The sequence below is a fragment of the Schistosoma haematobium genome, chromosome 1 (assembly GCF_000699445.3).
Source record: "Schistosoma haematobium chromosome 1, whole genome shotgun sequence".
NCBI classification, from domain to species: Eukaryota; Metazoa; Platyhelminthes; class Trematoda; order Strigeidida; family Schistosomatidae; genus Schistosoma; species Schistosoma haematobium.
In genome coordinates, this window is record NC_067196.1 from 47468283 (window position 1) to 47595609 (window position 127327).

At 32.9% G+C, this 127327-nt stretch overlaps 1 protein-coding gene across 2 annotated transcripts; it reads left to right on the plus strand.

Annotated features, from left to right (window-relative positions):
- Positions 1-62118: 62118 nt before the first annotated feature.
- Positions 62119-114160, plus strand: NR2C2_1 (Nuclear receptor sub 2 group C member 2). Of its 2 annotated transcripts, XM_035730724.2 has the most exons (12): positions 62119-62220; positions 62262-62663; positions 64686-65711; positions 91626-92141; positions 92376-93000; positions 96303-97513; positions 98234-99425; positions 104817-105399; positions 108039-108214; positions 110129-110392; positions 110953-111198; positions 112584-114160. In XM_035730724.2, the coding sequence occupies exons 3-12, from the start codon at positions 65016-65018 to the stop codon at positions 112982-112984; spliced, it is 5910 nt and encodes a 1969-aa protein (XP_035586269.2). In that variant the 5' UTR covers positions 62119-62220; positions 62262-62663; positions 64686-65015; the 3' UTR covers positions 112985-114160. The 2 variants fall into 2 exon arrangements, with proteins under 2 accessions (XP_035586269.2, XP_051074290.1); XM_051208884.1 differs by lacking the exons at positions 62119-62220; positions 91626-92141; positions 92376-93000; ... (5 more) ...; positions 110953-111198; positions 112584-114160 and adding an exon at positions 66099-68768 and having other exon boundaries at positions 62563-62663.
- The last annotated feature ends 13167 nt before the right edge of the window (positions 114161-127327 follow it).

Genomic DNA, 127327 nt, shown 5'->3' on the forward strand with positions numbered 1-127327 from the left:
GGTATTCGAAGTAATGTTGAATGAAACAAAGTTCAAATATGTTTCGAATCATATCACGTGTAATCTAAAGCAAAATGTAGAATCTTCATAGTTTAAATCTTTTAAGACGTAGTCTTTTACATCTCCATGGATAGGCAATACTAGTCAGTCATTGAAAATAATTAGATCCAACTCTAAATACACAAGGTAAGAAGACACAATTCAAAATTACACTAAAATATTATTATTATTAAACCATGTGACAAGTTACAGGTTTAAATTCTGAAATGAATGGAAAATCCATTTCATCCTCTATGAATGTTTATAATCGTGTATGGGTTTGCACCCACTTCCCGATTATAAGTTTAGTTTACATCCCTATACATAAATTTTAATCATATTGTTAAATAGTATTTTAGTTTCTTAATTCTTTTCTATTTATCTTAATGCAACCTTTAAATTTTATATTGTTCTAAACTAATCCATGAACAAATAAATAAATAAATAGAGACATGACCTCAAGTATGATTTGACCTTGATTTACGGAGGAAGTCATTACTTGCTTGATCTTAAGTTCATGTGATGATGGTGATTACAATGATGCTTCTTAATATGTCTTTTACTTATCCTAAAAAAAGAACTTATATTTTTAAGCATCACAAAATTGTGTCCTCAAAATGACCGCCAGAGTAAAATATCTAAGAGAAAGAATCAAATAAAAAAATTAACTATAATTTATTTCACTTTATTTATTTAAGGCGAAACTCCGTTGAAAGCAATAATAATAATAATAATGAATATATATATAAGGGCACTAAACGAGAATGACCCAAAACTGTGAATCGGTCAACTGAAGGATCGTGTTTATTTAGAACCCTTAATCTCTCGATATATGTATAAATATACGTATATATAAGTTCAAATCCTCAGTATGAAATTAGGACATAACTAAAATATTGAAATGATAATAAAATATATTAAAAATGAATTGTGTAATGATGTGAAATAAATGAAATTTATTATTCTGCTTAATTTTTAATCAAAAACAAAGTGGTAACCTGGTCAATTTCATAAAAATAAAAACAAAAAAATACTAATTGTGAATCTTCTAATCATCAAAATCTCTATTTAGATTAAAAATTAAATGATTAAAACTATAATGCCTGTGATGCCCGTGTTTTTTGTTGTTTTGTTTTTTTTATTTTTATACACAACTATATGTAACTTAATCATTCCAATACATTTTAATCGAATAGTCGTAATTCAACAATGATATGACCTAAATATTAGTGTTGTAACTGTGATTGCAAATTATGGAGCAGCGCATTATCGATTGGACCAAAGACGCGTAAGAGAACAACCTAGAGTCCTGACTGGTCCTGCTTCCCTGTCTAGCCCAGCCAGTTGAGTCCAGAACGCAAGTCTCAGCCTCTGAGATATGAATCATTATATTTCAATCATACTGAGTTTATATACCAGTCAAACCGACCACAACGTATCAATAAAATATGAAACAGCATTTCTACAAGAATTAGCCAGATGTGGCTGTGAATGAGGGAGGTAGCGATTAACAGACAGGGAATAGTTCATGAATGATAAATCGTATAATCATAGTTCATAGGTCAAAATAAAGCTCATAATAAGAGGGGCATGAACATGAACAGATTATTTACATAACAATTATACGATAAAAATATACTTATAATATTGGTTCATAAATGGATCCCAAAAATTACCATTGATTATTCCTATCGGGATACAACAATTAATATCTCTAATTTGTTAAATTAGTGCATATTATGCAATCATTAGCATTTATTATTATTATTTAAAATAATTCAAATTTGTTTACATTTATTAGGTATGTATTATATACAATCTCTGTTGAAATTGATAAAGACTTCAAATTCTTCTTCAATCCTAAATAATAATGGGAAGATACAAGTAAAACAACACCAAGTGAATTCTTCTTGTTACATTTGAAATTTAGAAACTCTGCCATTAAATTTTTCAAATCATAAATGATTCTATGTATTAAAAAAAATTAGTAAGCAACCAAACTCCAATTCTCTGAAGTTTGCTGAAACCGTTGACATCAGGCATCAAAAACCTGACCTATATGTTCAAAAGGAGACGGTTATTAATCTTCCGTTACCTTGGTGACAAATACTCTCTCGCTGCATCTTCATTTTTTTCTTCTTTTTGTTAAACTCTTCCTCACATTTATTATTATCTTGCAAATTAGTAATCATATTAGATCAACTGAGCTCTACTCACTATACTTATGTAATCACTTGTTTCTAGCCCTTTGAACTGGTGTCACAATCAATGTTGTAAAATCTTCTTTCACATAAGATATATATTTACAATATTCAGTCTATTAATTTTATTTACACCCTTGCTATACTATACGAATATATCTTCAATACAACTTCCAACCAAACACTTTCATGTAAGTAATTTAAATTCATTATGTAATTATAATTTTAAATATCACAGGTTGTAAGCAAACGACGAGAACCTACGAAATAAAAATGAATTCATGCTAATCTGCTAGGATGTTTGTTCTTGCTCTTTTTTTTAAAAAAAAGCGATGGAATAAACATATAAGTAGTTGTTCATTAGTTTTGTAAACTAACTTCATGCACAACTCGATCTAAGCTAAATCACCATTGAAAACCTGGGAGTATTGGATATCCGTTTCGTTAAAATACTACCATCTCCGAAAATTCCCATACTAATAATAATGTAATACATTTTAGTTTGTGATTATAATTTATTTCTTATGAGAAAAAAGTAAACAAATAAACAAAATTCAATTAACAATTTAAGAATATTTTGTAGTGTCTAATTACAATTAAATCATCGATTGGTTGAAGTTAGACATTAATGCCGTTCGGTGCCGATCTAGAGTTCACACGTGAAACTGAAGGTCCTGGTTTCGAGTCATGCATGCAGGATCGTGGATGAGCACAGCTGAAGAGTCCTATACTTGGACAAAACAACTGTCCAGTTCTCACAGGTTTTTAATGGTGATGAGGCTTAGATCTACTCATGAACTCAAATATTAAAAATTAGCAAAATATTTTAATATTTCAAATGAAAACGAACAATATAAAATTATTGATTCAATAAATCCTGTAACACTACTATTCAAGTATATCAATTTAAGTACTCAAATAGATCATTAAGTTATGTAAGAGTTATTTTTCTGTCCTTGATTGTACAACTTTTCGTGTAAATCATTTAAGAGCACTGCTTTATTTTCATTTATCGAAGGGTTATCACGAACTAAGAAACATCGGATGGTTGTTTTGTTATGGAATAAAATTAAGGTAGTTTCTCACTGATAACACTGTACGGTGATTGTGATTCATTGAAAATTGATTAAAGATAAAAAAATTATGATGGTCATTGAATTTAAATTCAATCTCTATATGGTACTGCATTTGTCAAAATATCTAAATTTCATTATTTCAATCTTGTACAAGGTTTTGTTCATCCTTTCTTAAGAAGTTACAAAATATGGGGATTTTCATCTGGTATTAGTTGGTAATTGAAACTATCTTCAACTTATACAATTGTATGAAATCTATTTACTTTGCTTGTACATAATTAACTTAAACCAAAGTAATTTGAGTAGTTTATAAATTGTACTATAATTTATTTATTTTTATGTCAATTCATTGATATACATTTTTCAACAGTTCTGTACTTAACTCTGTGTCTCCTTTGAATTCTATTAATTTATTAACTTATCAGTAGTTAAACGTACTTGATTTCGATCTACACTAATTTTACCTTACAGTTAAATTTCAATCATACATTTCTTTCAGATAATGAAACATTTCACCCAGAATCTTGATATTCATTAAATATACTGTGCTTTGAAATAATTATGTTTTCAAATCTTAAATGACCATTTGATTTATCATACTAACTGGATTAATAATTTTACTATTAACTTATTCAACTTGTAAACTGTATTATCAAATACATACAACAATCTAAAATGAGCGAGCGAACACTTTGCATATCACATAAGGAACATGGAATTCACATTAAAAGAATTTGCAGTTGTTGTGTTGTTGTTTTTTTCAAGTTAGAAAAAAAGACGTTAATGTTTGTAAAGAGAAAGGGTTTTGAATTTGTAATCTTCAAAGTATCGATTAAATCGATACGTTCAACAATTGGAACCTTTTATTAATGAAAATGATTGTCCAAGTGATTCATAAAATCTTTCGTTTATTATATATCATGTACTTCAAGTTAACGTCATGTTTATTTGTTGTGATGAATCTTTAAGCATTCGTCTAATATAATTAATTATTATGAACAATGGACAACTATGGAATTTCAAGTCTTCTTTAATTAGACCCAGTTAATCTAATCAATAGGGTAGGTAAGTTGTTTACTGAGAGATTCACTAATTCAAGGAGAAAACACTTTTTTTGAATAGAAATCCTGGATTTCGACCATACGAGTACTTACTTCATCAATGAAAATTTCCGAGAAGTAATAAAATTAAATATTAACACTTTAAGCTGTTAATCGATGAAATAGGGTTTTTCTGCTCCGAATTTCGATTCTTCCCTGCTATATATGGTCTAGGAAAAAGGCTTTTACATAAATTATTCTATCGTTAAATCAAATCAAACTAGATCATTCGATCATTTTTTACCCATGATATTTTCATGGTTGATAAAACTACGTATGAAATTACATTTTTTCAGTTGCGTGAGACATGAGTATAAATTTAAACCGAAGGTAGCCTTCACCAGGAAACAATATCAAGTGGAGCACCACCAAAAACTAAAGATTAGTTGATAAAAAAATATGCATCTGTCTCAGCGCTTCCATCAATTCATTTTCTATACTGGTCGCTATGTTTGACCATATCGAAATATGCATATCGTAGAATTGAGGATGTTATGTAAAACGTTGTCTTTGACATACTTACTCACAGGTAAAACATGAGGTAGGTGGGGAAGAGATCACTATTCGTTGTTTACTCATGTTAGTGCGATTGATTTGTTATTATCCTATCACATCACTTAACTACTTTAGAAATAGTGTAACTGGATAGCACACTATGATAAAAACTGAAAGCGGTGTTAAGTACGGTAGCGATGACTAGCACATAATCTAGTTAGTAATGATGAGAAAAATGGAACTCGCGTATTTTAAAAAAAGGGTATTCGTAAAAACTTACATGTGTTTACCATTCACGTACTGTACAACCAAACAGGTAAAATATAACTACAGTGATGCTTGCCATCAAAATAGTGAAGTACCATCACGCTATTGGCTTAGATGTCATGAATGCCATTTTATAATTTGTGCAGCAGTCGACTATGTTAAAAGGTCCAACTGAATGACTTTCTTTATTACTACACGTAAACTAAAAATGTGACGAACAAGATAATGATTTAGAAGATAAAAATGTATTTCCCTTGAATTGTTGCCTTTTTCAGTAAATGTGAAGTGCATAGACGTTGATCTATCAAGTAGATGACAGTTTAAATCCATGGACAATGTCTTTTAACTTAATGAGAAAGTAATTTTATATTACATTGCCTTACAGAAGCTATCCTTCAATACCAAAATCTAATCACACAATCCTACATTTTGTTGTGTTCTGTTGGGTTTATTAACAACAATTCCAACTGGAAGTTCCTGATTAGAATATGACTTTATTTACTCATCTGATTAGCTATCACTAAATATGACAATCTTTTTAATACTAAGTAACACCAGGATATGTAGCTCTTTGGTTCATCTAAGTAACCATATTCCAGTAAAAAGGAACCCTTATTTTAACTGAATCAAATTCTATACAACTTGAAAGTTGGTCTTAGTCACCGTTACAATATTTCGACCCATACATATTGGTTAGCATTAACTAAATTCATACAATGGTCAAAAATTACTTACTTAGTTTACTTACACCTGTTACTCCTCGTGAAGGAGCATAGGTCGCTCACCAGCATTCTCCATCCAACCCTGTCCTGGGCAATCCTTTCCAGCTCCTTCCAGTTGTAATTCATCCTTTTCATATCTGCTTCTATTATCCGACGTAACGTGTTCTTTGGCCTTCCTCTTTTCCGCTTCCCTTCAGGATTCCAAGTTAGAGCTTGCCTCGTGATGCAGTTTGACGATTTGCGTAATGTATGTCCTATCCATTTCCATCGTCTTTTCCTAGTTTCTTCTTCAGCTGGAAGTTGGTTTGTTCTCTCCCACAGAAGGCTATTGCTGATGGTATCCGGCCAATGGATGTTGAGTATCTTGCGTAGACAGCTATTTATAAATACTTGTACTTTCTTGATTGTGGTTGTTGTAGTTCTACAAGTTTCAGCTCCATACAGTAGAATTGCCTTGACGTTCGTATTGAAGATTCTCACTTTGATATTGGTTGAAAGTTGTTTTGAGTTCCATATGTTCTTCAATTGTAGGAATGCGGCCCTTGCTTTGCCAATCCTCGCCTTTACGTCTGCATCTGAACCTCCATGTCTATCGACGATGCTTCCCAGATATGTGAAGGATTCTACATCTTCCAGAGTTTCGCCATCAAGGGTGATTGGATTGCTGTTCTCCGCTTTGAATTTGAGGACCTTGGTTTTCCCTTTGTGTATACTGAGGCCTACTGATGCAGAGACTGCTGCTACATTGGCTGTCTTTATCTGAATCTGTTCACGTGTACGTGATAGGAGGGCTAGGTCATCTGCGAAGTCCAGATCGTCTAATTGGTTCTGAGCTGTCCATTGTATTCCGTGTTTTCCTTCAGATGTCGAGGTCTTCATAATCCAGTCGACCACCAGAAGAAAGAGGAAGGGAGAGAGTAAACAGCCTTGTCTGACTCCGGTCCTTACTTGGAATGCATCTGTCAGCTGTCCTCCATGCACTACTTTGCACTGTAGTCCGTCGTATGAGTTCCGGATAATATTGACAATCTTCTCAGGAACTCCGTAGTGTCGAAGAAGTTTCCATAATGTCCTCCTATCTACACTGTCGAATGCCTTTTCATAATCAATGAAGTTGATGTATAGTGACGAGTTCCACTCAACTGATTGTTCGACGATGATCCGTAGTGTTGCAATTTGGTCTGTGCACGACCGATCCTTTCGGAATCCAGCTTGTTGATTTCGAAGTTGGGCATCTACTGCATCCTTCATCCGGTTCAGCAACACTCTGTTGAAGACTTTCCCTGGTATTGACAGTAGTGTAATGCCTCTGTAGTTTTCATATTTGCTCAGATCTCCTTTCTTTGGAATCTTGATGAGGTGTCCTTCTTTCCAGTCCATTGGCACTTGTTCCTCCTCCCAAATCTTTTTGAATAGAGGGTAAAGCATGCTTGTGGTTACTTCGACGTCTGATTTCAGTGCTTCAGCTGGTATGTTGTCGGGTCCTGCTGCTTTCCCGTTCTTGATTTGTCTGACGGCCATTCTAATTTCTTCCGTCGTTGGTGGGTTGACATCTATAGGAAGATCTGTGTGTGCTACTTTGATGTTCGGTGGATTCATTGGAGCCGGCCTATTCAGGAGTTCCTCGAAGTATTCTACCCATCTGTTTCGCTGTTGTTGAATTTCAGTGATTGGCTTGCCTTCTTTGTCTTTGACCGGCCTCTCTGGTTTACTGTATTTCCCTGATAGTTTCTTCGTTGTATCGTAGAGCTGTTTCATATTTCCTTCTCTAGCAGCTTTTTCTGCCGTCGTTGCTAGTTCTTCCACGTATTTCTTCCTGTCGGCTCTAATGCTCCTCTTCACTTGCTTGTTTGCTTCTATGTATTCAGCTTGTGCTTGGACTTTCTCTGCTCGTGTTTGGCTGTTGTTAATTGCTGTCTTCTTGTTCTTCCTTTCTTTGATCTTGTCCAGTGTTTCTATAGAGATCCATTCCTTATGATGGTGTTTCTTTAGGCCCAGAACCTCTTGACACGTTGAAGTCAATGTTTCTTTGATGCCTTTCCAGTTGTCCTCCATGGTAGTTTCTTCTTCCTTCAGTAGATCTTGAAAGGCTTGGAATCTGTTGTTGAGAGCTATCTTGAATTCATTGAGTTTGTCAGTATCTCGAAGGAAGGCTGTATTGAACCTTTGTAGTGCTGTTTGTCCACTTGTCCAGTTCTTTTTTAGCTTCAGTTTTAAATTGACTACAACTAGGTGGTGATCTGAAGCTACGTCAGCTCCTCTCCTGGTTCTCACATCTTCCATTGTCCTTCGGAATTTTTGTTGATGCAAATATGGTCTATCTGGTTCTCTGTAGTGTGGTCCGGTGAGATCCATGTAGCCTTGTGTATACGTTTGTGTGGAAATATTGTGCCTCCTATGACTAATTTGTTGAATGCACACAAATTTGCAAATCTTTCTCCATTTTCGTTCCTCTCTCCCAGTCCATGTCGTCCCATAATATCTTCATATCCAGTGTTGTCTATTCCGACCTTGGCATTTAGATCTCCCATCAGAATGGTGAGGTCCTTTCTTGAGCATTTCTCTATGATTGACTGCAGCCGCTCGTAGAATTGATCTTTAATGTCGTCGTTGCTACCATTGGTGGGTGCATGACATTGGATAATATTCATTAAGATCCCCTCCTTCTTTGTTTTGAATGATGCTTTGATGATTCTGGATCCGTGGGATTCCCATCCTACAAGTGCATTTCGTGCTACTTTGGACAGCATTAGAGCAACTCCCTGAGTGTGTGGAGCATTTTCCTCTTCGTGACCGGAGTATAGCAGCATCTCTCCCGTAGCTAGCCTTTTCTGTCCAGCTTGGGTCCAGTGGGTTTCGCTGATTCCCAGTACTGCTAAGTTGTATCTCCTCATTTCCGTTGCAAGTTGACTGGTCTTCCCAGTTTCCCACATTGTTCGAACGTTCCATGTACCTATAAAAATTTTTGCTCTGGTTGTTAGAAGGGGCATCGGCCTCGTGGCTTCCGAACGAACTCGGCTTTCACCATGAAGCGTCATAATTCTTCTAAGTGAAGACCTTCTAACTCTCAGGGCAGAGTTAAAATGGTTTGAATTATTTTTTCTGGTAAGCGTTTTTTTAGCGAGTTAGTTTTCTACGGGATGGGGACGCTAACCCCATGCCCAACCCTCCTCCTTTACCCGGGCTTGGGACCGGCAGTAACTCTAGAAGAGCTACAGGCGGAGTTTCAAAATACTAAAGTCATTATTCATAAACTAGTTACTTTCTAATCAATTTCATGTAAATTATTAAGTAAGTTTATCACAGGATAATCTTTTTCAACTAATATTATATTTCTATAGTGTGTTTTTTTCTCGAAATCTTGCTAAATAATAAATTGGAAAGATGCACTAAATAAAGACATAGTCGTTCTTTGTTTGGATTTTTTTTTAACCATTTACTTTACAGTCAATTGGTGCATAAAAATGAGTCATCAACCTCGGTAATAGTTGGTCTAAAAAAAACAATTTTTTTTTTAAAAAAAACTCTTTTAAAGTGCAAACACTTATGGGGTATTTATTGTATAGGTGTGTGAGTGTTTATGTCTTGTATAAGTGTACATAATGAGTGCGTTCATATGTGAATAGGCATTTAGCATTGATCTGATGCTATCATAAGACTAAGTTTTATCTAAATTATTCTGGTCAACTTTTCAGCCTTTATAACTTCATATGTTTATAGTATATATCATGAATTTCATATACTATACACAAACATTTCAAACATTCCATAGATCCATCAATAAGTCACTTGGAGAAATTTTGAAGGAATAAATCATTGGTATTGACTACAACCAAGAAATATTGTTTAATCGGACCAATGAATAAAGGACTCGATATCAAAAATTTGATAATATTTAGGATAAGTTATGGAAAAATTCATTAGTTGTTGAGATCCATTGAAAACATTGATAAAAATATTTCTTCTCAAGTGAATCAATTATTTCAGCGACTGTAAGGATGATTCATGTCCACAACATCTGTTGACTCACTGTGTAAATGAAAAAATCGAATGTCTATGGATCACTATTACCCTCTTAATTCTCTGTCTGGATGATCGGTCAGGAACTGAGTTTAGGAAAACCATCCAGAAATTCCAAATTGAGAAAATTGTGAAATGACTAGACAAAAACTTTTAGAGGTACTTTGGATAGTTCAAACAAATATACTGCCACAAATGGTGGTTATTTTGAAATTGGTCAGACTGAAGGACTCTGAAGTTTGTAGAATATAGATTTGATGGGTTCACCTCAAATATTCATTAGACAGATTGTGTGTTTATTTCTATTCCAATAAATTGCTGGAGAATAATTAGCTCTTAGTGGTCCTGGATTGTGTGATTATCTTATCAACTTATAAACATCGTCAATTTTCGTATATAATCATCGTTTTAAATTACGTTAGTGAATAATGGAATTAAAATAAGTCAAATACGAGAATGAATTTTTGAATACATATATTTTGTACAATCGTTGAGCAAAACAGACAATCAGAGAAATGGAGATAAGGAAGCGAAGCGGAACGAATTGGAGAAGGCATATTAGCCAACTCACTTTAATTAAGCATTACTCAATATTTATACTCAAGTCGAATCGAGGTGAATAAGCAACAAGGTTATGAGTGACTCAAGAAGAATGAGTAAATTGGTCTGTCCGGAAACTAGAATAAGTTATGTGGGCTAGACATAGAGCCAGCCATTACAAGCTAGTTTGCAATATTCCCTTCACGACAAATGACTCAGCATCGTGATGTATTTTATTTTATGTTGGGTAGATGAGGATGATCTGAATTTTCTTTTCATATTCATCCTGAAACTAGTCGTCTATAAACCTAAATAAACTCAAACCTTTACTACTCAGTGTTTTCAGTTAATAAAGTTACCACAGAGCTATTCAAATAGGCACGAATGACTATAAAATTTAGTTACATGGTCTCTCATTTAATACATTTCATCATTCAACATCTACAATTATTCTAAACCTTATATCATCATTCACTTGCTAAAAATATTTAAGTCAACAGTCAACCATAATCTGTATGTAAATTTCAATAATACTGACTATATTCCAGTGCCATATACAGCAATAGTTATTCATGCTTCAACATGCTGTTAAAATAGGCTTATATAACACAAAAATCTTTCGTATACCATCAACAATCTAATGTATTTTAAGATTCTACATGAAATCGCAATCTGCAAAATGATTGTACTGTAAATGCACTCCAGTAATATACCGTTTAATACTCAATAGACAGTTTCATAAAAAACTTTAATTCATCAGTCTTATTAGTTGTAAATAGTACTATTCATAAAGTGATGAGTGCTTAATTTTATTCTATTTACTTAAACCAATTTTAAGTCATGAACTGATCATGGCTAGGTCACTAATGGAAACTAGGAAGCACTGAAGATGGTTACGCAAAGTCATGAATTGACTGGAGTTAGATTTGTGAACAACTGTGTGGTAGCCCAGAGTTTGTGAGCAGGATGGAAGGTCCTGGGTTCTACCCTCTGTGATAGCGTCGCTGAGGACCCCTTTACTGAAATGAAACAGTTGTCCAGTGCTATCTGATTTTCAGTTGTGGTCTAGCTAAGATCATTTCGCGATCTAAGCTCAAAGGTTCTGTAATCCCCACGAACCTTCCTATACAAATATAAATCATATTTCTTATGAATTAAGACGAGAAAAGTGAGTCAATTTCAAAATACTAAAAAACTTTAGGGCGTCAATCATGTTAAACACTAAGGTTAAAGTTAGATTACTGTAATACATTGTCGACGAAAGATACTGGTAACATTTGAAATAAATAGTTATTGCTTATAAAAAAATAAAGTACCAGTTATCAAATGGTTATATGTATATATGCATAAACAGCCTGGTTAAAAAGTTTATATTATTAAATTTAGTAACATCCTTTGAATGTAACAAGATACATAAAACTTCCTGAAGCACCTTGAGAAATTAATTGGATTAACAAAGACTGATTCCTAAGAAACATAAAAACTTATCGAAACTTAACACTGTTGTTTAAAACAGTTCATCCGTTCTGCAACAAACAACTTCAAGTGCTAATACTATCTAAATATTAAGAAGCTTAGTGGAGCAGGTTTGAATCTCACATAGAGAACCAGTTCTCCTAGCGTTACAAATAAGCTTTTTTGACGGGTCCTAACTAGTATGAAGACTAGGTCTAGAATGTGTTTTCTGACTGCATGCAACCAAATAACTTCAAAAATAAAGTTCGTTCTAGTATTAAGTTACTTAAATTAATGTCTAGTGCTGTTGGATAGATAGTATTACACCTTTACTAAAGACTAATCAACATGATATTACTGATTGATTAATGTAAACATCGTATCCTATAAATATTAATATTGCTTGCCATTTTATATATTTGGTCATAATAAAATTGCAAATTTAACAGCACCAGTCATAATTGACCATTCTCACTAGAATAATACTTGATAATTATTGGCATACTTTGATTTTTTTACCTGTTCTGGTAAGGTGTGCAATCACAGTTTTTATTAATGTTGGATAGTGTCTAGTAGTTGAATCCAGGACACATTTTCATCCTATTCAGGACTCGTCGACTGAACGTACCTCCATCCCATTGTTGATGTTTGTATAAATTCTAACTCGTTACCTTCCACATTAAACTTCTCAACGTTATCCACTGAGCTACTAAGTCTAGATAGCCGATTGCAATTCTTAATATTGACAATCGAAAAACATAAACTCCCTCAAATTATTTGTAATTCATAGTTCCATTTCAGTTTATAATCTGTTTATATCTTTAAATCACTTAACATTTTCTTAATGACTTTTACTAGCATTATTATTTATTTCCTCATGGTATAAAATGACTTATTCATTGTGTCATTCAAGAAGTTTCACCTCCGTAATGTTAATTATATGTACTGTTTAAAGGTTGAACTAAACAAAAAGAATATTTATTTAGCATTCAGTCTTCTATTCGAGGTCTAAGTATTGTTCACCTTTGACTGAAATAAAATGAAAATCCAACTTGAACTGCTTTTGAATTCAAGTATAATTTACTCATTACATTTGAGACTGTTTATTTCAAAGGGAACTAATGAATAAAAACGTCAAATTCTGAATTCTATATTAAATAAAGTTGGAGGTACTTGTTATTCCACAGTATTTCTACCAAACTGATTACTTCATAATTCACACTAACAAACCTGCATAACTACAGAAGGTTGAAATTTTATAAATTACATCACAGACAGACCCAGATAATTTCTGGGTTTGATATGGGAAAACTTGATTAATGGATTTCAGTCAAAGACAATCGAAGGTGGTTGTGCAATATCGTAAACTGGCTAAAGTTATATGTATATAAACCATGGATCCCTGCTCGGCACTCTTAACATCGAGCCCTCAGATCAAGATCCGAAGATCCTTGGCTCGATCCCTCATGGGTTTGTGGGTACGTACTGGTGACTAGCCTCATACTAGGTCAGAACGGCTCTCAATGCTTCTTGGTCTTCAATGAGTGTCTAGCTGGGATCAATTCATGATGTTATGTATGAAAATTTCGATAATGAAAAGGTTTAACAATTTTACCAAAATGTTTGTACCTTATTGACTAATTTCTTAGATATTTAGTTACATTTATTATTACTAAATAAAGATGATGCTGACTAAAATAAAATGAATGAACCAACTTTTGGGATCTTTTGCTATTTGGAACTTATGAATGAACTGTGTAGCCTTTCAGGATGAAATAATCTATGATGGTTCATCTCAAAGATATCTTATTAGTTAATGTAGAACAATAACGTTTATTCAAATGACGAACAAAAACTCTATTTGGTAAATAAAGAAGGAACGAATTGAGCGAAGAAATTTCTTTTCAATTAGTTTTTCATCATGGCTCTACACTAATATATATACGTTTTACAATAATAATATAATACTCATAGAGTGGATACGTTACGTAATAATTACATAATGACATTTAAATTAACATTCAGTAATTGGAAGAGAGAGGATTATTAATATTCAAAGTAATCAAGAAGTTGCTATGTTGTGTAATATAAGAAACAAAGAAGGAATAGAATTTTACCGGATGGTCAATAGGATAGTAGTTACGTAAGAATCAAGAGATGAATGTTGAGAAGTTATAAGGCTCAAAAGCGATAGAAACAAAATTACAAAATTTTTTTTTTTTAAATTAAAATAAAAATGGAAGAAGCATGAAAAATAGTTCTTCTGACGGAAATGTTATACTGAAGGCCAGGGTAGAGAAAGTGGTTGAACGAATTTCTTTTGGATGCAAAGGTCAGGTTTGTGAACATGGATTGCGATGGCTTCCGCAATGTGCAAAAGGCGCACTCGTAAACCATGTGGTAGATTTGATGGAATATTGTAGATAACCTTAAAAGCTTTATTCACTTCGACTTGATGACCTGTGTCAACCAAGTGAGAGAGAATAGAACTTTTAATCACTTTCACCTGTCCTTTGCTTAGCCATGTTGGATGATGTTCTGTAATGCGGTGACGGACCTGTCGAATTGTACGTCATGACTCAGAAACTAAGAAGAGCGGTACAAAAAACATTTAATGCTGCCAAATTAAATGTCATCTTCTACAACCACCCGAAAATAAGAACATCCATTAAAGACAGACTGCCAGAATTAAATGTTTTTGTACCGCTCTTCTTAGTTTCTGAGTCATGACGTACAATTCGACAGGTCCGTCACCGCATTACAGAACATCATCCAACATGGCTAAGCAAAGGACAGGTGAAAGTGATTAAAAGTTCTATTCTCTCTCACTTGGTTGACACAGGTCATCAAGTCGAAGTGAATAAAGCTTTTAAGGTTATCTACAATATTCCATCAAATCTACCACATGGTTTACGAGTGCGCCTTTTGCACATTGCGGAAGCCATCGCAATCCATGTTCACAAACCTGACCTTTGCATCCAAAAGAAATTCGTTCAACCACTTTCTCTACCCTGGCCTTCAGTATAACATTTCCGTCAGAAGAACTATTTTTCATGCTTCTTCCATTTTTATTTTAATTTAAAAAAAAAAAATTTTGTAATTTTGTTTCTATCGCTTTTGAGCCTTATAACTTCTCAACATTCATCTCTTGATTCTTACGTAACTACTATCCTATTGACCATCCGGTAAAATTCTATTCCTTCTTTGTTTCTTATATTACACAACATAGCAACTTCTTGATTACTTTGAATATTAATAATCCTCTCTCTTCCAATTACTGAATGTTAATTTAAATGTCATTATGTAATTATTACGTAACGTATCCACTCTATGAGTATTATATTATTATTGTAAAACGTATATATATTAGTGTAGAGCCATGATGAAAAACTAATTGAAAAGAAATTTCTTCGCTCAATTCGTTCCTTCTTTATTTACCAAATGGCAAAATGGGAATTTTCACTATATAAAAACTCTATTGTTAATTGTATTTATGAAACACAGAAACACGGCAAATAGCAGTGTAAATTTGGACAGGTTTAGCATTCGAAAAACGATTCTAGTTATGAGTATCAACTTCAAATAAAACACGATTAATAAAGTGTTACAAACAGGTTGGCCATAATCTCGCGCATTTACTACCTTCAATTAGAAATGAGTTTTTCAGATTGATCTATTTTATCTACCCATTTTACATGAGTTTCTGAATTCAACTACACTAGTAATTTCAAGCTAGTTGTTTTCGAAAATGTAATTTAAAACACTTTTTCACCTTTCAAGTAGAGATGAATGGTGGTTGTCAGTGGAATTCAGGACTTGCGTGTCGTTCTACTTGGGGCTCGTCAGCCCGGAGTACTTACATCACAGGGTTGATGTTCGTTCAAGAACTCGAACTTAGTACCTTTCGCTTTGAACGCCATCATGTTATCCACTTAGCTAGTGAGTCATGATAGCCATTGGCTTGTGCAATGGGGTGAATTTTAATTCATATATATATATATATATATATATATATATATATATATATATATATATATATTGGTTATTCATGTCTCAGAGTGAACATATACTCTGAGATGTAAGTGCATCCAGATGACGAGTTCGAAATAGGACGAGAAACACGTCCTGAACTCCACTCTGCTTAAGATGATTGTGACTTATTGGCAATATTAAAATAATCCGTACAAGATCCATGTATTCCAAAACACATTGAACAATTCCATTCGTAAACATCAAACTGGAAGATCTAAACAACAAATAAAAATGAAGTAAACTTTTCTCAACTTATTTATTAGATGATATAAATAAAACAGTGGGTAAATTAATTTATGAATACTTCATTAAAACTAAGTCAATTATATTAAGTTTAAAATTATTCCTACACTTTTGTTGATAAAGTTATAGTAAATCATCTAAAATAATTTTGTTTTTGTTAACTATGCATAGACAATATCATAGTAATAGACATCAATCAATATACTTGTTTGGAAGTTTAGTTCACAGCATTTTCTCTTATTCAAATAGTTTATATAAAAACTTCTCAGTTCAGTTATTATCAAATTCTTACACTTTTCTCTTGACCTTTTGTCTAATCTCTTTTTTGAAAAACGAAAAAAAGCTTATCCAACTTTATTCATAACATTCTATACAATTGCATGGTCAGTTCTTTTCTTTTTCTTTTTCTACTCTTCTCACATATTTCACATTTTACTGTTGACCAAAGTTTATCTAAATCATAACAGTATACTTGATTTTACTAGTGAAAATACAATTGATTAATTCATAGTTTTGATGATATACATATTCTGTCCGTTCACTTTGTTTTTTAATCAATGAGAATGATTACATTTTAAGAAATAATATAGTTAAGATAAAACTTTAAAATGGATTACAATATAAACTTTCATTAAACTTAAAAAGAAAAGATGACGACCGGAAATTTGATAATGATTGAACTAACTAATCTATCGGTTTATTATTACTAATTTAACTTAAACTCATTGAAGGATTAATTTCGTTTGAAGTTAAGGAGTTAGTCATTCCCTTGTAAACACAACTGATTGATCACTAGGTGGCGATCGACACTGCGGGCACTATATATTGAGATTAGATGGTGGTTGGAGGTAGTCGACAGGAAACCTAGACTGGTGGCCACATTGCAACATGATCGATAGCATTCGATCTGCACTAATAAGGATTAGACACGCATGACATTGATCACCACCCAGTGATCAATCAATTGTGATTACATCTCAGTCCTACAGGAGGTTAGTCACGGCTCGGATAGCTCAGTGGTAACGTCTCTGACTGTGAAGCTGGGTGACACGAGATCGAATCCGCCAGGGAGCACCGTTTCCCTCAAGATTACAGGTACACCTTCCTGACGAGTGCCAAGTAGCATGAAACCTGGGTTCAAGGTTTCCTGTCGACAACCACCATCTAATTCTCTTGTAAAATTTCATTTCAACTTCTTTTATAATAAATAATATATTAACTTGAAATTCTGTTTTATTTCATATTCAGAAATATCAACATAAAATTATAATAATGAAAGTGGGCAAAGATAAGTTGGTAGAGTGTAAAGTACAATTAAATACAATCTGATGTAATACCGATTTAATAGTACAAAGTGATCATATTGATTGACACTAGTCGGTCAATTTAATTGTATCAATTAGAACAACTAATATTTGATAAATAATAAGGTGACTATTATAACCTAATAAATTTATAAATGACACTATGTAATGAAGCATGACACTAAAATTCAACTTAATTGAACAAAATAGTTAGTTGGCTAAATGGTATAATCAACTGATGAATTCGAAACAGTATTTTACCACTAATTAGATTACCACTATTAAAGTCGTACCTAAGTGTGTACAAGTTTAATTTCGTTATTACTGTGATAAAAACTAGACATTCTAAAAACAAGCTTACAGTTACTGAGATCTATCGCTAATTGACATGAAAAAAGTGCAATCAGGTATCGTATTTTTATAGGAAGAAAACTACATGCTGGGAAATATTCAATGAAGTACTTTTCACATGTTTCACATTAGTAAGCTAAATAGTATAAACCAAAAAATATATATATTTATGTACTTCACAATAGTCCATTGTTAAATCCTAAAATTCTTAAACCAGTCATTTATTTGTCGATGATGAGATTTATAAATCTACATAAAATTCCATATTCTGTCTATATATTTCATCCAGCTGAACCGGAAGTCTACAAAAAGCGAAAAACTAATTCCGTGTACTATATAAACGACGTAATAACATCAAAATCCTGATACCACTAACTAACAACAGGTCCCCAGAATTACAAAATCTACTCAAAGAAGAAGAAACTACTATGAAGGACAATTAGAAAGGGATAAATGATGCACTAATTTCAACATGTCATGGGGTGCCAGACCGCAACAAACATCACCACCACACGGAATGAAACTCTATGATACCCTGGACAAGATTGAAGAAAGGAAGAACAAGAAAAATGCAATCAACAGCAGTCGAACATGAACGAAGAAAATCAAGATACAAGTTGAACATACTGAATCAAACGAGCAAATGAAGAAGAGTATTACAGCTGACAAGCAGAAACACGTTGAAGACCTGGCAATGACAAAGGAAACAGCTGTAACAGAAGGAAATATCAAATAACTATACGACAGAACTAAGAATCCAGCTGGAAATCACAGTAAACCAGATAGACCACACAAGCACAAATATAGCAACACAATCACTGAGATTCAAGAACAGACAAACAGGTGCAAACAACACCTTCAAAAACTCCCGAATACACTAGCCTCACTGAACACACCACAAATCGTTGCTGCACACACAAACACACACACACATCCCTGCCGATGTCACTCCACAAACAATCGAACAAATCAGCATTATCATCACACAAGTCAAGAGTAGGAAAGTAGAAACACCTGACAATATACCAACTGAAGCATTAAACTCAAACACAGAGGACACTGCAGACATGCTTCACATCCTATTCCGATAGATTTAAGAAGACGAACTAATGTCGACAGACTGGAAACAACGATATCTCATCAAGATTCCAAAGAAACCAGATCTCAACAAATGTCATAACTACACAAGCATCACACTACTATCAAACGACTACCACAAAACGTTTTCAACTGAATGTTGCTGAACTGGATGAAAAATTCAGTAAACTACTAACTGCGAGATCAGCAGACCGGATTCCATAGAAATCGGTCGAGCACAGACCAGATCGCGAAATGACGCACCATTTATGAACAATCGATTGAATGGAATTCAACACCATACATCAACTCCCCTGACTATGAGAAAGCATTTGACAGTGTGGATAGGAGAACATCATGGAAACTTCGTCGACACTATGATGTGAGTATATGAGAACATCGTCAACATCATACAGAATTCATAGGACTGACTACACTGCAAAGTGTTGTATGGAGAACAGCTGACAGATACATTGTAGGTGGTGATCGGAGTGAGACGAGGCTGTTTACTCTCCCTCTTTCTCTTTCTTTTGGTGATTGACTGGATTATGATGACGTTGACATGTGAGGGGAATCATGGAACACAATATACAGCTTGCATACAGTTACATGATTCGAACTTTGCAGATGATCTGGCCCTTTAAAATTCAAAATTGTTATTTCGTGAAATAATATAATTCTGCCTTTTCAAATTCTGTGTTCTAAATGTAGCATCTAAGTTATATTTGTAATTATTACTGAGAAGTTGCAGAGAGATGAGTTCTCTCTATATAGTGTTTCGTGATAAAAATGCGTCGTTAGATGCCTTTCTAAATTTTACAAACGTTTGCCCTCCGTTTGTCTTGATAAGTTTAACCTCGTGTGTTAATATATTGTAGGAAATTGAAACGATGAACATTCGTACTATGTTCTACATTGGTTATGACTGAGTGACCTTAAATTATCAACTCCAATAAGTCACTAAATTGGTAGAACGATAAAAATTGTAAGTCCAAATTAAAACAATCTCCACAACCCCTAAACTGATAAAAAATATCAGTAAAAGAATTTCATCTTGAAATTTTGTTTGTTATATTTAAGAAATTTGTTTAGTAATACGAGAAATTGTACATTTCCCAACACGGTTTAGCTTCACTGCTTACAACTTCTCACTAGACCTCCGAAAATTTCCTCTTGAAGCTAGCTACTAGCGAGCACATGATAACCATCACTATGGGCTTGTGAAGATTGTCATGAACAGTGGTGACAAATCGTGTAGGGTGTGACGAAGGTACCTATCGAAGACAATCGAGGATGGTCGCTTAATATCATGGATTGGTTAAAGTTAGACACCAACACCATTGGATGCCGGCTCAGTGGTCTAGAAGTTAAGCGTTAGCATGAGAGATCGAAGATCCTTGGTTCGATTCCAACGTGAGGGATCGTGGGTGCTCACTATTGAGGAGTTCGATAATAGGATGAATCGGTCTTCTAACTGTTCCACATATTCGATGATTGTCTAGTTTAGATCGGTTCATTATTTCAATGAAATTCAACAATTCAACTGAAATTCATAGTATCTTCGTTAAAATAAATTAATTGAAAAAATAATCAACGAAATTTTTATTACTTCCTTACACTATAAAGTACTGTGAACTACCAATAAAGAAATAATTTAAAAAATCAGGTTTAAAAACTCTTCGATAAAGGTTAATCAGATATGTTCCAAAGTAGAATATACTAATAACGTTTTTTTTTCTCCATATTTCTATTATCATTGTCCTGAGTTGTATACTCGTTTTTCTCACATTTTTTTTCTCTAATAAGACAGATGACCTCAAATTACATTGATGTTCATTATAATCTTTAGATAATCTTACGATTTAAATAATAATAATAAAATAAACAAACAAACAATGTAATTGTTTCTTTCAAAATTAACATAAATGAGATAAATAAGTGTGTATTTTATTAATTCATTAAAAGTATACAATTATTTATAGGATTCATTATTCAATAAGTCATTTCCAATATGATTAAAGTAAAATGTATTGAAAGAATTTTGACTGTATTCATTTTGACTCTAACCTTTATGGAATAGCTAATCAACAATTGGAGCGATCTTATTTATATTAAAATCTATGATTTTTAAATTGTATTTGTAAAAGGGATTGTAATGACTGAAATGCCAATATTCGGTTTGAATGCAGAATTAATGAACCAAAATTTATTTGATTAAACCAGACTATGTTCTTTTGTATGACGTACGAAGCGTTTTTGAGTTACTTGTATTAAATTATAATAAAACATAAACTCTGTACTCAATTCAGGAAACAGAACAAATTATATCGAAAAAACAATACAAAATACCTCAAACAGTACAGCCTATGCTATACGGTCAAGGGTTTCTCTAATACAAATTAGCGTGCTAAACAACAAAAGAAACAGTTAATACAAAAGAGTTCAATACCTGAGAATCAATAAAAATATTCCTAACAAGATGGGATCAGATATCTATGTGCAGAGGTTCCATAAATCTTTCCAAACAGACAGTTAAAGGTTAATAGTCACACGCTGAACCACGCCACGACATTGAACCTAGTCAAACACGACCTTATTGTCAATAGTCTGGCAATATGCAATAGAAAATTAGATAACAAAAGATAAGTGTTTGATCAAAATCACATAATAAAAACTCAGACGAGGAAGACTGAAGAACACAAAGTGTGGTGAAAAGAAATCTGAACAAAGGTTAAAATACATGACAGGGAGAAGAAACAAATAAATGTCCAAGAAAAATGCTGTGAAGGGATTTTCACTGTTTTCTTCCCGTTACAGGGGCTTTTAGCTGATGTAGGAGGTGATTCATCCGTTCCTCAATGTTCAGTAAGTATTCCATATCTAGAATTTTCTGCCATTTTTTCCTTTCATTTGTTAGGTAAGTGCTTCATTATTAAAGTGTAAATCCTGCTGAAGATTTTATTTCAAGCCCAAACTTTCCACTATATTTGTGCTTTTCATCATCCAGGTTAGAATGCTCTAAACTAATATTTTCATATCAAACAAATGTGTTTGAAATGGTATCTTCAGTGGGAATTACACATCTTTATGTAACACTCATTTAGTAAATGAACAGAAAAATCCACGAAAATCCTGGATACCGTACACTTGCTGAAGATTTAAGAATGAATGGATAACTTCAAACTTAACAAATTAAACTTCGAACACTTGGATCATGTAACTAGTAATATATTATTAAACAGTAAATGATAATCAGTCAACAAAATACTGTTAATAAGTAGGCGACAATTGGCCTTAGATTATATTATTGAATAAAATGTACAACTCGACATTTATCTGTCAATTTATCTGACGTGAATAAGTCATTCTAACTACCACACGTTCTCTTTAGATCAAGATTTCTTCTATCTAGATAACTTCAGGATCTCTCATGAGAATCACTTTGTATTGCAACTCAGTGGTAATGACGGAGAACAAACTTTTGACAGTCAACATGAAAGAATGTATACTAACGAAAGAAAAGTAAGGCGGTAAATAAGAGAAATATGTTGTGATCAAGCGGATGGCTCAAATACTTAGACCAATTATCAAAAAAAACATGGATCATTGTAAATCGATAAAATAAAAAATTAACTTAAACTATTGGTGACAAAATAAATCCATTTTTTCAAGACCTTGGTGTATTGATTTTTTATGAGATATTATTGTTCCCATTCATTTATATATTTACTCTTTGGTGTTTATTATTCCTCATCTGTACTTTGTTTTGGTCAGTGTAAACTTTTCATTAATAACTTAGTATGAAAATTTCCTATTGAAACATGCTGCAATTGATTTGTATATACCTTAATGAATAGCAGTTGATTTATATATCGGTCGACAAGGAAAATTAAGGCCATCTGTCTGCAGAACCATTAAAATTAATGCCAGATATTCTTTGGTATTGCTCAAATTAGTTCTAATATTACCAACGGTGAGTGATAATTATACAGTAATTTTAATAGCTGAATTCATAGGCCGATCTAAGCTAAACCACCATTAAAAACCTGAAAGCACTGGACGGCCATTTAGTACTAGTATAGGATTCCTCAGCAATGAGCGTCCACGATCCAGGACGTTCGGTCTCGCGTGCGAATGCATAATCTCTATCCATTAAGCCGGCATCCAAGGGTGTTAATGTCTTACTTCCATCGATCCATGAATGGCTGCGCAACCATTCACCAATTGTCTGAGGTAGATATCTGTCTCTGTTTGAAACAGACTGGACTCCACTGTTCACGGCTTCTTACTAGAACCCCACGAAACGATCTTGTAGCCAGTCACCAGTTAGCACTATTGAAATTAATACAATCTCAACAAACTCCATTCTGATCATAATTATACGGTAATCAGACTAATATATCAAACTATGTTACAAATTAATATTAGCGGAATGAAGTTAAATAATAAAATGTAAATACGATTAAAAAAATCACTTTTACTCAGTTTATGTTATTAGTATTCTATTTAGACATGAAATTGCATCTATTTTACATGTAATAATACTCCTACATATTCAATGAATTATTACAATCAAGTTTCCTTACTTTTTAGTTTTAGTTTTAACCGTACTCAACAGTTTTATTGAAAAGAAATCATCATTTATATAAGTATAAATACTTCAATAGATTAGAAATATATCTAAATGTAATGTAAAATGCGTAGAAGACTAATAAAATTCTAGGAAGGAAGATTCCCTTCAAAAAAAAATACGATGAATATGCAGTAACTATTCTACGGTATGTATCTAGTTAAAAAGGAAAGAAGAAATTAAATTTATAAACATTGTCTATAAACTTGTAATCAGTAAAATCTATTCCATCACACTAAGTAATAAACACAACTACAAACATTACTTTTGTATAGTTAAAAGTGGATTTTTAGAAGACTTCAAATTTTGTTCCATACACTAAAATTAACGGAGGTTAAATAGGCCAAAAGAAGTATAAATCAATAGTAATTAATGAAAATAAGTGATAATAAAGTGAGAGAAAAATTTAAATACGAATATTCAGTCAAGTATTCATTTAAGATTATAAAGTATCGAATTGTTATCATGTAATGATATTCAATTCCTGACTAGCGAAGTATCTTGATGTATTTTTAAACCTCACTTAAAAGTTCATCCTTCGGGATGGGAATATCATTGGTGAAAAAGTGTAATAGGCATCCATTGAATTATAATTATGTAGGTTACCAGTCGAATCACACTTGACGGAGAAGATTTGGAAGATGTAAAAATCTTTACATATTTGGGCAGCATCATTGATGAACACGGTGGATCTGATGCAGACGTAAAGGCACGGATCGGAAAAGCAAGAGCAACATATCTACAATTGAAGAACATCTGAAACTCAAAACAACTGTCAACCAACACCAAGCTCAGAATTTCCAATAAAAATATCAAGACAGTCCTACTGTATGGGGAGGATACCTGGAGAACTATGAAAGCCATCATCCAGAAGATACAGGTGTTTATGAACAGTTGTCTACGCAAAATACTTCCGATCCGTTGGTCAGACACTATGAGCAACAACCTACTATGGGAGACAACAAACCAGATCCCAGTGGAGGAAGAAATCAGGAAAAAGTGGTGGAAATGGATAAGACACACATTGAGGAAAACATTCAACTGCATCACAAGGCAAGCCATCACTTGGAATCCTAGAGGCCAATGGAGGGGAGGAAGACCAAAGAACACATTACGCCGAGAAATGGAGATAGACATGAGAAAAATGAACAAGAATTGGATAGGACTAGAAAGGAAGGCCCAGGACAGGTTGAGTGTGTTGGAGAATGCATTTCAGCGGCCTATGCTGCACTGGGAGTAACAGGCGTAAGTAAGTAAGCAAGTTGCAATGTTAATAACCAATCAGGTTTTTTAGACATTGACTTTATTATTTAATAAATCATATTTTTATAATGGAAATCTATAAGCTATACCCTTGGACTAATTAAAATAATGAGTAGTTTGTATTAATTCGGCTGAGAAATAATGTACATCGCAGGGTTGTTTTATTCTAACTTAATTCCTTAGTCACTTGTTTTTGTAGAGAGAACTGGGCAAATGTATCATATCATTAAAATGGATCAAATACTATGTTATATTTACAGTGAACATTTAATTGAATAATCAAAATCAATAAACGTGGTAAAATTCATCTTACAAGTATTCGTAGTATCGGATCAAAATAATAAATTTTTCCACGTTAATATCAACGTATTATTTATGACTTATCGATTATACTGGAATAATTGATAATCAGATCACTAAAAGTATGATTTTAAACAAATAATCATGATGTTTATCATGATCAGGACCGTTGAACAGAATAATAAATGATTATAGTAAAATTTTAAAAAACGGTGGAGATTAAATAAATCGGCTTATGTTGTATAACACTGAAAATGACTGTTTCCAATCTATTTTTGAGCCTGATTTATATTTAAAGTTCAAATTTCGATCAATATCGTCGCCCGTTTATTCACTAAATCGATAACATCTTATTAGCGGTGTATGTACTTTAATCATAAAGATTACTTTACAGCCAACAGACCGTCACGCATAACCAGTTGACCAAATGTTTACTGAATAAAATCTACTAGTATTCAGATTTACTGGCTTAAAATTTTTTTGAGCAAGCATACTCTTGATTGGGTTGGTGTTCACTGAGCTGTAATCCAGGATCTTCATTTTTTCCTTGTACATGTTGAGATCTACTGCCGTAGAAGATGCTGCTAAACTGTCGGTCTTCACCTTCATTTATTCGTGCATATGGGATAGAAGGGCCAGATCATCTGCAAAGTTCGAATCATGTAACTGTATGCAAGCTGTATATTGTGTTCCATGATTCCCCTCACATGTCAACGTCATCATAATCCAGTCAATCACCAAAAGAAAGAGAAAGAGGGAGAGTAAACAGCCTCGTCTCACTCCGATCACCACCTACAATGTATCTGTCAGCTGTTCTCCATACAACACTTTGCAGTGTAGTCAGTCCTATGAATTCTGTATGATGTTGACGATGTTCTCATATACTCACATCATAGTGTCGACGAAGTTTCCATGATGTTCTCCTATCCACACTGTCAAATGCTTTCTCATAGTCAGGGGAGTTGATGTATGGTGTTGAATTCCATTCAATCGATTGTTCATAAATGGTGCGTCATTTCGCGATCTGGTCTGTGCTCGACCGATTTCTATGGAATCCGGTCTGCTGATCTCGCAGTTAGTAGTTTACTGAATTTTTCATCCAGTTCAGCAACATTCAGTTGAAAACGTTTTGTGGTAGTCGTTTGATAGTAGTGTGATGCTTGTGTAGTTATGACATTTGTTGAGATCTGGTTTCTTTGGAATCTTGATGAGATATCGTTGTTTCCAGTCTGTCGACATTAGTTCGTCTTCTTAAATCTATCGGAATAGGATGTGAAGCATGTCTGCAGTGTCCTCTGTGTTTGAGTTTAATGCTTCAGTTGGTATATTGTCAGGTGTTTCTACTTTCCTACTCTTGACTTGTGTGATGATAATGCTGATTTGTTCGATTGTTTGTGGAGTGACATCGGCAGGGATGTGTGTGTGTGTGTTTGTGTGTGCAGCAACGATTTGTGGTGTGTTCAGTGAGGGTAGTGTATTCGGGAGTTTTTGAAGGTGTTGTTTGCACCTGTTTGTCTGTTCTTGAGTCTCAGTGATTGTGTTGCTATATTTGTGCTTGTGTGGTCTATCTGGTTTACTGTGATTTCCAGCTGGATTCTTAGTTCTGTCGTATAGCTGTTAGATATTTCCCTCTGTTGCATCTGTTTCCTCTGTTTTCCACGTATTTCCGCTTGCCGGCTCTAATGCTCCTCTTCACTCGTTTGTTTGTCTCTGTGTCAGGCCAGGTCCTTTTTTGAGCACTTCCTCACGATTGACTGCAGCCTCTCATAAAACTAATCTTTATAGTGTTTATTGCCATCGTTGATGGGCTACAGAAAGATTTATGCTAGCCACTCCTTCAAGTGATATATAGATTTTTAATGCTCTTTTCTTCATTGATCATACTAGCATGCACGAATTGTTAACGTGTAAGATTATCTTGTTTGCAACAAAATATGGCTGCTTTTTATAATTGTGAAAAGTTCTGTTTACATACTGCTTTACATTATTGAAAAAAACTCGATTTATTTTGATGAAAGGATGAGGACAAGACTGCAGTCAACAGATTTTTACGCGCCAGAAATAGATCAGAAACAACTTACGAAATGAAATGCGTTATGTTTTACGTACTTATCTATTGAACATTCAGAACTGAGTATATTGAACTAGACAGGACTTTACACAGACTATTCAATCACTTAATAGAAGCATAAAATTTGAAACTTCACTGGATTAAAGTGTTTCAGCTGACAAGAATGACTAACCGTACTAGGGCACTGTGGAGATTATTGAACGTTAATGAAATCATAAAACAATCTAGGTTAAACAGCCATTCAAAACCAGGAAAGACTGAAAAGTTTCTCTGTCCTAGTATGAAAATATTTAGTACTGCGCATCCATAAAGCTATTGGGAATCTAGCACAAGACGGTCAGGTCTTGAGGTGGGCACTTATTCTAACATTTTATTCCTAAAAAACTTTCAATAAATATATTACTGATTGTGAAAAGTTCTTAAAGGTTAGAAAAACAGTTTCAAGTAACCTGTTAACTTACATTATTATTTGATGAAAAAGCGTACTTATAATCATGATAAAATAATTTCTTTTACAGATTCACATTAGGTTTCATCATACTTCCTAATTCGATATAAATATGCTTCACTTTTATATTTTGGTATGACTTTTACGTCAATAGCAGTAGTACTATGAGTCTTCCAAAATATCTCTAATAGTCCATACAAATAAGCGACACTGAACAACATGTCTATTTTGCGCATTTTCTGTTGATTATCATATTTAAATGGACATCGAAGCAGCACACAAAGATCTTCCTATATATGTTAATCCACCAACGACGGAAAAAATCAGGATGGCCATCAGACAAATCAAGAGAGGAAAAGCAGCAGGACCCGACAACATACCAGCTGGAGCACTGAACTCAGACATCGAAGTAACTACAAACATGCTTCATCTTCTATTCAAAAAGATTTGGGAGGAGGAACAAGTGCCGACGGACCAGAAAGAAGGACACCTCATCAAGATCCCAAAGAAGGGAGATCTGAGCAAATGTGAAAACTACAGAGGCATCACACTACTGTCAGTACCATGGAAAGTTTTTGACAGAGTGTTGCTAAACCGGATGAAAGACGCAGTAGACGCCCGAATTCGAGATCAACAAGTTGGATTCCGTAAGGATCGGTTGTGCACAGACCAAATTGTGACACTACGGATAATCGTCGAACAATCAGTTGAGTGGAACTCATTACTACACATCAACTTCATTGATTATGAAAAGGCATTTGACTGTGTGGATAGGAGGACGTTATGGAAACTTCTTCGACACTACGGAGTTCCTGAGAAGATTGTCAACATTATCCGGATCTCATACGATGGACTACAGTGAAAAGTCGTGCATGGAGGACAGCTGACAGATGCATTCCAAGTAAGGACCGGAGTCAGACAAGGCTGTCTACTCTTTCCTCTCCTCTTTCTTCTAGTGGTCGACTGGATTATGAAGACCTCGACATCTGAGGGAAAACAGGGCATACAATGGACAGCTCAGAATCAATTAGACGATTCAGACTTCGCAGATGACCTGGCCCTCCTATCACATACACACGTGCAAGTGCAGATAAAGACAGCCAGTGTAGCAGCAGTCTCTGCATCAGTCTCTGCATCAGTAGGCCTCAACATACACGAGGGGAAAAACAAGGTTCTCAAATACAACACGGAGAACAGTAATCCAATCACTCTTGATGGCGAAACTCTGGAAGATGTAGAATCCTTCACATACCTGGGGAGCATCATCGATGAACAAGGAGGATCAGATGCAGACGTAAAGGCAAGGATTGGCAAAGCAAGTGTCGCATTCCTACAATTGAAGAACATATGGAACTCAAAACAACTTTCAACCAATATCAAAGTCAGAATCTTCAATACGAACGTCAAGGCAGTTCTACTGTTCGGAGCTGAAGCTTGGAGAACTACTACAACCATCATCAAGAAGGTACAAGTATTTATAAATGGTTGTCTACACAAGATACTCAACATCCATTGGCCGAATGTCATCGGCAACAGCCTTCTGTGGGAGAGAACAAACCAGCTTCCGGCTGACTAGGAAATCAGGAAAAGACGATGGAAATGGATAGGACATACACCACGCAAATCGTCAAACTGCATCACGAGACAAGTCCTAACTTGGAATCCTGAAGGAAGGCGGAAAAGAGGAAGGCCAAATAACACATACGTCGGGAAATAGAAGCAGATATGAAAACAATGAATAACAACTGGAGGGAGCTGGAAAGATTGTCCTGGACAGGGTTGGATGGAGAATGCTGGAGAGTGGCCTATGCTCCTTCACGAGGAGTAACAGGCGTAAGTATGTAATTAATCATATGTAAACACTTAACACCGAACATAATGCTCTATTTCCATTAGTGTATTTTCAAAAATCAATAAATTTTGATTTAAGTACTCAATCAATTTGTTTTCCTTCGCAAAATGAATTGCTGCACTGAGGTTTTCAGTATTTATGTAGTTACATTAAAAGATAAGACGTTATTTAAATTTTAAAAAGAATGGATGGTGGTTAGTTCTCCTGAAAAGTGGTGTAATAATAAATCACTTCTTTCAGGGTATAACTGTGAAATAGAATTATTATTGATACTATTATTGTTATTATTAACATACTTTATAAAACAATATAACATACGAAAAAAATAATGACTAAAGAATAATGCTTTAAAAGAAAACGATAACATACCGATTAATATGTTATACAACTGGGTTTTTCTCTGGTTATAACCTTAAATCATTCGATTATATTATGCATTAAGTATTATTCCAACAAAGGATAACCAACCTATTAACAGTAATAATAATAATGATAATAATAGTGAAAAAATTAACTGTAATTCTAAACAGTTAAAAAGCCTATATATGTGTATATTGACAAATGATGATAGTAATAATAATAAACAAGCTGGGATGAAATATAGGACAGTGTTTAGCTTGGCTAATCTATTCATTTTAATTTGCTTAAATTCGTGTGTTGTTTTCTTTTCATTCATTTCTTTTCTCTCGCTCTTTCTCTCACTCTGACCCATATGGGCTGGATTGTCGTTGCTAAAAGTTTCCTGTATTAGTTGAATACACAATAAGCACATACATAAATATAAACGCAAACATATATGATTGAGCAGTTTTTTATAGTGAATGAACAGAAAATTGTATGTCTTTTGTTTGGGTCATCGAGATCTGACTTTTGGAGGTAGTTCATTTGTGTTTATTTGATTAATAAGGTGATTAAATAAAGTTAACTTGTCAAATAACCTTTCTGTTCTCATTCTACGAGCACTATTATTATTATTATTATTATTATTATTATTATTATTATTATTATTATTATTATTACTGATATCATTGAATCAGCTCTCTTAACAAAATGAAAGCAAAAATAGAAACCACGTAAATCATTGTAATTATTTATCTAGTCTAAATATTATATTTTAGTCTTTAGCTACATATCAACCATTATAATTGTCTTATTTTTTATTGATTAATTTTAGTTTTGAACAGGAGTATACTTTCTGTTAGTGTCGATTTTCTATTATATTAACCTTTCAATGATTCATTAAATTGTATTAACCTGATTAATTCGAAGGTAGTTTAATAATTATGATTGTATTTCAACCTGTATATATATAATCCAAATTAACTTGGAACTAGTAACAGTATAGTGAATCTGATGAGAATCATATCTAAATCTAATAAAGATAGGACCATATGATATATATCAAGTACAAGTGATCATCAGTTAGTGATAACGATTTCTAAGAAATTATAACTTCAATAATTTAAGTTGAATTCGTTATAAGCAGGAAAGTGGAAATAGTATTTTATTAACTATTGTTGAACAATCAACTATAAACAGTGTTGGCATCAGAATCTTTAGCAATGCAAATAATTCCAGTTAGATCTCAATAGTTCAGGACTATTCTGAAACATAATATTCAAACTAGAAATAAAAGAATAGGTTATTTTTCGGTGGAGTTACCTAAGGATGCTGCCAAAGATGAGTTCTATCACTATATGAATGATCTTCTCAAACAAGCTTGTTTGACTGACGTCTTGGTATTACCTGAGAACTTAGGCTTGTAGGTTGTATGTTCATGTAGAACGAAAATTAGCTTAAGTACCCAATGGGAGCTTATTGATCTCAGGTTGTGTGATTCAGAATGTCTTATAAAACTTAATGCATCATAACCAATTTCTGTCTAATATCAACGTTTAACACGGTAAATAATATTTTTATCAACTACCACTGGAACATTTATGTACATCACTCTTACCACAGAAGTCAAGACCAATCCTGTAGTAGTAGTTATCATACACAAATTTATCTTGATCATGTTCTTATAAATTGTTTTCTCCAACATTCTTCTATTTTGTTTTGTTGACCACTTTAATTTTTTCTATCTACAATATTGTTATTTTGTTCCCAGTGTTTTATTTCTTGATCTCATATCATGCTAAACACACTTTTATACTATCATTGAATAAGAAAAACAGAATTCAGCGTAGAAAATTTTCTTTTCGACGAAATCATTTACTTAAGCTGCACATTCGTATATATAGTTATATGGAAAATATATGTCTATAGAAGAATAGAAAAGATTGCACCATAAATTGATTCGAGAATAAATAACAAATGAGGTTACGTACTAATCAAGGGGTGCTATCGTTAATTAATAAATCCCAACAGATACGAACTAAACAATACAAAATCATTCCGTCTTTGGATAAATAACTAGCAAGTAAATGGAAATCTTACTACAACAGTTTATACACACGAAATTGGACAGTTATATTAGAAATTACATTTGTCACCGGAAATTTGGAAAAAACTACAAATGAATGATACAATATGAATGAATATCTTATTTAAAAATAAATCATAATATCAATAGTTTAGCTCTCCTTTATGAATCTAATTAGTATCCTTACATTATACAGTGTAAGTCATATCAATCGTTGAGACATTAATTAATTAGACTTTTTGTTTTGTGTTGTATGAATCATTTAGTCGAGAGAGAAAAAAAAATGAGGTCAAGTAAAACAGACTCGTCTTGAAATCGAAATTTCTAGTGTGAACTTATAAACTTATGTTATTTTGTACAATCGTATCGTGTAATTAATACAGAACAATGATACAAACAATAAGATTCACTTGGTATTGTTTGGATTGTATCTTCCCATTGAGGTTTAAGACTGCAATTGATCAGTCTGTTATTGGTATATGTGCATACTGTGCGTATGCCTCGATATTGCCTTAATTCACAAGCTTTTATAAGCAATGGTGGACTCAGTAGCTGAGTGGATAACTCGATGGCGTTTGAAGTGAATGGTACTGGGTTCGAGTCCCAGGGTGAACATCAACTCTGAGATGCAGGCACATCCAGCTGACGAGCCCCAAATAGGGCGAAACGCGCGTCCTGGATTCCACTACTAGCTACTATCCATCATTGCTTACAAAAAAACAATAAGATTCGTGTGAAAACTTTGAATAAACGTATCAAATAGTGTTGGGTTATTTATTAATCAGAAGAAAAATAAAAAGATTTTTGTTTGGTATTCCACGTCTAGTGACCTTGGTCAAATTTGTCTAGGGGTTATCTAACAGACAAATATCAAATTCATATTATTGGAGGTCACATGTAAATTTATTCACCGTAAAACTTTTTTTTAGTTTCAAAATAAGACAAAACATATTAGGTTTATATTTTATCAGTGTATCTATTATTGTCGTTAATCTACAAAACAAAATTCCTTACAAATAAAAATTATTTATTGTATATGAATAGAGAAATCTAAATAGTTAAAAGGTAGTAAGTCTGTCTACCAGTTAGTCAGTTATTTTATATGGTATAGCGTTCGAGACGTTACTATTAAGCTAGCTTTCATGGAGTATCGGTTTGCCTTAGTGACTGATGCCATCTGGTAAGAAACCTAAGTCACATAAGGTTTTCTCCAGACTACCTCGAACAGCCCAACATCTCAATGTAGCGCAAGAGATATTGAGTCACTTAGATTAATGATCTCATTGTAATTCGATCAGTATGGTTCAATCAACACTAATTGCCTAGACAGAAACGATAATGTTCACTAATTAGTGATCAATCAATTGTAAATTTACATCTATAAACAACTGGTATGCAAATTGTATGAAAATCAATAAGTATACTATGAACTTCTTTGTATTTCGCTAAAACGATATTTTCATAGATTGCTATTCATTTCACTTTTAATTTATTAAAAGCCGAGTCATTAATGAATATTACAATCTCTACCATTGCTAACCACAATTATCAAAATTTGTAACTTATAAATACATGATTAATGAATCTTTATGCAAATTTAGTCCATCAATACAAATAGTAATCTAGGAAAGCAATCTTATTCCATCTTTTCATTACCAAAATTTTATTTTTACTGAAAAACAAGGAGTATTTGAACAAGCAATTATTTTAAATGATTTCATAAGTAGGCTCTACAGTTATGAGTCCATAATCATTGTGATATTTAACAAAGACTCAAGGCATGCATTGATGAATTTGATAATGTTAAAAAATAGTGAGTCCTTTTTGTGTTAGACAGCATTATAATATAAATTATATTCTTCTTATTGAACATTAATTATGTGATCCAGGTCCATCTACTTGATGAATAACAAAAATGAAGAAATGAGCATCCTGGGTTCTATTCCCAGGCACCATGCTTCTATGTTCTTTTGCCACCGTTTCAACTACGTCTGTTATCATTCAACTTTGACTGATGTTGTCCTACAAATTATTATAAGCTTCAACGTGTTCTAAGAGTCCAGATTAATGATCCTTTAATTATTTTATTTACAAAAATGCTATTTATTTGATAAGTTTGTAAATAGTCCTTATTTTAAAGAAGTAAATAATAAATATAAAGGTTTGGATACAATTCTTTTGTGTTCTTCATTATGGTCTAGACTCAATTCATTTGTGTTTGTAGGTCAATTATCAAAAGAAATGGTATGACCACATTCTTGGCCCACTAGTTCATAATAATAGTCTACTGTATAGTATATCGTTTTATCGCAGAAAATCGGGTCAGACAGGTCGAATAATCAACAATACTCAGACATAACTAAAATAGTCCTAATTTCTTATGAATGACACAAGCAAGTATTATACTTGTTATTGACTTGATTTAGTCCTTTTCAAAAATATAGTTTGACTTTTTAATTTTCCTCAGGTAAATTGGCGAACTCGACTTTTGAACTGAGGTAGTCTTCAAGTATTAACATTTAAATCAGTTATTTCCTGATAAACTGAGGCGTACCAAATGACGTAGTATTTTCCACAGATAGTAAACCATCCTTAGGACTAAAATTAGTTTTCTACCAAACTAGAAATTAATACTTACTTACTTACGCCTGTTACTCCCAGTGCAGCATAGGCCGCTGAAATGCATTCTCCAACACACTCAACCTGTCCTGGGCCTTCCTTTCTAGTCCTATCCAATTCTTGTTCATTTTTCTCATGTCTATCTCCATTTCTCGGCGTAATGTGTTCTTTGGTCTTCCTCCCCTCCATTGGCCTCTAGGATTCCAAGTGATGGCTTGCCTTGTGATGCAGTTGAATGTTTTCCTCAATGTGTGTCTTATCCATTTCCACCACTTTTTCCTGATTTCTTCCTCCACTGGGATCTGGTTTGTTGTCTCCCATAGTAGGTTGTTGCTCATAGTGTCTGACCAACGGATCGGAAGTATTTTGCGTAGACAACTGTTCATAAACACCTGTATCTTCTGGATGATGGCTTTCATAGTTCTCCAGGTATCCTCCCCATACAGTAGGACTGTCTTGATATTTTTATTGGAAATTCTGAGCTTGGTGTTGGTTGACAGTTGTTTTGAGTTTCAGATGTTCTTCAATTGTAGATATGTTGCTCTTGCTTTTCCGATCCGTGCCTTTACGTCTGCATCAGATCCACCGTGTTCATCAATGATGCTGCCCAAATATGTAAAGATTTTTACATCTTCCAAATCTTCTCCGTCAAGTGTGATTCGATTGATGCATGCTGTGTTGTATCAGAGAATCCTGCTTTTCCCACTGGTCGTCTTTCTCTGTATTTGTTGTTGCGTGTGCGATAAAAGAACCAGATTGTTTGCAAAGTCTAGGTCGTCCAGCTACATCCTAGCTGTCCACTCTACCCTATGCTTCCCCCCAGATGTTGACGTCTTCATGATCCAGTCGATCACCAAGGGAAAGAGAAAGGGTGAGAGTAAGCAACCTTGTCTGACACCGGTCTTTACCTCGAACGAGTCTGTCAACTGTCCTCCATGCACGATTTTGCAGTTTAATCCATCATAGAAATTCCGTATGATATTGACTATCTTCTCAAATACGCTCTATCGTCGAAGGAGCTTCCATAGTGTTGTCCTGTCCACGTTTTGAAATGCTTCTTTGTAGTCAATGAAGTTGATGTAAAGTGATGAATTTCATTCAAATGATTGTTCCACAATGATCCGTAGGGGGACAATCAACTGAAATTAATGGTTATTGAAAAACGGTTTAACATCTAACCAGTTTGCCATTGAAATCATAGACTACTGTATTCCTACTCAGTAAATGAAGATTATGACGATCTTCCGAAAACCCGAAGATATTGGGTTCTATTAAGTATTGTGTACTATTTTTGCACACTTATGGAGTCTTAAATGGTTCTGCTACATTACTATTATTTTAGGAAAAAAATCAACCGTAAGTAGTAATATGCTAATTGGCTAAATATCCATCTAAGATCAGAGCCAATCACCCACTTTTAATATCAGATAGGAATCTTTAAAAATGCTACAGCTGTTTATCTCGTGTTAACGCTTAAAAGCGCCTGAAGTTTCACTTATTATTTATTTGAACACATAAATATTGGTACAAGAGGGCACCATATATATATGCGCCACACAAAACAATGGGAATGGGAAGAGAAAAAGAAGGTAAGGTGCGTATAAGAAAGAAAAAAAGAACAATAACGACCACAGCTTAGTGTATGGTAGTGTAATAATAATAATTAATAAATAATAATAATGGGGGAAACGGAAAGGTACAACCAGAAGAATTCTTTCAGTTTAGGAAGTTACAACCACTTTTTATGAAGAAGGCAAAAGAGGGTTACTGCAGGATCGCAATTGGCCTCTGTTCTGAGCTACTGTGTTGCACCATCTCTCAGACCCCAGCCAGGTAGTCGTGAAGGTCTAACAGAAGTCAGTCCTTTGCAGCTTTCTTTCATATCACAACACCATATCATATACTGACCACCTCTCCACTTTTTCCAACCAGTCCCAGAGTCGACAAATAGTGCACGACGAGGAATTCTCTGGGACGACATTCGTAGAACATGTCCAAGCCACAGAAGTCGATGTTTCAAGATGGTGACACCAACTAGATTATCGTCTCTGAGCCCGAACACACGATGCCGAACCTCTGCATTACTAACATGGTGTTGCCACTGGATGTCAGCAATCCTTCGGAGACAACGATGATCAAACACAGAGAATCGTCTAACATCCTCAACTCGAAGAGGCCACGTCTCACAAGCATAGAGCAAACCTGCTCTCACCGACACGTTGTAGATCCGACCTTTGACAGCCAGATTAACATCGCGAAGGCGCCAAGGCTCAGAACGGCATAAGCCGCTCTGGCTTTCACTATACATGCATTGGTCTCATCACTCACGCCATCACCAGCACTTACACAGCCACCCAGATAAACGAACTTCTCGACTACTTTTATCCACTCACTACCCAGGGTGAATGCAGGATTAACGTCCTGCTAGTCTTGTAAAAGTACTTTGCACTTCGAAGGTGCAAAGCACATACCACACCTATGGACATTGATTACCAACTGATTAAATGCGGATTGCATGGCTTGGGTATCATCGCACAGTAAGACAATTTCATCCGCATACTCAAGGTGGCGAAGTCTTTCTCCAGGTAACAGAACCACACCGCCATTATCCACATCCATCAGAGCTGTTTCCAGAACGTCGTCGGTAGCAAAGTTGAAGAGGAATGGTGAGATTGGGAAACCCAACCTAACCCCACTGCTCGAATGGAAAAATGGAGAAAGGTGGTTGTATGCCCTCACTCTACCTGAGGTGTTTGTATATAGGGCTTCTAAGACGGTAATAAACTTCTTTGGCACACCCTTCTTGCATAGACAATCCCAGAGAACAGTCCTGTCCAACGAATGGAAGGCAGTCCTGATGTCAAGAAACACTATGATTGTTGGCCTGTGATAAGTATGACGGTGTTCTAACATTTGGCGGAGGGTGAATATATGATCACTACATCCTCGACCAGAACGAAAACCCTGAAGTACATGCTTATAAAGAGTTGAGACTTCAACTAAAATACATTTACAACTAAAATTAAACTATAAGCTGTCAGTGAACTGATGACTGAGTTCAGTTAATTGTTCAGTAAAATTTTACGCGTTGAGTCGACTAACTCCTTAGAAAGTCAACTATTCCGATGTTCTCGCTGCTAATCTTTGTGAAAGCTGAATAAAACCTTAAGTGTTAGATACAAATCCAATACCAAGTTTCTTTGTAAAAATTAAGCTAATCCTGTGCTTAAAAAAACAAACGTTATTCAATCTAGATGATTACATTACTTTCTAAATATATACTCTCAGTGAATAACTGCAAGTATTGGGGTAACATTTAAAAGTGATTTCTCCTCAGTCAAACTACCTCCTTGTTCTGTAATTTTTTTTCCAGGTAATATGAAACAATATCACATTCCTCTTGATATAATGATGGATAATAATTTCATTAATTTTTGATAGACTTATAAATCTCTTATGATTCATTTTAACCTTAACATTTACCAATGAATTATTGAATCTGACGTTACTAACCTAAAAATAAATCCTATACATTGGTCACAACTTATCCCCTTCCTTAATTACTTCGGCAACTTAATAATTTCCATGCTCATATCATGATTTACTGCTGACTGTATAAAAATTAACTTTCGATCTCATTCTCTAATAACAATTCATTCTAATTTATTTCAATTATTTATTAGATTTTCTTCTCATCTTATGTCATATATTATTTCACATTGTAAGAAATAATAAATATTTGAGTACACTAATTTCAATCTGTTCTATATGTATATGTATACAATCAAGGTGACCTTATAAAACATCATCTTGACCTGAAATTCAGTCATAGTAACTTGAAGTGTATATGTACATGTACATTAGTGTAAATGTGTATTGTATATCATGGTAACTGCATTGAATATATATATTACACTCAGTATTTTTGCTATATTTTTATTCTTGAATTTTTTTGTTATTATTTTGATCTGTCTCTCTCTTTCTCTAATTCTTGAGGTCTAAACTGTTGACCTTATTTTCTTCCTTTCAGTGTGTGTGTATGTTTGTTAAAATACATGCCAGAATAAAAAGAATATACCATTTAAATATTGGAGGTTAGGTATAGATATACATTAAAGAATAACCTCAATTAATATACATTATTTAAAATTTCAGTTCACTACACAGAATAGCGAGAAAATATGCGCTTCATGTACTAATTGACCTGAACAATTCTTAAATTTAACTATTTATTTATCTTGTTATGGCCTTATTAAAATTTTTCTTATTATTATCATTATTGTTATTACCTAAACTAACACTAAAAGACACACATAGAAAGAGAAGGAGGGAGTAAAACTCTGTAAACATTTAATCTGGAGAGGAAGAGGATGAGGATGAAGAGGAGGAGAAGAAGAAGATAAAACAAAAGATATAATATCACCTTATTAGGATGCGGATCACTGAATCTATTCAAATGACCTCGTTTAGATCATCGCTAAGGTAACACAATCATTTTGACCTTGGCCTTTATGCATACATAAAATTATATTAGAATATTATAACTTTTTATTTTAAATAAACATATTCTTCTGTTTTTCTTCTACTGTAAGTTCCATTATTGCTAATACTAATATTATTATTGCTAGCAGTAGTTGTAGTGAATGCACTTTTATTAAGTTTATGAACTGAACTCAAAGAGAATGAATGTAGATACAATCTCTGTATATGGATTTAACTATGATCTTATTTTACATGCATAAACATTAATTTCTTTGTGTAAATAGTACATTAGTGATTATAATCACTAAAGACTATTATTTCTTTTTATGAAATAAGTGAGCTTGTCGTGAATTTACATTAAAAAGAAACTGAATCTACAGTTATGGTGTATTCATTTACAAACTCTGGAAATACAAATATTCTTTTCATTATAAATCAATATCAACTAACGAACTAAGGAAAGGGAAACAAAACCGAACTTTTATTTCATATTACTATGTAATTCTTCGGTACTGTACTGGCATGACCTCGTTGAAAATTGCTTTTAAATTCTCCAAGTCTTACAGAGAACACGAAACCATCTATTCAAAGAGTCAGAATCTAATGTTCACAATTTTCAAGGAGCTTCGTCCTATGAGGTTCATGATCTATTCGTAGAGCCTTGACTGTCCTTTTAGACAATATTATAACTTCGGATATAGGTGATTTACTCGAATTTGTACACTCTGCTCTTGTTATCTTCCCCTCCGTCACTGATTAGTTGTCCTCCAGTAGAGATATTAGTTCATAGTGAATAAAAAATGGAAATCGACACTGTCTTAATTTGCATAGACTATATTAACCTCCTAGAATAGTTCTAGTCAGAAATAGTAGCTAGTTGGGTTATATATATTGTTAAACATCTTTTTCAGAGCATTTTTAGATAAAACACAAAAAACAACTAATAATTTATTGATAGTGCCAAAAAATGTCTTAAGAAGAAATCAGGCAAATGTTTATATCATAATCAATATTGTAAAAAGTATAAGATTTGAATGGAATCAGGGCAGTCTGAATATCTTGAGATTAGATGGTGGTTGGAGGTAGTCAACAGGAAACCCTGGACCCGGGTTTCGTGCTACTTGGCACTCGTCAGCAAGGTGTACCTGTAATCTTGAGGGAACTGGTGCTCCCTGGCGGATTCGATCTCGTGTCACCCAGCTTCACAGTCAGAGACGTTACCACTGAGCTATCCGAGCCGTGACTAACCTCCTGTAGGACTGGTGGCCACATTGCAACATGATCGATAGCATTCGATCTGCACTAATAGGGACTAGACAAGCATGAGATTGATCACCACCCAGTGATCAATCAATTGTGATTACATCTCAGTCCTACAGGAGGTTAGTCACGGCTCGGATAGCTCAGTGGTAACGTCTCTGACTGTGAAGCTGGGTGACATGAGATCGAATCCGCCAGGGAGCACCGTTTCCCTTAAGATTACAGGTACACCTTGCTGACGAGTGCCAAGTAGCACGAAACCCGGGTCCAGGGTTTCCTGTTGACTACCTCCAACCACCATCTAATCTCAATACATAGTGCCCGCAGTGTCGAGTCACCTAGACTGGTGGCCACATTGCAACATGATCGATAGCATTCGATCTGCACTAATAGGGACTAGACAAGCATGACATTGATCACCACCCAGTGATCAATCAATTGTGAGTCTGAATATCTTTTATAAATATAAATTATATTTTCAATTCACTGGTCTGTAACATATTAAATGAAACAGACAGAAATTAAATCAGGTTCTTCATGGTGACCATACTTTATCTGACCTCTATCCCAAATCGATTGGTCAAAATTAAGAAATTTTCTCTATACTGTTATACACGAGTAGTGGCATAGGAAATAACTATTGTTCTACATAAATTTTAGTTAACTCAACGAACTTGCCCAATGATCCTCGGAACCTAAAGTAAACTAATCAGGACACTGAAATGAAGAGAATGTACACTGATCGACTAAAAACTACCATTCTTAGATATATTCATAACCGGAACAAATATAAGAAAACCCGAGATTCAAATTTATCAGGACTCAATCCATGCCGACCAAACACTTATTCATAACAGCGACAACCCAGTGAATCAAGAAGTAAACTGCATACATACCTTATTCAAAGACGTTAAGGGATATTCTGGGACCTTCAATATACAGAAAAATAAAAGGAAATGCTTGGTTGATATATTTCGGATAAATAACTAACCAGTACACTTTTTAAAGAAATGTTTATCAAACTAACCATCGAATAAAAAATCAACAGCAGAAGTCAGCAAATAAATAGTTTCACCCTACATGAAGAATATCTCTAAAGTAACAAAGAAATTTTAACATGTTTGGGAATATATGTAGCACACAAGCTGACAAAATCGTTGGAACTAATATTTTGTAAACCAAATGACAGCAGCAAAAGAAAACAAGGTAAATATAATCTAAAAAATAAATTGCAGCACCTTCAACTAACACTAAATAGGATAATGTAGCCATCCTCTCCATCTAGGTCTGCATAAACAATAGTTGACTGTTAAACATAATAACATAGCTTAGCTTATGTCAACCCGTATGGACTAAAACGATCATGACTATAATTGAGAAAATGTCGAAATATTGGACAGATGAAACACAAAGAAAGCCAGTGAATTTTTAGAAGCCTAGAACTCTGGTCAAGCACCAATCAACAGACAAATCGAAATCGACCAAATCTATCACCCAATAAGAAAAAGGGTTGACAACCGTAAGGTCATTGATCAGATTAGGAGAGAAAATAATCAAAACAAGATACAAACAATAAACAACTAAGATTCGAATATCTCACTTCCTTTTGAGGTACATGCTGATAATATTGTTAAGATGGACAGTGGAAGCTTGACAACTAAGCTATTTAGCTCAGAATACGAAACATTTCCTCATCTCAAGCAACAAATATTCTCCATCAACACGTGTAATTATTTACTCAAAAAGAGACCATCTTAAATTTCTTGAAAAGTTTAGCTTTGTTTTTATAAAACCTTTACTTTACATAAAGTACTATCAAAAATATGCTCCAATATTCTGCAACAGATTACGTCCTAAATAGAAAAGGTAAAATTGTAAACTATGAATTTGACTAACATGAATAAATTTCTGAATCCATCCAATGAAGAATAATTACACACTCACCAATAACTAATATCAAGGTGAGTCTTCTGAAGTTCTGGTTGACAACCTTTACTTATGGAGTCGCTCAATCAAGTCGGACTGACACAATAAGTTATTGCATACACTGAATGAATAAAACAATATATTACGAAACGACTAACATTGAAAAGATGAATCACTGAATTTTCGCTCGGTAATGTAACTTTATCGTGCTCACTATTAGATCTGAAAGTACTTGGTTGTATACGTAATAGAGTCCTATTCATAAAACACTGACCAGCACCATGAATCTAACAAATATTTATTTATTTTTGTTCTTTAACAGTTTGCTGTCTCATTTCAATTCATAGTGAAAATCGTCTTAGAATTATCCGACAACCGCTAAAATGCTTTATGAATTAGTAAAAGTGGTTTGTCGAATTTTTGTAGTTTATATCATGGACTGGTTTTCTTTGGATAGTCATTCGAGACCAGAAAGCACCAGACAACTGTTTCATCCTAGTACTCTCCATCATTGACCACCTGTGACCTCACCAGGGATCAAACCCCTGACCTTGAATTCAAACTCTCAGTCTTTAAACCAATGAACGATAATCCAGTAGTCTATACACCAAACTTCAATTAATTCGCGATACTCAGCTACCACTTTTTGATGTTATTGCCACACTCAATTCGGTTGGACTTCAATAGTCACGGCTTTTTACTGGAACTTCTGGAATCGTATTCCAAAGTGAGTCCCTAGTGAACACACGGCTGGTGTTAGTATAGAGGCTTTCTGAAGATTGTTGAATTTTCTTAATTGATATAACGGACTGACCCAATTTGTACAACTACTGAAAGACAGGAAGTACGGAATAGTGAAAGAAACCCATATCATCATTAAACAAAATACAATTCAGAGAAATTTATTTTGTATTAGTTATTTGAGTCTAAAAAAATATTTTTGAAGTTAAATCACAGTGCTTTATCGAAAAAGTATTTAACACACTAATAAATCTTATCATCTAATATCATTTATAATGTTGGTGACGTTTTGTGTCAACTAATCAAGTTTATTCATGTATTGTTTTTCATTTTATTTCTTCGTTCCAAAATACTTCAGTTAAGTTTTCGTTCTATGGCTTATCACTGCGTTCAACTTGCACCGGACATTATTTTACCCCCATCCAGTTAGATATAATTAACCAAATGCTTAGTGGTTATGTGTTACGGTTCAAGTTACAACGATTCATATCTGCACCAAAAGGTACATTAACTAAATAAAAATAAAAGAATTAGGCATACTATCAGTAGAAATGGTAATCAACACCAAATAGAGGGAATTTAGTTCAAAACGAGCAAATGAAACTATAGGGCAAGGAGTATTAAATAACATTAAGACTCCAGACATAAATGAAAATCAATTATATACATAAGCTACTCTGATATAATTCCAGCCATATTACCTAAAGTCTACGACCGTTAACTATGATTATCATCCAGAGTCCAAATATGAAGTCTGAACCAGCCGATATTCTTAAGATAATATGATTCTCCGACTATGAGCACATCCTGACATTAATATATAACATGAATTTACTTCTTACTACCATAAATATACGAATACGTATTTTTCTAAAGTTCACATATCAGTTTAATGGTACTTGGTATTCCGAGGGATTCGAATCTAAACATTATTAAAACAACATTTGACAAAGGAAACATCTCATTTCAGTATTTTAGTGAATTAAATGTTAAATACTAATCTTAGCCTAATATTTTACCAAATCGGCCACAATTTTCTTAATGACTTTTGAAACTTCACTGTGGAAAGATGAACAGAAGTGAGATCCACTGCTTATCTGTTTTTCTCTTGCTATTTACAATATCATATTAATAAATGTGTAAGACCTTGATTTTATCTCTTTCAAAACAAATCACTTCTTTTAAGTTATATATAGTTTGACAAAAAATCAAGAAATGAACTTAACTGATGATGTAGAATCAGTCTTAATATTGTTTACTATATTTACAAATTATGTAGACTTTCATTAAGTATTCTGGATAAAATTTCATTCCTTCTAATAATATATTATATTTTCCCAAGCTATTACATATTTTTTTTATTGAGATCATGAACCGAGACTGAAGGCCCTGAGTTCTAATCCCGCTAGCAGGATCGTGGTTGCGCACTGTTGAAGAGTCCCACAATAGAACGAAACAGCCGTTCAGTGCTTCCAGGTTTCCAATAGTGGTCTAACATCAATCGCTTCATGATCTCAATCAAAAACTTAATAATCTCCACAACCCCCATACTGATTATTACATAAGTGTACAGTTGATTACATAATTTGAGTTATTTTTACCTTTAAACAAATAGTTAATCAACAAAGTTGCGCATAAAATATACAGTTTTCATTATTTTTCTAATATTCGCTTATTTTTTTTTTCTGAAACATTGAAATCGTTACTTCAATAATAAAAAAGAACTTTTTGTCTAGTTAATATGTAATTTATTTACGTTCTATATTCCCATCTCTTCTACTTTTTTTTACCATCTTTCACAAACATACATACAAGTAAATTTTCCTAATAAAATCAAATATCCTCAAGGTCACTATTATTTTGTTAATCACCATTACTGATGTTTTGTTAGTGTGAAAAAACCAAACCAACAAATAAGGGAATATTTAATTATAGGTTTAGATCAGAATTAATTGAATAAATTGTAGATAAGAATTTTTCTGTTATTAAAATAGAATATCACATGAATTTCCAAGAATGAATTGCATTGTTTACCCCCTTCCCCCCCCGCAACAAAAGAAATGAATATTCAATAACTTCAAATTAGTTAAAAAAGAACTAATATGAATCCAACTTTGTTTTAATTCGAAAAATTTTTTTTAAAAAAATTGGATAGTGCTTTTAAAATTCAATCGATTTTGAAGATTAGACTTATCAGCCTCATATGACTTATGAGCTTCTTTCTTGACTATCCTAACATTAACCATATATATATCACAAAATATGTGATTTAAGATCTTAAAAATTATTTCCATTCCTACCTCATCCTATTGTCAAAGATAATTCACCATTTAGTTAAAATAAGAATTCTTAAAATAAAAGTGAAATAACTGTTCCTATTTAACTTGGTTAAAAATAAGAAGAACAATAATCTTTAATCACTACCATGGAAACCACTATATTCAAGGATATCTTAAACTATTTGTAGTGATAAAAGCGAGGAATGATGATTTTCATGAAATTGGTGACTTTGGTAATTGGAAGCTTTTTGTGTCTGTCATAGAAGTAGTTCTATTCAAAGAGGATTTCTAAATTTATTGATAGTCAGTCTATCAAAAATGATGTTATAACAGTTAAATTACATAGTTACACGACATTAACGCGGTTGAATTCGCTGTTTGTTAAGAAAATATTCTTAGCTTTTATGATAAAAGAGTTAGTGATTTAATTAATAAGTATATTGTGAACATCGTAATCGTCCTAGCATGGGACTCCTGAGTAATGAGCATCCACGATCGCGCATGTGAGGCTCGAACCCAGGGTCGTGGATGCACCGCTGAGGGTCCCATAATAGGACGAAATGGCCATTCAGTGCTTCCAGGTTTTTCATGGTGGTCTAGCTTAGATCGACGCGTGAATTCAACTATTACAATTACTATAATATCCATAAAACCACTTCTGATATTAAAATTACCACAAACTCTCATTCTGATAATAATTTCTTAATCAACATTTCAGTGTTGTTGGAAAACGTTTGATAGTCATTAAATGAGGCGATTCAAATATCACGGTAAATTTGTTCTATTTAAAAATTAATTCCAAATGTTTTAAAATCTCAACTTCTTGTTTTTTTTCCTCCGCCTGGATTCCTTCCGGGGGCTACTGCCGGTCCCAAGCCCGGATAAAGGAGGAGGGTTGGGCATGGGGTTAGTGACCCCATCCCGCAGAAAACTAACTCGCTAAAAAAACGCTAACCAGAAAAATTATTACTGGCTAAGTGAGTGAAAAAAATTTAACAAGTCATTAGCAATACTTATTATTTTGATTGAGATAATGAATCGTTCAGTGTTAGGCTTCCATTGAAAACATTGATCAATTCATGATCTCAATCAAAATCCAACAATCTCCACAACCCTATACTGATACTTATTATTTTAAAATATTTAATCTTAGTGTTATTATCTATTGAAATCGCTTTGATAACTGAGCAGAAATTAGTTTCCTAAACGGAAGGTGAACTTTTTTTTCTTTTAAATTACAAATTGATATCACATGGAGAACTATTGAATGATAAGAAATCTACTGAACAATTAATACTTCCTGATAATTATATAACTGCTTTATTGTTCATTCAATCTTCAGTGGTTTATATACTTCTTCACTTCAATTAGCTCATGAAATAATGTAACTATTATCCGATTTCATTTGTAAGTCTCTATTGTTGTTTAAACTTTTTCAATTGTTCATAGATGCTTTCAAGTATTCATTCATGATATAATAAATTGTCAATTGATAAATACATTGTATTTGTGGTGTATTACTTCAAGAATCTTTTATGAATCTGTTGACATAAATTAACCAGTCTTTGAACTTTTTTTATTTCACAATAATCTAAATGTTCACTAATGTTTATCATCAACTATTACCATGTCTATTTTATGTATGTTTCCTGTTAATATTGATGCAGGTTTTCACTGTTAAAATAAAATTGGATGTTTACGCCTTATAGTCAATTGATTTGTTTAGATATCTACAGTAATTATCTGTTATCTCTTATCACAAAAACGTTTCTCTTACATTGACTACTTTTATTAAAAAGGATATTATTCTGCAATTTGTATAAGACAGTTAGTTACTAACTTTATATCAGAGTAAAACATAATGTATAATACAGGGATTCCCATAATAATGTAGATGCCTCTTATAATTATTTACATCCAGTGGTGAATTTGTTAGTTATGCGATAAGTATATTTTCATGAAAGATGATGCTACCACGAAATATTTCATAAGTTATCATATTGAAAATCCGCCTAACAACAATGAATTGTTATTATGTTCAGTTGTTAATTAATAATCCACACTAAAACTATATGTTGATTATGTATGCAGCTAAGAAAATGATTATCACATTTTAGTGACCCATTATCTGACTCCATGTAGATCTTTACTGATTATTATCGAAACATACATGCCACCAACCCTCGTATTTAATTATCGACTTAACTTCCGTTAAGCAATAACGGAATCAAGTCAAATACGAGAATGGATTTCGAAAACTCATATTTAATACAATCACTGATTCACACAGTTGATTAGAGAAACGAAGCGAAGACAGTGAAGAGAAACGGATAGGAAAAGGCATGTGAGCCAACTCGTTTTTATCAAGCGTGATTCAATATTTATAGCCAGATAAAGCAAGTTTCAGATACATGATGAATAGGGTAAGCAATTAACATATACACGATCATATAAAAAGTCAGGATTAATGGGTGAATAAGTGACAGGGTAAAAATGTGGCTTGCAAAGAATGAATAGATCGGTCTGTCCAGAGGCTAGAATAACCTGTGGGCTTGACATAGTACCACATAGTACAACATATTTATCATGTTTGCTATTAATAGAAGTGTTCATAATGGTAGTTTACTAAACTAACCTTCAGTTTAATGAATAAATCTATGTTAAACGAAAGCATCCAACCACTTAAATAATGTTTTTAAGCAAACATTGACCTTGACGGTTAGAATAACTTATTGACTAGTTATTATTTATACAAGCAGTTATATATATATATATATATATTATTCATTCACAATCTTCTTATAATCCAATGGAACAACACAAAATCTACGTGATTCAATAAGCTAACTTAAATTCTTGGAGTTCATTATGGTTTTCAATCTTTTAAGGATTTTACTAGGTACATTGTATATTGATCTCCTACTCTATCTACTGACAACTATTCTTAATAACTTCGTTTAAAGAACACTAAAACAAAAATGAAGTATTTTTAGTGCTTAGTAAAACGCTTACGGTTGGATGGAAACTACATGGGATTATCCGAACAAGACTATTTACCAATAACTTTCAACTATCTAATGTTCAAAATAGTATTTATGATGTTTATTCATCACTTATCCAAGTGGCTACATTCCAACTTAATCGAGATCTAGGTTCAATTCTTGATCGATATAAAATTTTTATAATAATGGTTAATATATAAATCATATCTTTGACATGGTATTTTCGGAATCTATCTAAATCTAATAAAAAAAACTGAGAATTCTTAGTTCATTTTCATATTAGCTTTAGATCAAATGTAAATGTATAATGTAAACTTGTTATTTCTTCACTCTAAAGTGACTTCATTCATACATCTTCACTTATTTCACTTTAAAACTTATAAAATTATCTGGTTATAACTTTAATTTTATTCAAATGAACTGAATTCCATTGATTGAAATCACCTTTAGAATCTATGATAGTGGATGGTAATTTATTACGAAATATCGATTTCTCTCTCTCTCTCTGTCTCTATTTGTTCATTTTTGTTCCTTTCCATTTATCATTAGTCTTCTACTGAAAATAAAGTCGTGAAATAGCTAACTAATCTTGAATATACATTGATGATAGTTATTATCATATATTAAATTAAAAACAGTATTAATCAGTTCTTTATATGAATAGATACAGTTTATTACAGGTAATTTTAAATAACTAAACTAACTCTTTATCTCTTTTATGATATTACTTTGAGTCATTTGAAGCTAAACCATAATGGAAAGCCTGGAAGCACTGGACGGCCGTTACATCTTAGTATGGGACTGATAGGTCCTGTATTCGAATCTTGTGGGGTGAGATTGTGGATGCACACTGCTAAGGAATCCCATATTAGGATGAAAAGGCCGTTCAGTGCTTCCAGGTTTTCCATGGTGATCTAGCTTCAATTGACTCATGAATTCAATTATTAAATTACTACATTCTCCACAAAACCACTGTCTGATTATAATGCCTTGAATTTTCTCAAATATCTAACCTTTATTACTACATTTTAACTAGAAAGAAAAATTAAGTAATACTTGTTAATCATTTTCATTATGAAAGTTTTTATTTTATTATTGAGTCCAATGTCACTCACTTATCTAGTAATTAATGTTTCAACTAATGTTGTTTAATATCTATACACACTTTATAAATGTTAGGATACTTTTCTCTTAAGTTAATCGTCTACATTTGAAATATAAGTTATTTCTTACTAATATAAATTATTCTTGTCAGTAAGGGGTTGTGGAGATAGTTAAATTTCATGGAAATTGTGAATTGGTCATTTTTAAACCTTCCTTGAAGGTTTGGAAGCACTGGACTGCCGTTTCGTCATGTTATGGAACTCCTCAGGAGTGAACACCCACGATCCTGAACGCGGAAATTGGACCAAGGACCTTCGGTCTCGCGCTCGAAAGCCTAACATCCAAATCGCTGAGTCGGCATCCAATGGTATTAGTGTCTAACTTCAACCAATTCACGGTCTTACAGGACTATCTTCCATTGTCTACAGGGAGTAAACGACTCACACCTAACACGATTTAGATCCACTATTAATGACTTGTCACTAGAACTCCGGAAATCTTCTCTCGAAGTTAGTCACTGATGGGCACATGGCAATTTTCAGTAGGGGGTTGTGAAGATTGTTGAGTTTTCATTAAAATCTTAGATGATTCTAGTCTCCGTGTATATTCTGTTTCATATCACTCTGGATCATAGTGGAATAACAGTTAGAGCTAAATGAAGAAAAAGTAGAATAGTAATCGAAGGTATAAACAAAATCATTATTGTTGTTATTCCAATGTATAAATGATTGTTGTAGAAGAACAGAAAAAAGTAAACAACATTATGCCTATTAACATAATGTTTGTGATCAATATAAATGATGGATTCAAGTAAAAATGGATTTCATGTTCTTTTTTAACCAAAAATACAAGCTACGACTTGTATTAATATTGCGTAGTGTAGTTTCTCAACTTTGTGTCAACTATATGATCATGTAATAAACAGTAATGAAAAAAGAGCAAAATGTATTTATAAGATGTAATTAATGGGTTTTAAAAAATCATGCAATAAACATTATATCTCATAAAAAATAAACTGTCAGTATCAGTTTGAGTCGTCCAGTTGTTGACATTCAGTATTAAGTTTTAACCAGTCTTTCTTCATACATGTACATCCTGAGTGGTTTGTCTCACTATTGATATATATTAATAGGATTTTTATACAGATAGTTTGTGACTAACAGTGAAATCCAGACTGATTTATGACCTTACTAATAACAGTACGAATATCATACACGTTAAACAAGCTAGTGACTAACACCGATCAGTAACTTAGTAATGAGTTCTGGCCCCAATGTGAACATTAACATCTGAGTGGATGTACACCTAGTTGACGAGTCCCTCCTTCTGAACTCTATTGTTAGTCAGAATGTACTTAGTAATAAAGCTCTGAGATTTTTCTTTTTGATGGAATAAAAGTGTACGTAACACAAAGAATAGAAAACGACGTTTAAAACGTTACATAATTTATCAATATGTCATCTTTATAAGCAATTAAGCAAATATACTGCCCGTTTCAATCATTGAACTTCATGCGTAAAATAAATATGACGAAATAATTTTCTAGTTCTAGAGTTTCTTTTCAAAGTAGGAATCATCTCCGATAAATTTAAGTTAGCAGTTTGCAAGAAAAAACAAACCTATAGTTTCATTTTGATGTAGTAAATAATATTTTAACAAGTAAATGTTAAACCTATAAAGCTAGATCGATTCAGAAATTGCTTGCCAACTTCAAGTGCTATGATGACTGTGACCTCAATGTAATCAAATATTTACTGATTACAGTTATCAGTATGTGCTCACTAAGACATTCATGAAAGCGAGTTTAGAATAAGTGAAGTGATTTCGCATAAAATTTCGTTACAGTTAACCTATTATCATTCACCTGGTAAACTTTGTCTACGAAAATAACATAAAGCATAAGAAAGAATTGGAGTATATTGTACACTTCGATTTATTCATGCATAGTGTCATACTCATAATCTTAATGTTAATTAGATAGTTGAATTTTCACATTTTTATATATTTACATTTGAGTCATCATTTACAAATACCAGTTTTTTACTTCTAGAGAGCAAACTAATTGCAAAGAAGTTTTTATCAATAATCGCTAACCATTTAACAGTATTTGTTAATGGAAGGCTATAAAGAATATTTATAGCATGAAATCTATATTAAACAGAGTTTCCTTCAAACTACCTTCAACTATCTAACATCTCAATGTAGTTCAAGAAGTGTTCAGTCATTTAGACTAGTGGCCACACTGTAATTTAATCCATAGAATTCAATCAACACTAAAATAACTAGAGAAACATGACAATGATCACCTCTCAGTGATCAATTAATTGTAAATGTGCATAAATAAAGAGCTGATTAATTCTATACAGTATGTCAGTTGATTAATTTGTTTATGAAAATAGTTCCGAAATTGATTGAGGGATACAGATTATACATTCTTATATACAATACTTTTTGTAATAATATGTAGAATATTATAGATACAAAATGTGTTATTTATTACTTTCCACTGACTAAGACGCATATTCATTTGAAATGAGGAGTCAGTCTCTAAATAAATATCTTAATTATTATTATATATATAACTAGATTTAAATATTGAATATGTAATAGGTAATATCGTAGATAGACTAATATTAACAAGCTATTTGTGTTTTCTAAAAATAATTTCTCAATACATTCATTCAATCAACTAGATGGCTTATTCATACAACTCAAACTCTTTTCCAAAATTACATCATTAACTCATAATCACATTGAATTGTTCAATTATCTTATTCATTTGTTAAAAGTAAATGATGAGAATCGATTAGTTCTGAAGAAAAGAAAACTATGTTATAATGTTTATCTTGTTGATAAATATGTACTTATACGTGTAGTGAAGTAAACAATTACATTAACAATAAAGATAATATATCAGATTTCTATGCAGATTTAATGACATCAATTATTTTGTTTTCAGTGTTTATTGTCTACTTATTATGTTAGAACTTAAGAAAAAATAATCAATTGTCTACTTCAGATGAATTTATGATTGATGTATTTAATCTTAAGTTGATTCTAGTTACAAACTAAAGTCAGTTAAAGAGTTGTTGAAAATCAAGACATACTTATTCATTTTAGTCGTAATCAGCGAATGTGTAATCAATAAATCATAGTAAACTGAACATAGAACAAGCAGGTCTCAAAGTGAACATAAATAGTTTTAATCTACTGATCCTGGATTCATTGGCTTATATATTCACTTTTAATCAATCTGTGAAATATCATTGTTTTCATTTAATGTCAGTAATGAAAAACTGTTTCATTTCTAACTTGTTCACCTCGATAGATCAATTTTTCTCACCAGAATTTCATGAAATTGATATCGAATTCGGGTCACTGATATACATATGGTTGTTATACATTCTGTGTGAGTTATGTGAAAATTTTGTGTAGTTTGAGTATACACATAATCCTAATATCATTTGAAAAACCATTAAGATTTAGGAGAAAAGTGGTGATTGTTTCATCTTTCTGTAACGCTTCTTAAAACCTATTTGTAAATATTTTTTCGATCTAATTTAATAAATAAAAAAAGAGTGATATAAATCGATCATATTATGATTATCACTTTGATGATTTAATATTAATACTGGGAGTATAAATATAAAAATCATTCCAAAAGTCTTCTACTGACCACTGTCTATTGTTAATCTATAGATTTAGTATATAATAATACAGAATTAGCTAGACTAAAATAAAACCATATTTTGGAAGTAAGATTCCAAGTTTTACATCTAAATCTGCCTTGTGTAAACTCGATTTATTTATCTTGTTAGTCTACTTTGTAAATATAGGGTTGTTGCATCATGTAACGAACCAGATAAATTAGTTATTTTAGTTATATGTAGGTGCAGGAGATAAAAATTTCATCCATTTATAGAATGAAAGCTTTCTGTTAGTCTTTCTTTGTCACTTAAAACGATTTAGAATTTGAACGCAATGAAGAGCTTCCTGGAACGAACATTTTAATAGTATGGCTTAATCACTTACAGAATGTGAACATTCTGTGTTTACGTGAATTTCCTCATTTTAAATTATTTTATATATTCTGTATCTACATATAATGAAATCAACTCTCTTCATAACATGTAGATGATTTGTGTATTAACATAAATTGAGATCTTGTGAGCCTAGATCTTAGTGATCATTTAACAAATGAAATTTAAGTATTCAACATCTTGTACAAAGCTAAACCTTATGTTTTGATCTATACACTTTTTAAACTAAAAGATAATAAACTCTTTAAATGTGCTAACAAAATCAAGTTACCAATTGATTAATAAACATAAAATATGAAGATAAATGTCATCATTAGATTCATCTCAACTGATAATTATTTAGGAACCAAGTAGTATGAGATAGGAAGAAATTAGGAAGAAGCGCTGGGAGTGGATAGGACACACATTGAGGAAAACACCCAACTGCGTCACAAGACAAGCCCTCACATGGAATCCCGAAGGTCAAAGGAAAAGAGGAAGACCAAAGAACACATTACGCCGGGAAATGAAGATAGACATGAGAAAAATGAACAAGAATTGGATGGAATTAGAAAAGAAGGCCCAGGACAGAGTGGGTTGGAGAATGCTGGTCTGCGGCCTATGCTCCATTAGGAGTAACAGGCGTAAGTAAGTAAGTAAGTAATATGAGATAGTTGTTTCATTCAATATTTTTATAACTTCACATCAATAAACACACATTCACACAACATCACATTAAGATATAACCCTGATTTCCAATCATTTTTTTACATATGTTAAAATGAACAATGCTTCAAAAAAAATCGAATTATGTTTGTGGAAAACATGATTTTGTCATTTATTAGTATGGTAAAAAAAGTCTCGTAGTATCTGACTACGTAATATAAATGATGGAAGTTATTATTTGAAAAAAAGAACATATATATCACAATGCCAACAGTAAAAAACTATGTCATTCATAAAGCGCAGAAAATAGACTCTTCTCAAATAAAAGATATTTTCAACAAACCTCAAAATTCGTGTATTGCTCCTCATGTAATCATGTAACCATGATAATAATAATAATAATAATAATAATAATAATCCATAGTTCATAGTCCATTTATCATACTCTTTAAAATGTGTTACCAAAATTTGATCTATCACACTTACAAACTATGTAATGAAAAAAAACAAACCTGCTCTTGACTAATACATCAATAACAGTCAATCGTAAACATGCCTTTACCAGAAATGCATTAAACCTGTTTTAAATGATAATTTCATTTTTAAAAGGATAATCAGACAAAATGAACATACTGACTGAATTCAACGTTGTGTTTGTTGTTGTTGATAATAAAAAAAAATAATGAAGGTATCATTTTTCACCTTTTCGCCTTTGATTTATTTAAATGGAAATATCGATCATAAATTTGTTTTAAATATGCAAACTATTTTTCGAAATAATCACCTATTTATTAATCTATTCAATAAGTATAACGACTATATAGATCAGTTCATGTTTTTGTGTGTGTGTGTGTAGAGTTCAGCTTTTAATCTTGCCTGAATGTACATTGCATGCTGGAGTAATGAATGTTAGAGAGGGAAGAATAAGAGGAAAGTAAGCCGACGACTCATTAAGTATATTGACTGTGCTTGCATTTATTGATGGAACTGATCGATAATAATTAACAATAACACACATGAGAGATTAAGATAATCAGATAATCAAAAGTAGAGGAGTTTTCTAATGTAATACAATGTAAAACAAATACCAAACTTTTGGTGATACAATGCTCCATAAGATGGATATGAATTAACTGTCATGTTTTTTTCATTAAAATCATAAACTGATTAATGTTAGACTACCATTGAAAACCTGGAAGCACCAGACGACCGTTTCGTCTTAGTACCGGACTCAGTCTTTCTATACGTCAATATCATCAATCCATACTTCAGTTAGAAGTTTAATTTGAAATTCAATGGCAGTTGATAAACATTTTTACAAATAAGAGGATATTTATGGTATACATTATTGGTATGAGGTTACATTAAACTGGAATCAAGTATTCAGCCTTTTTATAACGATTAAATAATTCGAATCATCGATATTAAAGAAATACTATCATCAAACGATTTTATATATGAGAGTAATTTTAATCATAAACTGACATAAATTAAGTAGTCATTGAAAATCAAGGAACATTAAATAACAGTCTTGTAGTGTAGTTATGTTTCTAGATCAGATTTTGAAGCTAGAATCTTAAGGCACAGACGTGATTAAAAATAGCAGTTAATTATTGATTCAGAATTCAATACTTCACACTTTTTTTAATTTCAATCATTTTGTTATTCTTATCCAGTATCATCAATGCTTTATCACCCCATTTTCAATTTAGTAAACTTCGCGGACTGAACTATTAATTAAAACGCATAGATATCTTGATCCAAATTAGTCACTGATGTAAGCATACAGTTGATAATCAGTTCAGGAGATTTGTGGAGTTTTTTGCTAGCCTAACATCATTTTCACGATGAACGATTGTAAATCTATATTGATGATTTCTCAATGGTAAGCAGATAAAACCTAACAATGGTTTAATGTTGATATAAGCTTATGTTACTTCTACATAACCACCTTAATTGATTTGTATATCATTCTTTTATGATTATTGATCTGATTACAAATAGTAACCTGATTGAATGTTGTATTGACTCACTAACTTTTTGTAATCATTACTTTAAAAACATATTAAAATAAATAAAGGCCAGCTTAGTAAGGAAAATTATTTAAGTCATTAAAATTTAATATTATCGAATTATTACAAAATCTATATTATGGTCTTAGACATTAAGTTGAAGTTCAAAAGAAAATAAATTATCCGAAAGTATAATGAATATTCCGTAACTATTCACCTACAGAGCACATCAATACATAATTCGTCTTCACAGTCTAGATGACCTTTAAAAAAGAATCACTATTTAACAGTTACTTAGTACTTTAATTGGATGCATAAATTATATGAAATCCTGATTCCTTTTATGATTACAATTAGTTTTCTTTCGATATATAGTATCTTTCAATCCTTGGAAGAAAAATGTTAAACAATACTTTCGATTTTATTTAATTTCACTAACAGCAGGATCAGAGTTGACTGTTTCTGACGAGTTTTTTTTTCTTTTTTACATGAAACAATAGTTTGCTGTCTTAAGAAATTAAATGAAATATGTCACATAACCTTTAGTAATTTAAACAGTTAAACTCTTCAAAAATATATTATTTTGTAAACTATATTTGTCAGAGATTAATCACATTCGGTGTATTATTACAAACCTAAGAGGATTAGGTGGCTGCTAGGTTGAAGCAGCTGTTCAGTGCTCTCTTATTCTTAGTAGTTCTTCGAATGAGATCAACCTATGATGAGATGAATACAACTTAAAAATTAAATCAGCCACCACTAAAGCCCATGAAAAAATTATTAGTTAGGGTTGTTTGTGAGCAACAACTAAATGTGAATATAGATTATGTCATGAAATAATATTTATTTCAAAATGTTAATAATTAGACAATACCGAATACAATATTTACTCAATCTTGAGAGTATTCACTTGCAATTACATACATACACGTATACTGATATTTATTCACGATGACGATAAGCGCTTTATTTTTCAAAGAACTAAAACTCAAACATCACTTTTTGTTTGTATGAGGCATATAATCACCCAGTAATACCAGCTGAGCTTCATTTCTGCTCTTCATTTTAGTTGATCGGAAATGTCACAGCATTTGCTTCGTCATTTGAAACATATTTTTGAAGATTCTGTTGACTAATGATTTGTATATTACTATATTACGTGGATCACTGAAGATTGAAACAGGAAAGAATCTACTGTTCAAAGTTTCATATTTTTCATTGATTCTTCAGATTTTGTCCTAATATTTCTTTTTGAAATTTAATTTCCAATATACTGTGAAGTTATAGAATATCTCTTAGTATCACAAACTATCTATAGTCTAGCTTATTCAACAGGTTGCTGAATTTCACGAAGTCATGCTAAACTGATCTATTTCCGTAAACAAGTGTATTTTACACAATAACCTCAAATATTAATGGTCATCAGTTAACTAAGTGATTTTATAATGTGTTTATTAATCATTAGATGTTTAATTAATCAACTGACAAGTACTGTCGGTACATATCTGCGTATACTTTCATAATATAATCGATTATAAATGTGCATACGTGTGCTTTCGTGTGATAAATATTACTTACATATTTATCCATTAAACGCACTAAAAAAACGATACAATATATTGATATCCATATTAACTTTAAATCACTGGCTGTAAAAGGACATATTTAATTTGTTCGTATGGCACTAGATATCCCAAATGTCCCAATTGATGTGGATAAAATGAAATTTAATTCATTTATTATAGATTTGTATTAAACAAATATTTAGACAATTTATTCAAATCTCAACATTTCCAAGTGGGATCCTTCAGCTATTTTTTTCCTATTCGAAATAATGTGTTATAACAATCATGTAATCACTGGCTGGGATGGTTAATCTCTCTCTCTCTCTCTCTCTCTCTATATATATATATATATATATATATATATATATATATATGGAGGTAATTTCTGTTGGGAACTTATACAAGTTACTGATGCATTATAAGCCATAGAGCAGTAAGTAATTGTTTTCTCCTATTTCTAAATTCCCCAACAATATGCGCTAATGACCCACTAGTTCTAACAATTAGACAAATAGAGATATCGAACATTGATATAATGACACAGGTTTTATCACGAATTGAAAGTTACTCTAAGCGATTGTGTGGTTCAACAGCTAACCAAGTTGTTCACTACTTAGTCTCGAAATATCCAAACTGAACAATTGATAAACTAAGGTCGAGTATTCGTATCTCAGCTCATCCAGTAGTCTATCTCGTCAATAACTTGAAGGTCGTTTGTTTACATTTTGCTGTTATCTACGTTGGTTTACTTTTATTGCGATCACGAACTGATCTAAGTTAGACAAGCATTGAAAACCTGGAAATATTGGACAGTCGTTTTATACTAATTTATGACTCCTCTTTTATTTACTTACAATTACCAACCCTGTGGAAAAATTATTTCAGTTATTACCAAAATTCTTCGAAAAAATTCATATACAAATATGATCATTGTACATAGAATTACACATATTTAATTAATTTCATAGTCTAACAACCTCAGCATCAAGTAGAAACTAAACACTTGAAAAGAATATTCTTCGTTCATAAAATTGTGTTTTAATATAATGGGAATTTTACAGCGATTAAACACTTGGTGTTAAATGAACTGTTACTCTGTTTTTTTATTCCATGATTGATAGTTATATTGTGAATTGAAACAATTTGTACTCATAATAGTAGTAAATAAAACATGTGTGTATGTGTAAAATGTTAACTTGTTGCAAGAAGTGATGATGATCAGCTTATTTTTCTTTAATTCTGAGCATTGTTTTATTGTTGTAAATGAAAGTATTTGATTTCATAACCTGAATTTTGATATTGTTTTTGGATCAGTAAGTCAATAACATTCGTAAATTTTAAGGTGTTTTAAACAGTCATGAAATTCTCATTCTTTTCAATGAAAGCTTTCAAAAAGAATACCTGGTAAATGTATAAACTAAAAATCATTTATCATGCATACCGATTAAATCCTGTGAAAGTATTCAGAATGTAAAAATGAGATTATAAATGTAGAAAAAATGTCAAGTTTTTTTTCAGTAAACTAACACCGTTAAAAAATCTTATTATTTCTACACTTTTATTTTGACAAATTTATGTATAATAGATGTAGAACAAATTTTCGAAAAATCTAAAAACTCTGTAGAAAATGTTGGTTATGTAATCCATAGACAATCTAACATAGTCGAGTTTTTGTCAAATGTTCTAAGAAATATCCAGGCCTTAATGATAAAACATGTTGATTAGCACATTTTTCATTAATTTCAATATTTTGGAATTAACGATTGTTATCGAAGAGATACTGATACACCGTTTTTTTGTTATTAGAGAAAATGATAATATGGCTTTCATATTATTCAAGGTCAATTAGACTAAACATTTAAAACTAACAAAACACAGAAAGTTTTGCAATGTTTGGGGACCGATAGTGTTAGCATTACTGATTATTTTCTGAATGAACAAATAATTAATATAGAAAGGTATTTTAGTTGGATAGGTTTTTTGAATACTTTGAAGTGAATTCTTCAAGCAATAAATCTTCATAGTTTATGGTTCATCGACAAAAGTTGAGAATTCGATGAATTTATATCATAAACAGTAAGGATATGAATTGTCTGATTTTTTCATATTTAGGACTGACTTTTAACCAGTTTTTGTTGATACGCGTGAATCTGGTGTGAACTACTACAATAAATCTGTCACGTAGCAAGATTTTTGAATATATAGATTGTGGTTAACAGTGAAATCCAGAGTGATTCAAATCAATTTTAATGATAATATAAATATCATATGTATTCAACAATTTAGTGAAAACCTGAACTTAATAGCTCAGTAGATAACGCATTGGAGTTTTAGTCGTAAGATACTGGATTCGAGTCTCGATGTGAGCATCAACAGTAGGATGCACGTACATCTAACTGGTAAGTCCCAAACAACACTAAAACACATGCCATCAATATATTCAACATAAAATTTCATTGATAGTTATTTACCTTGATTTATATAAGAAATCCTCTTATGTATTATATTTCTATCCTCTTTAATATCGAGTTTTGAATAAGAACTGAACAAAGGAATCGTGAGCTCCACAAACTTATACTGATAATTATCATGTGCACACTAGTGACTGGCCTCAAGATAGATCTCCTGGAGTTCTAGTGAGAAGCCGTGGCCAATGGAGTTCAGTCGTGTCTGTTGTGAGGCAGTTACTTGCTGAAGACAGTGGTGGGTGGTCATGCAACATCGTGGATTGGTTGAAGTTAGATATTAACACTGTTGGATGCCGACCCACTGATCTAGAGGCTAGGCGTTCGCAAGCGAGACCGAAGGTCCTGGGTTGGATTCCCGCGTGCGAGATCGCGGATGCACACTCCTGAGTCCCATACTAGGACGAAACGGCCGTCCAATGCTTCCAGGTTTTCGATAGTGACCTAACATTCATCCATTCATGATATCAATCTAAAGTTAACAATCTCCACAACCCTATACTGATATGTATATATGCCGAAACATGCAGTCACTTAACGGCGATTTATAGGCTTTACATGAAGTTACCTCAAACTAATCACATGACCATTACGAAGTCGGTATAAAAAAAGAGCAGTTATTCGTTCTGTTTTAGCATTAAAAGTCATGGGAACGATGTGATACTTGCCGAAAATCATGGTTTGAAATAAATGAAATCAAAGTATAAGATGATAATAATGAATTTAATGGACAAGTGTTTCTATCAACGGCAATTATTAAACATTCAGTTTGGAGTTGTGGAGATTGTTGAATTGCATTGAGATCATGGACCGACCACTAAAGTCCTGGAAGCACTGGTTGACCGTTTCGTCCTAGTATGGGAATCCTCAATCCTGGGTTCGAATCCCGCATCCAGAGTCGTGGGTAAGCACTGCTAAGAAATTTGATCCTGCGACGAAACGGCCGTCCAGGGTTTCCAGGCTTTTGATGGTTAATGGTGATAAAGCGTACCAGAAAAAGCGTTGAATGGTTGTCGCTATCACAAAGTGGGAAACAGACTACTGGGTCGTGAATCTGAAGTTTAAAGATGTGCTTTCTCCAAGGCATAAAATTTCTCAGTTCGACCCTACGAAGATTAGAGATACGTACAACTGATGAGTCCTAAATTAGGACGAAAAATCTACTCCCTGGCTGTCAAGTTATTGTTAATTCTTGACGAAGGCTCTCTTCCGATTTCCCAGTCAAATGGTCTCATTCGTCACAGGTTATATTTCACCAATATTTTTGGATAAGTTACAAGATCGTTTTAAGAGTCAAGGTTTGATGTTACATAAATTCAGCTTTACTCATTTTGAGGATTTCTATTTACCAAAAATAAAATAAAAGTAGAGATTTATATAGCACAAATGTTTCGAGCTAACTGGTGGACCATACACTTGTTAAACGATACAATCCATTCATCATACGCCAATTATCAGGAGCTCACAAGTTCTATGATTAGTTCTTATTAAAATCTTGACATCAAAGAGGATATAAATACATACATATATAAACATTAGGGGATTTTGTTCATTACCTGTCTAGTATAAACAATATATTCACCCACTTGAATTCTATGTATATTACTAATTATTACATTGACAATCATGAAACTAGTCAGAACGTTCCCGGCTGACAAAATTTGTAAGTAGCTTGATAAAACTGTCAAAATCATTTTAACTTTTCCGTTGTACGATAAGCAACCAATAGAATGTAGGGTAAAATCTTAACTAATCCGTGGTTTGCCTAATAAATCATATTATTTTTATAATAAAAAGACGAGTACTCACCACCCTATTAAAATCTAACTGAAAAATGTCCTTTTCATTATCTTAACTACATGATAAACTACAAAATAATCGCATAATGCATAAATCACAATCAAGTGTACGATTATTTTCGGAATCGACTAAGATATCTAGTGTTTTTCCTTAAATGGCCTTGACTCCACCCCCTCCCCTAATCCTAATGGTCCATCCTATAGCCAATTACACAGATCGGAATGTTAACTGAACTTTGTGAACTGTTAATTGAGGCCATTATAGCCCTAACTTATTTATGCTAAAGGCCACCAAGAAGTCCATGTGTTATATGTCTGTCTAGCCAAGCAGGGGTGTTTGATATATTTGCACAACCTACCTAGCTGACATGTAAGAGCGTAATCTAACGACCAACACGCCCCCACATTAAGGTCTTATTTGACATTAGTCTGGCCTGTTTGCGGTTGTTACGACAAATAGGAGTCAGAGTTCAGGCCATCTCTCTTTGGCTAGCCCGCATATCGCTGTTAATAGATGACTGTCTATCTCACACTCACCTGTGTGAACTGGCTCGCATATCAGGGGCGGCTTAGCCTGTCACCTAAAGTTGACCTGCTCTTTTGAGGCATTTGTATAGTAACCAGCTTAGAGGCAGGTTAAAACACAGTCCTTAAATATATACGTGTGTACATATATTTTGTTGATATAGGCGAACTGACATAGATCATGACAGTTAACAATTTCTACTCTGATGGATTAATTTTTCTTCTCAGACCATAAATTTTTACTGATTTGGACTATTATTCATTTAATGAAACATTTAATTATTTTCGGTAAGTTTATTTAATTTTACATAAACTATGTACTATGCGGTTTATCTCATTTTAATCTTACCGTCCCGGTAGGGGTGACAGATTTTATGTATCCATATGGAAAAATAAGAAGTACACTTGTTACCAGAATAGGTAGACTGTTAATTTGGAGAAGTATTGGTTTAAGATCCTGTGACAGAAATAAACATTTCATGTATCTGTTTAAATTACCTCTCTTCATGGTATTGTTTTCCTATACCGAATGTAATATGGATGTTGTCGACAATAAACTTACTGAATTCGTTTCACTTTCGGAAAAACCGTTTATTATGTTTTATTAAAATTATTTGGTTCTGTAACATGATCTGCCAACAATCAACACTGAATAATAATATATTAGAGTAATATTTCACAGAATTATTCTCCTGTTTAATTCTAGGTTTCCACGCTATATCTCTGAATGATCAAGTAAAACCTATTCCCAAAGTTATGTTTTAACAAATAGTTAGAAGCGGTTTTTCATTCTAATTATCTTAGGTGTAATTTGTTATTGAGAATTGTTATGTAGGAGTAAAAGATTAATTTGCAGTTTCATTAACTTACAATCTCAAACTACCTATTGCGTAATAACAAACATGTGAACTTTTAGTGATCGGTACTTTATCTCGGATGTGAACTAAAGAATCTGTTTATTTGTGTTTCATATCATCGTGATTACCGTTTTCCATACAAAGATTACGGATATGTTTATCCTAGTTTTATTTATGTATGCGACTGATTGGGATTTACCTTGACATTCTATACCAGTAAACTGAATTGATGAACCACCAGGTGTTTTTATATTGACTCCTATCCATCTCTGAATGAAAATTTTATGGGATATGACTAAACATAATAACTAACGGCACCCAACTCAGACGTTTGGTCCACCTATCACAATTTACCTTTCTGTTTTAGACTTTTTAGTAACGAATAATTTTGCATTTTAATTAAGTATCGGGATGCTAAATACTGGAAATCCCATCCGTAACGCTGCATTTGTTGACATATGTTTCTTGTTAACTCAACAAAAAAGAACTAGAAGAATAAATTGGAGTCCATGCATTTAACATCTTATGGATGAAAAGTAATCCTTGTAGCACTTGAACACTGATAGGAAGTTGTCGTTATCGAAGTTAAGTCCCAGAAATTGATGAATGAAAAAAAATATTTGTAAAATATAGTTCCGAATAATTACTGTTTGAACGTATGTCAAAGAGATTTTTTTTCAATATTGCACAGTTAATGCTGAAATCCATTACCGTAATAATATTTATAGGAATGAATGAAACTATTATTATTAACTTTAATGTATATCACTTAGGCGTAAGATGAATCCCATTTCTTTGGTGCGATTAATTACTACTTATATTGTTGTAACCAGTATCAATAAATATATATCCCTGTACCAAATATGCGAACTCTCATCAAGGTTTCTATGATAATAGTCATAATCACAACTTTATAATGTTTACTCTTTCAAATCACTTATTTCTCTCAAGCTCATTCATTTAAACATTATCTTTCTGTTTGTTTGTTCTTTTATTTGCTTTTGTATATTTTTTTTCCAAAAGTGTGTATTACCACCTTGTGAGATCAGTAAATGAACTCATGCTTTTCTCTTCACTTATACTACTTACACACAAAAAAAAATAGACGCGCGTATGTACTAAAAGCATGCCCATCTCAGATGATCCGAAAAGATCATATGAACCTTTGGGTAGGTAAGGTTTTTTTAAAACAATCCAAGATTGAAGTGTTATGCACTTTTGATCTTCTCTCTCTCTTACTCTTCACAAACCACACTTTTTTCATATGCTTTGTAAGTTTACTTCCCTCTCTCTCTCTTCGTATATACTTTTCACCTGAGCTTTGTTTTTTCGTTGGTTCATTGCTTAGTGAATGACTCAATAATCGATTGTTTCACGTTCATTCTTTCGTTTTTATGCTTAAATAGTTATCAATAATTGGTCTTTTTTTCTTAATCCAAAACTTTAATTTTAGATAGATATAAAAAAAAAGTAAGCACCGATTTTCACAAGTTGTTGACGGCGTCAGTTTTTCTAAAACTCCTACGTACTCACAAATACAACAAATCTACTTTATTGCTCTGTAAACCTATAATACCAATTCTATATCCAACGTAATTCCATAATTACTGATTAAATTGCGCTCTGTTACCTAAATTATTTATGATCACGGAGTGTGAACTACAAGAGTAAAGGTTATCTCCAACAAACTAAGTTGTGTAATTATTGATTATTTCCCTTGTTCACTCATTAATTTATTTATTGGATTAATTTTGAAACTGGCGGAGTTCACAGGTTATATGCTATGTATTTACATTCACCAATTACTACAATTACTTCAACTGATAGTAGTAGTACGTCTACCATCACTACAAACGCAAATACCACTAGTAGTTTGACAGTGACATCTAATCCTATTGACCCATCGAAATTGGATATAATGAACACAATGAGTAATCCAGCATGTTGTATACCGTCAAATAACATTATTCAACCACCTCCGATTATACCTAATCATGGATTAACTAGTCTGCTTTCAAATGTAGCCTCAAATTTATCTGCACATCAAAATCATCAGAACAACTTTTTAAAACCATCTCTAGTTCCTACTGGACGAACATCAAATGCTCAACTGCTACAATTGTTAAGAAATGTTACCTCTTCTTTACCATCATCTACTGTTTCACACCCAATATCTCCAAGGAATACAAGAAATACACCTGTATTATGTGACAATAATCATACCTTGTCTGATTCCACATCTCAAGTACCTACAATATCAACAGCGTCGTCGACTACGATTCCAGCTACGGATTATTTATCTTGTAATAATGATCAAACACTTACTTTGAATTCACAGTCCAATAGGACGTCTTTAAATCTTTCAACTGTGAATGGTCCCAGTCTACTACCAGATTTTGAGACGTTACTAGCCAATTCAAATCCGAATATGAGTGATTTTATTTATTGTTTAGTTCAATCAATTCTATTCAGTCATGCAGTGAGTAAATCATATTTTCCATTTCGATTATATCACCTTTTTTTGTTGTTGAATGTAATCAATGATTATTAATCGAAAATTTGGATTAAGTTTTAGCTTTTTTTCCCCACTGTCTTAGTATTTTATGCCTGACGTAAATATCAGGAAATAGACAACAATTCACTAGCACATTCATAATTACTTTTTACCAGCAGTTTGTTTGCTTCTGTAAACAACTTCAAATTCTCCTCTTCTTTTAGAAAACATCCTAATAACACAGTTTTGATAATGAAATCGTTAAAAAGAAGTAAAATTTATCTTGTTCGATTCGTATGATGAATAATGAGTGACCCTTTTTTGTGTAACATCCAACATGATTACTATGCTGGGTTTTTCTTTTTTTTTTAGTCATCATGTTTCAGTTTGAAATTGTATTCAGTTAAATCCAGTTTTTGGATAGTCAAATAGAGAAAAAAAATATCAATCACTGTGTCCGATCGAAATGCTTTTCTCCTTAAAGTTAAGTACATGAATCTGGATATCTGGTTACTTAATTCCATCATTTAATTTACTACGGTTATTCAGTTGCATCTGTTACATAAATAATTTTCAACAGGATAATATTTGTTATGGAATATCAATAAAATTTAAGTGGCATCGAATTATTTTATACAAATTTGTGATTATTTAGTCATGGAATGAATAATGATCCCCCCTCTTGAGTTTTTCTACCAATTTCTTAATTTATAGAAGCTGATAATGAAAAGTATCATTCATACTTAATAATTACCATTAAATAAACGACTTTATTTGGAAACTGATTTCTTCTATCATAATAAATCCTAGGACTATAATTGTTTCACTCACTATGAAGAATCGGAAAAATATCATTATTAGGTAAAAAGAAAATCACATTCTTGCTTTAAACATGACTTTTAAAAAGTCTTTACAATGTTATACTAATTGCTGAGATTTTAGTAGGTTCTTTGTTTGTTCGTTTTTTTAAAGATATGTGCATCTGATAAGCCAGGAGTCCAAAAGATTTAATTACGCTTCATTATTGTGGGATTTTTTATTTACAACACATCTGTTTTGATAAATTTAAAACTCACAAGCTGATTATCACGTTTGGCTGCTTTTACTGGTAATGTTACTTAAGTCATAGTTCGTCAAATGACTGCTAAAAAGGCTAATCAACTTCCGCATTATTTCTCGACTCTGGGACTGGGTGGAACGAGCAGACAGTTGGTCATTTTATGACGTGCTATAAACATGAGATATTTAAGATTGGGATTGTCAGTATAGCACTACTCTCTATTTGGGATCCCATAGGTAGTTCAACTTATTTATTGGCTTGAGAAATTAGCTGACATGGGTAAAAAATAGAAGCCAGTGGATGTTCTGTTGTAGTTTTCGTTTACATTCTTCACAAAAGTAAGACGAACTCAATAAACATATTTTTTCTATATCCCAATGAGTAGAAAAATTGTGTTTCTGACGTTTCGCGACTTGATGTAAGCCAATTCTTCAGAGTAGATAAGAAACAGTTCCTGTAAACAGATTGAATCAGATTGCCGAGAGAAATGTTGTATTTACTCAAAGATCGATCGTCGAGAACTAGACCTCTTACCATAAAGTATTTTTGGTTCAATTACTAATTTATTGTTGACTGTATTGCTCTTCCATCTTTTCTTTCACAGTATTGTTTTAGTGCATACTTTTTTAGTTTCCCTATTGTATTACAGTTTAAAGTTTGATGATAATCTGGTTCAACAATTTATGAATTTGGCTCCAGATTTCAATTTCAGTTCGATTGATTTTGTTTATTTCACTTGAAAACCTGGAGGAGGGGAAAGTATAATGTTTATTTCATCATTATATATACAACTTAATACATATTTATAAATATGTCTTCGTTATAATAGAAAAAAAACGTTCGTAGTTTAAAAATCGATAACTGAAGTACAATTTTTCAGTACTAATGTATGTAGCACTATGTCTTCGTCTTGACTCTTATTTTTAATGCATTAAAAATGCACTTATCGATAAATCTGTTTTAATAAATCTTAAGGAATTAAGTTCATATCGTGATACTTTGAACTTCTTAACAAATTTCAGTTAGAAAAAATTCTCATTTTTAACAGTGAATACTGATAGATTTAAATTACATGTCCTATTAATGAATGAATTATCTAGTGAAGACTCTAAGTATAATATATACTGTTAATTCACGTATATCTAAATTTGATGATAAATGAGGTTTATCTTATCATCAAGTGTAAAGAAAATTAGTAATGATAACAGTATACTACTGTGATATATTTTGATTAAGAATAGTGTAAAATCCTGTTATCAATAACATACATAAAACATAACTGGGGATTTTATTCAACATTGCACTAGTTCTAATTAACACTTTTCTTACCTGTATTAAAGTCAAGATGTATTAACTAGTATCAATGCTAAAAATTACAAGCCCAATAACTTCTGCTTAAATTGATGTTTTTATGGAATATTGCTTCATTAATGTGTTATATTACTATGTTTATTCTTATTTATATGAATTGATTGACCTTTAATTAAGAAGACTACAATATTTCTACTTCCCTGTTATTTACAATTGCCATTTTTGTACTATAAATCACGTGAGTGTATGTATTTTAAACCGCAATCAACTTGGCAGATGAATGTCCGATACACAAGCATTACCAATTCATTCTAATTCTGCCAACATTTACCTTATGTGTACATGGCTAATTTCTTAGGTGCTACATCTTATCTGTATTTTCAAGTTAGTTATATTATATATGGACACACACATTCACGTGTTATGTCGATGTTCTTCACATGACTTCCGTAGTTTTGCGTACTCCATATTTTGGTTCATCTAGGAAAACAATGGTAAATCTGTCGTATAACTTTGCCGAAATTTCTTTACTATCATCTTTATCCCATCATTCCTGCGTGTGTATTACCATCTTATCAGATCATCGTATTCCTTTACTTCAGTAAGTCAAGATGAATTTATTTATTTGAACACATAAACATTGGTACAAGGGAGCACCAAATACATATGCGCCACACAATAGCAATGATATTGTAAAAAGTTTGAGAATGTAAAGTGCGTATAATAACGAACAGAAATTAGTGTATGAGATTGAAATAATAATAATAATAATAATAATAATAATAATAATAATAATAATAATAATAATAATAATAATAATAATAATAATAGAGGAAACAGTTCAGTTAGCAAAAATATAACCAGAAAGAATCCTTTCAGTTAAATAAGTTACGTTTATTTTTATGAAGAAAGCCACTCTGGCTTTCACTATACATGGATCGATCTCATCACTCACGCCATCACCAGCACTTACACAGCCACCCAGATAAACGAACTTCTCAACTACTTTTATCCACTCACTACCCAGGGTGAATGCAGGATTAACGTCCTGCTAGTCTTGTAAAAGTACTTTGCACTTCGAAGGTGCAAAGCACATACCACACCTATGGACATTGATTACCAACTGATTAAATGCGGATTGCATGGCTTGGGTATCATCGCACAGTAAGACAATTTCATCCGCATACTCAAGGTGGCGAAGTCTTTCTCCAGGTAACAGAACCACACCGCCATTATCCACATCCATCAGAGCTGTTTCCAGAACGTCGTCGGTAGCAAAGTTGAAGAGGAATGGTGAGATTGGGAAACCCAACCTAACCCCACTGCTCGAATGGAAAAATGGAGAAAGGTGGTTGTATGCCCTCACTCTACCTGAGGTGTTTGTATATAGGGCTTCTAAGACGGTAATAAACTTCTTTGGCACACCCTTCTTGCATAGACAATCCCAGAGAACAGTCCTGTCCAACGAATGGAAGGCAGTCCTATTATCAAGAAAAACTACGATTGCTGGCTTGTGATAAGTATGACAGTGTTCTAACATTTGGCGGAGGGTGAACATATGATCACTACATCCTCGACCAAAACGAAAACCAGCCTGCTCCTCGCGAGTCAATCTTTGTGGGTTTTTGAACAATCTACGAAATATGACAGAAGCTAATAGTTTGGACGCAGTCGGATGTAAACTTATCCCCCAATAGTTGTTGCAAAAATAACGTGAACCCTTTTTAAAAGTAGGAACAACTATCGACTCATCCCACAATATTGGAACACTTTCAAATTGCCAGACGTTTGTAAATAACTCAGCTCTATAACTATAAAGTTGCCACCATCTTTAAAAGGGCCGGAGGTAAGTCTTCCAGGCCTGGTGATTTATAACACTTTAAGAGTTCGAGTTCCTTGTAAACTTCCTCCTCGTTGAGTGGATCAGTTTTCACAGGTCATGGAGGGTAGAACAGTCTGATCGATGTTGCTGAGGAAGAGACAAGTTGAACTGCTCCTTGAAAAACTGCCCATCGTCCAAGGCGTCAGCAGATGTTTGTGATTGACATCCCATAATCTCCACAAATCGTCTCACTCACACCAGACTTCTTGCTGCCAGTGGCTCGGATGAGGTGAAAGATAACACGGGATTTTCACCATTGACGAGCTGCTGTATAAGTTGAAAAATACGCAAAATGAGAATAAGGGGGAATGCATAAGTAACGTAGTATAAAAGAAATAAAAACAAATGTTATGAAATGGATGTGAATCGTGCAAATTTTAATTGAAGCAAGAATAGTATTTCCAGTAGTAATTATCATTTCATTTGATTTGTGCATGGGCTATGACACTGTCAGGGTGCGCAGACCGAAGCAGGTTTTTTTCTTAGGGGGGGGGGCACATCCGGTGCCTTCATCGTAGTTATCTATTACCACCCTTATAATGTTAATCAAATTATAAATTAAACAGAACGCCGTTAACGACATTTCTAGCATACTGTAATAGTGTTCAATGTATCTTAGTAAACTTAAGTGACATAATTATAGAACAATATGACTACTCTAATGAGACTTACAAATATACAAGGTTATCTTGTGACCTTTTCTGTATTCCATACATAAGAAAAGCTTCTATTATGACTATCACTTGTGTGATAAGATCGAATTATAGTATTTAAAGAAACTATTTTAAAAATACATCCTTCCTTTGGGCTTATTGTTTGCAATATATGGTAGCTGTCTTTTATACAGTACTCGAGAGTTTATTAGCAGTTGCGTTGCATCCCACTGTATTCACAGGTTTGCATGGTCGCATAGACGTAAACTGGAAATGAAAAGAAATCAAAAGCTGGATTCTAAAATTTCGACAAGGTCAGATGAGGGGTAATCATTTAATGAACAGATCATAAGTTTCACCCCCCTTCCAAAGAGAACTTTTTAAACCTTGGATAGGTATCGTCAAAAAGCATACTCAGCTTTGTTGATGCTCTAGTTATCTCTCATACATATTTAGAGAATTTCTGTTCCTTTTGTGGATAACATCTGCCATAGTATGCTTTATATAATTTCCGTGCTAAATATAATGTCCAAACTGCTATTATTCATAAATCACTATATTCTTATTCTCTTATATATCCATCATTAGTGTTAGAAACAATTTGAACTAATCTTATTTTTCACAAAATGTATGTGTAAATGCGTTTTCACATTGTTTAAAATGTATTTCACTAAAACATCGCATTTTTTCATTTCAATTTTCGTATTTTGATCACACTACTTTGATGAATAAAAAGGACTCATAATTGTTGTTTGCAGATCATGGAAGTTTTTTCTATTTTCTTCAATTTTTTTTCGGAAACTGCCTGTGCATATATTCGTCTGCATGCTACACTATTGACAACAGCATAATTATCATTAGTTAATGGTAACAGTAATAGTAGTATTGATGGCAATCATTCTGTTATAGTGGTAGTGTGCACGTTTTCATTTATGTAACATATATGTAGATTTGTTACCTTCATAGTATGGCACGGATTTTAGACATTTCTTATTGATTGATTGATTGATTTATGAATTCCTATTAGTTGAAAAATCCGCCCTTTTTGTGGTTATTTATAGTGGTTATAAAATTTCTTACATTTGTTATTGTTTCCAATTTTATTTTGATTCATTTAGTTGTGGGTAATTGTTTTTGACTTTGTCACTATGGCCCATATAACAAAAAAATTTTGGAGGATTTTTGCCTTGTCTGATTTTAAAGTATCTTTTTGGTTTATGAAAATGCTTTTACTTGTTGTTTTTTTAGACTAAAGTTAGAGCGGACAAAAGTAAATAGTTTAGGCGTTGGTTAGGGTTGCCAATAATTAGTAATCAAAATGAATACTTTTATCCTCCCAATGTTACTTTTTCTAAATTAGATAACTGAATAAAATTGCTTTTGATTGTCACTGGATATAGCGATAGTAGTTTATTTACTAGTACAGACAAGAACTGTACTTTTTCTTAAAATTCAGGTGAAACCATTAGTCGTTCTATTCGCCAGTATTAAAACTAATCGCAGAGTTCTTATTGAGTTAGTCCGACGCAAGAAAACCGTAAATAAATTAATTGTACCCTCTTTACAATGTTTACGATGTATTAGATAAATTAGCAACTTTTTAAGATTCTTTTATAGTAATGGGTTCCTGAAATAAATATTTCCTAGGCAACACTTTTATCGTTGACTTTGTATCGACTTCATGATTTAGCAGAAATAATAAAATTAATCAATTCGATGAAACTAACTGTCACATCAATTGTTTGGCATTTTCATTGTTTACCACAAAATATATTATTGTTGATAAAGGCTTTTCGATGAGTATGTAAACTATTGAAGCTTTACTATCCAAAACTGTCAAACAAATTCAATCATTTGTTCACAGTATACCAATCTTTTGTTTTATTGATTAAGTAATATGACTTGATTACAAACAATAATTCAACACTATATTACTCCTCACTTTTTTCACTTTATTCTAATTAAATTTAAACAATGTAGACGACTGGAGTGATAGTATAATAAAAAAGCAATCAACAATCGACAGCACCTTTACTTATCACTCTCTGTTCATTTCTAAATCTTCCAGGAAGTTTTCACACAACTTGAAATCATACAGTCATATCATTCCCTTAGATTTATTACTTTCCATCAGTTTTTCAGATATATCGTTAGTTTCCTGACTTTGATGAGATTTCTAAGCCTGGTGAATTATAAATGTTAACAGTTAACTGACGGGCTGATAAATTAAACACCAATTAATGTCAAACTTTAGCGGAGCAACAGATACTATGCGGTAATCCAAAGCAAAGTAACTAGAACAAGGTTTAGATCTATCAGTTAAAGTTTAAAAGGTGAATTTATAAACCAGTTAGCGATCGCTCATATATATGTGCTTACACAAACCATCTGCATTATCACCGTTTCTATGTTGCGTATAAAATGCTATACTGAAATTTTTCGCAACGTTTTCAATGTACATTAAGTGTGTAGTATACAATAATTGCACCAGTTTTTGTGTTCATTTAATGATTATTGTGTATTAGAATTTAATCATCATTTAAATTGCCATTTCAAACCGTAACTTTCACTATATTTGTGTTTTTCATCCGGCATTTCGGACTGCGCCACATCGACATGTTCATAAAGAGGTATTTATGAATGATATTCCAGACGCTTAAAATAAAATATTCAATACAATTTGCACTAATATCCTTCATTTTCCCTCTGAATGGAAAATCGGTCAAAAGTACTCGATGCACTCAACTTATTGAACATCTAGAAAATTTTGGATGACATCATTTATGTTCTAATCACTCTGTCTATTTCAGATGATGTTAAATTACTCGGATACTCTGCTAATAAATTTTGCACTGACTCAACCTCTGAGTTGAATTTTGTAAAATAAATGATTAAGATTTATTCTGTCTAATACAATTCTATGTTAAGTAAAGATTTTGTTTGATAGTTTTAATTGGATTTTTGTGGTATTAATTTTTCTTTTATTGAACAAAAAAAGTCACGCAGAATATTATAGTATTAGTAAAATTGTCGCTAAGTTTCACGTTCAACTCTGTGTATGACAAAAGACAAAATAATTAGGTCAAACTACACGAGATACAAGATTTTTGTCGTCACATGAGGTTAAGATTGAGAGAGAGAGGGAGAGAGAAAGAAAGAACCATCTGACCTGATTACAGAGATCTATATATAGGGGACCGAGTTGGAGTGGGCAGTATACGAATTTCCATAGCTGGGTCCCATTGAGTAGAAAGCGAAACTTAATTCACTCTTTATCCTCAAAGATTAGTCGAATATGTTCTAATGACAAAATAGATGACGAACTACTTCAACTTCAACAGATATTCATCAGAAATGGTTATCCACCTAGTTTCGTCGATGGGAAATTAACACTTAGAAAACATCCTGAAATAGCATCTACAGTTCAAAAGAAAACTTTATGAATATCTAATTTAAAGGAGATATGGCTGCTGAAATCTTGCATAAATGGATTTCGAAATCCCTCAATAAAACCTTCTACTTAGCTAAGCTCTGCACTATCTTCTCAAGCCGGTCTTACGTACGCCTGTTACTCCCAATGGAGCATAGGCCGCCGACCAACATTCTTCAACCCACTCTGTCGTGGGCCTTTTCCATTTCTGTCCAATTCAAGCCTGTCTACCATCACGAATGTGTTAAAGATAAACTTCATTTTTGAGCCACATCAATGTGAAATGTTAAATTCACTTTCTCTTTCGGGATGGGTTACATTGGCCGCACAAAGCGATCACTTTCTAAATGCTTTTAAGAGGAGAATGCAAAACAATCACCAGTTCAATACAGGAGCATCTAATCAACTCTGGACAATTCGCTCCGAAGGAGTTTCCTTTTAAAATAAACTACACAATCAAAGGAATTGGATTCAAGGGAGGTCGAAACAAAAACGTGTGCACTACTGAGACACTGACGATCCATCAATTTAATCCCGAACTCTTTGGTCCTAATTCCCTTGTGTAGTATGTTTAGGTGTTTTTTTAATTAGTGTTTTGTAATCTTAAACCGTAATCAGTTATTGTTATCGTTCGATAATTTTTCATGATTATTACTCATTTATTCTTATGACCTTTATGTTTTTCATTTTTCCTCATATCTGTCAGGTGGACAATTATCTTTCATAATTCTGAATCGTAATTTATTCCCATCCTTCTATTATTTTCTAATCCCCTGCCTCTTACGTAACCTCATTTGATAATTGGAGTCTCGAGTCAATTTATAACGCAATTTTTTCTATCGCTCTATAGACATATTTACCATACAACCATACGAATGTACAACTTAAGTAAATCATTTCGTCGAAAAGAAAATTTTCTTTGCTGAATTCTCTCTATTTTTATCCAATCACAATGGATTATTTTAATTATGAATTGAGCGAAGAAATTTCTTTTCAATTAGTTTTTCATCATGGCTCTACACTAATATATATACGTTTTACAATAATAATATAATACTCATCGAGTGGATACGTTACGTAATAATTACATAATCACATTTAAATTAACATTGATTAATTGGAAGAAAGAGGATTATTAATATTCAAAGTGATCAAGAAGTTGCTAAGTTGCGTAATGTAAGAAACAAAGAAGGAACAGAATTTTAACGGATGGTCAATAGGATGGTAGTTACGTAAGAATCAAGAGATGAATGTTGAGAAGTTATTAAGTTCAAAAGCAACAGAAATAAAATTACAAAAGTTAAAAAAATGGAAGAAGTATGAAAAATAGTTCTTTTGAAGGAAATCTTAAACTGATGGCCAGGGCAGGGAAAGTGGTTGTACGAATCTCTTTTGAATGCAAAGGTCAGGTTTGTGAACATGGATTGCAATGGCTTCCGCAATGTGCAAGAGGCGCACTCGTAAACCATGTGGCAAATTAGATGGGATATTGTAGATAACCTTAAAAGCTTTATTCAATTCGACTTGATGACCTGTGTCAACCAAGTGAGAGAGAATAGAACTTTTAATCACTTTTACCTGTCCTTTGTTTAACCACGACGGATGATGTTCAGTAATGCGATGACGGACTTGCCGAATTGTACGCCCAATATAACTGGCTCCACAAGAGCAGTTGAAACGATAGATACACATAGATTTGGCGAATTCAGGCAGTCTGTCTTTGTTGGCTGTTCTTATCTTGGGATAGTTGTAGAAGATTGCATTTATTCTGGCAGCATTAAATGTTTTTTGTACGGCTCTTCTTAGTTTCTGAGTCAAGGTTTCTTCAATGGTGTCATTTATGAATTGTAGTTTTATGAATAGTACCTCTTATGGACGGTGGGTATCTTTGTCCTTGTTTTCTTCTCCATCATATGTTTGTCGATGAATTTCATGGGATACCCATTCATGCTAAGTAGGTTCCGAATATTATTCAATTCTTCTTCGATGGTGTCTTCAGAGCAAATCATTCTAGCCCGATGTGTCAAGATTTTTATCAAGTTCCTTTTGTATCTGATTGGAACTGCACTATAGAAATGAGTGTATTGTCCTGCTGCAGATTTTCTGTGTACCCCTCTTTTTAAAGTTCCATCTGCTCTTCTTTTTAGTTGGACATCTAGAAATGATATGCTGTCGTTCTGTTCATCTTCTGATGTAAAATTAATTGATGGATGAACGTTATTAAATGTATTAAGTAAATTGTCCTTATCATTCTCTTTTTCTAGTACTATGAAGGTGTCGTCTAATATTAATAATCCTCTTTCTTCCAATTAATCAATGTTAATTTAAATGTGATTATGTAATTATTACGTAACGTATCCACTCGATGAGTATTATATTATTATTGTAAAACGTATATATATTAGTGTAGAGCCATGATGAAAAACTAATTGAAAAGAAATTTCTTCGCTCAATTCGTTCCTTCTTTATTTACCAAATGGCAAAATGGGAATTTTCACTATATTTTAATTATGTTGTAATACATTTCAACAAAAAAGACTGAAGACTATTCGTTCTTGTAGCGAAACATAAACATCGGGTTGTCCATTGATTTTATAAGCAAGTAGGGTAGCTACCATGATAATTAAGTCTTTCTGTAAACACAACATCTACAGACTAGTATTTTAACATATGTCATTTTCATTGATTTTAGTTGGAAAGTGTTATATAACCTAGCTATTACTACTCGTATGTCTATTCTTCTTCTTCACATAAGCAAGAAGAATCTGTGTTTACACACACAAAAATGATTGTTATATGATTTTATTGCATCGGTCACACTAGTTTGTGACTTTCCTGTGATATCCGCGGTCCTACTGCTTATACTTGGAGACGGAAATTCTCACGAACTGAAGTGAGAATTTAAAGACTGGTGGGTTGAAAGTTTATTGACTTGGCGAAAATACAACATTGCTTAAACAATACACTCATTCATATACTGATTTTACACATACTTGGTGATTAGTTAATCAACATTATATGAATGAAAAGAAACACACGGTTACTGTAAAACGAAAACAAAGTTCACACTGAATAATAAAAAGAATATGATTGTTACACTGGACGAAAAGTTTGCGCCCGTCATACTGAATGAAATTCACACACTTATTTGATACAAAACATATTGACCTGAAAAGTCACTAGAAAATAGAAACCCAATATTGTACTGACTAAAATGTTATACTGAGAATAAAACCCAATGCTGTACTGAATAAACTGTTTTGTTGAGAATAAAAATATGTCAAACAGTCATTAAATGTTACAGAGTTAGAAAACACTCATGAACGTGTCTTGGCGAGACTAATTTATGGACGAGCCAAACAAGAATAAGATAACAGGTCTTGGATTTTGACGCGAAATTCACTCGTCCATTTGGTAAAATACCGTTCGTGATGAGAACCATAAATCTAATTCCTAACCTTAACCATGAACTGTAAATCATAATTCTAATTCCTCACACTGGTTTATAAACTTCATTTAGTCCTAGTTGTTATGTGGACACTCTCAAGCCATGTTGGTAGATGCAGACTACTTGGTTGGGGTCCGCGTGACTATCGTAATCAGTGGTTGGAGACTGTGTGTGACATGGCTCAGAATCGATCACAATGGCGTCGGTGTATACACTCTCTGTCCTCCCTTAAACTAAGAGATTAAAATCGCTTCATATCTTTCTTTCTATGAACTAATTCTTTCTTCCTGTACTATATCCTTATTGCAATCTTTCTTTTATATATTACCACCTCTGAATTAACTACTTTTATGAATCCGGTGTCCATCTTGTTGTGTTAATGAGGTATGGCAACTTGGACCGATGCACATATGTGCCTGGTCCTATGTTGTAGCTGACTGACTCAAGGTCACCCCAGCATTGCTCAAAGGTCGTCCATAAATTATAGTCTCACCGATGCCTTCTTAAACCAACATGTCATTTCTTCTAACAGCTAACACTACATCGTTAAAATTTCCTACAACTTATTATTCTGAAAGCCAATAGAATGTCTTCTATACATTTTTCATTAAATTTTTACATCAACTGAAAAAAACTAGTAACTAGATACTAGTGGATGTTTGGTTCCTACAAACTTGTTATTTAAGTCAAATGTATTTCAACAAAATCGTAGTTATAGTGTTGTTTTGTTTAAAGTAATGCTTTGACTACTGATGAGAGAAAAAAACAGTAGTTTATATCCCCAAGATTGCTAGAGAAAAAGTTTTTTTTAAAGTAATTTCAATATATCATCTAACTTCAAGTGTCATATACTTCATGTTGAACACTATTCCATCAAACTCAACTTGTTAACAAATGAAGAATTAAAATACGAAGTTCAGCTGTGCAATCGTATATTCGTTGAAAAGAGATCCTTTCTCTGAACTTCATGTTTTAATTTTTAATGTTTAAATAGGAACTATCTGTCAGGTAAAGAATTGATCACGTAATAAGTAAACATTTTATTCACAGTTTAATTTGCAAAAATTGAATATACTATTTCTTGAGTGTTTACTGGAAAGAAAAGTGATTTTAATTTCATATACTTTTGTTGCATTTCTGTATTCATACTTTCTTCCGTGTTTTATTTTCTCTCAATGGTAAACAGATTTGCTGTTTTCTAATTGTAGAATAACGGTGAATCACAAAAGCTTTAAAAAGTTCCTAATTCTTAAATATGCACAATTTCCATTGAAAAGATATTTTTTCTTGAGTAATATCGATAATTCCCTAGAAACTGTCAATATAAAAACATAAGAAACTATCTTCAACAATAGTTCGGATGGCTATGGTGGACTATACATGTACTTCTTACTTATCCAAGTATTTGTGTGAAGTAATCCAATTTCATTGAACATTTTAGAATAGTAAAATATCATGATGAGCAGCACAAAATGTAAAATAAATATGAGGGGAAGGTCAAAGGTAAACATTATGTTCCATTCAAATAACCTTTTCTTATCAACCTTTGACCTTTCTCAATGAATAAAAGTTCACAAACAGATGTGTTCTATAATTTTCATTTACTTTTTGTCTAGATGACATTTTTCGAATGATCGCTTATTTCGGATAACCTTTAAATACATTTTATTTGACCTCTAAATTATAAAAGTTCACATACAATTAAACTTTTGAACCATTCTAGAACTCATATACACCTTTTTTTTATTGTTACATTCTTATAAACTGAATTTGTCCAATCTAAGAAACAATAGAAGAATGTTAATCATTAGAAAATGCAAATATTTGTGAATAAAAGTTGTTAAGATTAGGAATTGATTATATTATTTGATTAGTACAAAAAATTCATTATAACTTATAACAGTTCAAAGGTGAAATGTCTATGCACATTATTAATTGAATGTCTCTTATCCTTTAAATCCATCAATCGGAAATTTACTGATTTGAATTATATGTCTACTCTCTGTACCTAGCGATCATTCAGTTTTTCACTACATAAATACATTCTACCTCATTGTAAGTATTAAATTATATGGGTATTTTTATAAGTTTATCATCAAATGCTGACTATCAATTCACAAGTTCAAAATCTCATCATTTCTTATATTGATTTTGGTAACTATAACCATATATTATTGATTTCCACTTATTCTTTATTATTGTTATCAATTTTATCTAATCCAGAGGGATTATTTCTCACACTCTGAATATAATGACTTCACACTGTGGTACCGATTGTAATCTTCATTTATTTACAGTAATAAAGCATACCTATTGGTTATCGTTGATTCTAGTTTTTTTTTAATTCATGTATATCGTACATACATAGAAAGTGAGGGAAAAAACGAGACGCATTAAATGCCTTTTTTGTTCAATATCTAATCGTAGAAGTTTATCCGGAATATCTTTTGATTAGTGCCTAATAAGTGAACTGAATGATGCTAATTTACTAGTAATGACTATAGAAGTTCCCAATTATGTTTTTAGGACTATTTCTGACCAGTACTACAGTGAAAATTTGTTATTTAATTCCAATTATCTTAGCATCTATCACAATATAAGATTGAATCGGTTAACCATATTAAGTAGAAGTATTACAGTGAAGTATAAGATGGTACATAAAAATATTAGAATATAAAGCATGACTGAATTCGAGCATAATTGTGACTGGTGAGCACTTTATTATTTGCGAAGCACTACGTCTAAAGCAATTATTTGTCAAATTCTTGCTCAAATCCAAACTAATATAACAAAATACGACTGGATTACGATTGATTATTAAGTTGAATCAAATTTGTTTCACGAAGTGCTTTTATTGTTAATATAATGTCATCTATGCAAAGATAACGTTTAAGTGCATCCGGTCTAGTATGAGACTACAGATACTTGGTTTCAGCTTTCGAATAAAAAACAGGGTAACTTCAATGGATTCAATATGATAGGAGAGAAAAAAATCATTCCTTAAGTCTTTTTCATCATATTGAAAGGCTATGGTATTTTGAAACGGAAACTACTTAGCTTTCCCCGCAATTATCGATTTTCGTTGACGCGGCATTTTCATGTGAGAGCAGTTGGTATAACCACCAACGAGTGTGACCATGGATTATCTTCGACAATTAAATAAATTATTTTTACTTGTACCGTTTATACTACTGACTTCTACTAAACGTTTAATTATCCACCTATTAATATTGCGCTCAAATACTTATAATTAGATCTTGGATGTTACATGATCAAATATATTTCATAAACTCAATAATGTTCGTATAATTGAGACTGACAGATCATTATATTATCAATTGATTGTGGTTGCATTAAAATTGATGCTGTACCAACTGAATTATGTAACAAGTTTCTGAATTATTCACTTATTATGGAAAAATTTCTAGGCTTTAATGTCACTTCATATTTATATAGTCTGTGTATATTATTGAATAATTATGAAAAGTAATATATGTGCACATTCTTAATGTTTTATTTGATTCTGTATACCTAACTTGTCAATTATTGTCAGTATTCATGTTTTAGTATGCTGTTTTAACCATCATTCAATCTAATTTTAAGGTCATATAATAAAACTTGTTAGGTTACAAGACCTAACATTGGTGAAAACAGACATTTCATCATCAATACAACAGTAATAAACACTTAGATAGACAGGGACAAAATGATTGAAAGTAAGAACGACACTGGTAGTCTTAATTGCGACTAGTTTGACCTACATAAAAACACCCACGCTATATTCTTGCTTCCCTATCTATATATGACCACTTATTAACTAAAAATTACTTTTGCAGTCATGTTCATTTGACCTCAAGTTCTATGCCTGAATATATATATATATATATATCATATTAGATTATCTCCTGTAGCTTTGACTACAATACAACATTCGTTAAATTTCTATCTCATTTGATGACCTTGATTTTTTCTCGAACTGAGTATGTATGATAAATGTTGATTTCTAACGTGCATATCTAAGTGTCATATACAATTATGCACTGATGTTAATGTTTGTAGATATTTATGTCTCCATTTTTTTTTATGTGTAGTTGTTAGTTAGTTAGTTCATATAAAAGTATAAATTTATATATTTTGTCCAGATTTAACCTCTTCCAAAATTTAGGCCATCAAAGTGCGGTCGTGTGTTGATTAGATTATGAAGGTCATTCGGTCATGTGTATATTTTTGTTAATTTCATAAAAACAGACATGTATGTTTATTTGTATATATGTTTGTGTGTATATGTATATATATATATATATATATTTATGTATCTATGTGTGAGTACTGAATAAGGTAGTTAAACTGAATGTTTGAAAATTTATTCATATGTTCAATATTTTAAGATAGATGTTTTCGAGAAAAAAAAGAAACCTTTTGAATGTGATTACAGTGAGAGGCTATTTATGATAAAATGTATTATAAATTATTTGTATCTAGGATAAAACTTCGGTTTCCACCATAAGTTTCTTTCCTCTTTATCTTTTACTTAGCATGTATCAATCTCGACAAGTTTTCTTCATCACCCTAAAGATATCTGTTCATTTGGATAAGTTTTCACAACCTTATTTTCTCACTAGATAGTATATCAGTTGGCTATTGTATCACTGCAAGTAATTAGTAATGGTTATCATTTGTTTAAATTTAAATGTTTAAATTTTGTATGTGATTGAAAATTAGAATATAAAAGGATACAGTTTCGTTTATTCGTTTTTGTTAATAACTATTAAACTTACCGATATATATATATGCATTTCATGCAAGTCGATAGTCAAAATATTGACTTTTCGTACCAAATTTTTAAGCCTGCCAATCCGCTAATTATCATACAAACTGTACCCAATTGCGTCATCGTTGCTGATCTTTTAGATTATTGAATGAAATTTTTTCTCTTTGAACAGAATATCACGTAATGGTCTATTGTTTCCAACTGTGCATTATACACAACGTTATAAAAGTCTTTACATGAAGAAAATTTCTTGGGAAAAATCTGTTGTGGAAGTAGCATGTCGAATATCAGAAGAGAATAGGATATCAGTATACAGTTGTGGGTATTGTTGGGTTTTGAATGAGATCTTGAATTGATCAACGTTAAGTCACCATTGAAAACCTGGAAGCACTGGATAGTCGTTTCGTTCCAGTATAAGACTCCTCGGCACTGCACATCCACGATCCTGCACGTTGGATTCGAGCTTAGGAGTTTCGGTCAAACGCTTAACCTCTAGACCATTTGGCCGGCATCTAGTGGCGTTAATGTCTAACTTCTAGTGAGGAGCCGTGATAAGTGAAGCTAATCCGTATGAGGCAGTTAGTTAGCCACCGAAGACAATAGAAGATGGTTGCGCAATGTCATGGATGAATTGAAATTAAGCATTATCGCCTTTGGATACCGGCCCTCTAGCCTATATATTAGGCGTTCGCGGGTGAGACTGGAAGTCCTAAGTTCGAATCACACGTGCAGGATTGTGGATGAGCACTGCCGAGGAGATGTCCAATGTTTCCAGGCTCTAAATTGTGGTCTGATATTATTCAATTCATGATCTCAATCAGAATAATATATTTTATCTAACGGAGCATATATGAAATAAATAATCTCCACTAAATAGTTTAATTTTTAAGACGTTCGAAATTTTAGAGATAACTTTATTTAGGTTAGTTTTACTGTTGAACTACTGTTTAGAAAATTTGTATCGAATTATCGAAACGTCTAGATATATATATTGTCGAAGATATCAGAAATGTTTGGCGGAATCTTCAGATTATTTAAAATCAGATTTTTGACTGTATTTTTTTATTTATCTGTGGGTCAGGTGTCAAAACAGAAACGACGTTGCTCATGTAAACCTACTACCCAAAATTATGTTGTCTAAGCCTATATTTCCAACCATATTAATAAACCTGAGCTGATTCGATATTTCCATTGCTATGGCTACGTGCTTCATCTTGTTTTTATTTTAACTTTTCCTATCTCTCACACGTACACACATGCATCCCTTTTATTCGTCCAAGTTATTTATTTGGCCTGTCCACCTGTTTGTCATTCGTTTTTTATTATCACTATTAATATGTCTTCCTCGTCTCCAAAATTTGTTTTCATTTCTCTTTAAGTTAGCTGTAGTGGGGCGATGACGGATTACGAACTAAACAAGTAGTGGAAATTTAAGCTGTAAGTTTGAAATCATCGATCATCTGACCTTAGACACGTAATGGATAAGTGGATAAGTGATTGCCATAACTGGGATAGGATAAAAATTTGAAAAGTATTTATAAATCACCACCACCATCAAACCTGTACCTCTCACTGTAAAGGTCACTAGACGTTGTCTGACCCATTATGCTGTTTTGCGCGTTTAGCAAATAAAAATCATTGTAATAAGATCACAAAACATACACATATATGTTAGCCTCACTAACAGCATATTATAATCACATTGGTCAACACCCTCCCTCCTTCTTCCCTCTTAACACAGCTACTATCGATTCACCTATTTATCTATCTATTTATCTACACGAATATATCTCTCACCTTTAAATATATTTCTTCCCTTGATATCAGCCTTGTGCCTTGTTTTTGCTTGTCCTGTTAATAGGTCAATTAATTGTACTCTTAGTTGATTATTATTTTTTGATGATGTATGTCCATCTATCAATCCAATCCATTTATCAAGGATATAGAGAAATATTTCTTATATTGTTTTAGTATGACGTAACTATGTATCTAGCCCCTTAATTTAACTAGTACAACTAATGAATTTAAATATTTAATTTTTACTACACTGTAACTTTCGTTTGTGCATGTATCATTATTATTATTATTATTATTATTATTATTATTACTATTATTGTTATTACTATTATTATAACAATAAACAACAAAGTGATTGACATCTTATTAATAATTTTAGAATCGTTGGATTACTGCATTCTTTTTTATTGCCGTGGCTGTATCGCTTTATGTTCTGATTTCAATTGATCATGTTTTGTTTCAGAAAATTAAATACATTTATGTGTATTTCTGTATGCATGTACGTATGTAAAGATTGTTTCCAATGTTTAGTTTAATATCTTGTTAAATAAGCGCATCGTTTGTTGTTAATCTCTATCGTCATAGTTAAAATTCTCTTCTTTTTTTCAACAGTCAATAATTTTATAGCCTGTAAATGTGAATTATTTCCTCATCATTCATCAGAGAAGTAATAATACAAAGATTTGTTAATAGAAGTTTATAACCAAAGTCAATATTGTGTTTATTTTAGTTAATGACTTACATGGCATCAGAGAATAAGTTTCATTCCGTATTATTATTAAGTGAATCAAGAAATAGGGATCCATGCTACTTACTTGATATTTATTACATGAGTATTAATGATTTTAATTTCTCCTACCTGAGATTTAAATGACAATGTACAACAAAATAACTTATTACCACATGTATCTTTAATGATTTAATTAATATCGGTTTGTGACAAAATTTACCTTCTAATTTAATCCTTTTTTATGGTATAATATCCATGTAGAATTATCATGGTAGATTATATTTAAATCTAAGAGAACACATTTAATCTCTTTACGGTGATTTCATGATATATATATATAAAGGTTCATTCACCCATGTTGATACTGTTAGTATTCATAGTAAAAATGCATTGCAATGAGTACTTTATTCAAATTTAAAATTATTGAAATCCTGTTATACTGAACATGTTCATACAATCTCTACATCATATTTATTCTAATATTTTTCAATGGCATGTTTGTAACTGTTCAGTCTCATTATGTTAACTTTAGTTAACTTTATCGAGAAATAATCGTTGACAACAGGAAGCTTGAATGATTATGTTTGAATGAAAAGAAGAAAAAACAACAAATTATCAGTTTGATTGTGATTAAAATGGTAAAAAATGTGTTCTAGCGGTGGTGTTGTGAGACGACCACACTATACATATATTGGTCTCAGTAGATACACTTAACTATATTAAAAATTTTCATGGAGTTACTCGCTGATATTTTAGAAATATTCTTATCTTATGAATGTGATTCATTGTCATCAGTTGTTTTCCGGAGATTCTATCAAAATATTTATTTAATTTATTCAAAATGATCATAACTAAGAAGGATGTAAATAAACATAACTCGTATGCCTACTCGGGTATCACACTGTCTTGCTGCGCTTATCAAACAATCTCGTATTCATATGGCGTTATTTAATGTATATTACTATTTTCTTCCCAAACCTGATAGCCGTATAACTGTTAGAAGAGCTGAATCTAGTCTATTTCAGTGAGGATCGAATTTAAAACCTTCAGATACTTTTGAATAGACAAATCGAACACTAATTGTTTACGTTTTCTAATTCATTCATTTCAAGATGTAGCGTAACAATGATAATGAAATCTGCTTTCAAAAGTCTTTCAAAAAGTTATCTTAGTGAATGATGATGAGTGACTACCTTCGCTATGAATTTCCTAATATTTTGTTAGGAAGATGTGACCTTTGGAGTCGATCAGGTTGGAAATGTGATAATTTCCATCGGTCGATTTAGTTCAAAATCAGAATCTATGATAGATATATTGATGTTTGAAATGTGAGTTATTTTTAAATTTCAACCTAGTCGTAAAGTGACATTTTGATTTATCGTTCTTTAATTGATATCAATTCATGCCTGAAAACTACTTTCCACATATACTAAAATCGCCATACAGTCAAATATTTATATAGTAAGTCAAACTTGAAGTATCACTAATTTTTTATCATAGAATGTTGTGAAAACTGTTGAATTTGAAGTGCCATATCACAGGTCGACTTTAGTGAGATAAATCATTTAAAACAATTAGACACTAAACATTTGTTTCGTGACATCACAGATTCAGGAGTCCCATACCGAACTGAACCAACTGTCTAGTACTTCTTGGTTTTCTAGTAGTTGTTTAACTTATCTGAGTCCATAGTGTAAATCTAGATGGTCTTAGTTATTTTTATCATCGGTGTTTTTCGTTTTAAAATGCATTTAGATCAGGTAAATTATTTGTTGATTGGCTAAAAATTCAAATTAATTCATCTATTTTTCTTGTTTTGATGAGTTATTATTGTGAGAATGTTGATGACAGATAAGTTGATTTGTTATTAAAATATGGTAATTAATAAGCGTATTTTGATAGTTTGTTTGTGATGGTTAGTAACGATTCATATTCTACTAGATTAAAAGTTTATGAATTTAAGATATTATGTCACTGTGTTATGACCTTTGTTGAAATCTAAAATATTTTGATTGAAGAAATTCCCCGAGAAAAGACTAATTTCGTATTCTTTTGAAGAACAATATTACAGCAAATATCTTATGATGAACTATCCAGACTACTTTCAATAAATCCACTTTATAAGTGTTCTTTTTTCTTCAGTTTATTTATCAATTCTGTTTTTACTACGATTTTTGTATATTTTTGAAACTTGAAAATCTCTCTAAACTTTCATAGACTGACTTGGACTCACTCATCATTCTCATGTGTATTTATATCATAAACTATTCATCAATGTATATGCATAGTGTTAATTCATGCCGGTAGGTTAAATGTGGTTTTTGACAGATAAGTTGATTACCGTATAAAATCCTGTAAACAAATTATTATAACCAATCGAAGCACAAATCATTTTGAAACTTTGCTCAGTACATAATATTATGTAGAAAGTAGTAATTTTGTGGTGTACAAATTCTTTATTTATAGATAACTGTCTGTGCTGCATAAACGAAAGATATCACTATGTAAACCTGTGGTAGAATAAATGACTAAATTGTATTTACCCTCTTGTTCACTTTCTTTCTCAAAAAAGACGTTTATTTCTTAGGTGAGAATTCTCTATTTGAAATGTTTATTTATGTTGTCAATATTAATTTATCTAATATACAATCATCAATCAATCAGTTCATTCAATAATGAAAGATCCAGTATTTGATTAATTTTGCATGACGTCAAAAGTCAAAAATATCAAAGTTACGTCTATAAACAAATGTGTATTTTCTGTTGAAAACATTTATATATATATATATTAATTATTTTAATGATAAACAATATGCTAATTAGATATTCAAGTGTATTCAGACAAGCGTCTTCTACTCAATATCGTTTTCAACTAACTTGGCAACATTTTGTGTCTCATTGGTCAAGGGAATTGATTTTTGATTGTGTTATAAATATGAATTTTATTCGCTTTACTAGGATTTCGTAAGCCTATTATTGTTATTATTAATACTATTATTTTTATCATTATCTAGCTCTTATCAGTCGATGTTCACGGTTCAGTACATAAACATTTGTCTGACCCCTAAATTTTCATTCACAAATGAGTATTTCTCTGCCTAACTAGGCTACTTATTTACATGGACAATACTATAAAGATTAGGCTTGAAGTGTCCCCGAATGCCCTGGTACGGCCGAGAATGCGGAGTCCGTCCTCCCTCTTGAAATGCTCTCACATGGCCACGCGTATATAGCATCTGACAGGAAAGTCCTACTTACTGCCTTCTCATGGCGGGGGTGTTGTTTACGAAATTGAGAGGATGAAAAGCGGATGTCCGGCGCTTTAACCGGGTTGGTGGACACGGAGAGTTACATCTAAAGTTCAAGCATAAAAATCGAACTGTGTGAGACCCATGTGCGTTAGCCAACTTTCTTCCTAAATTTTATTTTTTTTAGTGCAATTATCTTCACTCTGTTCATATTATCACCTTCATCACTTTTTAGTTAGTAGATTGATTAAGTCGTCGTAATTTTACTGACTTTGTGTGTACGTATAACTGACGAAAACATATGTAAGGTATGTTGGTAAAATTGTTATTTATGAATGGTTTAGAAAATGTGTGTGTGTGTGTGCATATGTGTTTGCAATGGCTTTTCTTGTGTTTCGTGTGTATGCATATATACGCAACAAATCTTTTTCGTTCTTTGTTTCTTTCAAAACATGGTCAAAAGGCCACTACAACTATTACTGCAACTACTACTCTTACTACTCTGTTTATCATTACGATACCTATCTATCGCCTACGTGTTTATGTCACTCAGTAGTGTTGATCTCAATAATAATAATAATAATAATAATAATAATAATAATAATAATAATAATAATAATAATAATATAACGAGTTATGCTACTGTTATCTACTTTTTTTCTTTGTCCCACCTCTATTTTTCTTTACATTTTAAGTTGTGTATTTGCTTGTATGTGCGTTCATGTGTGTGAATTATTTATTCGTGAAAGCGATCGAACGACAGGTAAAAGGGTGAAATGAAGCCAACAGTCAATTTATTAATTTTTTCAGCATTATTTTTAAAAAAATCAATATTCATAATCAATAGTAGTTCAGGTTAATTCTCTTATCTCTGTTTGTTGTGATGTATATAATAACACTGACTGAGTATTTGTGGGTATATGGTAGGAAATTAAAACTGTTCCTTTGTATACAAAATATCCAACTATAAAGTATTACTTATCAGTTGGTAAACAAAATAGTGAAGAATAATATTGCGAGTAAGAACAACCAATGTTCGTACAGAATATATAGAATATGGTTAGCAGTGAAATTCATGATTTCATTTTGAACACACGAGATGTACCTGCATTCCAGAGTTAATGTTCACTTCGGATATTCGGACTCAGTAATTTGGAGAGAAGGGTATTGAGTACGAGGCCGAAAGTGAATATAAATTCTCGGATACACGTAGATACAGCTGATGAGCTTCAGGTAGGGAGAAACGGGTGTCCTGGACTCCACTGTTATTTATGTTCCATCTACTGCACACAAACTTTTGTTGATGGTTATATTAAGATAATCCACACATTTCAACCAAAACTGATCAAATTTTCAAAATATCGACAACAGCACAATCCAAATCATAACATAATAACCAATGTTTATTAGCTTTTAAATATCGTAACACTTCTTTTGTTCAAAATATTTAATTGTGTATCGTGTATTTTCAAACTACAGCATTGGAAACATTGAAACCTTAGTTCTTTTTTCACTACAATACTCAGGTTAATCTTTCATTCCTTCGACTTTGAGATGACGTGTTTATTGCTAGTCAAAACTAGATAAAACAGCGATTGGAAACCAGAGATGTCAATAAACTGAAATTGGAAATACGTAAAGAAATACAAAAGAATGGATAACCCCTAATCGATATATAATGACGCTTGATTATTCATGTTGCAATTAGACAAAAACACAGATATATCTACTTGTTATAACTGAATAAAGATTGATTTAACTTGGTGCAGGAAAGATGACAGAACTGCAGATGAACATTTTTCTATGCGCCAACAATAGATCCAAAACAATATCTAAAATACATTGAATTATGTATTACTTACTTATCTGATGAATGTTCAGACATTAATATATTGAATTAGAGTGGAGGTTAATTCTTCTTTATCTGACTCTAGTTAGATCGTTTCTAATTATTATCGAAACATACATTCCGCCAACCCTCGTATATAGTCAACGACTTAAGTCGCGTTAGTGAATATTGGAATTAAATAATTCAAATGCAAGAATGGATTTCGAATACGTATATTTCACACAATCGTTGATTCAGACAGACAGTTAGAGGAATGAAGCGAAACGGATCAGACAGGTTATGTGAGCTAACTCGAACTAAGCAGGACTCAATATTTATAGTCAGAAGAAAATAAGCTATAGACATGCGATGAATAGGATAAGGGATATACACACATACACTCATAAAAAAAACAGTCAAGTTTGGCAAGTGAATGATTAACAAGGTCAAAATGGGGCTCAAGAAGGATGAATAAATTGGCCTGTCCGGAAGCTAAAACAGGCTATATGGGCGTAACATAGCACCCGACACTACACTAGACACCATTTGACATTAATTAATCAATAACTGAATGGATGTATATAATTGGCAACCCCAATAGATTAAAATGCTTTAACTAACAGATATGGTTAAATTACTGAGTTATATATTTGTTGCATCCTAACATCTCTCTCTCTCTCTCTTTGATTGGTTACATGTGAGTAGAGTTTCCTGAAGGAACCCTACTTGAAATTTAGTTAGTCTTTATCATAACAATTTAGAAAAGAAAAGGATAAACTGTTTTATTTTAAGGTTTGGATCAGTACTCCGGTCTCAACTTGTCTTATTTACTTATATTGTGGGAAAATCCAGTGTTTTCTTAGGATAACAGTCTTACTTATTTCATCTCAACACTTGTAGCTGATATTAATCACGGAATTATATAAGTTGGGGTACCGTATGGTTACCAATTCGTTTCAACACTAGTTGTTAACTTTACTGTTAAATGTGCAAACCAATCATCATCTAGTTCAGATTGAAATAGTCGGACGTCACTGCATACAGTATATACGTACAAGCTTCACAATCCATTAATAAGTGATTTAATGGCAATTGTTTTGGAGAGACTATAACTTATGGATGAACTTTGAGCGAGACTAAATTGTCCTTGAGAAGTTAATGATAGAGATCAAATTAGCGTTTTTGCCATAAGCTGATATCAATTATTAACCAAAAGGCAAATCGGTCATATGGTTGAATGAATTTCTCCCCCCCAAATCTATGATTCTGTATCTTCGGTCTGATCGGTTCGTCGATAAATTCTAGTATCTGTAGTATCTTCGGTATCACAGCATAATGATACAAAATTGATATTATTCTCACGTCTTATTTTATCTCATTTTCTTGGAAAATATATGTTGTACACATGAACCAGGGTAATTTTTATTGAAATCGTATGATTACGTATAAATTAATCAGTTTTTTATTTTAAGAAATGATAGGATTACTAGAACATTGATTGTGTTCTACATTCGGTTGTAAAATTGCTTTGGTATTTTCTCGTGTAAACTTCAGAAAGATCACCCAAGATTAATTTTAGTTACTTGAGCTTACTAAGCGTTCGAATAGGTAATTTTAATCGTTGGGGCGTACAGAAAAGATTCTCTAAGGTTTCATTGTTTCCATTGTTTTTTAACATAGTTTGTTGCTTTGCTCATGTAGATCTCTTTAAAATATTTTTTATCTGTCTGTTTATTTGTAGAATACTAGACAAAAAGTTAAATCCAAGAAAGAAACACCTCCATTGGATTCAGCTGCCTTACTGTCTCTTCTTTCTGGGACAGGAAATTTAAACCCTTCTAGTTGTTCCACTAGTCCAATCACAAATCCTTTAAATCCTCTTAGCACTTTATCTTCTGAAATAGATGGTGCCAATTGCAATATTCATTTACGTCAAGTCTTGGAGTCGTTAATCAGTCTATCAGTTTCTCCTGCATTTGATCAGTCTTCTGCCCATAGTTTATTGTCTAACGATATGCTTGACAGTGGATCATTAAACCAAACCTTTCAACAGTTAACTAATTTGTCTAATCGTAAAGCAACAACCGGAATCCAGAAAGTGTCACCTTCTGGTCAAATTTTATCCAATGAAAGTAGTAACAGTACAAATCCTTCAGGCAATGTTTCATTTGATCTTCTTGCACAACTGTCTGCTGCTGCTGCGGCTGCTGCCGTAACTCCTCCGCCTTCCAATATTGTGAACCAGCTTGGAAATTTGGTAAGTGTAAATTGTAGTACTAGTCTGCTTTCTTGTTTTGTTGTGCCCTGTATGGATATTATTTTTCACTGTGTTATTATCCGTCTTATTGTGACTACTTTGAAATGAAAAATTTAAACACTAAGGGAGTTTTGTTTGCTTAATTTTCGAGCTGCTTTTTGTTACACATGTCCACTTATTGCATGGATTTTAGTTAACTCTAATTCAAATTTTGTTTCGTGTTAATATTTCCAGGCTACTGATGGATTCAATCCGATCTTCCCAACTGATGAAAATTTATCATCCGCTTTGCAGAGTCTTTTGTTTAAACAAATGTTGAATATTAATACAGGATCAAATGCTTATACATCTCACCTTGGACCGGGAAGGAATTCCATATCTAATATTTCTCAATCTGGACAATATACTGGTCTAAGGGATTGTCGGTCGATGAGCAACGATGAATCTAATTGTAGTTCAGAAAAGTTGATTCCACCAACCTATTCACTAGCTTCAAGTTTTTTATCTCTTCACTCTCCAAATAGCACTAATAACTGTAGTAATAACAATAATCCTCGTAATTCGTTTGTCCGACCATCTTCAAGGATATCACCTGAACCTATTACATTGGCTTCTAGCCCGCCCTCTTCATCATCTACACCATCTTTCATTTGTCCCAATCAGTCTAATCCTCCTACTGGAGAGTTTTATCCTCCAAATGAAACTGTGGCATCGTCACCTAATTCTCTACTTTTAAATGGCTGTACTCCTGTTGGTACATCACCTAACACTGGTTTGAATATGAATCAAACAGCTGTAAATTTATCGAGTGACAACCAATCATGGGAACCATGTAAAGTTTGTGGCGATAAAGCTTCAGGTCAGTAGATTATTTGTTTCAGTCATTGTTTATTGTTTTTCAAATCTTGGATAAAAGTCCTTTTTCTGAATAAGAAAAACTGGTTGAATCACCTTTAAACTGTGACTTAAACTTATCGATTTTCCGAGAATCTCAAGGTGAACACATGCATTTGTGTTATCATGTCAGTCCACATGGTGCGAGGTTATTTATATGTTGGATGGCACTGTCACACAGAAGGTATGAGCGAGAACTTCCCATGACATTTTTCATTCAGCACACACTGGGGATTCGATATTCAGTCAGTATTAAGCCTTGGATTTGGAAACTAATAAGCGACAACTGTTTATTGTTTCATGAAACTTCACTTTAAAGTTATAAGTTGTACAATTTTCTTAAACCTATGGTTGACCATTTCAAGGTGCTTGAGTAATTCATTAAGTGTTGTTATCGTGAAGTGAATATTTAATTTGTTACGCTGTAATATTATTTGCGAAGTAGTAGAAGTACGTGGTTATACTTTAAAAAGTTAACTTTTATTATTATTATCGTCATAATTTTAGTTTACTACACGTATAAAAATTGACTGGATGGCGAATTCCTATCAAATGAATCTCTCTACTATCTCAATATTCTATCGGTTATGAATTGCGTCTAACCATTGAAATTTCACCTCGTAGTTCACTCATTATTATTGAATGATGAAAAGTTAAGTCACGATTGAAAACGATTTCTGTTGAGGTCAGTCTAAATGTGCTTAATGTTAAACATAAATTATAAAAGAAATCAATAAGTACGACCTTGATTACTAAGGTAAAAAATAATAAAAATAAATTAGATACATTTTTATCGAAATATTGTTAAGTTAACATTTATAAATCTTTGAAACTTATGATGTCGTCAAACAATACGGTACTGATACAACGGATCGTTCATAAAATATATATTTTCTCTCTCTCATGTATACTACGGTCATAGGAATAGTCATGTTATATAAGATCCAGGATTCACAACCAAGAATAGAGAATCAGAGTATAGACTAGATAATACTTTATTCAACACAATTGCAATCAGTCGCTTTCAATGAGTATGGAGTAGGAATCAATGAGAGGAAAGGAAATCATATCTAATAGTCAGTAGACTGTGTCTGTTTGTGACAAATCATATTTCACCTTCACTATCACACATCAAGTATTTTGTGATATTTGATTCTAGAGAGTTCTCATATAATCGCCATTTGTGGTGATAACGATAATTTACATTTGACTTAGAAAAGGAAAAGATCGAATCTATTACGAGGTAATTTTTAAGATTGAGACCTTTTAACAGCACTCAAATAGAAAATCCTCGAGAAGATCAGTTAGAAATATTGAGAATTAAACATTTTAAAAAGGGAAATACTAGGAGATAATGATTTGGAGTTTCAGAATGCAACAAAGTATATATTCATTATTCCCTGATGCTTAAAGTAAAAAGTACTCTTGAATTCTCTGAGAATTTGACATGTAAGTAAATTAATACATTTATTATATTGTTAGAATTGAACGAAAGACCATGCTTATAATATGTTAGAAATAGTAGCTTTTGCGATCCAGCTAATTAAGTCGTGTTTATTGTGTTGTAGATTCAAACCCTATTTATTCTATTGTCACCATAGCTGTCAAGTGTTATAATCTTACACATAGGAATTCATAAATTCAATGTTTTACTATGTATACTTTATAAGATGTGTGAGCTAGAAGTGGTTCGAGGTTATATACCAACAGGAGTCTGTAATTTAGCTGCTTTAACTTTCAATCAGTGTGTCAAGTATTTTTGAAATTCACTTTACTTACTGTATTTTAGGGAACTAGAAAGATGCTACACAACAAAGACATAATTATTATCCCATTTGTTTTCAATTTCTAAAATCAACATATTTTAACTGTTTACAGAAATGAAATGTATTATCCACTAGTAATTAATTAATCTTCTTCATGGTACTTATTTACTCTGAAGAAGTGGCTTATATTAAGTCACGAAACGTCAGAAATACAATTTTTCTACTCACTGGAATACAACAAAAATTATATTTATTATGGTACTTAGTAGTTGATAATAACGGTGATTTGCCATAAACTTTGATGTTTTGTATTCTTTCTTTTTTTCTCACTGAAGATTGTACTTGTATGTTTTCAGTTGTACATTTAAATTTTACGCTATACGAACATAAACTAATCGTGAGGAATACCTTGATTTTTTATGTATAAAGTATGCATTATATGACCGATTCAAAAACAAACAAACAAATGAACTATGATTACCAAGAATCGACCACTCATTTAGAATTTTCTTTTTTATGACGTCAGAATCTTAGATCTGCTTATTATTATTATTTCTTGTTTCTGTTGTGCGTACGTATACATCATTTACTACTTAAATGAGTAGTAATTGTAATTATTTTTCTTAATCGCTTTGACAGACCAAGTTGTTGTTATCATTTTATTGCTCTGTTATTCAAATGGATGTATTGATTGACTTTGTATTGATTATTACTTTGTGTGTGTATCTTTCTCTTTTTCTCACTCTTATTTTTGTCTTTGTCTGCTCAAATCTTCTTTTGTTTTCTTCCTGGCCTAGACAGATTATTAGTTAGTTAGTGATTATGGTTTGTTTGTTAAAGAAAAAAGGCGAGGATAATTTTTTCAGATACTTTTTGATGATTTAAATTTACACATGTGTATGATTTGTAAGTACAAGACAGTAATAACGCAGTGTGGATGATATTATTTGGATAAGAGTACGTCTAAAATATTCTTGTTTCTTTTTACTATTTGTTTACTTTAGGTTGTTTTCTTCTCTGTCATTATTTCCTTTGTCCGTAAAGTTTAATAAAACTTAAGTATTCATTTTACTTTATAAATGTGAAGCAACATGACTATTGAAGTTGGATATTGTTGAGTGGAAATAGTCAAGTGTACAATTTATGGGTTAACATGGTAGGTCAGCTGTTAAGATTGTGGATATGCGTAGGTCAATAAAATTTTATCATATTTCATGTTAGGTGGTTCGAGGTAGTTGGTAGGAAAGACCGTGGATGTAGGTTTTATGCCAGTCGGCACTCGTCAGCAAAGTGTACATGTAATCGTAAAGGATCATGATTTATGCATGATAACTTAGAATCTCAACACTACTTGATTGTGGCTTAGTAAGTGAACTTCTTTGTTGTTGTATTTTTACTAATGTTTCAAGTGGTGATATAACGCGTGACTAGAGTGTCCTTCGTTTATTTGGTTTTCAGCTGACTGATGGATGTTATTTTATTTATTTCGTTTTCTCTATAGGACGACATTACGGCGTTGTATCATGTGAAGGATGTAAAGGATTTTTCAAACGTTCTATTCGAGGACACGTTAGCTACGTATGTCGCAGTGAACAAAATTGTCTTGTAAATAAAGCCTATCGTAATCGTTGCCAATATTGTCGGCTACAAAAATGTTTAGCTGTTGGCATGCGTTCAGAAGCTGTGCAAAATGAACGTAGACCTACCAATACATTTGCTTTGAATTTTTTAAACGATAATTCAGGTAATTCAAATTGTACAACTACTGGTGGCAGTAGTAATATGAATAATGGCGGTTCGCCTAATCCTAGTATATCTACTGCATCTATTACTTCTACGACGACGACAACAACAACAGTAACAACAACAACCACTACTTCTGCTAATAATGGTAATAATAATAGTCATACTTCAACATTTGGACCATCAGTTCCAAACGTTCGTAATAGTTCACCACAGTCTCAACAAATACCATGTAAAATTGAACCGAACTCAGAAGAATTGGAAGATGAAGACCGTAATAATCATTCGGAATTTACAACACAGAAATCTGACGAGGGCCGATTGTCATCTCATAGTTCTCCATCCGGTTCTTCCCGGTCAGTGCCATTAACGTCGTCAGGGGCGACAACAGTGGGACTGTTATCATCATCGGGGTTAACATCAGGAGTCATTGGATCAAGGCATTTAGATGATAATCACTTCACAGGAATCAGTAAAAACTCTGCTTTAAGTGATATTTCGTCTTCATCATCGTCATCTTCCTATTCAGCTACAGTAGCCGATGTTGAAACCAATGATCCCAATAATGCATCCTACTTACAACACGATATTAAGCCTCCTGTAATACAAACTTCATTAGGATTAAAATTTACACCAGGTTTGTGTAGCTCACCCCAAGCTACATCACATTCCCTTCAGCAACCTCCTGCTGCTTGTTTATCCACTTCAGCGTCATCTTTCGCTCGTCAACGTTCATTAACTTCAGTGAGTAGTAGTAGTGTTAATAACAATAGTACAGCTTATGCTAGTGCATTACCCTCATACAGTAATGTGTTAGAGGGTTGTCATACAACTAGTCATCTGGATCCAGACTGTGGAATCGCCAATTTCAGCCGTTGTATGAATCGAAACGCTCTTCTTAGTTCACAGCTTTTCGATATACCTGACAATAAGAGAGGTGCAACACAAGAATCTTATTCTCGGAGAACGGTACGATTATTATTACTATATTGATTTCTGTTTTGTTTATTATTAATTCAATAAAACCTAGTTTGTTTTCTATTGATACATTTCACTATGATGTAAGCATTTCGACCATGTTTTTTCGACTTTTGCAACACAAATAACTTGTATCATAATCAAGAATTTTTTTGCGTAAGAAATTTCATAGTTGTATAGCGAGCCTATTTTTAAAATGTGCTCCCTTTTTGTTTTACAACGGAGAGGGGACTCAACTGTTATAAGGGGTCTAAATTTTAGCCACTAATTCACAGGCTCAAAATTCGCTTCGCCTAATTTGGCTTAAAGTATTGGATGATATCATTAGTCTTCACATTTAGAATGAAACTCGAAGCCAAATACACTAATCTACGTTTAGTAAAGAAGGGTTTTATGGCACAGGATACCTAATTTAAGAGGACCAAATAAATGAGCATGTATGTATTTCTGCTCATTTATCCAGTGTTAAATCTGAATAGAAACGATAGTACAATCAGATATCTTAGCAGTCAACTGTAATTGGAAATCTATGAATATGAATTTACAATGAGCTAGGAAGCAAAACTAAGAAATATATTAAGTTCTTATTGTGTTACGTATATGTCTAGATGTAATTAGTTCAGCAATTTTTCTCATATAATTAATTGCTTGTTGGTTTAATGCTTACACTAGATCTAAAGATTCATTGTAATTCATATATTTCAATTTTAGACTTCTTTCTCAAACACACCAAGTTCGTCTTCAACATCTGTGTCAAATCATCAGGATCCTTTGCCACTTTTTGATGATACGGGTGGATTAAATTTGAATGAATTAACTAAGTTAGCTTTGAATAATATAAATTCCTTGCAATCATCGTCATCATCAAATCAACAAGGACGTAGTTTAGCCGCGTTATACACTTACTGGTTAGCTGCCGCAGCAGCAGCTGGATCTTTAAATCCTTTACATCATCGGCACAATGAAAATCATAATCATCACCAACAACAGAATCACTCGGTGCATTTGTCCACTTCAAATCAAAATTTCAATCCATTTGATATGAAAACTTCACTATCATCATTGAAAACAGCACAATCTTCAACTGTGACCACTACATCAGCAATAATTGGCTCAAATCAAAATTCTACATCACAATTTAGTATGAAAACAAATCCAAATAGTTTATTTGGACAACATTGTAATTTAGAAAATCAGCTACTTATTAATGGTTTAAATCATTCGTCTAAATCATCATTATTATCTAGTGCAAGCAATCATTCAGATGCTTTAAATGTGTTGATGTCGATTATGTTAAATTCATCGGATCATGTTGGACTGAATAATTTCAATGCTTTGACGGATGCAGTTAATTCAACCACAGCACATTTACAAAAAGCACCAATCAACCATCATTCTCACCAGCAACATCCCTTTATGCTTCAACATCATTCTCATCAGCATCAATTACAGATGGGTTCTTCAAATTCTCACCACTCATCCACTTCATCGAATACACTTGAAATACCTATTCCTTCCAGTTCATCTTCATGCTTATCAGCTTCGCTATTTGGTCTCAATAACACCATATCAACTATGAATAATAATAATAATAATAATACCAATACTATTGGTAATGATAATAATGTTACGATGCATTCTGCTGCTAACAATAATTCGCCATTCATACCAGCACCTCCACCAATCAAGTCAACAAATTTAATACAACTATTGTGCAAACGTACTTCAAATAGTCAGACAAGTACTTTAACGGATACTGACGATAAATCTAAGAGTGGTTCTTGCAGTAGTATGGTTGCTACTACTACTAATGTTAGAGGAAGACGAAGTAGTAATAGTAGCACTGCTAACAATATGGAAGAGAATACACACGAGTCTGGTGAACTAATCAATAGTTATCGAGGTAGGCTATATGTAAAGTTTACCAGTTTCCTTCTGCTGATTGTTATTAAATAATCTTAGTCGAATGTTAAGTTATATTAACTTTCTACTGAATGAAATATGTTTTATATATTAAATACTGTGCATTCCTTCGAAATTGACCAAAACCATATACTTGACACTGGCTGGTAGTATATATATATATATATATATATATATATATATATATATATATATATATATATATATATATATATATATATATATATATATAGACAATCATCAGTTTTTGAAAACTATTAAAAACTAAGTTATTACTGCACTAAAAACTATAAAGTTGGGGGTTTTATAGCAGGTAGTATAATAGAGATCATTAAATACAAAATCACACATGTTTAATCGACTGATTCAACCCAAATATATACATTATGATCATGGTTTACATTTCAATGAAAATATGGATTGAGTATCTGTACTTATGATTTATCTTAGTGCATAAGTATTTATATTCTATCAGTTATACTTAACCTATAATTACAAAATTTTCTACTAATATTTCTCACTGAAACCATATTAGTTTATTTATTTCTATTACACTACACAATGAATTACTGAGAATATATTTTTGCTAAGATTATGACCAAGGAACACATTGCGCTGGGATTTGGAAGCAAACATCAAAAGGATGAATAGTAACTGGAAAGGATTGCCCAGGACGGAGTTGGATGGAGAATGCTGATGGCTGGCCTATGCTCCTCCATGAGGGGTAACAGGCGTAAGCTAATTAATAATATTTATCCATTACATCGGGAGAATTAAATAAACTGGGTTTTTTTGTTAGTTTAATCGTTTCATATTCAACAGATTAGTGTATTATAATTTTTAAGACTTATTCAATAGATGTCACATAGTTTGTAAGTTAGAATAATTATTCTGTCTATACATTGTGTCGTATAGGGATAATGTTAATTAAATAAAATTGAAACAAAGTGGGATCAGTTATGATTACATAATCCTAGTTTTCTTTTTTTACATTGAAATGTCAGTGTATGCAACAATATTTCTTAATGTGAATATAATACTTAAATTGTTTGGTTGGTGATATTATATGGTATTGATCTTAGCGAAGGTGGTATGAATTATTTGTTCAATTCAAGATATAATCATGTTGCTTTTAAGCGTTTTTCTTTGAACACCATTATTAGTTAAGATATGAAATCATTAATATATGTGAAATATTTTTTTTAATATTAGCTCACTTTTTAAGTAGTTCATGAGGAAACTAATGAAACTGAACTACTTCATCTTTTTGGTAAATTGAAATCGAACTGTACTTATATATATATATATATATATATATATATATATATATATATATATATATATATATATATTCTGTATTGAGTACTATTGTTAACAATGATTACAATAATGAAGTACAAATCGGTTAATACTTATCAACTATATTGTTAAGTTGTGTGGTATTAATAAATGTGTGGAATTTCTGTGCGTAGTTTATAGTCAATGCTACTATTCGTAATGTTGTTTTTTCTTCTTCTTTAAATTGAACCTCATACACTAGCTATGTATTTTGTTATTTTACTCACTTGTAGATTGTTGGTAGATTAATTTGAAATTACTTTTATAAATTTATATTGTTATCAATATCCGAAATGGATTTAGAAAGATATTCAATCGATAATTGTGCCGATAATGTTGATGATAGTTATAACATTATATACTTTAAGTTCATACACTTTGATCATTAGTGTACACTGATTTCATTTGACCTTATTCTGGCATATATATATATATATATATAATTTTGTCGGTTCACTAAAATATACATATATTTGCATACATATCTGTTTAGTAGTAGATATATTCTTTAATAAATAATATATACCATTTGGATAGTTATTACCTGACCTACTTTAATTCATGCTGACACGGCTTAACGATCTATTGTACTTTAGCATAATTGTAGATTATATATTATCTATGCTTAATTATATATGTGTATTTATATATGCATTTTCATGTTTGAACATTGAAGATCCTTATATAATTTTATGTGTATCACGTGTATACTTTTTGTTGTAGTTAATCTTGACCTTGTTTGTTTGACCTCAATGTGTCCTCGAATAATCACTTAATTCCTAACCTCTATTTTTTTGTCAATCTAATTCATATGTTTACATTTACATCTATCATATGTATATGTTCATAGATGAGTGTGTGAATGTGTGTAATATGAAGTTGTTTATTGATATCACATAATTAGATAGATATATGTTTTCTGAACCATAGGGTTTAATTGATTTATATATATTTGTAAACCCACTTATACTTTTAAAGTATTTAAAAGGAATATGATAATAATTTCACTATATTAATGACCTTTATTATTATTATTATTATTATTATTATTATTATTATATCTTGTTGATTATTAATGAGTGATGAAAATTTCGTGTTTTATTATTTACTTAAACTATTAGCATACGATTAATGTTGAAGATTCATATGTTGGGACAATTTCAGATTAGATTGATTATCAGCTGTTCGTATTCATCTCACTTCATACGAATAGTAATAATATCAAGAACTAATGAGTTTATTATTCGACATACATATATCACTGCCTGCGTGTTGATGTATACCTGTCACTACATCATTCTGTAAAACTTCATCCTTTTTTTACTGCAAGTTATTACTGAGAACATACTAGATTTTTGTTTTTCATTGTCAGACCAAAAATAAATCGAATGCAACACATATAGATTGGCTCACATTGTTATTATTTTATTAAGTGGATCATTGAATCATATGATTTAAGATGATTACAATAGTTTTAATATAGATTTCTGACATCAAAACTTAGGGAAACTTTGAAAATCTTTTTTTGTATATGTACTCACCTGACAAATATATATATATATATATATATATATATATATATATATATATATAATTAGCATTAAAAGTGCAAAAATAGCCCCAGGATATCTGTCTGATTGATCAATTCTAGTCTAAATCTCCACTGAATAATCAAGAGTATCTGTTTAAAATTGACTATTATGGTGTATTTTGAGGTAGGAATATGTATCCATCAGTCGAAGCAGCCACACTTTATATCAGCACATCAATCGAATAAAATCTAAGATTGGAAATAGAGAAAGGAAAAAAATGTAAATTACAATGGAAATATAAACATGAGAAATATGAATTTTACTAGGTGCAGCATATGAGATGGATGAAAGGTAAGATATAAAATGACAAATGAAACTACACCATTGTAACAGATTCTGAGTATATCACTCAACGTCTCCAATCATGACTCACAATTTTCTCGCAAATTCAAATCAGGAAGTCTAAATGGGAATAAATTTTCAATCTCGTGCTACGTCTTGTTTTATTCACCCCTTTTAGTATATTTATTAATGAGAATAATTTTTGACAAATGACTATGTGTTTCATCCTATTTCAAATCAGGAGATAAATACTTTGATAATAATCAATATGTACTAAACAAATATCATGTTTATAAAGCTGCATAGTAAATGGTCTTGAGAATAACACGATATTGCTTAAAGTAATTAGTGCTTTAATTCATTCACTTTTAATATGCTCTGAGGTCTAGGTATATTCATTTTAAACTCCACGAACTGACCGGACCTAAAATCTCAAATTTCAGTGATAATCATGGCAAAAATGGCCTAAATAATCTAAATTATAATTATCCTTATCATTCTGTTGATTTCTGTACATTTCGAATTATTGATAAGGTGAAAAAGACATAGAAGAATGAAACTAGTTTCTAGGTTCATTGCACATCTGGTTTTTAGTTCTAGATTTCATGATGTAACAATAAAATTATAGAAGTAAAACTATATTGCAGTTTTTAGTTTTGTGTGTGGAAAACCAACTTATTGTTTAGCGCACAATCACACAATAGTTTAGTAAAATGTGGAAATCATGGATGAAATACATCATTTGCACATCTTTGAATTGTCTCTTACAAGCATCATTGTTCCTTCATTCCTGTTTTTATCTTGATTGCCTTCAGTTTCGTTTTCTCTTCCAAACTTTCTACTCGCAGATATTCCACTTCCGACTGGTGATACATACTTATATATGTAAACATAAGTAGCATACACCATATATATGATTAGAAACTTGTGATTGAGATACTATGATTAGTATAAATGTTGAGTCAAAGTTATTTTAGATAAATAATTAATTAATTTTATCTCCTTTACTTCTTATCATGTAATGTATAGGATTTATAATAACGTGCACCGATGAGCACTTATGCCACATTCTAGTTTAATGATCAGTAATTAAATCCAATGTTAAATAAGATTATTATGTAGTGAAATGGAGAGATTAATTGTAACTTCATATTTTTTCCTTCATTGTTAATTCTTTTCTTATATGGTGAATATAACTTTTTTCTAAGATAACAGAATGATAATACCAACCTAACTGTACGATTAACTATAACACTTCCTCCTATTATTCATGTTAAAAACTGCATAAAATATTGGTTTTAACTAATATTCTTGTCATGACGTGAGGCTTTTTGAAATGTCAAATATAGACATAAACTTTGCTAAATGAAATTTGTCCGTTAGGTGGCCGGAGCTAGTCAACAAGCAACCTTGAACCTAGGTGTCCGTTAGTACTCGTCAGCAAGATCTACATGTAATTCTGATGGAGCCAATGATTCCTCGTTACTTAACTCTACAGTCTGAGACAATAAAACAGCTATTGATCACCTGTTAGCTAGTCTAGATAAAGTCGTTAGGATTTAACGTAGCTTCCAAAGCATTCATCATTCAAAATGATCATGATTTAATAATCACTGTGAAATTCATTTTCGTGATAATCTGTCTATCAAGTTTTATAGATAACCTGTGAAATCTGATATTTCAAGTTACAAATGACTTGTTTCTTCTAACTTGGATATAATATTTCATGTGAACTTGAGATGATTTATTCAGTTTTATAAACATTGATAATGTTAATGTTTTCCCATTAAGAAATAATCAAGATACTTTGTTTTTATTTACTCTGCTGATGTTACGTCTTTTGACCTGGATAGTTGAGTTGTAAGGCTTTCGTTTTCGTTTCGAACGTCATTAGGACATTAATATCTAGATTGACAATAAGGCTGGTTCTCAATTATCCAGGTCGTCAAATGTTACATTACTTAGAACACACATATGATATACAAACTTTATCCATCATTATGATTCTTAATGTAAATGTATGTTATTATTCAATATTCATGATAATATTGCGATTTATTTCATTAACATTGAATATATTATTATATAAATATCATATACGTAGACCGTCACTTGTTTTTTTTTTTACCTTATTTTGAATATATTTTTGTTTAATTTAGATGTAAACGGTCATTTACTACCGAAAAAGTTTGAGCTTACTTCATCATCAGATGTAACAGCATTACGATCAGAAAATGAATTATTAAATCCATCTCCGAAGAAAGAGGAAACCAATTGGTCAAGAAGTCGTAAACGTAAAATGCATTACTCGTTTCCTTCCGATGTTAATAATAATAATAATAATAATAATAATAATAATAATAATAATAATAATAATAATAATAATAATAATGCCAGATCAATCCGTCGACGAACACAAAGTAGTAATTCATTGCAACCTGACACAAATAATCCTATTGGATTAACTGATACACGAGAAACATGTGAAGATGATGATGAAAGTCGACTAATGGAATGTGTTTCTGAATGTACTAAATCTTCAGATGATTCTAGACCTAATAGTCCTTTGGTTGGGCCAGTTTTATTGAATTCAATGTTTGATTTAAATGCACATGTTTTCAAAGCGTATCAAGATAATAATAATAATAGTCGATCTCTTAGTATATCAAGTGAACTAGCTTCACGAGTTCTATTTCTTACTGTGGATTGGTTACGTCGTTTCGATGGCTTGAAGCGTCTACCGTAAGCGAAATTATATATATTTCAGTACTTATTTTCATTAATGTTTGTTTTATACATACTAAATCTACGGAAGATTGTACAATACATAGTTACTAATTTCTACAATCTAAATATTTAGAATCATATCCAGATAGTATAATCCTACTTTACAATCTTTATTAAAGTAATCGTGAATCTATTTATATCGGTATTTGGAGATTGAAATGTGAAAATGTATTTCTAATACTGTAAGAAGTATTTATCATTCATAAGGATTTGTTTTAAAAGAAAAAGGAAACTAATCGAAAATATTCTTCATTTCGTAAGGTAAAACTATTATTCAAACTAAACTACTTTTTCTGTTGTTGAAAAAACAAAACAAACAAATATAATCATTAATCTACTTTGTATTTAGACAGTTCGGAATTAACATGGTATAGAATTCTATCTACAGGGAATTTAATTAAAATAACCTTTTATTATGTGTATTTAAGATTAAGTTTTAGAAATTCGAGTGATTTTTTTTCTCTTTTGTTTCTGACATGTATTAATTTTTCTCGGTCTATTATTATTATTATGAGGTGTAGTATCTGTTGGAGAATCATGAACACCAAAAAGTTAATGAACAACAGTTTCATTCTATTCTCGGATTCATCCACATACAACATACATACATACAAACATACATACATTTCTTAAATGTTAAACTTACATTATAAAAAAGGTTTCTATGATTTCATCTTTAGATGATACAATAATATAAAGTGAATATCAGATATGTTAAACATGTTTAAGTATTAACTTAAAAACTGTGTCTTTATGCTAGTCTCACGTCATCTTAAAAAGGGTACAAATCAATTGAGATTAGATTTATCATTAATCTATTATTTAATAATAATAATAATGAATTCAACATTATGTGACCTAGAATATACTGTGTAGGTTTTAAAAAAAAATCTTTGTATTAATTTTTTTAACACTAGTTTATATTCATCAAACTGAAAACAGAAGAAAAGTGAATCATGCCTACATTTATACATTTTTTTTTTCTCTTCTTCTGACGTTTATTAAATCTTCAAACTGGGTTAAATTGCTTTATATAGTGATAAGATGAAAAATGAAATCTCCTTGTTTTTAATTGTTTTTATCAAGTTTCTGCTTGTGTTTGTGTATGTAGATAGGTACGAGTATAATGAATAGATCATAAGTAAAAATATTGGTAACTAATCCGTTAAGAGTATAATATATATATATATAAGTTTTAATCACTATAAACCGAGTGTTATCAATTATGTGCACTTGGAATAATTCACCTATTTAGAACCAATCGTGTATGTGTTTGTGTGTGTTATACTCGAGTAGTGTCCAGGTCATTTTTAACTCTAGAAGTGTGGATATATTAGAATGAATCTAGTTGATCTTATATTCTTTTCTGAACTTATTTAAAATCTAAACTTTATTCAGATCAATGTAGAAATTATAATTTTTTAAATTTACTACTAAATTTGTTCATAATCAATTTCATTTATTATTTTTTTCCTTCGTTTTGTTCTCATTGATAGTGAAATTAGTGTTATGTCATAGATTTATCGGTACAATAAATTATTTCACAGATTGAAGTCATGAGTCAATTGAAGCTACACCACCATGGAAAACCTGGAAACACTGGACGGCCATTTCGTCCTTGTATGAGACTCCTCAGCAGTGCGCATCCACGATCTCGCACCCCGCGAGATTCGAACCCAGGACCCATCAGCCTCGCGCTAAGCGCTCAACCAACTAGACCACTGAGTCGGAAGCACTTCTGAGGAGTCCCATACTAGGACGAAACGGCCGTCCAGTGCTTCCAGGTTTTCCATGGTGGTCTAGCTTCAATTGACTCATGATTTCAATCTGTGAAATTTCTAAAATCTCCACAAACCCCTTCTGATAATAAATTATTTATCTCTTCCTGTGTATTTTAAATGATATAAGGGATTGATTGTATGAGGCATGAATGTATTTTAAAAGTTTAGCATATAAACACTTGATTAACAAAATTGAACAAAGTTTTTGTTGTATAGAGATTTCAATATATTTAATAACCATAATGAAATTAAGGTGTACTGAATTGTTATTTGACAGTTAAGAAATAAATGTGGAATTGTCACAGTTGTTAAGGAAAAAAATTTAATGATTTTATACTTTCTGGGTACTGGTGAAATGAGTAAATATTCATTCTTAGTTTCAAATGAACACAAAATCTGTCTTCAACTCTAGTTACCTACCGGATATTAGGGGATAATAAAAAAAGTTAACAATTGCCCACATTGTATTATCTAAAACACCAATTGATTTGATATTTTAGTATATAAAGAAAATTTTGATTTCTGACTGGTTAGTGTTTCAATCAGTTTCATAAAACTTGGGAGCACTGTTCCTTGTCGTAAGTAGTTTTTGTTTATATTGATCATTAATATGGTGATCAGCTCTTATGCTTTACCTTCTTGACACTTTCAGATCATTTAAGTTTTCTTAGCTAACTTTTATTTAAGTGTTATCTTCAACTTGAACTGTGACTTTTGAAAACATTGATGTCACTTCTAATCACACGACACACAATGTAATAATGATTTTATTAATGTTTTTTAATAAATAATTGAGTTTTGCTTTCCTTTTAGAATTGGAGTTCAACGTGATTTAGTGGCTATTTCCTGGTCTGACCTTTTTGTGCTTGGATTATGTCAAGCAGCTGACCAAATTAATCGTTCTCAGAATCATAGGCCAAATCAAGAATCAAACGACTCGCAACCAACAAATAGCTTATGTGCACAAAACGACATTAATTCTACAAGAGGTAAGCCAATAATGTTTGCAATTTTCGCGAAGCTACTATAACGATTAGTAGTAGTCAGTTTCAGTTAAAAAACATTTATTTGATATTTGTGTCTCGGCTTTATCATTATTAAGGCAACGGTTTATTTTTATATTGATATAAACACGTTGATACGTATTATTACTTTTTTTATTTCAAAGTAGTAAACATTGAATGCTAAAGCTGGAGTTGGCTTCTGGGCTTTTGTTTTGTATGGTTGCTTAAAGTACTAATTAGCGGAATACAAAGCTATCTAAATCAGAATCAGGTTGAGAAAGAAACTTACCCTTTGAAGCCCATCACAAGTTAGCAGTCGACCTTTCCAATAGGGTTGGAGAACCGCTGGTCAGCGAACCGGGTGGATTGTATAAAAGGAATAGGGGGACGGAGGGTTCTTCATTGTTTTGCAATGAAGCGGTCGTCGTTCTCTTTTTTAGTAAGGCTCTACCTAGTTTATGCAACAGTGGTTTCGTTGCTTCTAAATTTTTGACTCACGCTGTTGTCTGCAGATTTTCTAGAAAAAACTTAAAACATTTGCTCGAGAGGAACAGATTGGTTTTAGTTTCGGTCGAGGATACAGTGATCACGTTTTCGCCTTCGTCAATTGTTACAACATCGCCACACTAATGACAAATCAGCATTCGTTGTGTTTCTTGATATCATGGTCGTTTTAATTCGTTGAACAGGATTGTCCGTTGAAGTGGAGTTTAGCTGTAAAGTTTATTAGCATTTTGGAGGCTCTGTATACAAACTTCAGACCGAGTGAAATCATACGACCACATTTTTCTATTGTTCCAATCAAACAGTGGGGTTTGTCAATGTCGTATAATTCCATCATTAACCATATTCCTCAGGCAGCTCTGAAGGTAGTATGCGATGGTGGGGTGAGTCTGTTACATGAGGAAAGATTTCAGCTGTGAGTCAACGGATAACATTGTTTTACTGCGCGATGATATACTAGGTATTCAGTTGGGAATTAATGTCCTTATGTGAAGCATGTACTTTCTTATTTTCAAGTGCTTCTGCAAGACTGAGCACAAAGCCTGTTTCTGCACTTCGTCTTTATTATAAGAGGTTGAAAAAACTCGTCTGTCTGAGCAGTAGTGTTAGTGCTGGATGTTGCATAGCAAAAATGAGATCAATCTACGTATAGTGGAAGTCGGAATAGCATATGCAAATCTGAGAACTTCATGATCTTAGTGTGGTTGTTGAAGGTCAGGTTCACTTGTTAGTGAGAACAGTTCTAGTATGTTTTGAAAACCCAGTCCTTCCGAGCTTGTTGTATTTTTAACTGAATGGTATCTCTAATCATATACCATTTTAATTCATTTTACTACCTTTCCTGTGTTTCTTCACAATATTATCAATGAAGTTTTATGGAGCATATTTTATATATTCTCTTATGTTTTAAACCAATAAAGAAAAAGAATACTCCAAGCTTACATTTTTACAGCTGTGTCTATGTTTGTATTGTTGCTAATTGTCTTAAATTTTAAAAGGATTTCTACAAATCTTACTAGCAACTTTTATAAATTACTGATCGTTTAATGTGAAATGAAAATTTATTACTTCTGAGTTGTTCTAAAGTGTTATATACAGGTTACCATAAACTAAGTTTAAGTGATCTATCAAATTGACTAGATCATGTTGTAGTTTCGAACAATTTAATATAAATCCTTATTGATACTTCAGAAATTATTTTCTTCCTAATGTGTTTCAACTTTATTATTTTATAGGGAAATGTTTTACTACTACTCTGAACATCAAAATTGTACTTAGATTAAATTGATGAATATCTTGAATTTTCTTTTATTGGGTCTATTTCGTTTATGGTATTGATAATATTCATTTTATTTACTTACATTATTTTTAAATAATCTACTTTACAATTGACAGTTAAACAAATCTCAGGAGAACAACAAACAAATTCTCCTTGCAGTATTGCACCAACTAATTCATTTAAATCCAATAATTTTGATTCATCATCATCTTCACATATTTTATCTATCAAAGAACCAATGGATACTTCGTACTTAAAGACAAATTCATCATCTTCGGCTGTGATAGAACTAGTGGAACAGCTGATGAAACAATTCTCAGGAGCTGAAGTTGACACACATGAATATACTTATCTTAGATGTATGGTTATACTTAGCTCCGGTAGGTAAAATGATATTATTTATTTTAAAATGTTACATTGTTTTTTTCTACATATTTTATTACCATTAAATAGAGTTGAGCTAGTTATATATTACGTCATATTCATTTAAAATGATATCTGTTATTAAACGGTAGGTAAAATAGTGTAATTTTTCTTTAGCAATTGATTCAAAGGAAATCGTTTTTTTTTTCCTTTACATGAAATCGTACATTAATTCTCCATTGAGCTGAATGTCGAGGACTAACTACTGATTAATTATTGACTCACATATTGATATACGACTACATTAATTAATTTTGGGAATGATTTTCTTTTAGTTTATATATATCTATTGATTATCAATATTATTTATAGACTTTTTTGATCATAACTTCAGTTTGTTAAAGTTCTAATCAGTATAGAATTAGATTTGAGATATTATTCTACTTTCATATTCATTAATTTATTGGATATAAATGTACTTATCCATGATCATTTCAAACTAATCTTATTCAACAATAGAAATTTATAGAAATTGTATAACTTTTAATAAAGTCTCATTTTTCTATTTATTTTTAAGGTCGTTTATGCATCAATGCAAGAGATGCCAGTTTAGCTAAACAAATTACTGAAATGGAATCACGTGTATTAAGCGAATTTTCTGAATTCTTGTCTACACGTGCAGCATCCTCTACAACTACTGGTACTGGTTCTCTTTCATCGAAAAGAACAAAACCTATTATTAAAAGAGTTCTTATATTGACACAATTATTATCTACACTGCGCTACTTAGATCCAAAAGATTTAGAAGAAGCATTTTTCTCAAGTGAGTTTTTTCTTTCTGTTGATTTTCTTTTTAAAACTGCTCTATATATCCATTTGATGTTTGGATGGATAGTAATAAACGAAATTGCAAGTGTTCAATTTCTCCTGAACCAGTTAAAAGAAGTGTATATTTTGTTAAGCCATATAATGCATCAGTGTACATGGAATTAGTCTCAATACTCTAAGACTGTGAATATATTTTTCTTTGTTAAAAATAATCTCTCTTGGCCAGTAGTTTATTAACTAATGACAGTCTCCACATTATAATCAAAGTAACTTTTAGGTAGAGATCGGCTTACCTAGTCTTTTTTAAAGGGTAGCCCTGATAATATTTTTCTAGTTCATTTTTCCGCTATAGCATTTACTGTTGCTTGGTTATCATCACCCTTAGTTTACTTCATCAAGTGCGCGAAGACCATTGTTTAATACTATAAAAACAGCTGTTCCTCTCCAAATTTCACTTCTGTAATGAATATAAAGTTACCCTGAATATTCTGTTTTGCCTATTTAGCGTGTTTATTAACGTTGAACTGTGCAGATATCCAGCCCATTCTAGTTTCTAACCTTGAGTCGTAATATTAGAAGAGTCCTCAATCGTTCGTAAACGAAATTTACCGTAGGCTGACCGGAGACCTTAATCGTTATCGTGGACACGTGGCAGTAACTAAGCAGCTCCTATATGATTTTGTTTAGTGTTCATATCCTTTATCAAATGCCAACGGAAGTAAAAAAATGCCCAACTAGTTTGTGACTCCACGTTATGTGGATATGATCGAACTTGTAGGTAAAATCTTTTGTTTGTTCGAGATGTGTACATCAATGATGATGTATCAATCCAAGGGAGGATATGTATATAAAATTTTATTCATTATGTATAATTTAGATATCCTTGGATTTAGATTGTCGCTGTGACAGTCCGTATTCAAAAAGCAAGTAGGAAGCTGTCTAGTCAAGTTCACAGTTAGAATCCGGTTAATATGATATTCCCTGATATCAAATAGGAGTAACTGCAAATATTTCGGTTCTAAATAAATTTCCATCATCTAACAAACTAACCACAACTGTTAAACAACAATCTTATTTGAGAAGGATTTGGCAAATAAAGTGAATTAAGTTGAACGTCAGTATGCGGATAACAAGTTCCAAGGGCACTCTACTAGATTATTTCAAGGTCGTCCACATACTAATCACGGTGGACCTACTCAAAACGGAGTCAATAGTTTATACAAATATTATAGCAGACTTAGCGATCTTATTTCCATGAGGTAGTAGTTATCCATAACTTATTATCAAATACAATTACTATGCACCGACTAACATTTTAAAGTATGCTTTGTTTCATGTAATTACGAAATAAACTGTCAAACTTTCCTTTTTTACTGCCAGATTTACTTGGTTCTGTATCGATTGCTCAGATCCTCCCATACTTACTGGAATCAAATGACCTATTTACTCAAAGTCAATTAGTAATGAATTCATGCCTGCCGGATAATTCTCTGGATTATAAGCCCGGTTTAAATCATGTCAAACCTCCTAACAAACAAGCTTTGAGGTCTGGTTTGGAAGATAGTGTGACAAATTTTACCGGGGATTCTCTCCCTAACAACATGACGGAGAAAACTGATAATCCTTCCTCTTCGTTGTTTATCCGCCCCGACCAGACGTCTCCACAGAGCAGATCAGCTTCTTGTGAGATCACAGTCACGAACATTGAACTAAACAATCAAAACACAGAACCAGTAAATAGTATATCATTTGCGAACGACGAAACTAATGACTTAGCCTAGGAATCAATGTTAGGATACATAATATTTAATCATAGATGAAATAGTTTCCCTCCTATAACGTCTTTCTTATCAAACCGCATCAAATTTGAAAGGACTGAGAAGATAAAGCGCCTTCTTGCTTTCAGCGCCATTCCGTTCAAAAGATTACTGCTTATTAAGTTCTATGCTGAAAACAAATATTTGAAGTGGTTTTACATGACATAAAAATAGATAATTATAATACTTAACAAAATATGCACTAGCGATTATTTGTGCCGGTATAAAAAGGGTGGTTTCAACGTTTATCTTCTTCTCAAGATCTTTTCATCCAGTAATTATAAAAAAGACGAAGTTTGTACATTTTTCTAAATTCTTTACTTACAGTCAGAATGAGGGTTGTAGTTACTCATTTACACTTTCCAATTTATACACATTATACATTCAGTCTTTAATGATATACAGCTACCTCATCTCTCTGTACACCAGGTTTAATACGTATTCGTTATTCTTGTTTCGTGTTGTTGATGATTCAAAACATACAAATTAGAAGATCCTCTTAATCATTCCTATAATTTACCCATATATATATACTCACCTATAAATATGTATACATGAGCCTACTTTTTACAGCTTTTAATTTTTTGTCCCGTTTAATGATTTCAGATTATTTATATCGTAAACAAAAATTATAAATTTGGCAAACTTTTTTATTATCTATACATTTGTTGTCTTGCTTTAATAATTTTACTATCTACTGATAATGATTTAAACTGTTATGATTTCAAACTACTGATATGATTTCTATTCACTCGACTATTGTGTATTAATTGAACATTGAGAGTAAAGACAATAATGATAATTGTTACTGACGGACGAAGAGCGCCATCTCTTGATTTTGTGATTTGAATATAACTCAACTAATTTATTTATGAGTGAACAAATATTACATAAATACACTAATGAGTGGATCAGGAACTCGGGGTACTCTTACACTTCGGTTGCTTTCACCTTTTACTATTTTCTTTGCCTACAAAAATCCATAATGTATTTAACTAATGTTGTGTGATATCTTGAATATGGAATTAACATCTTACTTCTCTTCCTATCTTGTTTTTGTTTTGTGCCTGTACTCCAAATGTAGATGTGTTAATAACCGTGATTTAAATATTAAAATAATATTGTAAGTCTATGTTTGTCTCTCTCCATACATATACTTCAAACTATTATGTGGACGTAAATTCAAAGTTCCAGGTTCCCATAGATATTCTAACATGTTATGAGAGGAACTTCAGCTAGACTGTAGATGCCTTTTACTATTAGCGCACCCATTTTTTTGACACACACAATTATCTTTCGTAAACAGATATAAAGCAAAACACAAGATGTTATCGTAAGTAATCTTTCAAACAATTAACAAGTACGATAGCAATCTACATAATTAGTACAATTTGACACAGTTTATTGGTTAAGAATTACATGTTAAGGGCTCCACTTGTCGGCTAAGCTTCGTAGACCAATCACTAATTTAGAAAGAATTTTACAAAAATGGTAAATATTATGCATATGTAAATGGAATAGTTGGCTTTAATGCGCTAAGTAGTTAGCTCGTTTATTGAAATAGTACTGAACACCTGAAAAAATTAGCAGGACGACGTAGATCCCAGCAGCTATAAAACAGTTATTTGACACCATTACATAAGCTTCCTCCACATGTAAGGGAGCATAGCCACTAGCAGCCCAAGCTGTTTCATTTAGTGGTATGTCTTCAGAGAATGCGACTGAGTTTACGCGTGCAAAAACACCCATAAGAAGCTGTAAACAAAACAATCAGACAAGATAGGGTTAGAACTAACGACTAATAGGAAACCTATATAGCAGGATAAGTCCTGATACTAGTAAATGACCATAAATTATTCCAATGCATTAGAACATTATAAGGCAGAATAATGGTTATATCTAACTGCAGGAAAAATAAAGTATTCAATAAAAGGATGACGGTATTAGCAGTACACACACTTAAGATACTAAAATATCTAACTTTTAAAATCTCAACCAAAAATAAACATGCTTTTTTGAGGCTTCCACCACTATGAAATAAAGTGCTGGGAAGTTAAGTTTTCTCATTTTATGGAAGCAGGTATTATATCCTGGTCACAAGGCATGGTAGTAAAATTTTAGTGACCCAAAAGAGTTACGTCTAAAGTTTGACGTGAGAGCTTTACATTGAATTTAACTTCCCTGTGGACAAGTGATAACGGTGGATTTGTAATACAAACGGATCGACGCTTGTGACAAAATGCAACGATAATTATGCTTTTAAGCTTGTCTAATTCACGCTCCTTTTATTTTACTGATAACGTTGAGTGATTACTACGTACAATTTCTCATCTACCCATAGAGTAAAGCACAAAGTATAACTACTCCATTGATTATATAAAAAATATTTTACGAAGTTCCAGCAGTAATATTCCTGATTAGAGCTTGTAGTTTGGGCTATGTATGACTGCAACAACGTCAGTGGTTTCAGCATGGTCACTGGACTGTATGTCTACTTACATAATACGGACGCTCGGCACTTACCTACTGAAATTTTTAGCTACATGTTTCAATGGCACAGTAGAGGATATCTTAGTGGTTAAAACACTTGAGTTTCACATACTAGACAGTGGTTTGGACGTCGTTTTAGCTATTTCGATCTGGACAGTCAGACAATATCGCTAATTTTAAGAGTACAGCTAAAACTGAGTATGTAAATTTAATTGTCTATGGTGTTCATCTATATTAGTTTACCAAGAAAAAGTATAACAAGTAACTTACTGAAGACCTTAACAAGATCCGAATAGTCAATGGACACAGCTTCTTTATTAATCGTGCCCATGTTCTGACAAATCTTGAGTATCAATAGTTTGAAAAGTTTGTTAATATCCACTAGTTTTATACAGGTCGTTTTTCTAACAAATCGTAACTATAAATTACATTATTTCAATAAAACCGCTTACGCAGACTTTAGAAATACACTTTCAGTAACCTCATTCTAGAATGGAATGCTCTTTTAATTCAGTCAGTTATCTAAAACGTAGGACCAAGCACATATATGCATCGGCCCGAATTCGCATACCTCATTAGTACAAGATGAACATTAAATCCATAGAAGCAGTTACTTTAATGGTAGACTGGAAAAAGACTGCATATAAGGACATGATATAGGGAGAGAGAATTGGTTCATAGAAGGAAAGGTAAAAAAGTAAATTTAATCTCAGTTTTAAATGTGAACACATGGATTAGAGATGGAATTTTGTAACAGGTTCATTACTTAGAATAAGAATTTCTTATGAATAATCAGGTACATGTCCTCAGACGAATGCGTCACGAAATCCCATACCACATGGTGAATCTTACGGGACTTATATGCTAAGTACTACAGGCGGTGCATGGCTACATTTGAATTTTGTATATCCATGTCGGAAATATACCGTGCATTGAATATTTGAGATACTAAGGATTAAAGGATATGGTTCAGAAGACACATAACGTGCAACTAAGTATCCTGTTCTAGTACGTTAGAACTATTGCGGATGCCTGTATTGTTCGTAAATGTAACTGGATCAGAAGCCCACGATACTGTAGGTGTGGTTTTGGTTACGAGGATTTTTGAGGAAAAAATATGCGCAGGTAAGGGTGGTGATGATCAATAAAGAACACACAGGAAATTAGCCAACTCAACTTAAGGAATCCAGGTTATGGGCTGAGAAGTAATATGAAACTAAAACCTTGTTGTTTGTAAAGAGGGAAATCTCCCCCATTTACGGGATATAGTTATGTACGAACTCAAAAGTCTATAAATCGAGGTACTGTGTTTTGTATATTCGGTTTTTGATAATAAAGTTAAAAAAGTTACACTTCACATGAATGGATAGATTGTTGAAATATCACTTAACTTAAGAATAAAACGCCCGTTTGTTGAGCCCCAACATTTACAACAAAATGTAGACATGATTTTTAGGTTTATATAGTTCACTTAAACTTTTAGACTGACAGTAGGATTATCGTGAATTAAAGAACGGATAGCTAAAATCACCGGCTTTTTCCTTAGTTTTCATATAGTAACGAATTTGACAAAAAGGTGACTCTTAGCCCATCTTATTTAACAGGGGAACATTAAAATATGTAACTATAACTGATTCGTGCCAACCATTATAAATTACAGCCAATTCATCACAAATGAACACCCACTTAAAACAAGGAACAAGGTAATATCAAAAGTAATGATGGAAACTAGCTTGGATTCAGAAGTCTGAAAAACATCTACAAGTCTCTGATAAATGGTTTTGGATTTAGTTACTTACGCCCGTGTAACTTGTCATCACCTTAAAATACATTTTCATGAAAATTCGCTGATTTTTTAACATAAAAATGTTGTATGCAATAAAGTCTGGAGGGAAGATATCAAGCAGACGAACTGGAACGTCCATTATTCATTGAATTACTTCATCTTTATACGTGAAGGAATCTAAGGAAGATACCGGATTGCATGATGGATGGTCAAACAAACCTTATCAAGTAAATATTGAGTTTAATTTAAAGAAAATATCCGATAGGTGAGAAATGAGATGGCTGGAACAAAAACTAGTTCTACATAACGATTCACCGGACGAGTTGGGTTTTTTTGGACGTTGTGTGATATTCAAAAGAGAATGAGGACTTCTGCAAACCTAGGATATAAGTTAAGTACATTAAATATACCTTCTGGATAAAGTATGGGTTGCCAGAAGTGCGTAGATGTAACTTTCATATTTGATATAATCCTAAACAACCATTATACAGTTACAAACGTTTACACTTCCAGCAACCAATACTTAGCCCAGAAATTAGGTAACGGTGGCTAGCTTACGAATTTTAATGAGAACATGTGGTATTTGTACTAACTGATGATTCCTTTTTACTTGATGGTACGCTTAAGAGTATTGTGTTTGGAATTCGTAATAATGATTACGAATTCCAAACACAATACGTTCAGTCGAGGTCACTTAATTTCACACACCTTATATTACACTATTTTCGGAGTTCATAGTTAGAAAATCAGTTTAAGTACTCTTAATCATTATAGAATATTCTCCTAAATTTACTTGATGAAAGTAATTAAAATTTGTCAACACATAAGGCGAGATAGTTCTTTCCAGAGTTCACATCTGGATATGACAAATCTCCTCTATTTAATTTAATTAATTTTTGAAGACTTACGAGCATCAATATCCCCCAAACACTGAGAAGAAGAAGGACTACCGAGCACTTTGGCCCTACGAGCGCCATTTTTATACTTGCGCGCCTGTTCTCTAATCCTTAAACTGCCTCAATCCAAATAGTGACTTGATTATACCTTTTGATATGTATATGAGTTGTACAATACTATACTTGATTGTGAAACGAAAGAATTTGGATAAAATCAATGTTCGTTGTTAAGTTGTCAATATTAAGCGTTTCCTGTCCACTTAGAGAGTTGATGCTGGTGTAGCGGTAAATAAATCCCTAAAATAAATAGCTCTGTAAGTTTTCGACATTGGATGCTGACCATATGTTTTAGTGGACTCATCTAGCTGAAGGCGCTCGGTCAGGCATCCGCACCAGATCACGTGTGGTAACGCTGTGCTCAAGATCAACCTCATTCGCTAGCCAGATTAGATCAGAGAATTCCGATATGTTGGTCATCGCCAAATATACTCTTCCGATCTCCTCGACTCTGTCTTTTGATTTCTCTTGGTGGGAACGAAATACATAAGAAGGTGTTACTGGTAGAAGCGTTGTCAAACACTGAATACCTGTGACATCATCATTGGTGAACCCGACGTGATCTGGTACACCTAATTGCAACTGTGAGTCTGTTCCTTTTTGGGATTTTTATATATCATTGCCTTATTTTTTATTTTTTTTTAAACATTGTGATTTTTTTCGTGTTTTTTCTTGGATATATATATATTTTCCCTCGTTCATTATCGTACTTCATACTTCATCATGACTGAACAGACACCTAAAGTACTCAAGCTTAAGACTTTGTCCCCACCTTCGTTTCAACTGATGCCTTTCTGGCCCGACAACATCGAAGCCTGGTTTTGCTACGCAGAAGCCGACTTCTCCGAGCACGGCGTGATCGACACACGTGCACAATTCCTCGCAGTAGTCAAGGCACTACCGCGCGAATTCAACAGGTACGTAACACCTAGTATGTTTACTAGTGATGTTTCCGATCCTTACGAAATCTTAAAACGCTCGATTCTTAAACGAGGAGACCTAACCGATCGACAAAGGTTAGATCAACTCTTCAATAACATCGACCTGCAACACGGTTCTGCGACGGACATGTTGCAACGGATGAGAGAGGTTATAGGCCCAAGAACTTTCGACGAAGGTCTATTCAAACAACTCTTCTTGTCAAAACTTCCCCAACAGGTGCAAGCAGTTCTGGTCTCGTTCCAGAACAACGCCTTAGACGAACTAGCTGCATCTGCCGACCGCATTCTAGAAATTACGAAACCTTCTACTACCGAGGTATTTTCAGTCAAAGAAAAGCCTCACACGACTCAGAATGATATAACCGACTTATGTCACACACTCACGTGTTATCTTAGTCTTCGTACCGACCGTAAGAGATCGCGCACACCACGTAGAAGCATTTCTCGTAAGCGATCTGTCTCTAGACCACGAGAGACAGATAACCCCGACTGGTGTTGGTATCATAACCAGTATGGAAAGTTTTCCAGAAATTGCAGAAAACCCTGCAATTTTCCCAACACGAAACCGACTGATTCGAAAAACAATTCGGGAAACTTCCAAGCCGGCACGCGTTAACGGCAACCGTAGCCGGCGAACAAAGCCGTCTGTTATTCGTCACAGATGTGACAACGAGAATTCGCTACCTCGTCGACACTGGCGCAGAAGTTAGCGTTCTCCCAGCAAATCCTAACGACCGACTACACGAATCGATCCTAAACTTACAGGCGGCAAACGGAAAACCGATCGCTACGTATGGCAAAAGGTACGTTTACCTTAACGTGGGTTTACGCAAACCCATCCACTGGATTTTCGTTGTTGCAGATGTCTCTATGCCAATCATTGGTATGGATCTTCTACAACACCATAATCTGATCATCGACACGCGCAAACGGAGGCTAGTAGACGGGAACACTAATTTGTCCGTTTGCGTAACTTCTTTTACTGGTTGTAGAGTATCTCCAGTCACAGTTAAACATATGATAGACCCACTCTATCAACCACTACTCGATAAGTACCCTAGGATACAACAAACTCAACCGAAACTACCGTGTGTAACCAGCAACGTTACACATCACATCACGACTACAGGACCACCTGTATTCTCTAAAGCACGACGACTAGCTCCTGAAAAGCTAAGGTTAGCGAAAAACGAATTCGATCACATGATGGACTTAGGAATCATACGACCGTCAAGTAGCCCATATGCATCTCCGTTGCACATGGTCCCTAAAAAGGACAGCAACGATTGGCGTCCAACTGGAGACTATCGGCGATTGAACGCGAAAACCATTCCCGATCGTTACCCGTTGCCTCACATTCACGATTTGACAGCTACCTTGAAAGGTACAACTGTCTTTTCGAAAATCGACTTGGTTAAAGCGTATAACCAAATCCCTATGGCTACTGACGACATACCGAAAACAGCTATCATAACTCCTTTCGGACTCTATGAATTTTTGCGAATGCCTTTCGGTCTAAGGAATGCTGCTCAAACATTCCAAAGATTCAAAGACGACGTTTTTCGAGGTCTCAACTTCGTACACGCGTATGTTGATGACTGTCTAGTCGCAAGTCCGGACAGAGAAACACATCTCAAGCATCTGGATCTTGTTTTCGAACGACTTCAAAAACATGGCATTACTGTAAACGTTCAGAAATGCCAATTCGGAACCGACTCGTTAGACTTTCTGGGACACACTATCGATGCTCAAGGCATTCGACCTCTTAGGACCAAAGTGGCGGCCATTCTGGATTACCCAGAACCGACCACCGTCAAGCAATTACGCACGTTGAACGGCCTCGTAAGTTTCTATAGACGTTTCATACTGAAATGCGCATTACTTATGAAACCTCTGACCGACCAACTTCGTGGAAATGCGAAATCCATTAATTTGGACGACACCGCACGAAAAGCATTCTCCACAGTTAAGGAACTGATTGCTAAAGCAACAATGCTCGCACATCAGGACACCCGAGCACGCATTAGCATCGCAGTAGACGCATCCGACTCGGCAATCGGAGGAGTCTTACAACAATGGGTTAACAACTCCTGGCAACTCTTGGCATTTTTCTCTAGAAGGTTGCTAGACACCGAATCGAGGTACAGCACATTCGGTAGGGAACTCCTAGCTATGTATTGTGCTGTACGGCATTTCCAACACTACATCGAAGAACACATATAAGCGAACAATTGTTTTCAATTAGATCGTCATCAGGCTTTACTCTAATATACATGAATATTTATACGAAAGTTTTAAACCAATCAAGGCAATATGAGTCAATAATCACAATGAAATAGAATAAGTCACTACACATAATAGGTAAAAGTACAAGTTGATAGTACGAAGACAGGTGAACTGATAATAGTGAGAATAATAAACTACAATAACAAAGCTCTTATCAATAGTTAATCGTTGGAAATAGAAGGTCAAATAAACATGGGTAAATAGACTAGGAATAGTAATCACAAAACATTAAAAAAATCATTTCGTAATAAGATGTGTGTAAATAATTAGATAGTGACACTCTGAAATATAGGTTAACCAAAGTAATCACCAAGACATTCTACGCAGCCAATCTTGCGTTGACCTTCTCTTGTCGACCAGCGATGTCTACTCAAACGAAGGACAAGTTACCTGAGTTGGCCTCTTCCATGTGCATTTACAAATTCAGCTGCTCCTGTGGAGATAGCTATATAGGGCGTACTACCAGGCAACTTAACCACCGAATGAGTGAACATCTACCAACTTGGTACATAAAGGGTCAGAGAAAAACCATTCGCAGTTCTATACTAGCACATCTTATTGATAGCGGTCATGCAGTAGACAAGTTGAAATCATTTCGAGTTATCTATCGTATACCTCCATCATTTCCCGACGGAGTCCGTTCCCGTCTCCTATATATAGCTGAAGCCATTGGAATTCGTACATATAACCCCAATCTATGTGTACAGAAGAAATACGTGACTCCCCTATCCCTTCCATGGCCAGTTATAACTTAACTAACAATTTTTATTTTTATTTTACTTTTATTTTAAATTTTATTATTATCATTATTTATTTTATTCTATCTGTGTTATTGTTAACCTTATTTCCACATCCATTATTTGTTTGTCATTATCCGCCTCTTTGTATTCTTCACTATCTAATTATTTACACACATCTTATTACGAAATGATTTTTAATGTTTTGTGATTACTATTCCTAGTCTATTTACCCATGTTTATTTGACCTTCTATTTCCAACGATTAACTATTGATAAGAGCTTTGTTATTGTAGTTTATTATTCTCACTATTATCAGTTCACCTGTCTTCGTACTATCAACTTGTACTTTTACCTATTATGTGTAGTGACTTATTCTATTTCATTGTGATTATTGACTCATATTGCCTTGATTGGTTTAAAACTTTCGTATAAATATTCATGTATATTAGAGTAAAGCCTGATGACGATCTAATTGAAAACAATTGTTCGCTTATATGTGTTGTTCTAATTTTCACAATGGGAATCTTTAATATACTACATCGAAGGTCGTGAATTCACTCTTTTCACGGACCATAAACCGCTCACTTTCTCGTTAAGCTCTCCTTCTGACAAGTACTCTCCCCGTGAGTCTCGACAACTGGACTACATTTCGCAGTTTACTTCAGACATTCAACACATCTCTGGAGCAAACAATGTAGTTGCAGACGCTTTATCTCGCATAACTTCCTTGAACAGTTTCCAAGGAATCGACCTTCTTAAACTCGCCGAGCTTCAAAAAGAAGACAGTGATCTTCGGCACGAGTTATAGTCCACAACACTTAAACTACGCATCAAACTGATAGGAACAGGTAAGGAAACCTTACTTTGTGACACATCTACAGGTAGGGATCGCCCAATCGTGCCGAAACATTATCGACGCAATGTCTTCAACACATTGCACAAACTTTCGCATCCAGGTGTTCGTGCAACCATCAAGCTTATAGCAGAACGGTTTTGCTGGCCTGGAATGAATAAAGACGTGAGGGAGTGGGCACGCTCCTGTGTAAGCTGCCAAAAATCTAAGGTTATCAGACACAATAAATGTCCCTTAGGCTCGTTTAAAACTCCCGATGCTCGTTTCGACCATGTTCATTTGGATTTGGTAGGACCTTTACCAGATTCAAATGGATACTCTTATCTCTTAACCTGCGTTGACCGTCTCACTCGATGGCCAGAAGCAGTACCTATTAAGGACATCACTGCTGAAACAGTGGCCCGCACATTCGTCGAACGATGGGTAGCAAACTTCGGTTGCCCTTCAACCATCACTACAGACCGCGGACGTCAGTTTGAATCTGATCTTTTCCGTCGTCTGACCACACTTTTAGGAATCACTCGCTTCCGAACGAACGCCTACCATCCACAAGCAAACGGGTTGGTAGAACGTTTTCACCGACAACTGAAAGCTTCGCTATCAGCTGCAAACGTTTCACAGTGGACCGACGCTCTTCCACTCGTCTTACTAGGTATCCGCAATGCAGTGAAAGCTGACATTGGATACACTGCGGCTCAACTCGTTTATGGAACGACACTTCGACTTCCAGGAGAATTCGTGGATCCTTCATCCTCTTCAATGAACATGGATCTAACCTCCTACACGAACAGGCTTACAAACGCAATGCGTTCAGTTAAACCTGCTTTCACTCGACCTCAATCAACTGATGTTTTCGTTCAACCTGACTTACGATATAGTACACACGTTTTCATTCGTCGAGACTCGCATCGACGACCATTCGAATCAGCATACGAAGGACCCTTCAAAGTTCTTCAACGTGAATCTAAGTACTATATAGTCGATAAGAACGGAACAAACGATAGCATCAGCATCGATCGCTTAAAAGCAGCGTATTTAGAAGGAAATCCTATCTACGTGGATTTTCCTTCGGTACAATCGAACGACACGACTCCGACACTTATAATACCTCATCCGACAACCAACACACACGATGATACTTCGACAGTATCCGAAAATAAACTTAAAACGACGCGTTCTGGAAGAAGGGTGAGATTTCCAGAACATTTAAACGACTATTGCACGTAAGGCACTTCTCGACATTTTATATTATTTTTTTAAAAAAAAAACAATTTTAATATGCCTATATATTTTTATTTCTATTTAAAAAAAACAAAACAAAAAAACAATTTTTTTAACGCTATTACGTGTTCATGAGTTTATTTTCCATTTTTTTCTCTGACATTGTGCTTTTACACACATACGAGTGTATTTCGACATGCACTTACATTTTATTTTTCTTTTCCAGGACGGCTGGAAAAGAACGATGACGTTTATGAGGATCCGAAATTTTCATTGTACATTTTCTTTTTTTACTATGTTGAACCTCCGTCCCATATACTAAGGAAAGACGACCAGACGCTGCTAAATTTAGTAAGCTATCAGAAGAGTGTTTACCAACGACAAACTCGTTGGGTTTAAACTTCTGACTGGCCACGTCTTAGGGTCGTCACTGCCCCACTAGGGGGGGAGTGATCTGTAGCGGTAAATAAATCCCTAAAATAAATAGCTCTGTAGGTTTTCGACATTGGATGCTGACCATATGTTTTAGTGGACTCATCTAGCTGAAGGCGCTCGGTCAGGCATCCGCACCAGATCACGTGTGGTAACGCTGTGCTCAAGATCAACCTCATTCGCTAGCCAGATTAGATCAGAGAATTCCGATATGTTGGTCATCGCCAAATATACTCTTCCGATCTCCTCGACTCTGTCTTTTGATTTCTCTTGGTGGGAACGAAATACATAAGAAGGTGTTACTGGTAGAAGCGTTGTCAAACACTGAATACCTGTGACATCATCACTGGATATGGGAAGAAAATTTTTCACTTATTATTTAATTCTCATTTGTACATTTTACTTCGTCCGATTTTTTATACCAGGAATTTGCAATGGGCTACCATGTACCATCCGTTGAAGACAAGTGTAAATATTCTTAAGTGATTGAAATGAAACTTCCAGTGAAAACCGAACTATTATTTGCAGTACTGACCCTGTAGTTAAACAGGTAGTTGTTCTAAAATTCTTGTAGGGTCAGTGAAATGTCTATGTGCCCAAGCCAAATAATACGAAAGTCTGGTCACTGAATGTGAAACAGTTCACTGATACTCGTCAAGGTCAAGGGCAACCAACGCGCATCAATTTATGGACGGCCCATGCAGCAGTGATCGCACTCTGCTCCTTGTACATACTCTGTAATAACTTCGTTTGTGTTGTACGATCATCAAGGTAGCGATTGTACCTAGATACTACGAAAGGTTGATCAATGTTAGATACTTAGCACGAGGTATGACTACGACGCTATCTGGTTGTTAGCACCATTACCGTCTAACTCAGCTAGGCCCCTAAGTTTTCGACACAGATCATCTACATTCCAGATACTACACGCTTATAGAATAGTGAAAAGGGATAATTATTCTCGCGCCAAAAATTCTTGTTTTGAATGTTTGGGTGGATGAAAATTGGTATATTTCTGACAACTCAAGTTGAGTGATTAAAAATGTCCCAAAAACATCATGGTAATGTCAAATAATTACGGCTCAAATATTTATTTCCTTTCTTATTTTGCGCTGGCATTACATTTCCTACTATCCCATATTGAACTTTGAGATCTTTTTACTCGGTTGAAATCATTACCTCGCGCTCTAATTGTACTGTTTCATGATCTGAGAAAAACCTACTACAGCAATCAGCTTGGCTTATTTGAAATGGAAAAACGAAGGGTAACTGCCAGTACCAAATTCAATGCAAGAAGCTTCTGTTTTACTTATTTTTTTGTTAGGTCGTAAAACGAAACCTGATATATCAGTAAAATTATCGTGAACATAAGTTCCATATACATATATCGAACATTATCCACGTTGGAGTCATTTTTTTCGCTCCGTTTACATTATATTCATACATTTGTCACTTAATACGTGTCAGACTGAATACGGAGTGAAAGCCTGTAAGATAAGTATGAGATGTCACCGGAAGAATTAGAAAATCCTTGGAATAAGAAAGCATGACTCCACTAATTGGACCGTAGTGGCTTTGAGTTGCTCTGTGCTCGATCGGAGAATTATTTTCACGAGACATATTATATCTGATGTAACTTGCTATCCTCTCTCCTTCAGTTACCAAAGAAGTGTGCAGCTTAATTTTGATTCCCCTAACTATGCGTCCTTTTAATACTTGAGACAATGAACCATCTGTTGTCATTAGACGGCCGAATAATTCAAAGGCTCTGTCAGGGAGAAACATCAGGTAATAGGTCACCACCTCAAATTGTAGTGGCTAGGCTTCGGGATAATTCCTTAGGCTTCGTTTATCAATCACACTGATAACGGTTGATAAATAGATCTCAACGGTGTATGAATTCAAAAGGCTATACAAAGGCTCGACTACAGTTTATTAATAGATAGTGTGGATAACAAAGTTACAAGCACATGGAGGGAATTTGAACAGAAAGTCTAATGCACGCGAGCAAGTGAACACAGAGATGGATTCAGAGTCAATATATGCCTTATGCACAAAGGCATATAGATGATTTGTCATTTGGCAGTTCGGATCTAAAATCTCATAAATAACACGAAGGGGAGTGTTTGGACGGCTAAATAAAAAGAATGAGAGTACATCAATGTAGTTGTGTTTTTGCAGTTCAGAGCTTTGAATTTTTCGGCTACGCAATAAGCCTGGGAGCGATTACACCTATCACAGATCAGGTAGACAACTAAAAATGCCACAGATATTCGAAGTTTGACAACTTACTTATCTGTTACACATTTTCAACCTAAGTGGGCCGACTCATTCAAATCATGAGTCACAAATGAAGAGGTTAGAGGATATGTTTCAAAGGCTATAGATATATCAAGAAGCGTTTAGTCTAGGCTGGGTAGTAGTTGTAAAAGATGTGTAGCATGGCATACCCACTCATGATCTGGCGCGAGTGAGTGGACGAGAGCCTTCACTAGGTGTGTGGAGCAAAACAGATAAGGTTAACATCAGTGTCGAAAACTTACAGAACAATTTATTTTGGGGGTTTATTCACTACTACAGTACTGTTCCACGATCTCAGTAAAACC

Excerpts from the sequence above, each read along its gene's own strand:
- NR2C2_1 (XM_035730724.2), top strand. The coding sequence starts at position 65,016 with ATGTATTTACATTCACCAATTACTACAATTACTTCAACTGATAGTAGT. Across the intron at positions 105,400-108,038 it reads GATGGCTTGAAGCGTCTACC|AATTGGAGTTCAACGTGATT; the intron begins GTAAGCGAAATT and ends CTTTCCTTTTAG. Across the intron at positions 110,393-110,952 it reads TATGGTTATACTTAGCTCCG|GTCGTTTATGCATCAATGCA; the intron begins GTAGGTAAAATG and ends TTTATTTTTAAG.